The sequence below is a fragment of the Amblyomma mixtum genome, chromosome 2 (genome assembly GCF_055824585.1).
Source record: "Amblyomma mixtum isolate Tamu chromosome 2, ASM5582458v1, whole genome shotgun sequence".
NCBI classification, from domain to species: domain Eukaryota; kingdom Metazoa; phylum Arthropoda; class Arachnida; order Ixodida; family Ixodidae; genus Amblyomma; species Amblyomma mixtum.
In genome coordinates, this window is record NC_143013.1 from 46,353,561 (window position 1) to 46,497,739 (window position 144,179).

The 144,179-nt window shown below is 47.0% G+C and overlaps 2 protein-coding genes across 5 annotated transcripts; both read right to left on the minus strand.

Moving 5' to 3' along the window:
- Positions 1 to 1,153: 1,153 nt before the first annotated feature.
- On the minus strand, positions 1,154 to 96,511 carry LOC149359216 (cadherin-like and PC-esterase domain-containing protein 1). 4 transcript variants are annotated; one of them, XM_089571493.1, is made up of 28 exons: positions 96,097 to 96,511; positions 94,942 to 95,015; positions 85,442 to 85,573; positions 84,962 to 85,104; positions 57,133 to 57,199; positions 54,928 to 55,075; positions 53,842 to 53,954; positions 52,785 to 52,932; positions 49,054 to 49,139; positions 47,694 to 47,778; positions 43,334 to 43,544; positions 39,743 to 39,941; positions 30,586 to 30,782; positions 29,440 to 29,674; positions 23,351 to 23,455; positions 22,016 to 22,122; positions 20,458 to 20,559; positions 19,871 to 19,905; positions 19,725 to 19,793; positions 19,093 to 19,282; positions 15,481 to 15,667; positions 13,517 to 13,643; positions 12,907 to 13,043; positions 9,180 to 9,403; positions 6,890 to 6,991; positions 5,030 to 5,117; positions 4,567 to 4,713; positions 1,154 to 1,516 (listed from the first exon to the last, which is right to left on the minus strand). In XM_089571493.1, exons 5-28 carry the CDS (start codon positions 57,157 to 57,159, stop codon positions 1,391 to 1,393), a joined length of 3,195 nt encoding a protein of 1,064 aa, XP_089427619.1. In that variant the 5' UTR covers positions 57,160 to 57,199; positions 84,962 to 85,104; positions 85,442 to 85,573; positions 94,942 to 95,015; positions 96,097 to 96,511; the 3' UTR covers positions 1,154 to 1,390. The 4 variants fall into 4 exon arrangements, with proteins under 4 accessions (XP_089427619.1, XP_089427617.1, XP_089427620.1 ...); XM_089571491.1 differs by having other exon boundaries at positions 9,180 to 9,406; XM_089571494.1 differs by lacking the exon at positions 23,351 to 23,455 and having other exon boundaries at positions 9,180 to 9,406.
- Positions 96,512 to 125,729: 29,218 nt separating this feature from the next.
- On the minus strand, positions 125,730 to 140,676 carry LOC149359217 (uncharacterized). The gene is made up of 7 exons (XM_089567618.1): positions 140,620 to 140,676; positions 135,185 to 135,524; positions 134,311 to 134,437; positions 133,039 to 133,256; positions 129,830 to 129,981; positions 128,620 to 128,842; positions 125,730 to 128,086 (listed from the first exon to the last, which is right to left on the minus strand). The coding sequence occupies exons 1-7, from the start codon at positions 140,674 to 140,676 to the stop codon at positions 125,730 to 125,732; spliced, it is 3,474 nt and encodes a 1,157-aa protein (XP_089423744.1).
- Between the last annotated feature and the right edge of the window lie 3,503 nt (positions 140,677 to 144,179).

Here is a 144,179-nt window from a genome sequence, read left to right on the forward strand (position 1 = left end):
AAAACCTATGAAGAAAACAGATGAAAATTACACAGGTGAAACCATAAAGATGTAAAAACGTGAAGAAGGTAAAAGTTTTAAAAAACGTGCCCAAAAAGGGGGTGTGGAACTAAAAGCAAGATAAAAGCGGAGCAACAAGGATTCCGTGAATTAATCAGTTGTGTGTGGCGCACCAGAACCTTGGGCGTTAGTCAACGCACCCAGAAAATCTAGCTCTTTTTTTGACAGGGAGAGGGATGGAGTACTGACGCAGTCTTGACCGGCATAATGGATTTGGAGGGCTTCAACGATTTCCCTTGTCGGGCGAGGACGAGATAAGTTGACAAGGGAAATCGTTGAAGCCCTCCAAATCCATTATGCCGGTCAAGACTGCGTCAGTACTCCATCCCTCTCCCTGTCAAAAAAAGAGCTAGATTTTCTGGGTGCGTTGACTAACGCCCAAGGTTCTGGTGCGCCACACACAACTGATTAATTCACGGAATCCTTGTTGCTCCGCTTTTATCTTGCTTTTAGTTCCACACCCCCTTTTTGGGCACGTTTTTTAAAACTTTTACCTTCTTCACGTTTTTACATCTTTATGGTTTCACCTGTGTAATTTTCATCTGTTTTCTTCATAGGTTTTACCTTTCCCCGCTCTTTTGGCTACTTTTTCATAGTTTTTGTTATTGTTACCTACCTGACCACTGTTACGCGGCCCTCTACACCGTCTTTTATCGCTTATAACTTTCTTTTGTTCCCTGTTGTGTTTTTGTGTCATCCTGTGACGCGACCACACTGATTACCGGTTATCGCTGAGCAGCCCTGTTACCCACCCCCTCATGTTTTCTATTTAAGGGTCTTTCCACCAGAATAAACTTTCAGTTGTGAGTCAGCGCTCGTGTGTGTGTCTTTTCTACGTGTGTCCGTGTTTCGTCGCGCTGTTTGTTCCTTCAAATACAAGTCTAGGTTCCTTCAAAAGCCGGCAATGTCTTGCATATGATGTCACCGATATGCTCAGTACATTTCACTGTCGCTCGCAGTTTAAATGCAGAGTCTGCAACACGGAACGTGATGTTAGAATTATGCGTCACTGCAGAGGTGATGTAGCTTCTGCAGAGTAAACCACAAAACGAAACTAAAAGATATACGCATGAAAACAGTAGCCGTTGTAAATTTATGGACGACATAAAACACGTGGAAGAAACATTTGTTATGCAAGTTATTGCTGTACGCTGGACCATTTAGCCGACTGCTTCCAGTGCGGGATCGGTTAATGCATAGTCGTTTCCACTTCCTCTGCTTGTGCGTCCTCAGCTGGACACTTGTATAGGTGGCAACTCTGGGGCATCCCCGGTGAACAGTGGGCTGATTTGTGTGAAAGACTCGGTAGGTTCCGCTTCGCTGCAGCACATTACGGGGTTCTTGATGACGTCGGCTCTGAGTTCCGTTGCTGACAGAGACGGCTCAGCAGGATGTCGCCGTACGCCTGGTTCACGGGGCCTTCGACACGGTACGTTGTCAGAGAATCGCTGACGACCTGGTGCGAAAAAGAAGGGAGTTGTTTAGAGCTAGGCTTACATCCAAAGCGCTGCAGCGGACAGCGGCATTTATTCGAACGTGGCTACATGTTCATAGCCCAGAATGACCATAGGTCGGTCCCCCGGCAGTTCCAGAAAGCAACGGCAACACAGTGACGACTCGCCCAATACCCGATTGAACGCGCTGAACGAGCACCTAGCTCGTGCGACCAAAGAATAGGTCCCGAAGTTTTTTGGCGGGGAACAGGATCGCACAACAGGCACAGCAGAATACCGCACGTAACACATAAAAATAGACTATCTGTATTATACATTGGTTAAAGAAGAAAAGAACGTGTTGTAGGCTTGCACTTGTATTAGTTAAGTGTATGCTTCGAAGTAGAAAAACAAACCAAGGAAGTATTTCGCAGTGGTGAACTTGGCATGCTGTTTTTAAAGGGCTGTATATATAGAGGGTGATTTTTTTCGAGCCCAACACGCTATTCATCATTTTCATTTCTTTTTATAACGCTGCAAAGATTAAAAGCATCACCCTGTATATATGCATACCGGGTTTCCCTTTGCTGGAATGCTTGTCTTTAAAAAATCCTAACACAAGGAATATACCCAGAAGAACAAAAGGTCGCTAGATAAACAGAATAATAAATGTTTTCGCGTTAAAGCGCCACTCACTTCAGGAAGGCGGGACCCACTGTGTGTAATATAGACGAACATCCAAATACTGGCATCCACCCTTAATGTTACTCTATACACGGTTTTGTCGAAAGTTTTTTTCTGGCAACATTGCGATTTAGCCCCAGAACACTTCCTGTTTTAAGAGGGCGCAAGAGAGATAGAGTTTTTCCGAGACTTTTCCCGGTATAATTACTTAAATGAGCAGCGTCCACGGTAAATTATATGGAATGCGATTGCCGAAGGTAATCATCGCTCAATGATTTCCCCATCCGAGTTGTGCCGCATAGCGTCTCCTGCAAACACTAAGTGCGGCTTTACCGCATAACTTGGTCGTTTTCTGCGGCAACTCGACGGACGTACGCGCAACTCTAGGTACTTATTATGGAGGAAAAAAAACTAAGGAGGGAGCGTGACGTCACGCGGCCAGCGTTCGTAAGCCGAGTGCTTATGAAGCCGTTTTCTTCCTCAGTTTTTCACTCTCCCAGTCAGTCCTTCATGTTTTGGTTCTGGTATGTTCTAGTGCGCCCGTATGCGCGGCTTGTGGCGCGGGGCGTCTACAGCAAGGAGATTGATCTACAGTCAGTTTGACGCGCTAATCCGCACATGCGCGCGCGCAGCGGGGCTAGATTTTACCGCACGCTATCACGTGGTGTGATCACGAAAAAACAAACTTTCTTTTTTTTACTATATTTTTACTTGTTAAGACTAGTGGTAAAATAAAACATACATTCGCACAAAAGATGGTTTTTAAAACATGACGTTTCGGGACCCCTACGGGTCCCTTGTTCACAATGAAAGATGGACGGAATGGGCCGCTTCATATATGCGCACTTGACAGCGCAGTAAGTGGGCGTAGCTATCCGGGAGACTACCCTTCGTCCTGTTAATGACATCATCCGTAGTCTGCATATAAAAAGATTCTAAAAGCAGTCGTGACGATAAGGGTTTCATGGTATCTAAGATTGTGGCGTTCTCCCAGTCAATGGTGGGCTTCAAGGCTGTCGCCGGACGCTCCCTCCTCAGTTTTTTTTTTCCTCCATGGTACTTAACAGCTCTCATGTAACTCTAAAAAAAAAAAAAACAACCGATTCACCCCCTAGTCACCCCCTATTCACCACACCACTTCCGCGCCCCCGTGCAGGCTCTGAGGAGAGACTGCAGTGAGATGGAACGCGCGCGCCATCTCTCTTCGGAATCAGAGACTTGCACGTCGGCCGAATTCGCCCCGCCGCAACAGGAGACCGCCGCGCTCCGTGTGCATCGTACAGACGCAAATAGTGATGTTGAGAACACGGGCGCGAAACGAACTGTTATTTTTGCCTGTACAAACAGCATAAAGGAGGCTGATGAGGAAATAACACTAGGCGCTGTCTCCGATTAGGTAGTTGAAAGAAGCTACATTTCTTCAAGAGGCTAAATTACTTAATGTCAAAATTATTAGTGAGTGCGACAGCTTGCGATCGCTGATGCAGGAAACGCAATGATGGCGCATCAGTGCTCTCTGCTAACGGTGCAGGTAACAATGTGTGGAATTGATATGTCCGCGAGCAAGTTTGCAAGCGATGTGCGGCGTTTGGGGGAAGCTGGAGCGTCAGAACAAAGACCCCGGCCACATGGGGCTCTTCTCAAGAAGGGAGGTATGTCCTTAACCACGCATATTTATTTCTCTGCTATGCGTAGCACTTGAGTGCACGTACGAAAGTCGGCTCCCGAAAATTGCCGACTGCAGAGTGGTCTTGTGAAGGTATAGGATGCGCAATCAAAGGACGTGTCTTTCTTCGTGGTTCGTCCTTTGATTGCGCATCCTATACCTTCACAACATCATGTACCAACTAGGCCCAACCCAAGTTTTGTTGATGCAGAGTGGTCGAGCTAGGCTCCCTAATTCTGAAGCGCACTCGTTGGAACGTTGGTTAAGGTTGCGGGTAAAGTACCAGATAGAAAATATAAATACATAAAACCAGAAAACACGTTCGCAAAGAAAACCTACCGCTGAAAGTGCAAATTTAGATGGATGAATGACAATTACCTAGACGAGCTTGTTTATGAATGCGTACAAAGGCCCCCGCCCTACAGCGGCCCCAACGGTCAAAACGCTGCACAAAGATCACGAATGGTTATTAAATGGTTTATTTCACTGGTATGGAATTGAAGCAGGCACAAAAATATTATTGAGCAGTAGTTTTTAGCAGTACAGTCAGAAAACCTGCACGGCCATAACTCAGCACTTTAAACAACGACAGGACAAATCCAACAGAGTAAAGGTACGGGGCAGACTTGGGGCCTTCTTTAGATGTTTCGGAGGCGAGGGCACCCCTCAACACCCCCCCCCCCCCCCCCCTTTGCGCCTGCCTATGCAAACGTACACACACACCTTGTGAAAATGGCACGCGCAGTTGCCTTGCATGAAGTCCATGAACCGCGCCGAAGTCATGTTGAACGTGTCGACCACCTCCATGCCGAGCTCAACGGCTTGGCGAACGAGCTCGCGGTTGGTGCGGCCAAGTGTCTCCTGACTTCTCTGAAGAAGCATTGGCAGAAAGGGCAAAGATAGAAAGGCTTCAACCGACATCCGCCATCTTGCCGCCGAAGAAGGCGGTCAACAGACTTAAGATGCAGACGCGCAGCTGAAACAAGGCGCTCAAACAAAGGGTTCGAAGCACACTTCACCCTCCTCTGTCTCAACTTAACGCCATGGTAAGTCTTGCACTGTTAATCTTGCTAGAATGTGAACGTATTTCAATACAAAAAATAATTGTTGTTTTCTTAAGAATATCCAGCTTTGTCGCTGGCTCGCACTAAAAGCACATTCTCCGCGCTCGACAGCCGTAACTTACCAAGTTCATTTGTTGACCTCCTTCTGCACTCAGGTGGAAGCCAGATCCGAATGTCTTTATTATGATCTTGGCCTTATCCAGACCAAGGCTGCGAAAAACATTGCACCACTTACTTTATATAGTATCCTGGCATACAACAGAGAGGTCGAGAAGATAAAATTTAGCGGCGAGCGAAAACATTCATCATGACCTTATACTTATCACACTCCGCGCAAACAAAACGAGTAGCAGTGTGAAGCCTGTTCAGTCAGGACATTTACACACAAACAAACGGCCGCGGCGGCCGAATTTCTATGGAGGCGAAATTCTAGAAGCCCATGTACTGTGCGATGTCAGTGCACGTTAAAGAACCCCAGGTGGTCGAAATTTCCGGAGCCCTTCACTATCGCGTCTCTCATAGCCTGAGACGCTTTGGGACGTTAAACCCCATAAACTAAACTAAACTAAACTAAACTATTTACACACAAACATGCTAAAGAACCTATAGGGGCACGAGAAGCGTCACTATAGACAGCAGACGCGCGTGGGAGCAAAGAGTGAAACGTTCCGGCCACCGCCGAGGAGCCGTGCAGCGTTGAAACTTAGAGCCACTTTAGTGAAACTGACCCTTTATCTCGCGTGCTTTCAGCGTCGAGGAGGTCGGTGCTACGAAAGTAAAACATCCGGTGGCTGCGGAGTTTAGAGGTTCGCAGCGGCACCGGAATCAGGTCCTCTACAGAAACAGCAGTCATTTTGTCCTAAAAGTGACTACTAAGTAAATTATAATTTTATTGTGAAAGCAATACTACGCTCATGAACGGCCTTTCGCGTAGCGGCGGCCAGTAGCCACGTTTGACCTTTAGAATGAGCTCTAACGTTATACCAGGGTGAGAGATGGGCAGCCAAGTCGAGTCGTCGCGCAGCGGTGGCCGGTATCCACACGTGACATTTAGAATGACTTATGACGTCATGCCATGCCTATTGACGTCATAACGTGACGTCATACCAGGGTGAGAGATGGGCTACCAAGTCGAGTCGTCGCGCAGCGGCAGCCGGTAGTCACGCGTGACATGACCTCTGACGTCATGCCATGCCTATTGACGTCATAGCGTGACGTCATACCAGGGTGAGAGATGGACTACCAAGTCGAGTCGTCGCGCAGCGGCCGGTATCCACGCGTGACATTTAGAATGACTTATGACGTCATGCCATGCCTATTGACGTCATAGCGTGACATCATACCAGGGTGAGAGATGGGCTACCAAGTAGAGTCGTCGCGCAGCGGTGGCCGGTAGCCACGCGTGACATTTAGAATGGCTTCTGACGTCATGCCATGCCTAGTGACGTCATAGCGTGACGCCATACCAAGGTGAGAGATGGGCTACGAAGTCGAGTCGTCGCGCAACGGCGGCGGGTAGCCACGCGTGGCATTTAGAATGGCTTCTGACGTCGTGCCATGCCTAGCGACGTCATAGCGTGACGTCATACCAGGGTGAGAGATGGGCTACGAAGTCGAGTCGTCGCGCAACGGCGGCGGGTAGCCACGCGTGGCCTGTAGACGCGGCGCACTGCGTTCCTCCTGTCGGAGGCGGTGCGCTTTTGCTTTCGCAACCTACCAGGCTCAACCAAAGCTAAGCCCTCGCCAATTTTTTTATGTGCGAGCAACTAAGAGCTTATGCGAGAAACTAAGATATCGTCATCGTGACGGCTATGATCAGAAGCAAGGAAAGAAACTTTGAAGCAAGAGGTTTCAGAGCCACATGATACAGTGTCCCAGGTGAACGCAAAAGACCAACTGATAATGCCTGGTATTTAAAAGCTTACTGGCATGTTCTCTCCCTCGAGCGGATACGCGATTGAATGCTTCTTGAAGCGGCTCACCTTTTCAGCGCTGTCGTCAACGATGACAGCTGCTTGACGTTGAGCCACTGCACTCCGCCGACCACCAGTATTGTCGACCCACTGTTGTCCAGCGGTGGCATGCTGCAGATTTTTAAAGAAAAAAATGTCGCTCGCATATGAAGCATTGCTCTTCCAGTCTTCAGCCTTCCCTCATAGGCGAAGGACCAGGATGGCTTTCGTAATGACCACTCGACCATAGAGCATATCCTCCACCGTCAATTAGGTGAGAGATAAATGAGCAGAATATAGCAAACCTCAATATATAGCCTTCACATATTACCAGATAGCATTTGACTCAGGTCAAACCGCAACTGCCATGCAGGCATCGCGGGACCAGAGTGTAGGAGAGGCATATATAAATGTACTGTAAAGTACCTATAGCGGCTCCACGGCGTCCATAGCCCTACATATAATAATAATAATAATAATAATAATAATAATAATAATAATAATAATAATAATAATAATAATAATAATAATAATAATAATAATAATAATAATAATAATAATAAGTTTATTTCCATCAGATCAAATACAATTTGATGGAGGAGACGAGAAAAAAAAGCGGCGCTTGACAGAGTTCTCACCTCCTGTTCAGGCGGCAGTGACATGGACGAGAAACAACTGCTAAGAAAAGTTTTCAGTCAGGTTCAATACACAACTGTATAAAGTCTAGAAAATAAACATAATGTGCGCAGTCAAACAGAATACAAGGGATTATATGCAACGAAAGAAAATAAGCGGTAAGCATCAAGAATAAAGTGGAAGGCCCATTATACAAAAACGGTTGATGTGTTAGTGATAACTGAGATGAACTATAATATTTATCAGAGAGGAGAGAGTAATTTCAGGAAAGGTAACGTTAGCTGCATTTAGCTTGTTTATTGCGAGCGGTAACTGATAATTAACCATTTGATGGCCATAGTTGGTTCTTGAAAATGGTAAAACCCACTAATGAAAGTAATGAACTCCTAATAAGAAAAGATGCGGGGCAGGAAGACAAGATCTCTCCTATACTATTCACCCCGCGTTTACAGGACGTATTTAGAGGTCTGGAACGGGCAGATTTGGGAATAAGAGTTAACGGAGAATACCTTAGTAATCCGCGATTTGCTGATGCCATTTGCTTTCTATGCTAAGTCCCTCAGGGGACGAATTGGACAGCATGTTTGAGGATCTAGAGAGGCAAAGCAGAACGGTGGGTCTTAAAATTACTACGCACGAAACTAAAGTATACTGTTCGACAGTCTCGGACGCGGTAACAGTTGTTTGCTATGATTTGCTCGACCTGCGTTTAGTTATTATCCTTTTTAGCACTTAGTGCAGGCTCCGTGCCTTCTCTGTGATTGGAAGCATGCAACATTCATTTCGTGTCTTCCATTCACTGCTCACAAACTAAGAGCGCAAGGCGCGGTTCCTTCGAGAGAAGTTTAGCGCTGGGCGAAGGCGACCTCACACCGTTCCCGCTTTACATCTGTGTACAAGATTAAAAATCTATATTTGTGTCTCAAGTAGCACGCCGTCATTCAAATTTTCGAGCACGAAAAAATACAAAGCAGGCGCAGCTTCAGCAGCTAGAACTCTTGCGACCGTGCGAACGTTTCTACCTTAGTACCTGCTCAAGCCACATGGCAGTTGCCGTGTGTTGCCTACCTGTAGTGCTAAAGGCAATTAGCTGCGCTTTGGTAGTTATGTCAGTTACCCGTTGTAGGAGTCCCCAGTGTCGATGGTCGTGAGTTTTTATTCTCTTTAAATAGCGCGTCCCCCTCCACAACTTCGCGTTCACGCCAGCGGTTTTCACACACCAGACAGCGACTTCTTCCGTGTGTCTCGCTCAGTCCTTTCGCACCGTGAAGCAAAGAAAGTCTGACTCACACAAAGTCGCCAAAACCCACAAAAGGCGCCAGGCTATCGTGAAAATTTAGAACAAACACGATTCCAACTATTCTGCGCCCAGAAGCATTTCTCCTCCGTAGCGCCGCCACACTGTATAAACTGATGCGCCCCCCTAAAGGTCGTGACAGTCGCCAATAGGGCAGAAACATGGAAACTAACGCAAAGCGCTGAAGCTAAATAGAGGTTAACGCAGAGATGTATGAAAATGAAAATAACAGGAGTGACGTTAAGAGACTGGAAGGAAGCAGAGTGGGTCGGAAACCAAACGCGGCTTAATGAAATCCTAGTCGAGGTCAGAAAGAAGGAATGGGCAGGGCATGGAATGCTAAGGCAAGCAAGAAAGGCAAGCGCGTGTAAGGCGGATGGTCTATACCTGTCTACCAGACGGGCCAGCGTGCGGGCCAGCGTCGGGCGGCGGTTGGGCGGCAGCCAGAAGTGCGGGTAGTAGGCGAAGCCCGCCGCGGTGCGGCCGCCGTTGAGTCGCTGCGCGTGCAGCGCGATGCCGTGGCTCCGGTGCCACTCGCCCAGCGTGCCGTTGAGCCGCATCAGGACGTAGTACATGACGCCTCGGTTGGTTGAGTCGCCCAGGAAGAGCAACTGCTGCGTCAATCAATCAATCAATCAATCAATCAATCAATCAATCAATCAATCAATCAATCAATCAATCAATCAACCAATCAATCAATCAATCAATCAATCAATCAATCAATCAATCAATCAATCAATCAAATCAAATCAAATCAAATCAAATCAAATCAAATGAAATCACATCAAATCAAATCAAATCAAATCAATCAATCAATCAATCTCAGCAGCGTTTTAATGAGGGCTAGTTGGTTCATGATTTCCAGCCGGAGTACCTTTAGCGCGACATATAAAGGGAACAGAACAGGTGCCTGTTTTGTCCCCATTAGGACGTTCGACGTCACGAGTTTAGATCGACTGGAGGGAAGATTTCTAAATCCGATTTTCTGGGCGATTAATGAGTATTTGCGGCCAGACCAACGTCAGGAAGAGCCAGAGAATCAACTCTACTGAAAACAAAATCGGCCAGAGTTGTGCCTCTTCGTGCGGTGCAGACTTCGAACGCGGTCTAATATGAGAAATATCTGCGAGAGCCATGGCGAAACAGACTGTTGCGCCCGAAAGTGCAGACACTATCGGTGCCTCTAGTGCAACGCAGAGGCCGAAAGTGCGAGGGCAGGAGTTTCGCCAGAACGTTGCAAAGCTGGACACTCAAGCATAGTTATTAAGCTTCCAATGTGGACTTTTTAAAAGTTCGTCCACTGTGTTGAGATGAACACGGTCAAGTAATTTTTGCCCGTTTCATCGTTTATCCTTTGCATCACTCTCTAGTCCCCTTTCATGATTACTATCTGGCTTCCGAGCCTTACACTTTGCCGTCCTATAGCATTCCTGGCCATCAGTAAGACGAGGATAAATTGCTGATCACGCAAGCTGGTCCTCGAAAGGTGCGTGGTGGGTTGTTTCAGGAAGCAAGTTGCAGAAGGCCTTCGGCTTCGTTAGTTAGAGGAGCTAAGGTTATATACTGTTTTAAAAATATGCTGTTCCGCAACGCTTTGAGAAAAAAACGCCGGGGAATTCATAAAGTAACTACTAACCAGATACTTGTCTCAAACCCACTACCTTCTTAGTAACTGGAGGCATTAAAAGAAGAACTAGTGAAAGTCGCTGCCTCAAAAGGCTATAGTGAAGAGCAGTCACAAGCAAATAGGTGGTATTATTCGCTAAGAAAATGGATAGCAACTGTTTTCGCATATGCTGTTAGGCTCTTAGTACGGCGCGTTGGCGTGGCTTGTTAAATCTGTGTACACTGGAAAAACAAAAAAAAAAGTTTATGGGAGTTTGACGTTCCAAAGATACGCAAGCTATGAAGGTATATGTTCAGTTTGACTACTGCCCGATACCAGTGAGAGCTACCAGGGTGTGGTGGACTTAAATCGCATATTTATACTTCAACATTTTGGGCATATAAACAAATTATGCGAGGCCACGGAATCAAACAATCCCTCCGGCGCACACAAAAGCTCAGAATGCAAGAAAAGCAGAAATCAGAAAGCGCCACACAAGTGCGACGCACGCACTTCGTGTGCCCGGGTATACCTTCCTCAGTTTTAAACACTCCATAAATCTGACTCTTGGTTACGGGCTAGTGGCTCTTACCTCTTGAGCTATTACCAGCATTAATTATGAAGTTACGATTCCAGAAGCAGGTTATTCTACCTCACCGCACGATGATGCAGAAATGCTTAATTAGAGAACCATAGTATTCGCACAACATTTTGTAACGATTATCTTCTCTTTATTTTGGGGTTAAAGAAACGGTTACTAACCAGGTACTAACTAGCGACCATATGTAGCAGAAAGGTATCAAGGGCCTACTCTTACTACCTAACCTGAACAGGGTAGTAAATATTCAGTAAAAAAAGTACTAAAAAGCTGTCAGAGTTAGTAACTGCTTCACTTACTATCTTTTAACTGCCTTTTTTTTAAGAGCGCAGTCAGGCGTACGCGCAACATTCAGGTAAAGTCGGTTTAATTTCTGAACGACTTTATTGTCATCATCGGGCTGCCTTCCTAATGTGCCCCATATATGAACCACACCAGCACTTCGGCCTCACTCCATCGCAATTGCCGTACACTCTTAGAAAAAAGGTAGTAGTACTTACTAACTTTGGGGTAGTAACTGGTTGTCACATTTGTTACTACCCTGTTAGTAACTGCAGTTAGTAACGGGGAGGTTAGTAACAGTTACTAACCCATTGAGTTAGTAACGGCTGCTACCCGCAGTTAGTAACGGGAAGCTAGTAGTATTTACTAAGAAAATGAATAGAAACTCGCATACGCTGCTAGGTTCTTCGTACGGTGTGCTGGCGTGGCTTGTCAAATTTATGCGTACTCGAAAAATAAAAAAGCTTCACAGTCAATTACTAATTCCGGAATCCAGACAGAGCTATCAGAGCGTGCTGGCAGTAAATCACACAGTTAGGTTTAAGCTTACCGCGCATTACATGTAGGAATTATGCGAGATTATGGCATCAACAACCTCAGCACAAATCACAAAGCATCACAAATCACAAAGCACAAATCAGGAAGAGTCACACTCGCGCACTGCGCGTGCACATGTAGAGAAATCTTTCTCAGGCTTATATACTCCGTAAATCAGGCTCGCATTTACGGCCTAGTTGCTCGTACCGGTTGAGCTAAGATACCAGCTTTAATTATGAAGTTGATATTGTAGAAACGGCTTGCTCTACCTAACCGCCTGCCCCTGCAGAAATGTTTAATTACAAAACCAATTTATTGGGATGACAGTCTGCGTCAGTTACATTCTTTGACTTTATTTTGACTCTATTTTGGGGTAAAAGGAACGGTTACTAACTAGGTAGTAACTGGCGACCACAGTTAGTAAAAAGGTAGCAAGGGCTACTTTTACTAACTATACTTTGAAGAGGGTAGTAAGTAGTCAGCAAAAAGTAGTAAAACGAAGTCAGAGTTAGTAACTGCTGCAGTTACTACCTCTTTACAACCCACTTACTAACTTTTTACGAACTTTTTTTTAAGAGTGTTAGCCGCTTTTTTCTACTACTCCTTTCTGATTTCCCGGTTAAACACTCCGTTCGACACGGTTGCAGAACGGCTGAATACTTCGTTAGCACACCGTGATTTCTTAACTGGAGAGACAGTGGTGCTTATCACTTATGTGCTTCGTTTTACTGGTGATGCGCAGTTTGAAAGCAGGGGAATGCCGCTAAACCTCTCATCTCGTGTCATCCCTGTTCAGTGTATACCACGCGCGCAAAGCGGTTTTCAAACAGGGCGTTCTTGGTTAAACGCCATGGCCGGTGATGCTCAATCAAAAATGACAATTTTGGTTCACTTTTATACAGCAAAATATTGTATCAAGCAACATGCTAATCGCCAACTTCCAGCTTCCTTTGGTGAATTCGTAATTTCCCAAGAATGCAGCTGCATATTCTCAGTCACAAAACAGTTTAATATTTGCAGGTACCAGTTTCCAGCGCAGTTTGTTTGAGCTACACCAGTGCAGCTGGTGGGGTCCTCGCGAAAACCCTCACCTTTTTCCCGTCCAGGCAACTCTGCAGGGAGGCGTTGGACACGACTGGGTAGCGGCAGCGGAAAGGCGCCCACCGTGCCATGCTCCAAACACAGGAGTCCGGATTCGCGCAGTCGGTGCAAGGAAGCAGCCATCGGCCTGTGGAAATAGTTCATGCCCCAAAGCCACTGATATGGCATGTCAGAACAATATGAGCAAATTCTGGTTAAAGCTGCTGGTGGAAAGCTGTTAGGCATGGTAATTACTGTTAGATATGACACGCGTATAAGCGTATTTGGAGGCTCGATACAATGGCAGTCTGTGTGCCTTTATTGCCGAATCGTCATTGCTTCTATAAAAACATACAGCCTTGAGCAAAAAGATTACCACAAGTGACCAGATAACAAAGCTCTGCGCTGCGGGTACGAACACGCCGATAACAAGAGGCGCGTTCACAAACCACGGTGCCGCGCGGTGCGATTCTTTTTTTCTCACGCCTGTACTACAAAGACCAGGTATCCTTTTCGCTGGCGTTTGGTTAAGTTCCCAGCATGTTTTATTTAGTTTCAAACAGAAAACAAGGCCTTCAAATGGGATGAAATATTGTAAATATGTGCAGTAACCGTCCTCACCATCTTCGTACCCTGAGCGGCAGGATTCGAGTGATTCCAGCCGAAGAACCATCGACGACCAAGTTTTTTCAGCGTCCTCCGCTTGCAAACCGCACGCCTCTTTGGGGTAAACCACTAGCCCACAGCTCTGCAAACAGAAAGCAAGAAAAAGTGATGATAACTTGCGTCGACGAGGTAGTTCTCCCAGCGTTCGCACAATACAATCAATGTTGGAAGCAGGAGTATCCTTGATCCGGCAATGTTCGCCTTTTAAGTACTGTAATCTCTGGCATCCCTCTTAACTGCAGCATCCATCTTTGCATCATTGCTTTTCATTGTATACGCCTTCGTTTTATTTCCTTGTGATCTGTGTGAGTGAAGCCATTAATTAAGTGTGCGCATACTCATTTATTTCCGTTCTTGCACTGCATGCACTGTCCCTGCATCGTTCCGTGCATTATTTGGGAACGAAGAAGCAGCGGCCGGACAGGAGCGGCTTGAAGTTCTCCGGGCATTCGTCCTGCCCATGCGCTGTTTCTTATTTTAAAAATGACAAACCGACCAGGACACATGAGCATTGTTTTACGACTCGTCTATCTGCAGTGTATGCCTTTCAACCCACGTTTCGCATCTGCCAGCAATGTTTTTATTTGCGCATAAGATTGTTCTCTTTTCTCTCTCAGCATTTACACCCCTTCATTCCCCTTCAATGGAACTGTACAACGAGGCCTGGGGTGCGGCCTGATCTCAGTGACTACAACCAACAACGCACTTCCTCACCAGGCCAGGATTTGGCCACCCTGGTGCAGTACTTGGCCGCAACCTTCTATGAACAACCCAATTAACCCTCTGCCCTCAGTCCCCAGCGGCCGCGGAGCAACTGACCAAGGCGGCGATCAGACCTGTGACGCAGGGGAGGGTGCTAAGAATCATTGGCTCCGGACAGGCCGGCATTGGAAATTGAACCTAGCTACGTTTAACGCAAGAACCTTATTCAGTGAGACTAGTTTATCAGTGCTGTTGGAGGAATTAGCGGGTAATAAATGGGATGTTATAGGGCTCAGTGAGGTTAGGAGGACAGATGAGGCGTATACCGTCCTAAAGGGCGGGAACGTACTGTGCTGTCGTGGATTAGCAGACAGACGAGAATTAGGCGTGGGATTCCTCATCAATCAGGATATAGCTGGCAACATGGAGGAGTTTTATAGTATTAACGAGAGGGTGGCAGCTATCGTAATTGGGCTTAATAAGAGGTATAAGCTGAAGGTGGTGCAGGCCTACGCGCCTACATCAACCTATGAAGGCCACACCGTTGAAGATTCTATGAAGACGTGGAATCGGCAGTGTTCGAGAGCTGCTGGGCACAGCAGAGTGTTGGTAGAGAGACGGAGCAGAAGCCGCTCCTCCGCCTTTGAGAGGCCTTTACACGGGCAGGTATAAAGGCCGTGGCCAGATTGGTAGAGTAAAGCGATGTTTTTAAAGGAGTAAGCCGGAGGAAATCCGAGTTCTTGATCGTCGGGGTCGGACGGGAATGCCCGGTGAGAGAGCGCGCGGGCGGCGTCGTCAGCGTCCGCATTTCCCTCAAGGCCCCTGTGAGCAGGAGCCAAAACGATATTCTGGTGAGCGGGGTTCCCGTTGTAGACGCTGTTTTGGAGAAGGCGATAGGCTTGTAACGATACCCAGCTGTGCTCGACGTTCCGACAGGCCCCTCGCGAGGCGGAAATAATTGTTTTGGAAGCAGGATGAGACGCAGCCAATGCAATGCCGACCTCTTCCGAGTGTTATGTCACGGGCTCGGAAAGTGAGGCCGGTCACTGTTTTGGATTGGTGGACGACTGCGGCCATGTTGAAGGCGCTGTTAACAGAAGCCGACCCAACAGAAAGGGCGGTAGTGGCCAGCAGACGGTGAAACGCATGGTCGCGCAGAATCCTGACGAGCGTGCAAACCACGGAACTCGGGAGAAGTGCGGCTGATCGTACCTTACCTGCTTGAGGCTGCAGGCTGAGTAGCGGGCAGCAACGTGCTGCACGAGGGCGCTGTGTCTCGATGGTCGCTCGCGCCTGAAGACGCTCAGCACGTAGGCGTTGGCGACACGGGCTTCAACGTGCCTGATGTCCACCACCACCACGCTGATGCGGTTGAAGCCGAGACCGAGCGTGTAATTCACTGGCCTGCGACGATGTCTCTCTTCAAAGGCCAGTTCATCCAGCGAAAACTCGAGCAAAAACGCTTACATGTTCATGCATTTCATACAACGCACTCGACTTTTCATAAAATTCGTGCAATTAGTGACGTGTGGAAAGAAGTAACAGCGTGTCATGATTAATTTGTGCCTGATTTGAATGCTAGCTAAAATGCATTTCATTCGCAGTTGTAATGTGGCAAGGAACCATCGGCATCTCCAGTACGTATGTATTCGATGAATGGCGCCTTCGACATCGCCTCCAGTACATGACCCAGAAATATCTGAGGATGCGGCTTCTGATGACGGTTGTTACCATAACAAGGCATTGACCTGGCTGGAAGAAGGTTATTATGAGGTCCGTAATGAAAGAGGAACTTTTTGCCAAAACAATCGGGTCTGAACAAAACAAAACCTTCAATAACATCACTAGCCTCGTTAACAATGAAAAGCTAAGACATTACGTTTTGTGCACACTTTTTTGTACCTCAGGGTAGGTGTCACTTGTTACGTCGTATCTTGAGCCGTACTCCTCGTTTGCTGTCCCGCACGTCGTCACGCTTCGTATGATGTCACACTTGTTCTGAAGGCTGCGTGATGTCTGTTGCTGCTATTTTTTTCACGCGGCAACTTATTTATGTACATGAACCCCACTTTATCTGAACTCCATGATGAAGACAAAGGCTTCTGTCCTTCTGTTCGCGCTATCGTCACAGGAGTGGCATGTCAGGAGCATAAACCACCCGAGAACTGTCGAAGCGGAAGCCCCTGGGAGAGGTGTAAATTTTTCGTTGTTTGTTCCATGTTTGTTTGTTTGTTTGCGAACACTGTTTTCTGCGGGTGAACTACCGCTTTCTTGTGATATAATGTGGTATTCCTGTGCGGAATAAAGCGTCTTGGAGACTATGTTTTGGCCTTTCCTCAGCACCAGCACTCGATATACCATTAATTAAAGTGAAAATGATAGTACTTATATCTCTTATTGTACAAGGAAATGCTATCCCAACTAAAACTGCAGAAATGGATGTTAAATGATGAAACCATCATACAAAAACGAATTCAGTTTTACTTTTAAAACTTGGTATCATGTTATCATTGGGTTGTTGCATTGTAACGAAAGAGGGCGACATCACGTAGTCTCCGTGTCGGCAGCAGAGATAAAACTGCCGCTGAATCGTTGCGTTAACCACAACACGACACTTTTTCTTGTCGCTTATGCATGGTTTCGCATCATGCAGTGAAAAATTCCACATAACAAGGCAACTGACCTAAGCTAGAGATAACTGTGAACGGGATGCGCTACGCTAGCAGACGACGCCTGGCGAAGAGGCGAAACCACCCTTTTGGTGGAGGTGTGTAGGTTAGCGGTACAATTCGACACAACGCACAACTGAGTTACTTAATGCGATCATACCACCGCCTCTCCACGTCTTCGACTTCCGTGCAATGTTAATTTTCTCTTGTCACTGAGTCTGAGTGCAGCTCCCAGTAGCCACCCAGTTTTGGCATGCTTTTCGAGAATACTGGCCTTTCTCGGTTGAAACGGAATTTCGAAACCCTAAATTTGGCGTACTTTTATCGGTGTTTTTCGGTTCAAGCCAAAGTCAAGCTCCTAGTTATAAGCGTCGATATTTAATCTATTCTTCATACCAGATGTGCAAGGGTTTCTGAATTATGCTTGAATAGCACATCTAAAGAGAGATGGTTGTTTATCACAAAGGAAAACAGCGCAAACTTCACAAGCACACAGACAGGGAAGACGAGATGGGCGCCGCTGACTAATTGAAGATTTTATTGTTGTGACACTTCGGTAAATATGCCTCAAGTATCAAAAACAGTAAGAACAAAGCCTGATAGACAGACGGCGGAAATGAATCACACGAGAGGACCATTGTCACCCAGCTCCTGATAGGAAACGTTACTCCATGTCCAGAAGGGCTATGGAAGGAGTGATGACAGGGCGCTCTTTCAGGCTGGCGATTTTTTCGGCCTCAGTGATTTACCGGGTAGTTTTTTCATCACATCTGCACAGCACGCTCGTGTTGTTGAATTCGGGTGTGCATTTGGAGTCTTGGCAGTGGACGCCCAGATGGCTTGAAATTCGCTCTTTCACATTGTACTTGTGCTCTGATAGTCTTTTATTAAGGCATCTGCCGGTTTGGTCCTCGTATACATGGCCACAATACAAGGGGTTCGAGTACATGACGCCTTCAGCACAAGAAAAAAATCCCTCGCGATTGCAAGTCGGTTGCACCATAAATCATCTCGATCGGTTCTTTTCTTGTGCTGAAGGCTCCGCCGCGGTGAAGGCCCCGCCGGGGTGGCTCAGTGGTTATGGCGCTCAGCTGCTGACCGAAAAGACGCGAGTTCGATACGGGCCGCGGTGGTCGAATTTCGATGGAGGCGAAATTCTGGAGACCCGTATACTGTGCGATGTCAGTGGACGTTAAAGAACCCCAGGTGGTCGAAATTTTCGGAGCCCTTCACTACGGTGTCCCTCATAGCCTGGGTAGCTTTGGGACGTGAAACCCCCATAAATCAAACCAGCCAGTGTCTCTTCTTCCCATTCTGTGTCCTTGTGAAGTATGCGCTGTTTTCCTTTGTGAATAATCCTCTTGGCCCTGTAGATGAACAACTGCATCTACATTTCCTTCGAGGACTTTCATGTTAGCGCAGATACTACATCACTACGTGGCTTTGGCTAGAAGAAAACGGATCACAAAAACTCCAGGAACATTCCGAGCAAATTTAGAGCGCTCGACATCAGGTGAGATAACATGGACAGTTAAAATACAATAATGCATAAACACCGAACGCATGAGCTTTCATGCTCGGTGCGATGTGCTTGGTCTTCTCTCCGATTCCTTCTTTGTGCCTTCTCCAGCATAGGGTAGATAGAAGACAGCTATGACAGGCTAGGTTCACTGCCTCTCTCTTCTGGTTTATCTGCTCCCATACATGCTACTGCCAACCCAGCGCTATGGCTGCCCATGGTGTCAGCTACATTCCGTAGGTCTGTCTCAGGTAACCATCATACCACCTCCTGCCACCTATTTAATTTCATAGCTCGAATCGGAACCACTCATCTGCACTGATCTCGACCACGTTTTTTTCTGGCGAGATTACCAAGCATGTGGTTTCTGAAAACCATGCAGTTCGCAGTCTACCTTCCATTGTCTATAGTGGACTGGTAACATTCTTAGAGATGCGATATTTGCGACTGAGGGCTAAACATTAACGCGACCGCTACGTTGTCAGACTTCGTCTTCAATCACGAACACGCAGTTCTGCACGTCATGCCGTCTGCAAGAACGGTTGTTTGATGCCCGGAAATCATTGTCGGCCTTGAGTGTGGCTTCGCGCGCGTCTCGTGTTCGTTAGAGCCGCGCCTCCGTCATAATAGCAAATGTATACCTGGCCGGTCCGAGCCTGTCGTCGAGGCGAGCTTCGGCATTGCAGTAGAGGGCTTTGGCGCGAACCTCCACGGTCGTCTGCTCGTAAGGCACGTCGATGTGGTACTCCGTCTTGTTCGGGTGGAACGCGGGCGCTAAACTTTGCTCCGGAGCGACGCGGAGCAGGAGCAGGTACGGCAACGCTGTCGGGTCTGCAAGCAAAGCAGGTGTAAGGGCCGGAGGATCCACAGCAATCTCTTCAGCCGCTGCGGACATTCCGCGTCAGGAGTTTCCCACAGAACCCACATGCATTAACGGCACAACATGCCCTAGGTGTTCATTTTGTGAAACTGCATCACCCCGGGATCAAACAAAAGTGCATGATGCAGGCTCAGGTTGAGGTTCGCAGGCACGCTTAAAACTTCGCGCGGTGTGAGTATTGAAGCCCAAAGTCTCGCTTCCTGCCCCGCTCCCTTTTGACGAGCTTAGGGATTCAATCAATCAGCATGAGCCGATCTTAGGCTTACACCTTGGGGTGCTTATTGTTTAGCCAGAAGACTTCGTGGGAACCTCTCTCCAGATGTGAGGTAGCAAGAGAGCTAAATTAATGTAAATAGTTCCTGCCTCTATGCGAGGAAAGAATATTTTACCTACCTTGCACGCAGTCGATCTCGTCTTCCTCATACGCAAAGCTGCGACTGAGTGCAGCCCGTAATTCCTGTTCTGGAAGAAATGCACGTATTACTAATGAATTACTCGGGGGATTCTGCAGATAATTTCGCAAGGAAATTCTTTAGTACCCCGTCTTGGCCTTTCAATATTCGTCGGTTTACCCCTGAAAGAGAAATGAACACGATTAAATTAATTTGGTGCTTGAAGGCAAGGCCAACCCGAAATGAAGTCATGAATGCGTGCTTCTGAAGGCACGGTCGTGAGTCTAGGCTTATTACGAGCAATTCTCGCGCAGGCTTCCTTATGCCGAGCAAATTCCTAAAATGTGAGCGTTTTAACACGTTGGCTTAGTGAGATCTGCGAAATCTGCTATGACAAGAAAAATTCCGTCTGTAAGTGAACTACTGTACTCCGATAGCCATCTGGATCCCATATCAGATAGCATGTCAGCATAATACGGAGAACTGGATACCAGTATCAGCTTGTCACAGCAGGCCTCATTCTGAACATCATTTTTATCTCTCACCGCAAAAAAAAAAAAAAAACACCATTTTCATGTACAGTATGTTCTCATGGGTCACAAACTGACAAAGTTAGCATGCATTGAGTGTACTCCGAAATGAAATTATTTTATTTTCATCTCGTCTTCACGAATGCTGTTTCCTTCTAATTCCAGCGTCCGTATTTTGCTTCCATGTGATAACAAATGGTGTACCAGCTTTTGCTGCCGCCTTGCTCTAGTGTAGAGTAGAAGTCTTCCATGTCTATCAGGAGCTTGTGCATTTGCGCCGTCTGGTGCCGTTTGCTCACGTCAAACCTGTAAAGAGCGTTATTTCACAAACAGCGCCAATAGTGCATTACACACACTATACGGCATATTTAAAAAAAAAAAGCAGAGAGCTTCCTTGGTTCGCGACCAAAGCCAAGAGCATAAAATGCTGTATTGTTTCGGGAGTGGTAGTGCCATGATATCTGCATCCAGCCTTTGTTTAAATTGGCTCGAACTATATCTATGCGGGACCTTCTCGAAATACTGCAACGCGTGCCTGATTTCGCTTGTGAATGCTAGAGGCGATTCAGAATAACACAAAGTACTCAGTTTACTTCTGCCCGCATCGGTGCATATTGTTCAGAAATTTGCGCCGACATTTCTGACATGTGTGAAAGGCTGCATATATTCTAGTTACAGAGACGGTCAGCATATATCCCTTTCACGACATCTTCCCGACCCTTGAGACGCGTGTATTTCGGGGCTCCATTCGGTAGCTTCGTGTCTCATCTAAGCCTATTTTGTTTTACGAGCGCGTGCTTTTCACACTCCAGTGCCGAACATGGCGCCTACCTTCGGCATCTTTTTCTTTTTCCCAGCGAGCAACGAGATGGCCGCGTTCTCTACACAACGGCGAGCCAACCACGCATGTTTTGGAGCCCTCGCCACATGCTCTCAGCTTCACTGTCAACGAACTGTGAGACGCAGGAGCTTCCACATTCACTCCTCTGAGGCGCCTCAAACCTACAGCCTACCTGGAGAAAGCCTACCTGGGGACTTTCCTCTACCAGATGAGTTCTGTGTGCGTTAACAAAGGTGGAGCGCAGTGCTCTTGAGCGCAATGGCTGCGGAGACTACTCTGTTTAAATTTATTCATGGGTAGCACGAAATCACTCTTAATAATGAACTACTCGATCTCTTCCAGTCTCCCCGATCGTTGGTCGTTCGTGAAAGGCATCCCAACTTCGTGTGAAACAGGAATATGCAGCTGTGTAGCTATAGAGAGCACCTCGTGCTTTTTAACTAGATGATTAACCAGATATTCATTTGTGTGCAATCGTCACCTGTCGACTAGGGAATTTTGAATATGGTTGTTTAGGAATTTCTATGAGCTGCACCCAGCGATCAGCGAAAATTTGCAGTTTTTCTTGCAGGGGCTCATAAATGTACTTCACAGGTGGTCATAAAGATTAACTTTAGTTTATGGCCCTAATTCGGCATTGAAGAAGTTTCGTCGTCAAGCCAAAGCAATTCCATGCTTTCTAAAGGAGCGAGTGGGGACAGTGCTGCTTCTCTTTTTTGTTTTTGTTTTTCAAAGCAGTGACAGAAGGTTTTCCTAGTGCTTACAGTTTCCAGTCCTGAGCGCAACATGTCAATGTCGTACTGTCAAACATACAGGATAAAGGAATTAGGAAGCTGAAAACTAAATTGATGCGAGCAGAACCGATTCTTGTCTGCTGACCGAAAAATGCGCGACCAGGCCAGGAAGAAGGGGGGCGCTTACAGGCCGGAATGTTGCACAGTCGTCGACGACAGCGCTTCCTTCTGGATCTTCTGGTCGAAGAAGGACATCATCTCGCTCAGCTGAGCTGCAGCCATTGATGGGTAGACCTGTCCAGTTGTAAATTTTTACTCCAGAGAAAGAAGTTCTGTTAAGCATCATCATCAGCCTGACTGGGCCCACTGAAGGGCAAAGGCCTCTCCCATGTCTTTCCAATTAACCCTATGTTTTGCAAGCTGCGGCCATCATATCCCAGCAAAATTATTAATCTTATCCGCCCACCTAACTTTCTGCCGCCCCCTGCTACGCTTGCCTTCTCTTGGAATCTACTCCGTCACCCTCAAGTATCAGCGGTTATCTTGCCTTCGCATTGGGTGCCCTGCCTCAGCCATTTCTTCCTATTCTAGGACGTCATTAGCCCGCGTTTGTTCTCTCACCCACACTGCCAGCTTCTGGTCTCTTAACGTTACACCTATCATTTTTCTTTCCATAGCTGGCTGCGTTGTACTCAACTTAAGCTCATCTCTTTTCTTTAGCCACCACTTTTCTGCCCTATAGGTGAGTACCCATAAGATACAGCTGTTGTACACTTTTAAGCAACCCGCGATATCTATGTCCCAATCTTGTCTAAAATGTGGTCAATGCTCTGGAAACGATAACATCACGGGGGCAATATGGCCTATACAAACGTTGTCAGTTAAAAACCTGTTAATGAGGTTAATATGGTTATGACTATTTGACCACGAAATTACTAAGGCCCTAAAATAAAGGCACAAGAAGAGGGTGGGGGGGAGTACAAGATGGGGTCAACAAAGGGGAGCAAATACTAACGATCTGAAAATGCACCGAAACGTTCGGTGGACAGTAGAATGGGTGGGCTCATGTTTGCCGAAGCCTTTGAGAAAGAAATTTAATGCTGTCAAAACCTCTGCTCATCTTCTTAGTCAACAGTATGGCATAAAAACATCGGCGCATTTATGAAAACGCCGTCCAAGCATCATCAGGACGCTTAATTTTCACACGAATAGCCTCATTATAAAACGTTTCGGAATAACTTTGACTTAGTTCGGCCCTATTTCTACTTTTTAAAACGCATCAGGCAGGCGTACCTCAGGGAATAAAAAAATATTAAATTCCTCTCCATTTCACGTGTTCACAGGCTATGGGAATCAGTTGTTCCCTGCTTGTTAGTGCAAGTACAAACGATCAGTGCTGGAGAAAAGCTGTTTAGCATTCCTTATTTCAGTTCAGCTTTATAAGTGCAATCTATTTTGCACAGTTCCTGTTAATTACTTTCTTCCATCTCTCCTCGTCAGAAAGGTTTGACTCTCACGTTACCTGCACGAACATGCCCTTGGAAAGACGCTCTCTTCTGGACTGGAGCAGGTAGCTCAGGTCATCCCTGGTCAAGCAGATGTCGTGCGAGAGGTGGCAGTAGTGACACTGCATAAAATTTTCAGAGGTGCCGCGGCAAGGATTTCAGTGCGACCGTACAAAACCACTTATGCGGATAGCGAAAGATATACGAATATTGCACGAACCATCAATAATTCTCATCCCTAGGTAATAGCGAAAACGGTTTGAGATCGATTGAGAATTGTGGCACAATAATGAGCCTGCGTAAACGTGTGCCTGACGTAGGCCTAACGCGGTAACATGGATTCGTCGGCTTCATCAGTGCGCATAGCTCGTAGTACTGACCGCCAGAAGGTGTACAGGTGCGTTAAAGAAGAGCAAGGCGCCTTTTCAGGACGACGCAGGTGTCTGTTGCGCCACGAAGGAAAAGTGTTGCAGAATGGAAGAGGAGGCTGTGACTGGCCGGCATGTGCTTGTGTTTCGGGTTGCTATGGAGGTCGACGGAAATGGCCTTGCAAAACCTTTTATGTCTGTGCACTCCGTGCGAACGTTGAGTGTCCAGAGTGTTGAGACGCGAGGTGAAGAAAATATATTGAAAATCACATAATATAATTGCTAAAATGACTTCCAATGACAGCTGCTCTTATACGTGGCCAGAGTCTGGGAACTATTCCCGGATGTTACATTGGAACCTCGAGGGCGAACAAAAAAGCATGGCACGAAGGCAACCATCTTTTTTTTTTCTGTGCTTAGAATCCAAGACACAACGTTCAGGAGAGGCGATGCCGACATATGTGTGTGTGTGGGGGGGGGGGGGGGGGGGAGGGGAGGAGACGACTCTGTTATGCTGATTAAACAAAGGTACCCAAAGCTACGACAGCAAGCGCCTATGAAGGCGAAAGCCTTTTATGGCTCATACTCGCGGTGTCCGTCCGTGCGCTGGAATCGTGCCAACTGTGGCCACTTCTCTGAGCAGCGGCGCAACCTCCTCCCCTCCTTAGCAACCGGCGCGCCGGTGGGGGGCAGCTGTGCATAGCAACCTTGACGTCACACTATAGCGGTAGAACGAGCGCGCGTGCGTTGGCGATGGCAGCTGCATGGCCGCTCCTTCGCCAGACGCCTGGTTGCAGTCGAGTGAGTGAGACGCATGGCTCCGAAGCGGCCCAGTGATTCCGCGCCAAGCGGTTCGGGGAAGCGGTAGCGGACGCCGGATTCCCTCAACACCAAACGCCAGAAGAACAAGGAGCGAATGCGCATGCGACGACTCAAAAATGTCACCAGATGCGAACCACAAGGCTTTCGCCAAGCACACTTTAGAATTTCCAAATTGTCTTTGGTAATTTTTGTACTCAAGTGCTGATCTCGTTGCATGAAGCTATAAATAAAATGGCAAAGAAATGTTCAGCATAAATAATTTGTCGCTTCCGGATGGCGCCCCAGCCAACACATCCAATTCTCCACAAGACCCTTTGGCGGTTTCAAGTTAGCAATCATTTGCCTGTTCTACAAACCTTGTTATCGGTTATCTCCTACTGGTCCGACATATTGCAAACCTATTTGAAGGCATGCTTAATTCTGATGTTGCTAAGGCTTAAATACTTGGCAGAAAACTGTTTACGGAAAAGAAGGGGCGGTCCTAAACTTCTAGCTTCTTTTTTAACCTTTGAACATACTGAACTCGCCTTGTTAGCACTGCATGTGTTGTGTCGCTGTTTGCCTTCAAAGGTTTGTGTTGTAGGTTTAATGCGGTATATGTGTTCCAATCTCGAATTGCCATCTCAAAATTTTCTCGTTTTGTGTCAGTTTCCCTTTTAACGCAATATTACGGTATTTGTAGATTATTGCCGGATACTTCCGCAAAGGGAGTAAAACTGTGTAAATGAAGCAAAACTAAAAAAGTGTCGTAGAACTGTATCCAAGGCAGGTCCGAACGCAGCCGAGAGCTTTAGCATAGCACAATCACCGCGATCCGATGCCGTGGGGAAGTATCGGGCATGTGCAGATGGGCCAGAGTGGTGTACACCCGCAATATCAATAGCGATATCACGGATAGCGGTTTTTCATTATTATTAGCTCATGAACAGTCGAACTAGAGAAACGTACAGATCCAACGTAGTCCGTTTGTTTATATTTCAACGCCACTAACAGCCTAGATACGCCCACAGCAGCACAGCAGCCTGTCCCTGAAATTGACCCGATTCTGTACCAGCTGTGCTCACCTTGTCCACGCAGACTTTCTAATCTCATCCGCCCACATGACTCTTTTACTGCGTATCACGGCCTCCACTCCAATGCCATAGAGGGCTTCAGTTATCTCACCTTTGAATTAGCCTCTATGTCCGTTTCCTCTTCTTGATTTCAGCTAGCATATCCTTGATTTGCCTTTGTCCCCTCACTCACTCTGATCTATTCCTGTCATTTAACGTCACGCCTAACATGTGGATTTGCGTAGCTCGGCTGCATGGTGCGCTATTTAATTTCAGGCCTCTTACATAGCCTGCATCTTCCTGTCCCCAGCATTAACAAGATATCGTTACAGTGCGCGGAGTCGCGAGAGGGGAGGAGGACGTTGCAGCTATTGTGCTGGGGTGACCTGGTTTTTGTGCGCTCCCTGACTGTGTACTGTCGCCCCTGCTGCTGAGCCAACTCCCGTAAGGATACTACCCTCTAGGAGTAAGCTGCTATTCACGACTCGAGAGTGCCTGCCAAAGGCACTTCATCGCATTCCCGGTCCTCGAGCTGTTTCCGCGTCAGGGTCCGGATTTGTATTCAGTACTTGCCCTAGATAGATATATTACTAAAGGGACATTGCCGTTTGTCTGGCAGCGAAGGATGCATGTATCGCTTGAGAAAAACGATTTAAAAATCTTTCCGCCAGTCAGTTCAAACTCGCGGCGTCCTCACCGAAAAGGTCGGTTGCCATCGTTTTGAAGTATATGACGACGGGATCCGCGTCCAAAAATCGGTGTCGACACACGTATTTTACCTGCGAAATCTTCCGCTCATGGCGGCACCTGTATGTCGTTTTCTTGTATTTTATAGGTCATAAAAGTCCCATTTTCTATGAAGGTGGTGTCTTTGTGATAACAACCGGCTACGTTATCGATACAGGCCAACTTCTAATCGTTCTCTGTGTCGTCCTTTTAACTTACCACTTTCAATACCACACCATCCTGTTCCCTTCCCACACTGTTGACCACTACTGTAGTTTTCTTCGCATGAATTTTAGTCCATCGTTCTGCTTTCAGAGTTTGGGTCCTCATTTATGCTCTGCTATTCCTCTCCAGTCGCTTAGGGCCATGCCTTCAGCAAAATGGAGGCTACTAAGGTATCCTCCACCAAAATTTATTTATTCCCTGCTCTTCCAAATTCAACCCTCCGAAATACTCTTTCAAAGACGCAGTGAGTCGCAGCGGACACACCGAGCCGTCTTCCCTGAAACCCTTTCTGACTGGCATTTTAACACCTTCATTATGGAGGACTTTGGTTGCTGTGCAGTATCTATAGGTATTTTTTAGCATTTTTACAGAATCCTGTTCCCCACTTGTATGCTTATGCGATATTTACTTGTTTAGATTTTTTTTTGGCGACAAAAATTTGCACCCTCTCCTAAATTATTCCACAGGGCTATTTCTTAACTGGCAGCTTCATAAGCTTTTTCGGCGCCAGGACATTTGCGCAATGCTGTGTTCACGACAAGATATGACATTTAGCGCCCCGTGAGCAAACAGCCACTGCCTAGTCAGCACCTGCACGCGTGATTCCCGCATGTGGGCCGTCAAGTCTAGCATTCTTATGCAGGATGCGCGGCAGTGCACACATGGCGCGGAGTCAGCGTCCCACAGGCTGTTGTCACCATTAGTATGTACCTTCAAACAAACAAAAAAAAAGCTGACTTTACGCCTGTTAGTTGGCAAACTAACAGGCGTAAAGTCAGCTTTGCGGCAAAGGAAAGAAACTAGACATTTCCGATCATATTAAAGACCGTCGAATGTACAGAACGCAGCGAAACACTCTGTGTGGTGCAGAAACTTCAGGAAAAGAATTGAACTTTTGAGAAAGCGTGCCCTTGACGACAGAATCGATCTCGTTAATATGACGTCACTCTCTGTCGCTTGTTCACTACATTACGCTGACGCTACATGGTATCATTCCAAGGAGCCTGCTAAGTCGGCTGATGTTATTACATGCACTTTATTCCCATTATTGTTTTATTCATTGCTTTGTATACGCTCAGAAAAATCGACGCTGTTGGAGGTGCAGTCACTAAAACGGGCAGTCACGAAAATAGCCAAGCCTAAACCATCTTGGATAACACCTGCTGAGAACTAATGTATTCGACACATGCGATAACTAATCTCTTACTGTCTCTGCGATAACCGAATGCGTTAAAGAACCTCCATGTTATTAAAGGCTGGTTCAGATGCAAGCGACTGAGCGAAGTGAGCGACTGAGCGGGGCGTGACAGCGAAAAATTTCTAACTTGCTGGAGTCTCGTCGCTCTGGCCGCTCGAGCCGCCGCGGCGAGTCGAAGCAGGTTTCTGCGCCGCGGCGGCAGGAATCCTAGCGTTTTCGCATGCATGTGAAACAGGCTTTAGGCTTCGCGTAGAAATTTATCGCCGCTAGCCATCATCTATCCGGCTTCCAAAAACCGGACAGTCGTGGACAGAGCGTCGCAAGATACGGTGCAGCAGAGAGAACGGCAATTCAACACTACTAGCGCCTATTCAAGAAGATTCACAGAAGACGAAGTCAAAGGAGGCACAGACAGGACGGTCGCCAGTCGGGACTGGCAAGTAGAGGCTTAAGTTTATGGGGGTGTAACGTCCCAAAGCGGCTCAGGCTATGAGGGAAGCCATAGTGAAGGGCTCCGGAAATTTCAACCACCTGAGGTTCTTTGACGTGCGCTGACATCGCACTGGCAATTAGAGACGGCGATGAGGTCGACACAGACAATGGCAGATTCAGTTAGGAAGCTTCGAAGTGAAGGGCACTTTGTAGAATAAATATTTTCAAGTAGAACTCTTGTAAGGGCTAGTTAGTACATCAAATTTAAAAAAGACGACGGCGCTACAGACTGAGGCGAAGGAGGCTCACAAAACGACAGGACCGGCGCCACTCGGGAATGGCAAGAAGAAACGGCGGTGAGGTTGACACAGACAATGGTAGGTTCAGTGCGGAAGCGTCGATGTATAGAGCCTATTGTCGAAGAAAAGCCCATACAAGAGTTCTACTTGAAAACATTTATTCTACAATGGGTTCTTTACTTCGAAGCTTCCGCAGTGAACCTGCCGTTCTCTGTGTCAACCTCACAGCCAACTCCAATTTCCAGTCCCGAGTTGCGCTGGTCCTGTCATTTTGTGAGCCTCCTTCGCCTCAGTCTGTAGCGCCGTCGTCTTTTTTAAATTTGATGTACTAACTAGCCCTTACAAGAGTTCTACTTGAAAATATTTATTCTACAAAGTGCCCTTCACTTCGAAGCTTCCTAACTGAATCTGCCATTGTCTGTGTCGACCTCATCGCCGTCTCTAATTGCCAGTGCGATGTCAGCGCACGTCAAAGAACCTCAGGTGGTTGATATTTCCGGAGCCCTTCACTATGGCTTCCCTCATAGCCTGAGCCGCTTTGGGACGTTACACCCCCATAAACTTAAGCCTCTACTTGCCAGTCCCGACTGGCGACCGTCCTGTCTGTGCCTCCTTTGTCTTCGTCTGTCGCGCCGTCTTCTTTTGTAAATCTGATGTACCAACCAGCCCATACAAGAGTTCTACTCGAGAAGATACGCTTCCACAGCCACAGCTGCTAAGTCCATGTTTTCCATTTATGCGGCGCCATTGCCGTTGTAATACGCAAGGGGACGCCACCCAAGACAAGTCATCACTGATTGATCAGATAATGGTCAACAGCGACGTCTCCCAAATGACGTCCTGACAACGTTCCCCGCTGATTGGCCACACAGACATTCTTAAAACAACAACGACATTCGTGACGCCATGCGTTCCCCTCTTCTCTGCTGCGTCCGTAACGCACTGTGCAGCAGTGAGGCGGTTAAAAGGTGCGGAGGCTCGTACCATGAGACCGATGCGGACATCGGAGGAGCGCAGTGCCTGGGCGACTTGCGCGGCCACTCGGTGACGGGCCGTCAGTACGCGAGCGACGTCGACCAAGATGCCCGCCTTGACACCATCTACGGCCGCGTTGTGCGACGCCAGAAAGTGCGGCTTCACGTTGACGTTCCACAGGAAAGGCTGCAGGCTGGCATTCAGGGCGAATTCGAAGCTCAAGAGCTGGAAGCTGGCATGCTTCCTGGGGAATCAAATAAGGGTGCGTGCAAATATAAGCATGTCAGGTAAAGCACTTCATCCTTTCGCGAAACCCTCCCCAATAACCACATCCGTCAGCAAGTAAAAGCAACGCCGAAAAGTAGCGCCGAAGAAAGACCTCGTATTCAAGAAAATTTAGTTGCAATCCAACTGCGAAAATTTTGGCACCAAAAGCAATGCTTATGTAGCACACAGTGGCCACTATCGAAAAAAAAATAAGCAGGTACTTCCCGTCGAGAAAAGCTGAGTTTTCACGGGATGCATTGTTTGTTAAAGGGGCTATGAGAGGGGCTCTAACAAAGTTGCGGTATGCTTGGGATGTTAAGGCACGCCGCTTCACGAATATTGTGGGTCCTCTGCTGTGTGTAGAAGTGTATTATTTGGCGGTGGTTTTCATGACAACACAATGTAGTGATTGGGCGAGTTGATGTGCTCACCTCAGAAGGTGTTTCAGAGCCCCTTTAATGTGCGAGGACCAGCACTAAAATGAGCGCGGAAGTTTCACTAAAAGGTATGAATCTGGCAAAGATCTGAGATGCTGGTTTATTGAGGACGCATTTCAACGCAGGCCACTTAAATTTTTCCCACAGGCTACTGTGTAGAGACGAAAGAAATCTTCACAGTTTAAGTTCATCAGCTTGAATGAAACAGTGACGCGTCACTTGTAGGCATGCAGTCATGCAATGTCAATAATCCTATAACAATTCAGCCCATTTTGCTTTGTTCGTACTTCTATACATAGCTGTATGCTCAAGGGAAGACCGCGAATAAGGCTGCACATCTTGAATTTTCGCTTCTTCAGTGAGCTCGATTCTCTTGTCTTACTTGACTTTTCATCTGCTAATTCCGGGCTTATCTTCGGCGCGTTTGATTATCAAGTAAAAAAGCGCTTACCCCTTGTCAGCGGCGAAGCTTCCACTGCCGTTCTGAGCAACGCTCCTCGACAGGATTTCGTATTCGGCGGCCACCAGGAGCGCAGCGGTCTGACTTCTTATCTGCGACCACACTTTGCCGGAACTCGGGCTCCCATAGATAAGGTTCAACTGTCGCCAGAACTGCTTCAGTAGCATGGATTTTCCGCTCATCTGGATCTGCAATGACAAGGAATTTGCCTCCCTCTTTCGTATGACTGGAACTCCGCTATAGTCGGATACAACTTACGCACGAAGATGCCCCTCAAAGGAGGCTTATCAACCGATTTTCATAGCATCGAGGTTAATCCAGTTACACTTTTAGCCAAAATTGGTCCCGAGGGAGCAATAGCACCCGTTAGTCCCCTTGAGCAGGGCGAAAGGAGCAACTGCGATCGCGTGCGTGCTGTGTGAAAACTTCGCAGACCAAATGCTTAGTCTCTAGCACCTCTTTTTGGGTTAGTTGGTGCCTACTTAAGTTGGTGAAAAAATAACGCCAAACCATGCAAACTACAAGAAAGAATGAAGACGAGTCCTTGGCCTGAAATGAACTACCTGTAAGACGAGCGGCGTAATTTGCTCCCTCTGCTTCGCCGTTACTCCCAAAACAAACAGGGCCGCGCCCTTCAAGCAGGACCCCTCGCTTCTGACTAATGTCGTCGTTACTACTGCCCTGTTCAGTGCATTCACTGTACATAAATGGGGCACCGTTCTTTCCTTTCGTCTCATTTTTCCTAAACAAAATGGATGAGTGATATATTTGCTTTATTTTTAATTTAGAATGATGATTCTGCCGCTTCTATAAGCTTAAGAGGTGTGTCGGTTTGTTGGCAAAAATGGTTCCCGTCCTAACAACCAGATGGCACCACTAGGCTTATCTTATCGTTGGGTATGTGCGCACGCTGAATTAAATGAGGGATTATGAGAAATTCACCGCGCCCCGCTGGGGCACAGCACCACGACTGCAATGGAGCGCTCACCGATGTTGCTCTTTCAGGTGGCCCTTTTTCTCGGCGCGTCTCTGGAGGCACAGTCCGCAAAATCCTGCGCGAGCTCTACCGGGCCTGATGGACGCGAAAATTGGAAGCGGTCGCCACTTCTGGACAGCTGCCACCGCCTCTGCTGGCAACCGGGATGGACCACACGTGTCGACGCTATCACCACAGGATGCACAGTATATCAACCGCCATTTCACCGCGCCCCGCTGGGGCACAGCACCACGACTGCAATGGAGCGCTCACCGATGTTGCTCTTTCAGGTCAGTTACCTTGACTACCTTGACTGGCGCAACGTCCCTCAAAATACCTGCATTTAGCGTACGTAAGCGTAAATACACTTATGGTAGGTAGACAAAGTCGTTTCGTTCTTTTTTCTAACCATATCTGCGTACGATACGAGCGGCGGCGTGGTGTCCGGCAAGTGTGAACGAGGCAGCATTTCAGCGGCTGCGAATTTCGCTCGCTCTCGCCGCCGAATGCCCAAGTGTGATCGAGCCATAAGTCCAGTGACAACACCGCCGCTGCAGATAGACTGTTTTGCGTGAGAAAAAAAGCTTCATGGATCCAACTGAAGCAGCCGGCAGCTGAGAAAGTGCATAAACAAGTACTACGAGCTTCAATACGTTTCGAGTGTGAGTTGAAAGGCTTAACGTTAAGCTAATAAAAAATCAGGGGGCACTTTGACTGTCTAAAGTGGGTAGAGGCGGAAGCGTTTTCCGCACCACCTTCGCTGTTTCTGTGGCACCGGTGGCGTCACATAATTGACTACTAATTACTAAGTGATGACAAATAACTAATTAATGGTTAATTACTGATTAATGCCTGGATACTAATTAACTGCTAATTAATGACGCTTAAGCTTCGCCTTTAGGAGTGGAACGCGACCGCGCGTTGTAGCGCTGCCAAGGAGTCCACGGAACACCACCCGTTCAGCGCGATGCCTTGCCCTTTGAACGCAACGCTTTTTGAGGAAAGGAAATGGCGCAGTAATTCTCTGTCATCTCGGTGGACACCTGAACCGCACCGTAGAGGAAGGGAGGAAGTGGGAGTGAAAGAAGATAGATAAAGAGGAGCCGTAATGAAGAAAATGAAAATTGTACTTGAGGAAAGGAAATTACGCAGTAACTGTCTCACAAAATTCAGGGGGGCACTTTTTTGACCTAAAGTGTGGTCACTGATGCCCCTAAGAGTGGAACGCGACAGCGTCTTGCAACGCTGCCAAGGAGTCCATAGAACGCCATCGCCCATTCGGTTGTACGCCTCGCTCGTCAGTAAATTGGTTTTTGAGGAAAGGAAATGTATCTGTCTCTAATTTGTCGGTGGACACCTAAACCTCGCGGGAAGGGAATGGAGGAGGATGAGAGTGAGTGAAGACATCGTATTCACTAGACGCGCCTTTTAATGTTCATTCCAAACCATCGAGCTGGCATGGCGGAGTGGATAGCATGCTCGTCTCTCACGCCGAAGACCAGGGTTCGATTCCTGAGCTCGACCAATTTCTTAATCGGTTTTATTTATTTATATGGCCTGACTAGTAAAGCTAATTAGGCTAATTGGGTAATTTAGCAGTTAACTAAGCTCAGCCCCACTAAATTGGAGCATCACTATACGATCCCTTCAATTGGTTGCATGGTTACTAGCCAAAAGTACAATTGGCCCCGTTTGAAATTCGCGCACTGTGACGTCACGATCGTTTCCACCAATTGAAAAGCGTGACATTTCCTGTCGACAACTGCTGCTTACAACGATGAGACATTAAAGGCTTCCGCCTTAATAAGTAGTTTCATTTCGCTGCCATTTGTTTACGAGCTTTGTGTAAGCACCGGCGACACGTATAGCGAAACGCTGAGTGGCAAAAATTCCGTTCCTCGTCGCCGCTGTCCGCCAGTAACAAAAAACGAAGTGAACGACGGCTGTCTATATTTGTTTTCAACAGGCCGCAATGTGCAGCTGCCAGTTGCTACAAATACGACCACCTTATCCGCAAAAAAAAAAAAAATGCCGACGATTACGTTATTTCCTAATGCGAAATTTGAGCGCAGCTAATCAGCTGTTTCAGGTTTTCGATAGATTGAGGCAAAGAATGCGAGCAAGACATTTATGTGCAATTACAGACAGCTTTCATTTTTCAGACATATTCCTTCTTCAAGAAACACTCCAATAACAGTAAAGTTACACTTGAGAGAGATTACAATACAAAAGAATTATTGCACTTAAAGAGCACTACCTCAAGAGAGAGAGGCAAACAAACAAAACACAATTTGTTCCCTGAACCTTAAACGGTGGCTGGGGCGGTCAACAGCTTTCTTAAATGGGCTCGCTTCACGTCTGTCTGTTCTTCGTGCCAAGGCAGGCTTTGCACATACACATAGTGTCGGCTGTGCAGCCTCCTTCTCGTTCTCGCGCTGGGCGCACGTCCTCAATGGTCAAAGGCCGGGAGTGGCTTCGAGGAGCATCTGGGACTTTCTGTCGCCGCCGTCGCGCGAGTGAAGAGATGGAGGGCATCTCTTAGCGCACGCAAGGCCCTCTCCGTCAACATCGCGTAGAAACGACTCGGACAGTTTAGAACAATCGACGGCAATCCCCCCGCGCGCCACGTCGGCGAGCGGATGGGGCAGCCACACACACAAGACTAGTCGCTCTCTAGGGGTTCCTTCACCGTTTTACGACGCGCGCCGACGAAAGCCGCCCGCGCGGCGCTGTTTTTTTTTTGTTTTGTTTCTAGGACGGGAGGTGGTTGCGCTTTTACCCTCTCCTGGTTACAACGGACAACGCCAACGGCGACGGCGACGCCGCGAAACGCAGAAACGGGCGCCTAAGAGCTGCGCTCTAAAAAAACAAAAATGAAAAGATTTGCGGTTGTCAAGTATCGGCCGCAAGGTATGCATGGTTCACCCTTTCTGGGGGACCAAAAACACGATTTAAACCAGTTTGCCCATGCTTTAAGGCTTACCGTCGCTTGCTACCAAATCACATAATATCAAAATGATCATACTTAGCTCTAAACAGGAATACGTTTCGTGAAGCTATGAGCGGTAAATGCAAGGAATGTGTGTGTTTCGTAAATAAGGCGTTTATTTTCTACTCCGCACCATCTTTAGTGGTGGCCTGGTCATATCCGTGCCGAGTTCTATATAGACGTTATGGGTTCGAATCCTAGTATTTTCGTGTGTGTTTATTTCTGTTCCCCGTTCGTGCCGTTACATGCAATAAGTGCTGCCGCCCGTTCCATCCCAATCTGAAATACGTGAAAATCACGCATCGGTTCCATTTTTTTCTTTAAACGGCAGCTACTGGGGACTTACTATTGCACCCCTTTCCTTGACCAACAGTTCGTCCAGAGGACTAATGGTTTTGGCAAATCAGTTAGTCCCCAAAAAGTCTAACCTCCCTCCCCATTTTAGTCTCTTTTGTCTTAGAGTAAGCGTGCTTATTCCCCTTATCGACTTCTCATAACTACTCGTAGATCAAATTTGAGCGACAGAGTGCGTGAAGCTTTGCTAGGTGTCCAGCGCGATAGCCACTTAGGCCAGCTCATATCAGAGGAGGATTATGTAAGAAGCTCTACAGGTGCCGCAATTTGAGTCCGTTTACTGTCACAGTCAGCGAAAGGAAACTTACGGGGACGCTCCGTCCCCCCCCCCCCCTCCTCCAGCTCCGCCTTAATGGTATGATGCGATATTATTAATGGGTCCCTTCAGCGGCATGGGGTCACCCTCTTTGCATATCATTTCGCAAGCATATACACTGTTCCTTCATTCACCATTACATAACTCTTAACGTATACCGTTAAGAGTACAAAGCGATAGCAAGCATACTCCTTCTCTATCGCCTAGGTGCTGCCTATATGCCCATACATGCGCAATTGGTCATCCTGTACTCTACATTCATAGACCTCTGGAAGGCCTCATACCACTGCTCGTGCACCGGTTAAGCGATGTGCCATTGCCCCGGCTGTTGCAAACAAGAGCCATTGGCGGGATTGCGAGACCCAGCTATAGTTTCTCCTCCCGAGCAACTTCTCACGACCGATCATCCATTTAACCCCCCCCCCCCCCCCCTGCGGTGAGTCATTTGCTCACAATCCGGTCGGCAGGTGGAAACAGGTCGTGATGCCGTCACAAGGTCACGTGACAGGTGGTACACTTCCGTTTTCCCTGACAACACCGACGACGCCGTATTTTTTGCAGATTGGCAGCCTTAGCGCTATCGCGTTGAAATGGCTATAAACTCAATACCAGTCAATACCAGTCAATATCAGGGGAAAAGAAAACACATTAAGAAAAAAGAAGAGGCAAGAAAATAGAAGAGAAGAGAAAGCCACCGGAAAAAAATAAACGCGCACAACGCATTCCTGCATCTATACCGCGCCACAAAGCAGAATTGTCGATCATGCCATTGATATGACTTATTCATTATGACAAATGAAAACCGACGGTATCTCCGTTCGTTCCACTTGTGCTGTCGTGATGTGGGATTTCTGCAAATGTACAGCATTTGAGCTCCAATAGCTTGCACTGCCAGGGCTAAACGCAGCGACGGAACGTGACTGGACTCGCTAAGCGTACGAAAGCCCTTGCGCTTTATTAAGAGTGCTGTGCGTTTGTAAGCGGCTCGGTGGTTATGCCTTGCTGGACAGTCTTCGCAGACAGGAGCAATACTAAGAAACAAGCCTGGCTTCGCGACTGTGAGAGAAACCGCGAGGCCCGAAGAGAAGGGGGCTATCTTGGTTTTTCTAATGGGGCCACCAAGTGAACCATTAGGCCGTGATTTATTATACGAGATGCAGGAAGCTGATATGGGCGACTAACTATCCCAGCAATTATGGCGCCGCCAGTTTCTCTGCATGATATGGTCACGAAGACACGAACTAAATGCCATTTTATGGCTTCGCTATCTCGTATTCTCTCAACGCGGACGAAAAACGAAAAAGAAACCCCCCTGCCGGAAACCAGCAGTCGCCAATTCGCTCCTTTTGTGAAGGTCTTTGGGGGTAACACGATGTCGACTTATAAGGGGGAGGGCACGCTAATGTCAACGGACGCCCAAATATTCGGATGTTCACATATTTTCTCAGGGCGTTACACACATTGTCTTGACTGCTTAATGGCGTGTGCCGAACTATAACCTCGCTGACATGCACTGATTCTTGAATAGCGTGTACATATTTCTTGAGAAGGAGTTACAGCATTATCATACCTTCAAGTTTTCGTTACAAGTGTACTTGATATAGTTCCTCACGCTCATACTAAAACACATTAAAGAAAACCTTCAGGTAATAAGCCATACTTAACTTTACGAGAACTGTAATTAGATTAGCGCCCGTCTAAGCCAGCTGGACTATCCATTCTTTTTTATTTTTACTGAATGGCTCCTAAAAGCGTAATCACCTTCTTTTATACAGCTTTTCTTGCTCACATTTACTCCTTCAGAACTAAATTGGTAAACTGGTTTTTTGAGGGAAGGAAATGACGTAGCATTTGTTTCGGTGGACACGCGAACCGCGCCGTAAGGGAAGGAAGGAAGGAAGGTGGAAGTGAAAGAAGAAACAGTCAGAACTCAAAATGTTTTTGTGCCCAACCTCCGTATATGGTTTGGGGGCCCCAAGCCTTAGGGTCCCCAAGGCTTGGGGTCCCCAAGCCTTGGCGCCCCCAAGAAGCTTGGGAAGTCGAAATGGGCATGCGCAGAACGCAAGCCGCGCCTTGCGTTTTGGGTTAACGTTAACAGCGAACGAAATAGCGCGCGCCCCAACGCCGTTCTACGTTCAGGCAACATGGCGGCGTTTGTCCAAATAGGGAAAATAACCAGTCACACAAGACGAGGGACAAGAAGAGTGAACACACCACAACGACTGGCAGAGGCAAGGGAAAGCAGGAGTGGGAAATCTTGGAAGCATATCATATCGGTTTGTCAGGCCATGATTGTATTAGCACAACCTCGGTGCGCTTACTCGAAAAAGAATTTGCCTTTTTAGCTCGTTCACTATATATGAGATTTCTTGTCTCGTGTTTCTTATGCTCAGTGATTTGTAATGATGCTGTTGCGCATGCTCTGCTGGCCTTGCTCAGACTATGTATTTTCTAATAAGCTTCAGTTGTTAGTCCAGTCGTTGTGGTGTGTTCACTCTTCTTGTCTCTCGTCTTGTGTGACTGGTTTTTTTTTCGTTTACAATGTACCAACTGGCCCGCATTTCAACCCTTCTCCAAATGGGGCCTCTCGCTTCACCACCGATTCGTTGTCGCCGCGCTCTGTGTCATATGTTCACGGCAAACGAATGGCGCACGAAGCTTTCGCTTTGCCTGAAGATGCCCGCTCCACATAATTTTAGCGATGAAACGTGCCACGTTTTCGTATTGCTTCCGTGTTTACAGAGATGGTAGGCTTAGGGAGCGTATCGTCTGACGTCAGTAAACGCGGGAGGTTCAAACAGGCTAACGAGTTTGGTCCAAGAAGCGGCCGCAGAAAATTGGCATTTCATGAAGTTTTTTTTATTCGTTCAGTAATTTTTATATATACGTGCTTAAAAAACCAAAAATAATTGCATTTGCGAGAGTTACCAATGCGCGTTCCGGCCGAGATGGCGCTGTACGTGGCAAACAAGCAAAAAAAAAAAGAAAAACGCAAAAAGCGCTCCTTATGTGTTGCGTTTCTTTCTGTTATAGTAATCGACTTGAGTGGGGCCGACAAGTGACCAGATATATGAAACAAAAACATTTTGAATTTTTTTTATTTTTATTTCTTATCATTTCTCTCCTCGGCAGTAATCGCACTGTAGTCAATGGCCCCACTGCATAGAGGAAACCGCTATTCTAAAGCAATAGTTGTTGTAGGGCTAGTTGTTTTGCGTTTGTACTGTTGCCTTGTCTATGTATCGTCTTTTTGCGAAAAAAAAAAAGAAACTTGCTGCCCTATTCTAAAATTCACCGGTGTACGCGTCCGTATATCTGGGGCCCGCTATTTCTTCGGAGCCCCCAAGCCTTGGCGCCCCCTATTGTAGCGATATCTAGTGGTTGAGAATTGTGGGCCATGTGGGCCGTTTTCTTTCTAACTCGCGTACAGAGCACTGGTTAACTTATACGCTCAATCTCAGCTCTACGAACGAAGTAGAGAAACTGGAGGACACTTGAGCTCCGTCTTACCTGCATGATGTGACATCGTTAATGGGTTAATGCCCATATATGCGAAATTGGTCATTCTCGACATTATGTTCACAGATGTTATAAAAATGGTCTATAGACAGTCTATAGACAGTCTATAGACAGTCTATAGACTATAGACTATTGACTTCCTATAGGTATTATTGCTTTTTTGTTTATTCATAGCCTATAGACTGTCTAGAGACAAAAGTCTACTAAAGTGTATGGCCATAAATCTATAGATTGTCTATAGACTGTCTATCATGGTAGAGAGAGGGTGCGGTAGATGGTCCTTGGCGATCACAAAATGAACAAGGGAGGGGAAAACCTCAGTTTGCTAGAGCCAACGTTTCGACAAGGGGACTTGTCTTCGTCTGGCCCAGACGAGACAGGCCCAGACGAAGACAAGTCCCCTTGTCGAAACGTTGGCTCTAGCAAACTGAGGTTTTCCCCTCCCTTGTTCATTTTGTATAGACTGTCTATGACATTTGTATTTCCTGTAGACTGTTCTCTAGGAATTTTGTATAGGCCGTCTAGAGACTTTATAAATAAAAGTCTATAGACACTCTATAGACTGTCTGAAACTTTTTTTGTAAGGGCAGGCTCTCCTCGCGCCACTTCTTGTGCAGTGGCACAGTGGCTAAGCGATATTCCACTGACCTCAGTAGGCAAAGTTCTGCCTTCTGGGGGGTTTGTGCGACACCGAGGTTGCTCTTCCCGAGAAACCTCTCGAGACCAATCAGTACTTTAACTGCCGCCCTGTCACCATCGTCAGTTTGATGACGTCACAAGACCACGTGACCTAGGTGGCCCCCCTACATTGCTTCTCTGGGTATTTTTTCACTCACATCGCCGACGACGATGCCGGATTTTCTGCAGAAATGTAGCCTTAACGCCGCCACGTTATGAAGGTCGTGTACTGTAAAAGCATCCCATATGGCACAGAAGACTCTTTGCACAATCCAATTCAAAGATCAGGCAGGTTAGAAACGCGTCGACCTCGTACCGTGGCCTTTTCTGGTGTCGTGCCCTGTGCTGTCCCTTGAAAAGCAGTGCCCGCCTGGTGGATGTATGCCCGCAGCGGCACCAACGACGTAACCAGAGCGAAGACCCTCACCAGGACCGGACGGCCGTGGGACGCCAGTAGCGGCTGCACCAGCATCTGCTGAGCCACCGCTCGGCCACGATCGAACATTGTCGAAAGCCTGCAGTCAGTTTTTTGTCCACGTAGCATGAAGATGATTCTTAGCGAAGTGCTTGCAGAATCTACTGCAATGTACGGGCAGCAGTATAATGGGCGCCAGCTGCCAAGCACTACACCGGACGAGGGCACCGTTTTGCAAAGCACAGGAAACAACCATGCACTTGTGCTGAAAATAGTTTCCAAAGTGCACGTCGCAGTACACTATGATAAGGCGCTGAATGCCAGATTACCGCATTTACCGCATAACTGCCGCGCTAGTGTAATGGACGCACCTGCTATTTTGCCTTCCAGAAAGTACAGTGTTTTTTCCTTACGTAGTAGACGCACCCCTTTCTCTTAGCGCGAAGTCCGCTGATAGCGGTAGTGAATGCCAACTAGCGCCCTTCTTTAAGCTCCGAAACAACTCAATAATATAAAGTCCTCTCTGTCAATGTTCTAGCACGTTGTGTCGCAAGACGGTGCGGCCAGGGCAATTGTTTTTTCTTCAGCCCAATCTAACCGCTGTCAAAGGTCAAGACTACTATACTTCATCCTACGGGACCAGCAGCCAATAAGAACGCTGACCGATTTCCGGGCTGATTTCCACAAGATTCCCACGAAACTGACTGATTTACCCAAGATGACCTGTAGGACTGTACTTAAGCTTCGGTTTTTTTCAGTAAACTATCATTTAGAATTGCAGCGATCGTCCTTCCGTGATCGTTCTCTCTTGTTGTCCCCGTTTCGTTCGCGCTGCGACAATTTTCTGTATTATGTATCAACATCAACTAGCCCAAACTTCAGTACTTCTGCTATAGAACTGCTGCACATCTTCCAGTAAAGCGCACGTTCGCACACATGGACGTGCCGCAGGGCCGACAGGAGAGCTCCTTGACCATGGCATGCCGTATTGCACCTACGCATAGGCGTACTGCAAGCGCTCCCCTCTAAACTGCTGCATATATATTGTCGGGTCGTCGCTGACAAGAAGTCACAACTGAGATCTAACCAGATTCTGTGGCCGGAATCGAAGCTGTAATATTAACTCAAGGGCAATATAGGCGGCAGCGTCGCCGCGACGTGCAATTATATCCGCCAGCGTGCCCCCAGAACGAGTCAATTGAATAGCAGAACTTGTCTGCGCCTCGGCGCATTTCCATGACGATGAGCGTCAAAAAGCCATCTATGCACTCCCGTTGCTTACGCGGACAGCAAATTGTCAAAATCAAGAAGGTAGGCAACATCACGCATTGAACGATGAACTTCTCATTGAGGAGTGATGCGAGCAGTTATACAAATGTGGCGATTAAGTTGACCTCATCTACGTCAGCATAGCGTCTGTTCAATGGACTAGGGCCACCTTTCTTCACAGAGGGGCAAATATCCGACGCCCACTTTGAAGCTCAGTAGCGGTGCAAGCAAAGAAATCCAAAAATTTTGTAGCAACTATGACCATAGCGCATCTTTATACGTTTAAACTGAAAAGTAATTAAAAAGTAATTTTTAATACTACAATGTCATTACTTTTAGAGCAGTCATTAGCATTGTAATTTAATTACATTATAAAAGTAATTTCGCCATGCATGATTCAAACACGTTGAAAGTATACCAGTCCTATAGCACCTCTAGTCTTTACATTTATTCATATTTTCCTGCGATCACAACCACGAAAATGTCTAACAAACAATACAATAATCTTTGAGTGATATTTTCCTTGAAGAAAGTAGCTGCAAAATGCATGAGTATCCAGACAATCACCCAAACATGTGCTGTTTCAAACTACAGATTTTCCTAGCATTGTAAATTGTAGCTTAGACATAAAACATTTTAATAATACTCGACACATACTGCGTCTTCGAGTGTCTATAATCAACCCCTGAAAGGCGCTTGGAGTTGTAAAGATGTATCGACGTCATCTTTAATCCAACGTCTTCTAATTGATGATGTAAAGGGCCGTCTAGAGTCATGAAGCTTTGAACACCAGAGGCTATGTAATCTAACATGGTATTGGCATATAGTTATGCTGATATTATAATAATATTATTATTATTTTAAGGTTTATGTAGTTACTGTTTATATATAATGATATAATTACGCTGAGATGCTCATCAGGCAAAGTGAATGAATTGGCTGCTGTGTGCATATCAGTATTATACGCTCAAGAGCACACCATCTATCTGATGTGCGCTTTACTGCATTAAGAGAAGTCTGCTGTGAACACTAGGTCACATCAACCCACCCTGGCGTGAACACCACGACATACCGACTCACTAGGATGTGTACACCGGTACACATCAAACCAGTGTGATGTGAACGTTAGAACATGCTAAAACGTTCTGAAGTTCACATCACAACCCGTCAGACCATCTGGGGTTCACCAGAGCACACCAAGCGATCCTGGTGTATTTTTCAACTGGGTTACTTTCTCAACCTACTCTTGTATATAGGCATGCACTAGCCTATAGTATGACTGAGTATATAAATCAGTAAAAATCCCTATTTAGGGATGTCATATCCCGCAATTTTTGAAACATTTAAAACAGCGGCGTCGAAGAGGGGGCCACACGACAATCACTGGGTTAAATGTAGTGGCCAGTAGAGTTGACCTACTTTCTGCACTGGTATACCGGGTGTCCCAGCTAAATGTAACCAAACTGTTAAAAAAGGCGAAGTGTCCTAGTCCAGTGAAACCAACTCAGGGTTGTTCATAGTCGCGTGGCCTAGTCTTGAGTATCTTTTCGCTCTTCAATGTTAATTAATTAGTTAAGTTTAATTAGCTAACTTTTTAATTATTTGACTTCAGGAAGAAAGCGTGAATGCAGAAGTTTTAGATCACCTCGAAAAACCGCTAGTAGTTCTGTTTCCGTCAAGTTACGATTTACGTAGCTTTATTTATTGGCCTTAAAAGAAAGTTATCACGTGACCAGCTGCTCGCTCACTTCTCTGCCCCAGTGTGCACCCAAAGTCTCATCGAGGAGAGGACTTCAGAAAAAAACGGATTTTATTCTTTAAGGCGCGTCTTGCGACGTTGAAGTGGCACAGTTGTGATGTGGAAGCTTTTTCTTATTGTGCGGGTTATGGTCAAAGGCCGGTAAAAAACTACTTTACGTAAATAGTACGTTGCTGCAAATGTTTCATTCAGCTGTTTTTCAAAGCGATCTACAACTTTTACATTGACACTTTGTTCATCAAGTCAATAATTAAAAAGTTAGTTAATTAAGCTTAACTAATTAGTCAACCATGAAGAACGAAAAAATACTGCAGACTAGGTCACGCGACTCTTAACAACCCTCAATTGGTTTCAGACGGCTAGGACACCCCGCGTTTTTTAAAAGCTTGGTTACATTTAGCTGGGACACCTGGTATATCTCGACAGATGCGTGTTAACCGCAGCAGTGCCTTTTAAGGACGCACGTTCTCTGGAGCAGGCCCGCGTCGGCCAGTGCTGCCGTGTCGACTTGCATGGCCCGGACCCTGCGCCTCCTCATCCGTGAGCCGACGGGTCTGAGGAGCCAGCTGGGCGCCGAGGTCTGCATCAGCGTGAGGGCGCTCGCCACGTCCGCGAGCTGCTGCGCCTGCTCCGGCAGCACAAAGCACAGCGGAAGCGCAGACCGCTGGCTGTCAGCTGAAATCGAAAGTCGGCGTCAGGCACTTTTGTTGTCGCTCGCTTCTGCTGTGGTCTAACTGAGCGGGCAGCATGTTTCGGCGGAAATGACAAGAGGGTAGTTCCGTTAAAACTACGGCGGCCGGACAAGACCTTCAAGTAACAGCGCAAAAACACAGACAGGACACATAGGACGAGAACACAGAACGAGCGCTGTTGTGTCTTCTCATTTTACGTGTCCCATCTGGGTTTTTGCGCTGTTACTTGAAGATGAATAACCAACAAGCCCAAGCTGCTGTTCGGATAAGATCATCGGCTGGAAAAGAACTTGTAGCTTGCTGCTGAGTACTAGTTTTGTTTTGTTTTTTGTCATCAAGGATAAAAGTTGGAAGGGCAACAAGGAAAAAGCTGCTCGCAGGTAGCCTCACTACCCCACAGCCCCTGTCGGATGTATAGATCAACAGGTGCGCTTACCGGCGGGGAAGCGCGCGCCCTGCGCCACCGGCGAAATCCCGGTTCGCGCCCGCTTCCTCCGTCCTTTGCTATGGATGTATGAAGCCGATTCACTTCAATAATCTTTAAGTGCAAACGACTTTATTGCGCGTAAACTGCACAAGGAAAGAGAGAGACGGGTATACATATTACAGTGTCAGGGGTACAGAGTTTGGAATATCTGACTCGTTGAGCTCGGCCATTAAAGGTGCAGCACCAGTTTTCCCCTGAGTACTGCGCCCTATATGGCTCTAGTCTAGAGTAAAACTTAAACCTCCTTATTAAGACAAATTTTTCTAGTTTTGTTGTCAAAATGTCTGAGCCGTCATGTAACCGTATTGCATGCATTTTAACGCAATTCATGCTTAGTACTTTTACAAGACGAAGAGGGACCTCGCGAAGCTCTGTTTATTGCCACTTGCAGTGAAATAGCGACGTACTTGTTCATGAATTCATTCGCAAATCTCAGCGCTACACTTCTTTCTTCACGCTTTAATAATGCGCCGTTTTTACATTTTTTTTTTAAAGAGGCGGGCCTGCGATAGAAAGAAGCTTGCTGACACGATATGTTAGCTGGCCTTATATGCTGCTCACATCCGATCTCATCATATGGCACTTTGAGCCCAGGACAGTGATTTCCCACACACTTTGTCTTCCTGAAGGCAAACTCGTAACGAAATATCTTTTTTGCATGCGACGGGGAATTTTTGTCATCTTTGTCATGAGTGTTAGAGTCATAAACGTTGCTAGTAGTACGTGACACATCAACGAAAGCCCGCCGCGGTGGCTCAGCGGCTTGGCTACGGCGCTCGGATGCTGACCCGAAAGACGCGGGTTCGATCCCGGCCGCGGCGGCCGAATTTCGATGGAGGCGAAATTCTAAACGCCCTTGTACTGTACGATGTCCGTGCACGTTAAAGAACCCCAGGGGGTCAAAATTTCCGGAGCCCTTCACTATGGCGTCCCTCATAGCCTGAGTTGCTTCGGGACGTTAAACCCCAATAAACCAATAAACCAAACATCAACGACACAATTAAAAAATGACTACTCCTTCTCATCTGGGAAACTCCTGGCCGCGTTAAACAGCAATCAGTGGTCAGCCAACCCGCTTATGCTTTGTCAAACTAACCTAGTGGGCGAAAGTGCAAAGAATCGCGCAGCTGTCCAAAGCAGCAGGTGGGAATAGGCTCGCTTCCAAAGAGCGGAAATGCGAAAGCCTTTCTCTTTCCTCTCTTTCTCCCTCCGTTTTTCGTTTTCTTGTTTTGTGCTCTATTTTTTTTTTTCACGCAGACTGGCCGCGGCCGCAGCTAGAAATCTGTAGTCCCGTTCTATGAACGGCATGCTCCTCAAAGTTGCAGTCTCCCACAAGGCGGAGTGCAGTACCTACTTCTTAGCTACACTTAGACTTAGACTTAGGGGACAACTCTCATTTCCTAAGAAAATTGGGACACCACGGCACAAAAGTAATGATAATTTAGGCCTGTTCCATGCCGGTTATAAACTAGCTAATAGCTTCTTTTCTTCATTTTTACCCATAAGCACTCGTACAAGCGTGCTTGAGCTGACGCAAACAGAAGAAAATAAAGTAGTTGCTGTCTCTTACCTCTATCGTTTGATTGCTAAATTTCCACCTTCGAAGATCTAGACTGGCGGTTTCCCCACTGTACCCATTTTGTGCCGAACCTGAGACAGTGGATTACTACCTGCTGTTCTACCGCCGCTTCTCTTCTTTGAGGAGGCGCCTATTACAAATTCTGTTTCACCAGCTGGGTCTGCCTGTATCCTCTGCGATTGTTCTTTCCTTTGGCGCTTCTTTGCTTGGACGAAGCCACAGGAGTGGGCGCTCTGCTGCGAAAAATTTCCTTCTAGAAACGCAGCGACTCCCATTCTAGTTTCTTTTCTCTCTCTCAGTCAGTGCGACATGTTGTACATGTGCTGTCCTGATAGACTTTTCTTAATGTGTGAGAGATAACTGGAGGGAAAATAACAGTCTGCAGAAACGTCCCTAAAGAATGGTTGCGTGTCACTAGCTCGTTTCTTTCGATAAACGGTGAGAGAATCGTGAAGGCCTGGATTCCCATTCCAATCCTTATCCTGGCAGACCAGTGAAATCTTCATCCACGTCGCGCAGACTCCGCCTGCTTTCGAGGGATGCCGTCTCTGACAGTGGAGCTAGGAGAACGTAGCAAAAACCTGCTTGTCACGAAACTGTTTCCTAAGGCATGCAATGCTTTTATCTGCAATTGTGGGCAAACCAAAAGGAACATCGTTCCGAAACATAAAGGAGCTGATAATGAAACTCGAGCTGGAACTTTCAGAAATTTGAAAACCTCTTAGAGCCACACTGTATCCATAAAAAATGAAAGGAGATCTCATCCCAGCACCCCGAGTGGAATTCGAACGAACGGCGATGAAAACAGTGCAGCACCAGTTTAAAACCCCTCTGTTGTCGCCGCAAAGACTATCGCTGTTCGTTGTAGTTGGTATTCAGCACTTACTAGCTGCAAATTGTCATCGTTTCATCTTTCGCCCATTCTATCTGCGCTTCCAAATGTTTGTCGCAAGTAGCCCTGTAGTGAACCCGATGATTGAAGAGATAGAAGGAGTCGCCTATACGTCGTCAGCGGCAACTTTACGCAACCGCACTCGAAGGTGAGAAGGCGGCCGAACGCACCTCTCCAAGGCCCAGGAAGAGCGGGTGAGATCTGTGGCACATCAAGCGGCGAAAGTAGCCAGAGAGGCTGAGCGCGCTCCTCAGCAAGAGAACGAGAATCGCCCGAACGCGGCGGCACGTGAAGCACCAGAGGTGGCGAAGAATGCAGAGCAAGCGGCCGATGGCGGCGGGTCTCCAAGCAGCGGAAGTGGCGAGAGTGACACTGCGCACTGCCCAGCTTGAAAAAAGCGAAACGAAAGCGCGGTTACAGCCAGCAGCCAACCGACCTTGCTAATACCCAGAGCTCTTTGGTTAAAGAGATCTGGCTTATACGATACCTAGGTGCGGATACCACCATCTGTGAGCCGCCCTAGACAATTCGCTAGGCCTTTCCTGCAGTGCGTTTTATGCTTAAGCCTAGAGCAGAAACCATGCTCTCGCTCTATTGGTTTGTATTCATCATGAATTCATCACACCTGTGTGCGTGCACTCTTGTTAGCCGGGCACAATACTGCATGGCAACCGCGTGCTGATATGTATACGATTCATGTTCGGTTTTGCTCAGGGGTATTCCCCAAGTAAAAATACCGCCTGATCAGCGGCGTGAACCCTTTCTATTATCTGTACCACGTGAATGAGAAGATAAAATGCATGTTTGCTACCAACAGATTATATGCTGCAGATGATGTGTTTGTTGTTTAATTCTTGTAATGATGAGTACTGCGTTGACGTTAAGCATATATTTTCTGCCGATATTTACGGCATGGTTGCCATAGATGCAGAGATCGGTGCGGCTGGGAATAGGTATTTTCAGTGTCCGTATGCGGACGGAATTGGCGGCGTTGCAGACAGCGGTAGGGACAAACGCCCGCACAGACGCCTCGAGCAATATCCACTTGAATGGATTTTAATTAAGGACGTGTTTCAATCAGTTAGTCAAAGCTAAGAATCGTCTCCCTACGTCCATGTCGTGCAGATTGTATGCCTGTACGCGGCAGGAGCTTAGGCATGCAGATGTAGCTTACCGCTGTGCCTTCGGAGCGTGCTGATCGTGTTGCAGAGCAAGTCCCGCTCCCCTAGCTGTTCGTTCAGCGACTCGAAGTGGCTTTCCTGCGAGGGAAATCCGCAGATCTAATTTGTACGGCAGAGTGTACACTTAATGCCCACTCAGCATCGAACTGTGGAAGCCTTTGAGATGGGCTCCTGGGCGCAGGGAGATCGAAAAAGGCTTCACAGTACGTACAACGGGGGAGCTGAGGATAACTTAAGTGAATCATAACGATTGGTGATGATGAAAGAAGTGTCCTGCGTATGTAGAAGCGTACAATAAAAATGTTGCATCATTTCTTACTGCAGACAGGAGGCATAGTTCAGCCGAATTAATTTCATATACTGTTGCCCTTGTCATTGTCCCTCAAATCAAATGCTTATTTTCTAGGTATAAACACATACATGAAAGGGCCACGAAAAACCTGTTCAAAGGCAACTTGACTAGCCGGGTATCCCAGACATATTGGTAGCAGCAGATATAATACAGAGACCAATCGCACAAACTAGCCAGCAAAACAGAATAAAAATAAACTATGCATTGATGTCTTGAGTTTTGTATTTTGTTTTGCGCTGTATTACTCTGTCAGAGAATTTTATAATTATTTATAATTATAGTGTTCCAGCCTTCAGAGGTCATCTCAACACAGAGGACAGAGCATCATATACACAACAAGCATGTGCACAATATGTGAACCACTCTTCAGCGAGAAACAATAGTGGCAAAATACAAATGCAATGATTTTCGTCGACACTGAGCCGACAAGGGATCGGACAGATTGTTGAAATCTGTGTCTATTGGGCTGTTAGAGTCTGCAGCGTTCGGCACACCTATTGCTAAAAGGGCCTGAATTTTGTCTGGAACTGGATCCATTCCCTGTCATCACATCTGACAGATCTATCTGTTCTGCCAGTAGTTCCATTGTGTAGCGTTATATTCCTCTACGATTTAATCTGCGTGAGGGAAAGGGGCGAACGCAAAGCCTTTCTGCATGTAGTTTTTTTTTCTTAAATTGCAATCCCCGTTATTTTGCTTAATGTTCTTGTTGGCTAAAAAGAAATTAAAGGGTGCCTCAGACACGATGTGCATTCTTCACGAAAGCAAGTTTAAACGTCCAATTCACTCTTCTTTGATAACAGGAGTTTATTACTTGGATTTATTTGGCCTTGAACATTCACACGTACTCACAGCATAATCCGTTTCAGCTTAAGAGCACTCATGTTTTAGAATCCTCTTCCCATTTAAGGAAACAGGTGCACAGTACAGCCATGAGAGAACATTACGACGCAGTTGCGTCATTTTAGCGAGAAAGAAAGAAACAACCTGATGAGTTTTACCTTCCTTCTGCTCTCTGCCGGACAATTCCGTCTTGGCTTTCCACATGCCCCGAGACAGATCCAGAGCGTCGGGCCGTCGCAATTGGCTGGAATTTGCACAAAAAATAGAAAGTCATCCAGTCAAATTATGGAGTATATTTTTTTTTTCTGCTATTCGTGCGAATGTTCGAACCCGACCGCGGCGTCCGCGTTTCGATGGAGGCGGAACGCAAGAGACGCCCGTGTGCTGTGCGATGTCAGTGCACGTTAAAGATCCCCAGGGGGTCGAAATTATTCCCGAGACCTCCACTACGACACCTCTTCCTCTCTTTCTTCTTTCACTCCTACCTTCCGCTCTTCCCTGGCGCGGTTCAGGTGTCCACCGAGGTATGTGAGACAGATACTGCGCCATTTCCTTTCCTCAAAAACCAGTTTACCAATTTATCTCACTGCACTACCATTTCTTGGTGAACCCTTAGATATCTTATTTTAATTGGATTACACAGCCTGCGGATGGATGGAAAACTTTATTATGCCACTCACGTCGTGCCTTGGCAAGCTTTACGAACGGGTTGTAACTTTCAGACTGCAAAATTACATGGAAGACAACGACTGTGTACCACATACCATGTTCGGCTTCAGAGCGAAGCTCTCGACGCAGGACGTTCTCCTCCAAATATAAGAAGATGTCCTGCGAAACGTACCTCGGACGGGAGAAAATGTCATAATGGCCCTGGACATCAAGGGGGCATTCGATAACGTCAGCCACGAAGCGATCCTTACAGGCCTAGACAACCTGGATTGCGGACGCAGAATCCACGGCTTCGTCAAAGCCTTCCTGTCCGATAGAACTGCCACCATCGGCATAGGAGACCTTCGATCGGAAAAAATTCGCACTCCAAACAAAGGAACACCCCAAGGGTCAGTTATCTCACCCCTACTCTTCAACATAGCTATGATAGGCCTAGCTCGAAAACTAGAGAACATCGAAGGCATCAGGCAATACTAACAATACTTACGGACTCTCAAACAGCCTGCCGAAATTACATGAATGGCAGGATAGGTCGTCACGCGCTCCGTATACTCCTCGCAGCGAGTGACAGAATTAAAAACCGGGAAGAACAAAACGACAAGATCCCACACAAAATTGTGTGGGTACCGGGGCACACGGGGGTTGCAGGGAACCGAGAGGCCGACAGGATAGCTCGAGGATACATTACTTTCCGAGCTTCCGACGAGACCGCGGAACTCGCGCCAGCACCCAGGGAATACTCGGCCATACTACAAAACTATAGAGGCAGAAGAATGCGATATCCCCCACCGCACAAATCTCTCAGCAGAGAGGAAGCTGTCACTTGGAGACAATTACAAACAGGCTCTTTCCCAAACCTACATATACTAAACAAAATGCACCCTACGATATACACGAACAAATGTCCCTGGTGCGACGAAAAACCTACACTATACCACATCACATGGGCCTGCCAAAACATAGACGTGGTCCCCAAAATACAAAACCCGAGTGCGGAGCAGTGGGAGACTCTGCTGTCCAGCGACCGCTGCGAAGACCAACAAGGTCTGGTACAGCGAGCTCAACGGGCGGCAGTGGCCAGCGGAGCCCTGGACTGAGGGCAACCGACCACTGGTTAGAGGCGGACGATTTCGACAGAGAAGGCTCCTGGGGGTAGAACCAAGACGTCTCTGAAGAAGCCCCCAAACCGCAGGAATAACCATTACTGTAAATAAAGTTTTCCCTTCCTTCCTTATGCGAGCGAGTTTGGACCTGCGGAAACACGCGTGAGGACCGACATTGTGAATCTGTTGTTTCTGCTGAAGACCATTACTGCAGAATGGTTGCACACCTAAAAGAATTGTATGCCCAAACCGAGTATTAACCGGAGGTGTAATCACCCTTAGTGTTGGGTTGTTCATTGTCTTTTTTCTAGTTCTCTGTTGCTTAGATGTGTCGTGTTATGATGTATTAGCTATGTGCTCCGAATTTCTTTTCTCGTGCTTCATTGCTTATGCGTGTTGATGTGGCACTGTCTTATTAATCTTCTTAACATTTGTAGATAGCTCACGTACATAAAACATCGCATCATTGCAATAAATACCATGTTGAAGAAGAAAATGAAATAGCCTAGTGCGCTAGCGCAGCGGTCTGTGAAGCTGCCGGATCTGTTCTTGCCGCCTCGGGTTCGACTCCCACTTGTGGATATTTATTTGATTTCTTTTTATTCACTACTGCCATTTGGTAGCAAACCCACAACTACCGCAAGCATACAAACATTGCAAGATCTTGCTCGGGGTTGACCCATCGGAATAGTGCTTTCGGCCTAAGAAATCACCGCATTGCTCTACTCCTCCCGAATAAAATTATACAAAGCTGATTTAAATTGCCCGCGGCCAACCATAGAAAAAGCCCGCAAGGCAGAAGCTGTATTGGTACCATCACGAACAGAGATAAAGAGACGAAGTCTTTGTGCACTTTCTGAGTTACGGGAAAACGGCTATAGCGTTGGCCGCGCTGCCTTGATGCCATTTTGGAATTAAAGAGCACGAAACGAGCTCTCAAACTGAAGCAAAATGGCGGCGATTGAACAGCGGTTTCCGATTTGCGGTTGCATGAAAGGTTATTTCGAAGCCTGCGCTTGTTTTTCAGCTGCGCGCCTCTCAATATATACATTTCCTTGTACTTTGGGATTATTTCGAACATGGATATTTTGCGGAGATATATTTTGAAATTTGTTTAGTGCCAAAAACTGTTTTCCTAAGAATTGACTTTTTGCAATTTTTGCCACTTCAAGACCAGCATCTGCCTTAATAGCAGCAAGAAGCATGATCCCGTGAAACCAAGCGGTAGGGGAGCCTACTATTTATTCAAGTACTGTGAATGAGCGCTTGTGACTAATGATGAAACATGTACCTTTTTTTCCGATTGACTACGTCGTGATGTTCCTACTCCGCCCCCTTTTTTCCTTTTGTTATGAAACCAAAAACATCATAATGAACAGAGAATGTTAAGACGAGTGGATTCGCCTTATCACGCCGGAGGAAGACAAGCAGTCTGTGCACGGATGTCTCAAAAAGCTCTAACGCTTGGCTATTTCGTGCGTTCATTCATTACGTTATGTACAAGCATATTTTTCATCGTTTCCTCTATTGCCTTAATCTTCCTCTTACGCCTTGCTTCATCTGTGCAAGTGCTACGTGCAACGTTCCCAAACATACGACTCCTGCATCGCCAACAGGCAAAAGTGAAGCCGCACTCAGTAGAACCGTAACTCAATAGAACCTTAAGAGTTGCAGAATGCGAGCCCTTCGATACATAGCTTGCTTGTGTCAGCGCGGAAAAAAACGGGAACACAAGTTAGGGACGCATAGCCCTTCATATCGTCTAATATTGTCGCCAGACGTGCCGACGACCAGCAAAGCAAAACCATCAGCCAACCAGACTAAACACACGCTTTCATATGCCTACTCACTTTAACTGCGTTAAACTGAGTAGGCAAATAAGTTTTTTAGCGTATGTTTTCAATAAATTGGAAGCCTCAAAGCGGTGCGCTGGACCGAGGAGATAAAGGGCACGATTGGTAAGCTGTCAAGAATCGCTGTGCATATAAACATGCGGCACTCTGGATTCTCGGTAGCGCGCCCAGCAGTCTAGCTGGAGCCTCGTCAAGCTGCGAGTAACCTTTTCTCCCGTCATTTTTTATACTCAACCAAAAAAAAATGAACTTGAAATATCTTACGCAGTTGCGATCTGTCTCCAGGGGAGTATATCTCTGTCCGAACTCGGAGTGCTTCGAACGCCTTCAGGTAGCGTAACACCTGGTCCTGGGAATCGCCCACCAGGACCACTTTGTCGAGCCGAGAGCTGCGCAGGTCTTCTTCTTCAACCTGCGTAGAAATGTGCCCTTTACGTTAGCGTAACCGTTCACTTCATAGCAGGAGAGAGAGAAAACATCTTTATTAATGCGAAAACATTATACGTCCCATTAGCACTAAAGCCGGCGTCCACCGTCCGCCGTGTATGGCACGAAATTCGGGGGATATCCGAACGTCTCTTAACATGCATGGTGGCCAACGCATGGACATGTCGACCAAGGTTTCAGATCTTCTACTTCGGGGTTATTTATGTTTACAACTGACCCAACCTTGTGAATGTTCATCAGCGCCATGCACGTCCATAAACGGCGGACTACGTCCTGAGTTATCGTTGGTGTGACGTGGAACGTCCTCAAACGACAAGGGTGGAAGCTGTGAGAAAATCCTCTTATGCTTCTTACGGCATCAAGGCTGCCAGATCCGAGGCCCTCGTTAAGCAATTAAGCAGACAAGGGAAGGGGAATGAGGGACTCGTTAAATATATATATATATATATATATATATATATATATATATATATATATATATATATATATATATATATATATATATATATATATATAAGCAAACAAGGGAAGGGGATGAGGGGCTCGTTATAAATATGACAGAAGCCAACAGCCACGGAAACCAAGGGGCACAGGGGATTTTTTTTAATTAATTTATTTACTTTTTGGGGTTGATCAATTTAGAATATTTCTGAATATGTTATCGCTTAAAGCTAATTGATCAACCCCACAAAATAAATAAATAAATTAAAAAAAAATCCCCTGTGCCCCTTGGTTTCTGTGGCTGTTGGCTTCTGTCATATATATATATATATATATATATATATATATATATATATATATATATATATATATATAGGGCTTCGGCAGGATTCTTATTGCTAATTAGCAGCGCACGACGTGCAGAACCACTTACAGTCTCCAGCGCTTGGAGAAGTACACTGCTTGTCTTCAGGTGATCTTCTTCAGACGTCAGTTCGCCGACAGCGATGCCTGCCAGGCCATCGAAGGCACAGCGACTCTTGGCGTCTATTGCGAATAAAAGAAGAGAATTATTCTCAGTCTTGTTCCTTGATCGGGCTTATAATTTGTTGCGGGCAGCACACACCAGGTAGGTTTGGCAGATTGCGATGTGTATTTCTTCAGGTTTTTTCATCGCAATTGCGCCAAGCTCTCTGGTAGAGAGAGGGCAGGAATATGGGGTTTTTGACGACCCAAAACAGAATGAACACGGGTCGATGCAGTTGTGACGCTCTCTGAATTCTATTGTGTGCTATTTATGTATCTAGAATATATCTACTATGCTTCTTTGCGCGTGCTTTGCTATTAGCGCAACATTTCTGGGCAACAAGAATTATAACGTCGGTTTCGTGTTGTGTGTTACTAGGTGTCTTTGCTGAAGATCACCATTTCGGATCGTCTGCTGGGGCTTGTAAGCAGGCTTCGAGTAGCGCGGCAACAGTTTACTTAACAGTTGTTTTAACGGCAATCAATTCTTTGCTAATTTGATTCTGATTATGCTTAGGGGATATAGGAAGTATTCCAGAAGACGGTCTTTAGTGTTATGCCTCCGGGAACAGCAAAATGAGAGAGCATAGAAGTTCACTGCGGGCAGAAAGTGTGGACGGAGTTCATGGTTCATTTAAAGAACTCGCTCTTTAGTCCAGGTACCGTACATTAGATCAATAAAACACGCGATTCCAGAAGACCGAGTCCGGCGTCACGATATTCGCTGGTATGTTGGGAGAGGTCACGTGTCCTCGTGACGTCACCACAACCTACCCACCTGGTTGTGAGCAATCTAGTTTCTAGACAGAAAACTACGGTACCATTGTGCTTTATCAGCGCGCTATGTAATGAGAATTCCGGGTGATCCACGCTGAGTATGCGTTCAGAGTAGTTGGAAGGAAACAACCGAGAACAGACCGCGACGGGGGCACAATCCTGTTTCACCTGTCCTCGACAAATCAACGCGCAGAGTGTGGATGTCGTAGGTGCGTACCGTTGGTCGAGCGCGTTCCTCTGCGGGCCCCCAGGGAGCCGAGGTGGTAGCTCAGCAGCACGGATCCCAGGACGCACAGTGAGAGGAGCAGCGTCAACTCCTGCACGGGCCGCAACCGCGGGGAGCACGCCACTCGGCCACCCAGTACCTGCAAGGGACCGTGCCCGGCTGGCAGCCTCGCGAAGCTCCCCACGATGGCACTCTGTCGCACAGCCTTAGTCAGCACTTGAAAACCATGCGTGCCTGAGCAGGAGAGATTATTATTGCGAAAGCAATACTACTTCCAAGAAAGGCTTTTCGCGTAGCGGTGGCCACTTGGCACGTTTGACCTTTAGAATGACACCTGACGTCATACCATGCCTAGAGACGTCATAGCGTGACGTCATACCAGGAGCGAGAGACGGGCTACCAACTCGGCTCGTCGGGCAACGGCGGCTGCTTGGCACGGCGCACGGCGCACCGCGCTCCTCCCGCTAGAGGCGCTAGTGACGTTATAGCGTGACGTCATACAGGAGGGAGAGACGGGCTGCCAACTCGGCTCGTCGGGTAACGGCGGCAGCTTGGCACGGCGCCGCGCTCTTCCCACTAGAGGCGCTGCATATGCAGTATAAAACACCTGCTTTCTCAACCTGCCAGGCTTAACCAAAGCTAAGCCCCCGCCAATTTTTTCCGCCGTCTTCGAGAGATCGGATGAAGATGCTGACATGAGCATGGCCTGCGCCTTTTAGGGAATGTCTTGTTGCATATCTTAATGTGATTGCATTAGAGTGACACCAAACACCGCCGATGTCCGGTGTCACGAAAGTCGCTGATCTGTCGGAGAGGTCACGTGACCTCGTGACGTCATCACAACCAGTCCATCTTGTTGTCAGCAACCTAGTTTCTAAAAAGCAACCTATATAGAGAATCGAAGTCAGAAATTAGGAAACAAATGTATCAGAAAAATGTCTTCCAATTCCTCCATGAGGAAGATTTTCTTCTCGCCCAGCCGGTGCTGTCCTCACGCGCGATGATGAAGATGGTCGGCCGCGTCAAAAACAAAGGAGGGAACAGGTTTTCCACAACTGCTACCTATCGAAGAAAAGATAGCTGAACGCTGCGGGACACCGGATATTAGCGAGTCGATTTCGAAATGTAGTTCTCAGTTTTGACCGAGTGGTAACGGTCGGTTACAGACTGCTCGACCCTTGCAGTTGTTTTATCGTCTAGCTGTGAATTATGGGTTGAGTAGTAAGCTTTGTAAGCAACAAGCTCAGAAGCTTTCGAAAAAAGTCGATAAAAATGGCGTCTGCGAAAAGCGACATGTGCAGGCACAGTTACAAATTGAAAAAGTTGCTGCTGGCATGATCAGTTTCGTCGGAATGCGTGCTGATTCTCGAGAAGTGTGTTATTTAGGCTCGAATTGTTCATGATATGGGAAAACAAGATATGCTCTCGTAGACTGCAGCTGGTACAAGTACGCCAGATATGCTTGCAGTTGTTTGTATCGGTGTTACTTCATGATTTAAGTATAGGGTGGCGTTCGCTTTTCTCCAGTTGTCCGGAAGGAATCCGGTACCCATAAATTGTTAAATTATCAGCATGAGCAAAGTAAATGATTCGTGGCATGTTATTTTCAGAATTCCGGCACTGTTTCCATCGGATCTTGGGCCGCGGGCAACGCCGTTTGTTGTGATAATAATAGCCGCGAATTTAATAGGGATGATCCATGACTGGATGGTAAGATCAGAGCGGAACCACAATAAATTCGCCACAGCTTGCGCCGAGCACCTTTCCATTATTGTTTTTTTTTTTTCTTTCCTAAACTTCGAGTTTCTAGGACGCAAACATTTCACGATTGGTTTTCAAGCCCAGCAACAAAGCACGCAACCACCGTTCGCCTGCCGCACAAGGCAGCGTGAGGAGGAAAACGGAATACCGCCCGTCCGTTGCACAGCAACCGCTTTCTTCCTTTTCCGAGAGAACGGCAAGTGCAGCCGTACCTCTTCACTACTAAAGAGGATAACCGTTAAAAGATGTAGGCGTTGTTATTTTGCTGACAAACTCTGTAGCAGCTGAACCTTCCTAACGTACAATTTGCAAAAGTGACCACAATACTGCAATATGTTAGCGGTGTTATGAAAACACACAGAAATGAAAGACAGACACCACACAGAGCTTGGAGCATCAATACACTGTAGCAGTTCGTAAGAAGTATCTGCTTACCAGTTTAATTCTCGCTTTCGGCTTCATTCAAACCAGCAGTTGCCACAAGGCCTTGAAGTAGATCGGCCTGGAATGAACGGAAACGAAATTTTAGCATTGAAGTTGGAGGCTCGAGTCAGTTGGAGGTGACTTCATGACTTTCATCCGTACAGACTATATCAACAAACTCACTACCAGAATCGCTTGATCAACTAATGATGAAGTTCAGAGCAGGTGTTGGAACAAGTGTTCCTTTAATTGCGTACAGGCAAATTTTGTTACCTGTGTGCTACTGGGCCTCGGGCACTGCTGAAGCTACCCTCGTAGTTTTTCGTCCGAGGCCCATTTCCTGTATTACACTGAAAAATAAACATTTACTTCCATTAAAAAAAAAGTGTCAGGGAATACCAGACTGCCGCGGGGGTATTTTTACAGCTCACGCCATCGAATGAATCGAATCGCTAAAAGTGGTGTCTTTCCTTTCTGGCATTGCAGTAGCGGGGGGAAGCTGGTGATTTGTTGCTTTCTAGGACCGCTCTTTAAAGACACTCTCCAGTAACGTGAGCGCATATTTTGAAGAAAGTTACTATTTTGTCTTTCTTTTCAAGGCGATGAGGGTTTTGTCCCTCTTTTAAGTGAATGCTTTTAGTGCGCTGACGCCTGTCCGTCGTGAAGGAAGCTCTGACGCCCGCACAACATAACAGGCCCTTCCACAGTATGGCGTTCTGCAAATGTGATATAAAAACAAGGATCCTGGCGGCTACAAAGTAAAAAAACAAACAAACTATTGAAGTGATAAAGCACTTCTGTACTACTTGTGTTATCGACTGCCACAGTACGCCAAAGCGCCTGGAACCGCGTTAGCAGCCAAAAATGTAATCGCGAAAAGAGTCAGTGCGCTTTTGTGACAGAGACGTAAACCACTGTCGCGTTCAAACTTTTCATTATACCGAGGGTGGTCACAGAGGCTCTCGACTTATTACCAAGGTCATGAAACACTTTTAGCGAATGCTAATTGAAAGTTACATGCGTTTCAAGGAGACCTCCTTTAAAGAGGTGGGAAGCCGTCAACCGTCCCAAAGCGTTCCGCTTCGCGTATTCATCGCGAGGCATGCTAGTAACCACACGGCATTGGTTCGGAAAGGGCTGTTCCGCTTTGTCGAGAGCGCCTGCAGATCATGGCGGTCAACAGCGCGCCTTTATAGCCCTCAGAAAGTAAGCCATTGTTCACACCTCGCGCCGATACCACGTATCTGTACGTCTGTACGAGTATGTCACCGGGCGGAATCTCTTGGCAGAATTCCGGAAATAAAAAAAGTAGATTTTTCAAGGTCACTTCTGCTATCAAAACAAATTGGACCTGCACACAACGAGTCTCGTCAAGCGAAGAGTCTCGAGTCTCGTCAAGCGAACTCTGTAGGTTATACTGTGCCTTATTGTCCCGCCAGTATGGCGTCCCGTAAGCTGTTGTTGACCATCCTTCTGGGGAAGACACTCATCGAACAGATCACATGCGTTGAAGAGAAATTGAACAAGATAGTTGTTGCGCTCTGTAAGCTGGTTGGGAGGCGGTGCACAGAGTGAGGTAAAATTGGCAAATTGGTTTTTGAGTAAAGGAAATGGCGCAGTATTTGTCTCACATATCTCGGCGGACACCTGAACCGCTCCGTAAGGGAAGGGAGGAAGGTGGGAGTGAAAGAAGAAAGAGAGAAAGATGTGCCGTAGTGGAGGTCTCCGGAATAATTTCGACCACCTGGGGATCTTTAACGTGCGCTGACATCGCCCCCATCGAAACGCGGCCGCCGCGGTCGGGTTCGAACCCGGGTACTTCGGCTCGGTAGACGAGCGCCTTACCACTGAGCCACCGCGGCGGGTAAAATGAGGCGGTCATGTTGCTGTAATTGTAGTTCACTGAAGCGTGGCGTTGTTTTGTATCAGAGTCACTAAATCGATAGCCGTAAGCAACGTCGTACCCTCCAGGCTGCGGACACCTAATTATAGCGTGTGCCCAAAAAGTCGCACCGCTCGCGGGCATAGGTTTGTATTCGGGAGCGCAACAGCATGTGGTCGCTCTACTTATTGATTTAATTTTTCATTCGTTTTATTCACTTGCTTTCTTGGGGCTTTGTACGTCCATTTATGCGGTCGCTTTTGAAGGGCAGTAATTCTTTCGTTATGGCTTGAGCGGCTGCTTACAGGATGATCATAGGATGCGCGAACGGAAACGCTTACATGACACGTTATCTTGTAACTGACTCTAAATGTTGAGAGAAACTTTCTCAGTGTTGCGTACCGGGTGGCAGCGTGCTAGCAACGCAATAGGCCAGAGAACAGAAATAAAGCCTCACTGAATCGCTTGTAAAACCAGCCTACAGCATCTGCCGAGCGCAGGTCAACTTCCAGGGGCAGCTGAGAGCGAAGTGAAGTCTGCTGGCAGTATCCACATTGACTGCTGAAGCGGCTTTCTGGCTTTGTCAGCCCAAACTCTTATCTATACTTACAACATAAGCAGACTGCCACGGTGGCTCAGTGGTTATGGTGCTCGGCTGCTGACCCGAAAAACGCGGGTTCGATCCCGGCCGTGGCGGTTGAATTTCTTTGGAGGAGAAATTCTAGAGGCCCGTGTACTGTGCGATGTCAGTGCACGTTAAAGAACCCCTGGCGGTGGAAATTTCCGGAGCCCTCCACTACGGCGTCTCTCATAGCCTGAGTCGCTTTGGGACGTTAAACCTTATAAACTAAACTAAACTAATTACCACATAAGGGCCTACGGCAATCTGTCTAAAGATATCTTCCTAATGACAGGCTCTGTCTTTCTACAGCTTCGATCGATGCGTCTAGAGCTGCGCATTGTAAATGAACTTGTCTTCCGTTTTTGATTCTTGGCAAATGCATTGCTCTGCACGATCCCGCTTGTTTCAATGAAATTTTCCCAAAAATGTTACTTTTCATAAGCACAGGTCCTGTGACCATTCGCAGATGTCCTAATGAAAATCACCGTTTTGCGTAAAAGAGTACTTCGACGCATAACCTGTATTCCGCCACAATGAACAGGCGAATTCGAGGTATCAAATATGAACCATGTTTTGCTTTAGGGTCTTCACTATCATTTTATACTATTAAGCATACAAGTGAAGAGAAAAGAGGTGCTGTTATGACACACATGACTGAAGCCAACAGCCACCGAAACCAAGTAGCATAGGGGATGTCTTCTTTTTTTTAAGTGGTAGTTTTTCATCAGTTTGAAACTAATAAAAGAGAAGAAGAAGCAACCACATGCCGCCGGTGGGATCCGAAACCACATTTGGGCTCAGGAGACATGTGGCTGTTTTTTCTTCTGCTTTTATTAATCTTCTGTAATCTTAATAGTTTAACGAGGGCCTTGATTCCGGCAGTCTTGATGCCGTAGGTAGCATAAGAGGGTTCTCGCACAGCTTCCGCCCTCCCCATTCGACCACGTTCACACGGGGCACTAGCGGTAATACAGGGCGTACTACGTCAGCCGCTACGGACGAGGGTGGCGCTGGTGAACACTCTCAAGGTTGGGTTACACTACACATAAATACCCTCGAAAGCAGCAGATTGGACAGCCATCGCCGTAGCTCGGTTTCGGTGGCTTTCGTTATGTATTATTTTATAGTGGCACCAAAGCTTATCGGCACTAACACAGTTCCGCCACTTTCCTTATACGTGCTGCGTATTTTGTCCTTGCGAAGTTCCACATAACTGCTTTTATTTTTCATGGGATGCATCCCGCTAATTAATCTCACTGAGCCAAGGCTGAATAAGAAGGAGTAAGGATGTGTTGTGACTATATTTAGAAAAACGTTTCACGATGTTCCGCAAGGTCCATATGAAACTGGGCTGTGAAGCGCTGTTTATTACCCACTGTGCCCAAAATGTACATGATATGAGAGAGTTTTCTTTGGAACACAATCGTGTTTAGGTGTTTCCGAGAGCGGCTTATGGCGAGCATCAGTAATTCTGGTGTTAAAAGCAACTTCCGCCCATGCGGTGCTACCCATGGCAACAGCGACTAAGTCATATGATCATCCTGTGACATACATCACTCTAAGTGCGGTAAAGTGCTGCCTTTCGTCTTCTTTTTTTTCTCGGCTTCTAAAGTACCAGCTTTGATCAAAGGGCTGATTGTACGCGTTTATCCGTCCAAGCCACTCTTTGCTGTTTTGCGCGGCGAGAGTGGCGGTTCGGCGAATCCGGTATGAAAAATAAGCAGCCGTAGACCGTAGCTACATGTCGAGGGACAAGCGGTGAAAACGCCCTGCTTATGGCACCGCCCCCTTTGCAAGCAAAACGAAAAAATAAACGTTGGGGAAAATCAACGCATACGCCGCTGCCTTCAGTTCAAGCCCGCGCTAAGTTCCCAAACGCCACCCGGTCAACGACTTCGTAGAGCCCTCGTGTTTATAAACATTAACGCCTGAAGACCTCTTGGAGCGTGCTGGAAACGGCATAAGTGAAGTACAGCTTGAATATGCCTCTCAGCACGGAACGAAAAAATAAAGTACGACATTCGCGTTGCTGTGCGAACAAGTGGTTGACAAAAAAATGGCGGCCTAACGTGAACTGCGTTATCGTCGAAGCTGAGCGCCGCCGATGGAGCCACGCACACTGAACATTAACTGAGCGCTCTCTGACGATCACACTGCTACGCTTTCTTGTTAATCATTGACGACGCGTAATTAAGTACAAACCGTCCACCGCTTACGAGATGTACTCTGCGGTTGAAGGACGAACGTCGTATATCGGCGACTGCAGCTAAATGTTTCAGAAACTCCGGGGTCAGTCCGACCAGCCTATGGGGGTTTCCGTTTCAGTTTACTTCCCACAACAAGTACAGTGCATGTACGAGGTGTGGCGAGGGCGAGGGGATAAAAGCTGCGACAAGGGCAGCTTGACTGGCCCCGTCTCCCCGGACAATATGGCAGCAAGCACGACTTTTCGGAAGTATACAGTAAATATATAAGATGGGAAGGATAACAAGGAACAATAATTTCATATTGGAAAAAAATACACAGAACAAGATAAATGCAAAAACAGTGAATCAGTGCATTAGTTAAAAATACAATCAAATCATACAGTACGGGTTAGTTAATAATGACGAATAATTTTTTTCTTGGTTAGGTTGCCAGGACAGGTGGCGATAAGCCAACGAGGCAAAAAAAAAATCGGACCGCGTTAGCGGCCTGGGAGCCCTGTGCAGGAGCGATGCAACGCTAGCTTACTAAAGCGTCTGGCTGTTTTTCCGTGACGCTGATTGGCATGTATAAATCCTTGGACAAAAATATGCAGCACGCCGAGTTTGCTTCTGGATCAAGTAGTGTCGCTCTTTGGGCACCTCTTGTTTGACGGTAGGGGAACTGTCGTCCTCTCTCCTCCGCAGCTTAGGACTCGGAGAGAGGACCACTACGTGGTTTAGAAGCAAACATAGTGGACTGTATATTTTCCACAATTACACTCCTCCGTTTCAATTCGTGCCTGTCGTCGAATTCTGGCGTGATAGATCTTTTTACGTCTTGAAAACTACAAGAGACGAACGTTCAGGCCTTCTCAGCTTCTCATTCGGTAACCTCCCATCGCTTGCGGAGCTTTACTTGGCGATATTTGGTTGAAACCTTGAGGTCGAGCTTCGCCATTCGCACTATCGCAATCATGCGTTTGTTAGCTGCTGCCCAGACCAAACAGCGGTGCGTCCGAGATTTCAGCTAGTCGCACTGCTATGCGCACGGATTTCAATGACGATAGAAAATGAAAAATAAGTTGGAGGCATTTTTGCAGAGTTTCCCGTTGGTGGCCGTTCAGTACAATGCGAAGGTAGCTGTCACTTATTTCTGGTCGTAAACGCCCCAACCTAAGGGCCTTTTCTTCCAATACGCGACAGGCTTTCAATGGAAAGCTGGAAAAATTGGCGCGACGAAGTGAAATACAGAAAGAAGCTCGAAAATCCCACTCTCATCGGCACTGCGTACCCTCTTCTGCGGGGGTCCTATAATCCGCGGCTCGCGCGTATGGAGAGCTGCAGCTTGCGGTTGAGCTTGTAGCGCTTGGAGCGCACGCCCCCTCGAGGCGAACCCATGCGGGCCACCGATCCTTCAAGGCTTAGCCGCTGGGCCTTCACTACGGCGTCTCTCATAGCCTTAGTCGCTTTGGGACGTTAAACCCCATAAACCAAACCAAACCAAACCTTCTCATCGTCATCTCCACCATTCCGCATCTTCAACGCGTCTCGAAAGGAGAAGGGGCTTTCCTATGCGACCACTTCTCGGAGATGGCACCAACGCCTCGCTTTGTTTTCTTCTCCTCTCCTCGTTTTTATGATCCTGAAGGTGTTTATACAGACTTTCAGCGGAGGTTTTCATCTTAAGCCGTCCGCGCCTCGTTCAAAGCAACGCCGCGTGTGGGCAGCTTTCTTTTCGAGTAGCACGGTGGGGATCGGCAGTGCGTGGCGTACTTTTTCGTCTCCAGCAGCGCACTCAACTCTTCTCAGACTTCTTGCTCTGCTTTTGGTGTGTCCAGCTTCGGTATTTCAAGACCATGAGTTCTGCTTTCAGCCTACATGTCCATCTCTCGGCGGATGCTTGCCTCCATTCCCTATGCTTTCAAAGATGGAACCTGTTGTCATCGCGACGCAATATGTGCCGGCACTTGATAGCGGGTTGTGTCGGCAGTCAAACGTTCGTTCCGCCCTTGCGCTTACGAGTAAAAAGGAACACAGTCGGCTGAAAGCATAGCGATAAAAATAACACACTGCTTGTTCATGTGGTACGTTTCCGTATTTGAACCACAAAATGGCATAAGCAAGCCCGCTCGAGCACGAGGTAGAACACTAACCTCCTTCATATCTCAGTACTGCGGAATGATAGAAATTGTGTCATGGTGAATCTACCAGCGCGAAAGACAGCTACGAGAAAGGAGACAAAACAGGCACTGACTTCAGTTGCGAGTCAGCGCTTGTTTTGTCTCCTTTCTCGTCCCTGCCTTTCGCGCTGGGAGATTCACCATGTCAATACTGCGGTCATCCGAATAGCGTTTGTAGCCGCGATATGATGGAACTCCCACCCAGTTTTCAAAATAATTGCACCGGAAAGCCGCCAGGCTTAATTTTATTGAAGTCCCTGCCGACTGATGACGTCGATTGATTGTCACCATCAGGCGCACCAGCCTATAGTTACGCCTACTACAGGGCAAAAGCTTCTCCCATGTATCTCCAATTAACTCTGTCCTTTGCCAGCTGCGGCTTCCGTATCCCCCCAAACTTCTTGATCTCATCCGCCCACATAATTTCTGCCGCTATCTGCTACGCTTGCACTCTCTTGGAATCCATTCCGTTAGCCTTAAGGAACATCGGTTATCTTGCCTTCGCATTACGTGCCCTGCCCAAGTTTTTTCCTTCGTCTTGTTTTCGAGTAGGATTCCATTGGCCCGAGTTTGTTCCCTTACCAACTCTGCCCTCTTTCTGTCTCTGAACGTTACACCTATCATTTTCATCTCCATAGCTCTATGCGTTGTCTTTAACTTAAGCCGAACCCTTTTCATTAAACTCCACGTTTCTGCCCCATAGATGAGTACCGGTAAGATAGAGCTCTTGTATACTTTTAGGTTTAGGGATATTGGCAAACTGCCATTCATGACCTGAGAGAACCTGCCATATGCGCTTTATCAATTCTTATTCTTCTAGTTATTTCCCTCTTATGACCCAGATCAGCGATCACTACCTGCCCTAAGTAGAAGTACTCCCTTGCCGGCCCCTTAAGAGTAGGTCCAGTCATGCCTCCCTATACCAATAAAAGTCTTCCATCATCATCATAATCTTCCTTCCAATTACAGTACTTCGCTACCAGTTGTGAACTTCTCTTCCCTAGCGAAACTGTCGAACATTATTTTGGTCTTCTGCATGTTAATTTTACGACCTACCGCTGTTCTTTGCCTGTCTAACTCACTGATCATGCTTGGCAGCTTATGTCCTGTGTGACTTCGCAAGACAATGTGATCAGCGAATTGTAGATTACTTCTGCATTCCTCATTAACTCTTCTCCCGAACTGTTCCCAATCCAAGCCTCCGAACACCTCCTGTAAGCAGGCGGTAAACAGCATTGACGAGATCGTGTCTCCGTGCCGCACACTCATCCTTATTTGAATTTTATTGCTGGATTTAAGGAGGATTATCGTCGTTCTGCAGCTTTATAGATATCTTCCCGTATTTTTACAGAAGGCTCTTCCGCATTGCCTGCTGAAGTTTCCACTGAGTCAAATGCTTTCTCCTAAACTATGAAGGCTACATTTAGGGGTTTGTCATATTCTGCATACTTATCTATCACCTGATTGATAGTCGGAACATACTTGATCCCACAGCCACCGTGGTGTTACGCTATCATGGCAGCAGGGAGATCAACCACGGCGTCGTAGAATCCGTCCACGCCACCGGCTGGAGGGCCCCTCTTGAAGTGCACTTACAGCTTCGCTCTTCAGTTGTGTGTCCGACTGTGTAAACCTTTCCGGCCATACACTTGCTCGCAACTAATTCTGCTTCAGAAATCAGTATTCTCATCATTACTCTCAGTCGGATCGTGTCCACTGCAGGGCAGAGACCTAAGAAACTGATCACTAACAAGGCATGCCTTGCGACAGCCACGGCCTCCCTGTGCCATGCAGAAAACCTCCAGATCTCATTCACCCTGTCTGTTTCTCTGCAAGCATGGCAACTACTATAGCTTGATAAGAACGACTCTTGATTATTTGGTCTACGCATTAGAAGTCCCGCTAAACTCCAAACTTTGACCTTAATGCAGTCAGGATATTCTGAACGTAAAGCTGTTCTCTAAACTCCCCTGCTGTTGTCAGGTTCATCGATGACACAGTAACGATTACAACGGCGGGACTTCGTAAGCAAAAGCGCTGCATGCTCTCGTTGTTTTACGACACGGGTGGGGGCTGCGTGCTTGCAGGTTGTAAGGCAGTGCTCCCACAAAATGTCAAGCCAGTAGGTAATTCATGAGCAACCCTGATTTTATTTAAGAAAGCAATGCAGTGACTTTGCTTCAACATTTCTTTTTTTTTATCTAGGTGGTGCGGTTTTAAAATATATGTGTGCGTTGTGACTGTAAAGACCAGAGAAATCGAGAAATTAAAAAATTTCTAAGGACGATTTTGATTCTCCCTGTTCTAAATTTGAGCGCAGCTCTGTCGGCTCATTCATTGCTTTGCTGGGTCGTCGGCACGTCTGGAGACGATATTAGTGCTATAGTAGTATCAGTTGAAGAAGACAATGTGCAATGCGCAGCGCGCGAGGATGTGTATATCACTTCAATAGTAGTATCAGTAGAACAAGAAGACGTTCTGCAACGCACAGCGCGAGAGTGTGTTGCAGTTTAACACGAGGCGTGATTGGCTGCGGTGATAACCTAGTGCTTTCGTGCAGTGGCGAGCAAAGCTGAACTTTTCATGGCGCCGCGGGTTCGAGTCCCAGTTGCGGCAATGTTTCTTTACTTATTTGTGGTTTGGCTCGGTTACAACGACGACTCGCCTCAACCCATGAACGGCGCTTATGAGCTGTGCTCTATTTTTTTTTTTCTCGCACTCTAATTGGAAAGGTGCGCTGAGTTCCGGGCAAATGACGTAGCCATGTGTGCAGCTCTGGCGGTTGTGCCGTCCTTTCTTAGATGAGCAAGCGCCACAGCACCTCACGCATGCGCATGCGATGGTGAAACGAAAGTTGCGCACACGAGACGAACACAAGACGAGATGTGCACAATCACTCAGCACAGGCTTCGTGACGAGAGCCGTACAAGGAGCATAAGTAGATGAGAGATAGCGCTGCAATGGAAGTATTAAAGTATTCCTAACATTCTACTCGTACCAATAAGCTAGTTCTCTTCAATATTACAAGCCTGAGCATACGCGATGACAGCACTGGTTGAATGAAGCGACCAACGGACAGTACCAACTACAGAAAACATTGCTCAAGGATATTTCCTTTCCTGCTTAACGTTTTATGATATATCCTGAATGCCTTACTGTGCTTTACATAGAGAAAGGGCGTGGTGTAAGGGGAGAAAACAATTCGGCGCAATAAGTTTACAATTGTGTAAAAAAAAAAGATCAAACGTGCGGAACGATAAAGAAAAGCACATCATATCATGCGACCAACGAAACGATTAAATAGCATAGACGCCTCCTACCGTCGGAGCTAATGGATGTAATGGAAACACAAGCTTACCAGTCTTCACAACGGTAACCCGAGAAAGCGGCTTCAGGGAACCTCTCTTGGGTGGCGGACGCTAGGGAGCCAAATGGGACGAGGCGAGAACTCGCAGCCCTGACGACGCGTCCCGAACGGAGTCGCTGCAGCCACGGCGGGCCTCCGGACAACAACTGGGCACGCGCGAGCGGAGCGCCCGCTCCGTCTGCTCCCGAGGATCATCTGCATCCGGGATGCTCGACGGTGGAGTTGGCGGGCGCCCCCCTCTCTCCTCCTCCTCTTATCGCTCCCTTTCCTCCAGTCTCCTCCTCACCTATAGTCGCCGCTGTTCGGGAAGCCCCGGCCGATCCCTACTCCACGGATTCGAGGCGATTTCTTGCTGAAATTTTCTGCCTTCCTTTTCGTTTTTTTTTTTTTTCCACGCTTCGAAGTGCGAATGCGTGGTGCACTGTTCGCCCGCTCCTTTTTTCCAAGCGCAGCGGGCTGTCTCAAGCCCGTTTAAGCATCGTTGTTTGCTTCCAGCCTCCTACGTTATGAGGACGCTTCTATTTCCAACATTTCAATGTCGTCGCTTTGGATGTGATCATACTGTACCATTAAGTTTCCCTCCTTCAGACAGGAAAGGAAATATTGATGTCTGAAATGCTGCTTGTTGGAAGATCGCTTGCCACACGGTCCACGATTTGAAGGGTCGGCAACTTCACCAAACGCTATACTTCGCAACACAACGCCCGCACACAGCCGAACACATCGTGCAGGAAGAGCAAGCAACCGTGCGAGCGCCTTTCCCCCCAGAACGCGTCTGCATTCCTTCTGACCCTGTCCACCATCGCCATCCTTCTTTCTAAACCTATAACGTGGCGTCGCTGCTGAATTAAAAAAAAATGGCAAACGTACCACGAAACGGGCAACGCGACGCGCTCCGCTACGATTCCTTGTTCCTCGATCTACCTTAAAAGTGTGATCGATTAATTGCGCGCTTTATTTATTATGAAATCCTATAAATCCCCTACGGGATTTTTACAGGCAGGGCACAAAACAAATGGAAAAAAGTCAGGTAAGATATTGGAAGGAATGTTTAACAGCCAGAACAGTAATCTGTAAACGAAGCAAAAATGCGGGATTACAAATAAGCGAAAAAGGGTGAAGTTCTAACTTACACAAATTACCACTATGAATCGTTGTTTCATAATAAAATACATCAACAATAACTCAGTGAAACTGCTGATACATATCATTAAAAGGTTAGAAAAGAATTACATGTTGAGTATAACAACGGAAGAAGGAATTAATAGAGTTTCCTATACATTAATGTACTCTGATGAGGACTTAAATTCAAGCATTTTAGTGCAGAAAATCCTTCACTACTTTTTGAAATTCATCCAGTGTAGAACTGTATGCGGTCTATGATTCCAAGCTGTTCCACACCATTACTGTGAGCGGAAAAAGTGATTGTTTAAAGCAACCATAATGAGATAAATTTATTTAAAATCAAAGAACCTTTATGGCGTGTGGGTCTTGTATCTGCAGTGGCGATGCATTTTTGATGTATCCATATTAAAATCGTGATGCACGAGTTGACAACACTTGAAACCCCGTACGAAAAACGGTTGCGTCACAATTTCGGCACGAATGTAGTCGTTATAAGTGGCTCCGCATGGAGGTTCGCCAATTATGCCTCGCGTGAAACTGGCCAGTCTAAGGTGGTGGCGGGCGGGGAGACGTGGCTGCTACTGGTTTGTGCACGCCGTCATCGCCCACGTCTTGTCGGTGGCTAGCCGACGGCTGTTGCGACGCCATCCTTTTGGGACCATCTGTGGGCCGCAACAATGGTCACCGACGAAAATTTGGCCTGTTGAGACTAGTAGGCCATTCGCCGTAAAATAATCTTGGTGCCAGTACACAACCTGCGGTACTCATAAGGAAAGAGGTATTGTTGTTGACTTCTGGTTATTTACTTTCCGAAACGTTACCGATTTGTTATAAGGGAGTAATTACTCATTGACGTCCACCCGAGCGAAGCCATACGGCTACAAAGGAAAGCTATACAGCTTTCTCAGAAACTTCGTTTTGTCATGGTCCGGGGTTCGAATCCGGGACCACCGCTTCACCGGAGCAGTCGCTCTACCAATTGAGCTAACCGGGACGGCAAGCTTATGGTAGGGCGAGAGCGAATTAATCGATAACTCGAAGTAGGAACTGTATTGGTCAAATGTTTAGGGGAAACATGTAATCAACACAGTTCCTACTTCGAGTTATTGATCAATTCACTCTCGCCCTACCAAACCTTGCCGTCCCGGTTAGATCAATTGGTAGAGCAACTGCTCCGGTGAAGCGGTGGTCCCGGATTCGAACCCCGGACCTCGCTCGGGTGGACGTCAATGAGTAATTACTCCCTCATTACACATCTACTCCGCATTGGGGGATTCCCCTAAACATTTGACCATTACCGATTTGTTAGGTAATCATGAATCCTATCTACAGTAATGTTATTACAAATATAGATTTCAGCTCATAAACATCCTAAACACGATAGAAATATTTCGAAAAATCTAAAAAGACCAAGTCGATCTGCTTCTGGTTTTCAGTGCGAAAGGAAACGTGTGTTAGTTCAGTAGTTGCGTGACAGTTGCTAGCCCTTTGTCTGGAGTAGCATGCTAGGCTCATAACCAGGCGGACCTCTCCTTTATTCATTAAAGTCTCTCTCCCTCTCTCTCTAGCGCTTTTTGGAAGACGCGCTGAAGTGGCGATAACAAATAATCCTATTCAAGGCACGTGTTCAAGTGTTTCTAGATTTTCTCTAGAAGCTTGAAAACTGTAAAAGTTACAGATACAGGCCTAACGTTAGAAACATAATCTTGCTACTTGATTTGTGAATAGGAATTACGTTTGATATTTTCAATCTTCTGAGTAATTTACCAGTTAGCAATTTGTTAAACAATGCACTTAAAAATTCCGCAGAGCACTGCGAGTGCCTTTTGAGAAAAATATTACGTATATTATCGGGCTCCATCCCTGTCTTGAAATCAAGCTTTAGTAGGTTTAGAACCCCCGATTCAGTTACTGAGAGTGTTTTGAAACAATTTTTGATGATGCACATATCTAAGTAGTATACGGCCATCTGTTGCAAAAACAGATTGAAAGTATCTGATAAGCTTGTTTGCGGTACTTTGGCTGTCTTCCTCAAAGGCGAAATTTGTTTTATTTCTTTGGGGGTTAAGGGTCCACAATTTTTTAGGGGAATTTTTTAGGAAATTGTAAAGCACGTAACACAATTTTTTGGCAGCTTTTATTTTAGACTTCATATCACTGATGGCTTACTATGCCTCGTTCTGTTTCTTGGCAAGGAGGTAGTTTCAAAAACTTTCTGAGACGTTTAAGTCTGCGTTTGGATTGGACAATATTCCGTGTTGTCCTTGGGTTGTGTTTCTGGCACTTTTGTTTTGATTCGTAAATAGTTGCAGAGACGGAATGATATGATTTTTTCGAAAGTGCGCCCATTGTCTTAATATGTGTGTATTAGTCTTGATGTTGCCGGCATGGTGCAAGCGTGAAAGCAAGTCAGTCTAAAATGCTATCTTCGGCAGAGTTAAAGTTGTAAAATACACTTTTTGGTTTTGGCTGCCTAGTTTGGCATTAGCAGCGACAGTGTGTAATCTGCTTTATGATCCGACGGGCCATTGATTATTTCTACTTTGGACGTTTCAGGTGCAAAATGTGCATAAAGAAAGGCAAGGTTCAGCATATTTGAAGTGCATCCTTTTTTACACGTGTCGGCTCTTGCACGACTTAGCCCAGATTAAAGTGTAGCATTTCGTCTAAGGTAACTTCCGAACAGCCACAACGATACTGGATAGCCTGCCAATTTGCATGCGGGAAGTTGAAATCACTCAGCAGGATGAGTACGGCGCCTGAACCTGGTTTGCATGTAATTTAAAAGAGAATTGATGACATCGCAGTTAGACGAGCGGCTGCAATAGACGCAAACGGCAATGATAGCACGAGGGCTGAATGACATTTTGCAACTGATTGCTTGGGCGCCTTCAAATCTGGAAAGAACTATGAACCGTTTCTTTTTCTATTTAATCAAAATCGCCACCCCTCTAACACGTGTCTGCCTATCTTTTCATACAGTATTGTAATTTGGGGGAGCCATCTGTTCGTCTTTGACATCGGTTGTAGACCACGTCTCTGTTATGGCTCCAAAATCAGGTTCCAGGCCAAGAAGCAAGGATTCAAATGATCATGACTCCTTTAAAATGCCACTGGCATTTGAATTTATAACAGTTATTTCGGCCCTTCGGATGACGGCGGGGACGCAGTTTTTGCTCTGCATTCTGCTGTTTGTTTTTTTCCATCAGAAATACCCGAGCTTAAATTTACTAGCACTATGCAGTTCACTTCATAGTCCCATTTGTACAGTTCTCGGCTTAGGCCTACTCTCGCACGGACAAGGATAACCTTCTCGTTCGCATCTTTTTTAGTGCTTGCGCGCTGCCATTGTTTTTTTTCCTAATGTCGCGCACTCGAGCTGAGAAATTCTCACTGATGTAGTTTCTATCCTTCAAGTTAGAAGCAGTTCTTTGCACTTTGGTTTTCTAATGAAAGTCCAGGAACTGTAGTAACTGTAACTTGTATCTCGGCAGCGATGAGCACTCCTCGGCAGGGGACGCTGTTTGTACGGCTAGTGATCGGTCTGCTGCATAGGTCCTGGTAGATGACACCCTCATCCGCACATAGCGTCTGTGACCGACGTCCGAGTTGTCTTTACGACTATGAAGTGTCGGTGCCCCCTTAATGACGGAACGAAGCCCGGAGCATGTTCCGAGAATGCTGCTAATGTGTGCACCTTATGGGCTGCGGGGTCCTAGCGTAGCTTGCAACTTCGAAGGCAGAGTGGTCCAGTTCCACCGAATGTGAGGAGAGAGAAGCTAACGCGAAGGAAATAAGTTGACTAAGTGGATCTGAGGAGGAAAGCCCTGCTCTGCTTCCGCTCGACGTCGTTTGGTGTCGCTGCATGGTTAAGCTTTCATAAATTTTCCCGATGCGGCGACAGTGGGCCAGGACGGCAGATGAAAGGCGGCCGCACCTGGCGCAAGACAGGGTTGGTTGGAGGTAAATGGGAAAGTCCTTTGACCTGCAGCAGAGATAGTTTGGCTGGGGATTATGGTGAAGAATGACTAATGATATATGGATATATGCAGTGAATGAGTGAGTGAGTGAGTGAGTGAGTGAGTGAGTGAGTGAGTGAGTGAGTGAGTGAGTGAGTGAGTGAGTGAGTGAGTGAGTGAGTGAGTGAGTGAGTGAGTGAGTGAGTGAGTGAGTGAGTGAGTGAGTGAGTGAGTGAGTGAGTGAGTGAGTGAGTGAGTGAGTGAGTGAGTGAGTGAGTGAGTGAGTGAGTGAGTGAGTGAGTGAGTGAGTGAGTGAGTGAGTGAGTGAGTGAGTGAGTGAGTGAGTGAGTGAGTGAGTGAGTGAGTGAGTGAGTGAGTGAGTGAGCAAAACGTCGTGACAGGTTTTCTGGTCTTCCCTAACACAAGAAAAAAGCGCGCTAGGGTGCCCTTTCAAAAAACGCCCAAGCATTTGCACTCATGCGTTGCTATCGTCAGTGCCGGAGCGAGAAATACGACAGCAGCCGGCAGCGCGGTTAATTGGACCCCGGCGTCCTCTTTACCGCAAAGTCACGCCAGCGAGAGAGGAAATCGGTGTCGCCCGGATGCAATCACGTCTTCAGAGGAAAATCAAGAACAGGCTCTTGAGTCCGGTTAAGGTGGCCAGCTCAAACAGAAGGCTCTCTCTCGGTGCCACACTTTTTTCTTGGAGCATCCTCGCTTGTGTCACCTTTACCCACGATGTGTCTGCGGCATTGGTCCGCTGGGGTCTGCGCGTCGTACTAACGAGCTCAGTTTTATAGCTTCACTGAAGGCACACAACCAAAGCGTGCCAAGAAGAACTTTGTTCCGCCGCCGATGAATACCGTGGCTGAGAGGCAATCCACTTGTTTCGAGCATGCTTCTCTAAGAGCGTGAGAGAAGCATAAGCGCGATTTGTCCAGCTCAGAATTATTACTCCAGTGAATTCATTTACGCGGTAAACGCTGTCGCTACCGCATTGCACGTCATTCGCACGTTCACCTCAAGGGCAGAGGGGATGCTGCGCGGAGGGGATGGAAAGGAGGGAGGGGGCACACAGATCAACCTGTCGGTGAAACTCCCAATTAAGTAGCCCTGTGGATGGGGTCATGTTTGCGTGCAGTGGAGGTAGGGTGGGGTTAGTTACTGGCATTGTTTTTTTAGAGAAGAATAGGATCTTCAGTCAGACATATTAATTGTGCAGCAGCGCATACTTAATATGTAAATTAATGACATGTATAACACTGTTCTTCTCCTCACTTCTCTGATTTCGACCAGCCGGTTCGGACCCAAACAGCGGGAATCGTAACCAAAAAGTCAAAAGAAAACTCTTCCACCATATTTCTGCGCCTCGTGCTTTTATAAGAAATCCTATGTACACCCTAAGGCAATAATTCGAAAATCATTTTTGTCACTAGGCAAACCCTGTACGCGGTACGGAGCCTGGTGTCAGTGAGCGCGACTTTCCTTTGTGATAACAGTCATAAAGGGCTCTAAAGAACTTGAGTGAGAGATACAGACATGGTAAACAAGAGAAGGATAACGTCCTTTTGTCACCATCTTCAACTTCTGTGTCAACTCTCGCCACTAACTTTCTCGTGAGGCTCAATTGCCTTTAAAAACAATCTAGCTAATACATATCATTTCTTTCTCGTACGGCATAAAAAATTCTTTTCCGTGCAACTTTCTTACAGGTTCCTTTTTCTTTAACACAAAGCCCTCACGTTGTGTACAACATAGAGTACCGTTAATATCGCAAATGACGCGTTTCAGCAGCCAGTTAGAAGCAGCGACTAGACCTGTCGTCGCGTAAGCATTGGTGGCGCTGGCGCACACCATTGATACTCTGCAGCCACCGCGGTGGCTCAGTGGTAATGATGCTCGGCTGCTGACCAGTAAAACGCGGGTTCGATCCCGGCCTCGGCAGTGGCATCTCGGTGGAGGCTAAACTGTGCTGCGCTGTCGAAATTTCGCGGTCGAAATTTTGAATTTCGCGGTCGAATCGGCGCGGTCGAAATTTCCGTAGCTCTCACTACCGCGTCCCTCATAGCCTGAGTAACTCTGGGACTTTAAACCTCCATAAACCATTGATATCTATGGAAGTAACCGTGCGAATTAACAATGAGTGAACGGAAAAAAGACGCTCGTTATGGCATACATGATGGAAGCCAACAGCTACCGAAACCATGGTGCATAAGTTATGTTTTTCTTTTTTAATGTGTAGTTTTTCATCAGTGGGAGATTAAGAATAGCGGAAAAAACAACCACATGCCGCCGGTGGGATCCATTCCCACGAACTCCGAATTTCGCGTTGCTCAGTTGGTAGAGCACCGTACACGAAATTCGGTTCTATTTGAGGTGAAATGAGAAAGCTGAAAGAAAATTATACCTCACAGTGAAGCTTCGATGCGCTGGAAAGGTCTAGCAAGACTTTGATTTGAGCGAGTTGGTTGTAGCATGACGTGGTTTACGCAAAAAGCGCACTGACGCTAAAAGATGGAGACAACACACACAAGACAGGACTGGCGCCATGTCCTGTCTTGTGTGTGTTGTCTCCGTCTTTGAGCGTCTGCACGCTTTTTGCGTAAACCATGTCATGGAAAGGGCCTTACGTGTGGCAGGGATCAGTTCGGAGTGCATCCCACAGCGCCAAACACTGCGCAAAGCCCGAAGGCACGTATACCTGGACTCACATTGTGCTCGTGTCAGGAAGGCTGCAGTGCTAGCATATGCGAGAAGGAAAAGGAAAATAACAAGATTATTCGAAGAGCAGCGCTAGTATGCATCCGCCAAATTAAACTGTCGGTGCTTCTCATCAGACCCTGAAAGTGGAGAACGCCACCCGCCTCAACAAAGGGCTGCCCCATGCGCCGGAATGCGCAGCCGTGGTCCGAGCCGATTGCACGAGCGGTTAAAGCCCTCGTCCACCCACGACGCATCCAGTACATGGAGCAAGCCCTTTGGGGAGGCCACATGACATGCATCTCACTGGAAGCTGTCAGGCGGGCTCAATCCCCACGGCACTGGCCGTCCGATAGCTGACGTGCCGCGTCGCAGCGCGCTGACGACCATCGTGGCGCTGTTGCTTTCTTTTTCCTTCCGGTAGGACGCCGCTTGTTGAAGGGGCTGGTCTCAAACCACTACAGCCACCGAATGCTCTTTAGACGACATCCCCTTGCAGCTCGACTGAAGAAGCCAGTGTCGCCTAACCCAAAGTTTTGCTGTTTTAGACTCTCTCGTTCAGCCGCCGCGGGTTATGCCTCTCGGCTGCTGACCCGAAAGACGCGGGTTCGATCCCGGCCGCGGCGGTCACATTTCGATGCATGTGAAAGCCACACGGGCGCACACGGGCGCCTTTTGCGCCGTGTGCTTTGCGATGTCAGTGCACGCTAAAGATCACCAGGTGGTCGAAATTATTCCGAACCCCACTACCTCTTTCTCTCTTTCCTTTCCTCAAAACTAATTTTCCAATTTACCTATCATCGTAGAGACGGTCCACTGTCCCGTTTCCTTACTCCAAACCACGACATCAAAGAGCAGTCGCCTTCTGAGGTTGAGCGTGATTCTACAGCAGTATCATTAGCACACTAAGTATAAGAAGGGCAAATTGAATGGAAACGCGGACGCACTTAGCCGTTCTTTCTAATCGGACCGGGGTGCTCTTCATGTATCCAAAATTGCTACTTTAGTTTTTTTTCGTGCGTTTGTGTGTGCGAATGTGTATCGTATCATGGTTGGTTTTCTCAGCATACATGGGTCGCGAGAAATTTTCAGTGCGAGCTTTTCTACAACAGTTCTAGTAACGAGATTGTAGCAAATCCTCTTTTGAACTGGTTTACTCGAAGGGGAGTTGAGTGCTTGCTTGGGCACGTGATTTAAGTTTCAGAGACGGCTCAAAGAATTCGGTCAACGTCAAAGAAGACAACGTTGCGAGTGGCATACTTCTGCAAGTAATTGAGTCGTCTCTTCGTGCAGCAGCGGCGACTTCTACCCGCCGGGACTCGTCTGGGGGGGAGGAGGCTGTTATAACTCAGATTGCGACCCGTGTTTGACCAGCCGACGACCCCAAAGAAGGATGCCACTCTTAGAAAGCGTCTGCGGGATTTTCTCACGCTTCGCGGGGTGGGGATAACCTTCCCGGAGAGGGACGCCAAGGGGACAGCGACCTACGACGGACGGAACCAAGGGCACCCGTTCGGGGGAATAAAGGGAAGGAGCCATGAATTACCCGTTTCCGTCAGGAGCCGGCCCCACTGTAGAGAGTTCGCCGCAGTTGAGGGCCGTGGCGTCGCAAGGACCACTTGTGTTTTCGGTGACACGGAGCCGCTTGCACCGCTGTTGCTGCACTACAGGAATTAGCAGCGGACTTGCAGTTTCTCCTCTCCTGTTCTTACGGTTTGACTCTGCAACGACTGACTCCGCGTGCAACAGTGCTGTGCAGTTTTGATTGGCGTCCATCTTGGGAAAATGTGCCTCGTGTTGGATTGGCCTCCGCCTGATGGAGAGGCGGAACCTTAGGGGATTTACGGACGGTGCTGAGTGCGAAAGGACGCTCTGGGCACTGTCGAAAAGGCTCACCCAGTCGCTCGATGCCATTAACTTTTAATTCTTGATTCTTTGCTCTTCTATCTTCAGTATGTAAATAAGTTTCGCAGAAGTGCCATTAAACCCGCTTGTTTTCGTTTTCCCCAACTTCGAAACTTCAGTCTTTCCACAGCCCGAAGACTCAACACGCTACAAAACGGAACCCAGGGTTCGAGATAGCCTTTGTGCCGCGACATCAGTTAAAAAGGCAGCTTGACAAATTTTCTACATATAAGGTGGGTGATGTGGCTGGAAGTAACGTTTCAATCTATAAAGGTGGGGTGAGATACGTGCCATGATGGCATGAAGAAAGGCGCGCAAAAGGACGATGGTTAAAAAACTGATGGTGCAAGATAAGGGTGCGTTTGTGGGGACGAAAAGACAGCGACAATAACTCAGACTTTGTTTTTGAGAGATGAAACACTGTCTTCACACAAATGAGAAGAATAAGGCGTGATTTTGTAGCACCTCGAAAGAATTGGCTTGCAAGGTTACGTAAGGCATGGACGCCGTACTGTAGATGCATGTCCTAGCTGAGATCTAACGGATTATTTACAAGCGAGTTATTTTACAGGATTTGGGGCGAGCCGGAAATGTCTTTTTATAAATGCCACTGTCTTGTAAGCTCACAATATGGTGCTCTAACGTATAAATTCAAAGTTCGGTTTTTAGACAGTGCTATGCCTGAGTTACCAAACAAAGAATGAAAAATGCACGCTCACGACGTCTACTGTTGTGCCTCCTCACCTACGAAATAAAAATCAGAGAGATGCCAGTGTGAAAGGAATAGCAAAAATGTTGGAGATCACTGAGGCCCCGCATTTGTGAAATGCGTAAGCGTAAGTTTTCAAACTTAGTGCCATGTTTCGTTTTCAAATTTGGCGCCACGCATTGACTCCGCCCACACTTTCCGTCACGTGGTGCCACACTTCCGGCGTTTTCCAAATTTGGCACTACTTTTACTATGGCCCCGCCCAGTTTTTGGACATTTTTAGGTTTAATTAATTAATTAATCAACCCACCTCAACCCCTCGATTTACGATAGGAGATTTTTTGATGCTCTATCCGATGGTATAATTCTTTTTCGCATAAACCCATTCGTTCGGACGTAATCGTGCGGACAATCTCCGCAAACATAGCCATACAATGCTTACACATTAAAATGCTGCAACCGCCGCGGTGGCTCAGTAGTTATGGTGCTCGGCTGCTGACCCGAAAGACGAGGGTTCGATCCCGGCCGCGGCGGCTGAATTTTGATGGAGGCGAAATTCTAGAGGGCCGTGTGCTGTACGATGTCAGTGCACGTTAAAGAACCCCAGGTGGTCGAAATTTCCGGAACCCTTCACTACGGCGTCTCTCATAGCCTGGGTCGCTTCGGGATGTTAAACCCCATAAACCAAACCCTAAACCAAACCATTAAAATGCTGCTGAGGAACTCTCGGAGGGCGACATGGGGGCGAAAGTTAATGGAGACACTAATGTACAACTCCCCGTCCTGGTGGGCTTAAACCAGGCGTTTCTTGCCAACATGTATGACTGGATTCCTTTCCCGTCTCAGCGCGCAGGATTTCATTTTGGATTTAGTCAGCCACAGTGAGCATAAGAGCAACGGCCTCTCAACCCTTGCCTTTTTCCTATACGTGTCGAAGGCTTATGACTGTGTCCTACCAGAATCCATTCTCACTCAGCTACATCGCATGAAGGCGAAAGGCGCATTCTATGCTTCGTTCAAAAATTTCTCTGCGACCCTAGGATGCAAGTCCGCCTTGGAAAGACATTTAGCAGCATAAGGACACCGCATCGAAGAGTGCCATAAGGAAGTGTGTTATCGCCGCTGCTGTTTAACATTGCTATGGCAGCTTTGCCAGGCTCCGTACCATTGGCCGTACATCGCTGCGAATGTCCATCTATGCTGAAGAGATCTGTATGTGGGTATCCGGTTACCGCATAAGCGTTTAGCGCTGATAACGCAAGAGGGCTCTTTCTGCAATAAACACCCATTTGGCCACGTTGGGTCTCTCCCTGTCAGCAGAGAAGTCCTGATTCGTGCTGTTCCCGGACGAAAGACGTCGCTGCGTGCGCTTAGACCTACGAATACGGGGAACCCAGATTCATCAGGCATATGCCACGCCAGGTTCGTGGGCGTGATCCTTGAGCCATGTCTGACGTGGAGGAGAGCGGAGAACAGCATTGTTTCCTCCTCGTTGCCAACGCTAAACGTACCGAAACGTTTCGCAGGTGCAACGTTGGGCAGTGGTCCTTCAACAATGCCGAAACTACACTAAGCTAATGGTACCAGCAGATATTTATTTTCTGCCTTTTCTGCCGCCCTCAGACAGCCAGCATAAGCGCCAACAGGAAAGGCCTAAAGGCTTGGCTGGGAGTTCCACGCCAAACTTCTTCTACCAAGGCCTTAGAAGAAGCCCGTTGTTTTGCATTACGTCTGCAGGCCTCCAAAACACTGCTTCTGCAATTAGTTCACCTTGGAGACACCCGGACAGGTGAGGTGCTGCTTCGTCGACTACGATCGAGGACCCAAAATTACTCCTCTGCAGCCCGTACACATTAAGCACGCTGGATTGGCCACCCACGGGACGCAGGTGTCAGCAGAACATGCCGTGGTTTTATGATGACATTCATTGCTGCCTCGAAATCCCAGGCTTACGCACAAAACGATCGCTATCTCTGTCAGAAGTAAGGTCCTTGGTCCTTGAACATTTTAACAGTGTCTGATGGCCACTTTTGGGACTCAGATAGCGTGGTCGGGCGGGAAGGAAGTCAGAGACGTGGTAGAGAGAGAGAGAGAGCTGGAGGGCGCTGAAGAAGACTTTATAAGTTTATTTACATATCTACATGAGTACGTGGCAAACAAGAAGTATCTGAAAGGATCCTTCTAGCATAATCATTCTGCAGGTTTTATACCCTCGCAGGTCCCTAGATCTCTAGCTGGGGAATCTAGACACTCGAGGAATGTCCAATCAAGGATCCCTCAAGCCGACTTGGGGAAAAACGCACCGCAGGAGGCAGCACCGTTTTCCTCTCGCAGCGGATCCGGTGGTGAGATCACATGTTCCGATGGTCACGTCGATGAAGACCCCATGAAGCAAAAGCCGTGACCTTGACCATTGAACTCCATTTCTTGGAAGGTCAACACTTCCAAGGTCATCCTCTACTATCCGCAGGTAGCGTGGATAAAGACGGCTTGCCTTACCGTCGCCGTTCTCCGGCAAGGAAAGACGGGGCGTTTGTTTTCCACGGCGCCGTCTGGTCCTAAGCCATTGGGGGCGCACTGCCGCAATGCGAGGTGGAGCCGGTCCCCTTTTCTTCCCGCAGACGGAAGAGAGAATGTTATCGGCTGTCGCCGCCGGGAGTCGACCCCGCGTCATCGGCAGCCCTTGGGAGAGTCCGCTGCAGCCGAGCCGGTTATCTCACACGACGTTGGCGAAACGTAACACCGCCTACAAGTACAATTTTGCACTAATGGCTCTGTGAACAGGCATGAACAGTCACGGTCAGCTGCATTTGTAGCGCTTGACCTTGGAATATCTTAGGTCGCGCACCTGCGAAGAATAGCGTAGTCCACCTCGGCTGAATAATTGGCCATTGCAAGGTCGCTTAAACGTCTATCTTTCTGTAGACCACAGAGAGTCTCTGTCATTCTGTTTGACTAGCCTGCTCTACAGCGCCTGCAACGAGGAGCTCCCAATGATAAACTTAGCCACCCTGTTCTTACCTGGATAAGGAAGCTACAGTTGAAAGGATTTACGGTTTGCTTCCTGTGGCTACCATCTGACGTTGCGGCAGACGTTCTTGCTCAAGAAGTTAAGAAGCCCAGTCTTATCCATCATCAGTGGCTGTCCCAAAGGACGAGAACTTCGCTAGGCAACTGGTGGTGCAACGCTCTTCTGCACTTCGGCCACCTTTGCACCTCCCTTGCGTTACGCGAGGATTGTCGCGCGCGCGACATAGCCCCTCTCTTGTATCGACCACGCACGAACTCTGCCTGTACGCCAGTACAGATGCACAAGATTAACCGCTCCATCTCGCCTATGTGTGTACACTGTGCTGTAGTGAATGATATGGACCGGACCATTACGTTTTAGTGCGCTCGCGTTTTTGTGCCGAGCGCGAGACAATCTTGGAAAACATGAGAAGAGTGAACGTTCCCACGGAGGACGTCTCACGTATCGTGTACCCTGAGGGCTCCCGAACTGAGCGACAATCAGTGTGATGACCACTATTGACGTTTTTTAGAGGACTTGGCCTTTTGGAATAGTGGCAGAGACGCGATCACTTAAATAAGTGTCTCAGGCGGAGCAGTTGCCTACACGCCTCTATGCGACTAAATGCGCCTGTTCATTTCCAGCGCACAGCAGTGGCACTGGCTGCGTTGTCTAAGTATCGAGGAGCACTCCTGTAGTCTCTGAGAGGTGGAATTTCCCGTTCTTGCTCCATATCGCTGCTTACGCACTTGTTCTCAGCACATAAGGGTGAGCGCGGAAGGAGGAAACAATGTATCCTCGAACTCGTGACACCCGTAGCCGCGTAACGCTAAGCAGGAGCCTTCGGCGCGGTTGAGCAGGGTCGCCGTTGCCACCTTTCAGCACGAACAAAAGAGGCCGCCTGTCAGCCGATGGGGTCAGGCAGCCGCTCTCTTCTGCGGGGAATGCACTATGGGCACGGTGACGCCGAAGCGGGGAGCTTATCTTTGATTCGGACAGAGCGCCCTCCACTCTGGTCGTTCACTCCGGGGACCGTTCGTCGCTCGAGAGATTCGCTATCGCCACGGCTCGATGAGCAGCTATACGCGCACGGAGTGGCCGTGTACCCAAAACTTGGAAACATTATGCTTCGAAGTTCGTGTCATTTCTTAGGCGTCAGATTTTTGGATCTTATTAATTTGTTTCTCACCGTACTGTACAGGGGGTTTCACCTAAGACTTAATATAATTTTAAAATAATTGAGTTTTTAAGTAAGAAGAGCGCTTTTAACGCCTTGTCAGCGCTGTAGTGCATCAGAATACAGCTAAGACGTGCTAACTAGCAGTCTGGTTAACTAAAATTGAATAGTTAACTTTTCACTATAACTCTAAGGCTCCTTAATTTTGAGAGGCGCGTAGCCCACCATAATAAATAGCCATATAAGTTTTCAGAATTTCGACAACGTTAGCCGCGGCGCTGAGGCCGAACAGATTTTGGTTATTTCGACGCGTTACATTACATGTACTGGAGAAGTTGCTTTCCCGGCAAACTTCTCGAAAACGCATGTATCTTGGAGCGATGCAACCAAAATTTGTTGAGCCACAGCGCCGAGGGTAACCGCGTTTTCGAAACTCTAAAAGCTGATACGGATATTGATTATGGTGTACTACACGCCTCTGAATAATTAAGGAGCATAATAGTAATAGTTACAAAGTTAACTCTTCAATAGTAGTTAACCAGCCTGCTAGTTAGCAGGTCTTGGCCGTTTTCTGATGTACTACACCGCTGACAATGCTATGCCGAAAAAAGCGCCCTTCTAACTCAAAGGGCCATTTTTAAAAACTGTGTAAAATCTTAGGTGAAACACCCTGTATATGAAAGCACCTACTTTTCATTTACTTAAAGCAAATTGTCGAACTGCGCACATGTTGATTCAAGTGATTTTATCCAACAACTTACCGACTAGAGGCTTGCTAGAGGCAGGAACCACACGACCATCTTGCACTATATGCACAACAGCTTGGCCGGTAAGTAATCCTTAGGCTGTGTCCATTTAATAGCGTGGGCGCTGCTCTCACCATCCGCAAATGCACCGCCACTAGCGAAAACAGGGGCTCGGTCCTGAAAGGCCACTGGGACGGCATCGCATTTTTGACCAAACCATTGCTTCTTTATGTACATATTCGTACACGTCTAACGCTAAAAGTACCGTCTATGAAGCAAATTCTCGTCTATGCTCTAGTGGTGTCGTAGAACTATGGACCGATGCCACAAATCTATACACCAGATTTTTACATTTGTTGTTGTTTTCCTGCTGCATGCGAGTGGACGGGGAGTCAAGCGCAGCACTGGGGTACCGCCACTCTGCTCACACTAATACTCCGTTAAAGTCATTGCCTGCATGGCGAAGCCGTGCAGCCTAACTCAGGGTGCATTGTGCTCAAACCCATTCTGGGAGTCAATAGATCCTGCAGGCTTGTTGTCAATGCGCAAGCCAGCGCTGCTGTTGCATTAAGCAGCTGTTCAGGAAGATGCTTTTCTTTTCTACTTTTCCTGCTACAACAGATTCGGTATTGCCTTAGAGAACTAAAGATCGAAAACTCTTTCTCTCTGTCTCTCTCTCTCTTTCATATTTTTTCATAGGCGTGCCACCATGTACATTCCTCACGTCCTATCACTTTGGCACGTTCTACTTTACCACGGTTGCTTTTATCTGGCACACTTTTCCGTGACACTATTTCCGTGCTACTCGGTGCATGCCCTCGAGAATTGCGGTTCCTTCCTAGTATCCGCAATCAATAGAGGCGATACATGCGCGCGAAGGACAGGCATTGGATGCTTGTCTTTCTTTTTGACGTTACCTAGTTATTCATGGTGCGCTTCGCCAGGAGTCTGAAAGCCTTTTCGGGGCGTTCAAGCCTTCCTTAGCCCAGGCTTCCGGCAGTGATGAGGCCCGTTGTCTACATCGGCACTCATCAGAATCGTCTACGAGCGGGCCAAAGAATTCGGACACCCCTCTGCTTCCTGCTTGCAACCAACACCTATCAATTTCCTTGAGTCACGCCTATTTCCGTGTGAGGCCACCGCCATATGCTTCTCCTTCGATTTTCATGAACGCGTAATCAACTGTTGGTCAAATGTTTAGGATAATCCCCCAAGGTGGAGTAGATTTGTAATAAGGGAGTAATCACTCATTGACATCCACCCGAGCGCAGCCTTACGGCTACAAAGGAAAGCTTTCCTTTGTAGCCGTAAGGCTGCGCTCGGGTGGATGTCAATGAGTGATTACTCCCTTATTACGTAATCAACTGTGGTTTTGTGGCTGCCACATAATTTTCTTGTTCCACCAGCCTTTCAAATAGCCGCGGCCAGTCATAAGCGGTGAAGGAAACAAGAGGTTAGAATGAACGCCTTAAACCGCCCTTGAGTCTGTCGAATGTGATCGAATCTACCGGAGCGCGGAAAACAACTGGTTTGACGGGCAGACGCACAGACGTGCCACTGTCTTACAACGCCGTGTACAGCACCACAGCGCTTGAAAGCTCGTCAGCAGGGAGGCTGTGACTGTGGTATAGGGTCCGGCAAAGGACGGCGCTCAAAGCGACCTGCTAACGGCCGCAATCGCGGCGTCGGGGAAACGTGCTCTGTGAGCGTTTCTGCGCGAGTCTTCCACGCCAGGCCCTTCGCTCGCCGACGACAAACAAGCGAACGCCCCCTGCCTTCGCCCCCTCGCGAGTCCGCCTCCTCGGCGCCGGCGACATCGATTTCTGCGCGGCGCCCTTGTCCTCCTCGCCAGTGGGAGCGACGCCATCTCGCGAGGCTCCTTTATGACGTCCCCTTTCTCAAAGTCCCGTGCTCCGCAGTCGCTCATCGTCTTTCTCATCCTCGGTCTTTTGGTTGTGCAGCTTCGTGAGAAAAAGAAAGCGCTTCAAGAAAAAGCTCTCTCTGTTTTGCTGCTAGCTGAGTGGCCTCGCGCACTGCTTCGCCTTAACGATGTGCTGTCGGGCGCAAAGCCGTAGTTATCATTGGAATAAGTAGTCAGTGACGACCAACAGTCGTCAACAGTTTCAGCGGCTGTTGGCTTTAAGCCTAGATTCTGCTGATGCAGAACCTAAGCTTAAACGCTTCCTTAACAGATCAAACAATTGGTGTAAAGATATGTATCACCGAAAATAATTTCTATTTCATAGGAAAAAACAAGAATCTTAGCCTCATACCTATCACTGATGCATTCCACGTTCAGCAGTACGCTGTGCAATAAGGCGTTATCCTGCATACACTTTGGCTTCTCACAGGAGAATCAAGTTGGTCGGCTGCAGTGCCACTTGACAGCCAAAGCTTACTTCCCGCGAAGAAGTCCCTATTGGAAAAAAAGGCAATGATGTAAATATTGGAAACCAACACTGGAAACCTTGGTGGATTATGGTAATGGAAAATGCGTTGGAATGACTGGGCATGTTGGAATGACTGGGCATGTTGGAATGACTGGGCACGTTGGAATGACTGGGCATGTTGGAATGACTGGGCATGTTGGAATGACTGGGCAGGTTGGAATGACTGGGCAGGTTGGAATGACTGGGCATGGTGGAATGACTGGGCATGGTGGAATGACTGGGAGATGTTGGGGCAGGGGCCATGCAGCAATGTTATGTCTGTCGCAATGAGACAGCAAATTTCAAAATAGATGAAGCTCCTACAGCCAGTTTTATTTTGTGTTCATGCTCCTCTTGCTCTTCTTTAGCCACTTGTCAATGCAGCTGGGCCCCATGAAACAGCCTTGTTGATGTACCACCGGTGCATGAGGGCTTGGGAAAACTGGGCGATGCACTCTGCAGAAAAGATTGAAATGACAGAATTAGGATCCACAAGTTTTTATTCTTGCCAGTATTAGAGTGCTAAAAAAGTAAACTCCGTATTGTGGCCACAGGAATAAAGTGAGCCTAAATCAAGAACTACTGAAGCTATTCGCACTCAAAAAGAAAAATAATTTGAGGTTCTTATTCAATATATCATATGCTCGTCATTAAGTACCATCATCAGCAGCATAACTAGCACCACTGCAAGACAAAGGCCTCTCCTATATCCCTAAACATAAGCCTGACGTGTGCCATAATGAGCAAAATAAAGAAGCCATCGTTTTTTGTCCTCTGAAGGCTTTTAGTGGGGTATTAATAAGAGGGACAATATAAAGGTAACATCAGAAGGGTGACTGCAGTAGCACAGCTGAGATGTCGCAGACGATACACTACGAAAAGAGGCATACAATCCATTGATACATCAGTTGCAAAAAATAAAAACAGCAGCAAAGAAAAGGTAAAACAAACCAGTGTCAATGCTCCAAGCGATATCACTTATTTCCATAATTTTGAGGGACCACATGCAATGAAAATGTGGTGAGGTAGAGTCACAAGCAAAGGCCATTCTGTTCTCGATTTAATTATTACTAACTCTATGCAGCTGAATGCTTTTTCTGGTGTTTTATCTTGTTGTGTTAGTGACCATCTTCCTGTGTTTGCTTGCATTGAGAACGCTAGTACAATAGGAAGTAAGTCCACATCAATCACATACCAAGCTATTACAGAATCATCATTGAAATCCTTTAGGGATGCGCTCATGAAAGTATATTGGAGTAAGATAGCTGAACTTCATGATGCAAATGTTGCCTATAATACGTTTGTCGATTGCTTTAAACAGATATATCACGACTGCTTTCCTCTTGTAACACGCGTGAAAAGTCGCAGAATCCGCAAGCCATGGGTAACGCCAGAGCTTCGCGGAGAAATACAAATGAAAGACAAGCTGTACAGAAAATTTTTGAGCAGCCGGAAGGTTGAGGACCTTGCGGTATTTAAGAAATATAGGAACAAATTGACTAAAAAACTGCGGTCTGCACGAACAGCCTATCACGTGTCACTTCTAGATGTTAAGAATGCTCGAAATGGTGTACTATGGTCGAGACTAAATACACTTCTGCAGCGGGACAGTTCACGCACTGCATTAACAAAATTAAATATTGATGGAAAGGAAGTTTCTGGCGTCGAACTGGCTAATGTATTCAATACTTTTTTAACGAGCTTGGCTACCCGTGCTATAACACGTGCTGCCGGATCTGACGCTTGCAAATATGTTCGAATTCAGAATGATGAAACAATTTTTCTGCACCCAGTCACGGTAGACGAAGTAGTGTCGGTGATAACAAATCTTAACAATAGCAGTAGCTGTGACATTGATGATATCCAAATACGGCCAGTCAAGCATGTAGTTGACATAATTGCTCCCATACTTGCTCACATCTTTAACATCTGTTTAGAAACTGCAGTTTTTACGGAAAAAATGCAATTAGCAAAAGTTGTTGTTCTTTACAAAAAAGGAGATCGCAACGCCCTCGGCCAACTACAGACCAATCTCTATTTTGCCAGTGTTTTCGAAAGCATTTGAGAAAATGCTGCATCTAAGAATGTCAAATTTCATCCATAAATTTAACTTGCTAACACCATTTCAGTTTGGCTTCTGCAAAAGCAAATCCACTGAACTTGCATTACTCCAACAAAAGGAATATATAATAAAGCAACTTGAAAACAAATCTATTGTCATTGGTGTATTTGTGGACTTCTCAAAGGCTTTTGACCTGGTAAATCATAAAATCTTACTAAATAAATTACACTACTATGGTATCCGAGGAAAAGCGCTCTCATTGCTAAGTTCTTATTTGTCGTTTAGACAGCAAGTGGTGTACATAAATGGTATACAGTCTGAACCGAAGCCGCTCTTCTACGGTGTCCCCCAAGGCAGTACGCTAGGGCCTCTACTCTTCAATATTTACCGAAACGATATTGTCAACATTAGCGATAATACAAAGTTTTCCATCTATGCAGACGATACGAGCGTATTTTTTTCGGGTGAAAATGTTCATGAACTTATCAAACAATGTAATGCCACAATGCCTCTTGAGGTCTGGTCTGCAGTTAACCTGATGCAAATAAATGAGAGTAAGACCAAAGCTGTCATATTTAGGCCGAAAAATAAAGTTATCCCACTGCACGAGAATATTATATTAAACTCGCGGGCTGTAGAAATTGTTGAGCAGTTTAAATGCCTTGGGGTCATATTTTCTGCCAGTATGTCATGGGATTATCATGTCAATTATATCTTGAAAAAAATAGCTCAAATCACTGGTGTTATAGGCCGTCTAAAATACATACTTCCCACAAAAACTAAGATGCTGGTATACAATTCAATATTCAACTCGCATTTAAACTATTGCCAGTTGGTGTGGGGCACTACAACATTCACTAACCTTGAACGTATTCATTTAATGCAAAAAAGATATCTCCGAAATGCATATAATTTACCGTTCCGACATCCCAGTGCAGCTTTCTTTTGTCATTCCAGAGTTATTAAAGCACCTAATCTTTATAAATATCGCCTCAGTGTTACTTTTAAAACAGAAATCAAGAAGAATGTAACAAATCTTAAAAATTTTGCAGAACTAAGGAAAAAAGAATCAGTCTATCCAACAAGACGTGGCGAAGAATGGACAGTGCCAACACCTCGACTAAATCTTGGTAGGGAATGCCTTCAGTACACACTTCCATCTCTTCTAAATAGGTATATCCACATTAACCTCGATTTGTTTTCTTTTTCACGTCGTGAACTACATAATTTGTTTTTGCATAACATTGTTTAAGTTTCATTATGTATACATATTGCTGTTTCGTGTATTCTCCGGTGCTTCCTTGATGTGCTTGTTTTTTAAAATTGTATAAACTCTTGTGTTGCCTCCCTGTCAATAATAAGGATTGTAGACTCGTCAAGCTGCCCAAGGGCAGCTTTTTTCTATGATTCCTCCATCTGTAGTGCTAGATGGGAAATAAACTTTGATTTGATTTATTCTTCAATGGGAACAGGAAAAATTTCTTGATTTAGTTGTGATGGCATCCTGGTCTGAAGCGGGGCAGCAACATTTAACATTAAGTTGTGGAAAAGTATTGTAGAGTATATGGAACACACCTAAACGAGCGTTTCCCCTTTTATGCAGTGATGTCTGGTGGTCAAATGAGATGACTGATTACACATATGCTGTATCAAGTGTCGCTGTTGGATTAAAGGGAGTTGGTGGCGTAGCATCAAACAGTTTGGTGCAAAATTGAAAGAGCTAGGGAATACTTCAGTTTGGAATCAATAAAATTTTTATGCATAAACTGCGCAGCATGGCAAGAGCACACAGATCATGACATCTCCTGATAAACCCGAGTGCCCTTGTGGTGCCAGCAGCATGTATCGTGACATGCTCCAAGTATGTGGGGCTGCATCTGGTTAAGGTTTCTCCATACCATTAACCCTAGAGGTGGGAAAGGAGGTCAATACGTTGTGACAAAACAATGCAGACAAGACAAGGACAACGAAGGAATAAATATGATGGCATGAGTGCTTACTATCGCCAATGTGTATTGGAAACCACATCAAAATATATACACTGTGGCCTAAAAAAAACAACGAACAAAGGGCACCTTGTGTCAACCACATTGCATGAGTGTAAAACAAAACAAAAACTGACAAAGAAGCATTTAAGAGCATGAACTCTTCCTTAGGAAGCGATAAAGAAGGTGTGCTAACACAGTGATTGCGGTTTTTTTTTAAATTTCAGTGGCCTCGATTATCTCACACACAAACTTTTCTGTGTCTGTCAGGCAAAATGCAGAACATGAATTCCGGTTCACAGCGTTTAGGATCTGGCAAACAATTGCAATTGCGACAGTGAATCATCAAAGTTCTCCCGCAAGCTTTGTTCACATCGTCGTGATGGTCTTTTAAACCTCTTAGTGACACACTTGCCTGTTTTCCCAATGTAAACATAGCCGCATTTCAAGGCGTTCGAACACACTATGTCTTCTGTGCAGTGCACGAAGAGACTCTGATGGATAATCTCGGTTGACTACAGGTACTGAAACTTCATAGGGTTAGAAAAACAATATCGACGCCAACTCGACTGCCTATTTAACCAGTGCGACCAATTGTGGATGTAGGGAAAGGTACGTACAAACTTCCTTTTGGGAGTTACAGTCTCGACGGGGGCACAAAAAGAATGTTTCAACTTCTGCTTAAAGCAATCGGCTAAAGACACTGACAAAGGTTCTGAATATCCAGTAAAGGACAAACGGCATATGAGCTGGGCAAAACTGGATGTCATGGCAATCAAACAGGATTTCATTAAGGAATTTTTGAAGCAAAGGTTAGTGACACCTCTTGACCAGCTTAGACTGAACCGAAGAAAATGGTAAAAGTAGCTTGTTTTCCCTTGGCTCGTAAGCCCAACAAGTGTAACCACCCAAGATTGAGATCCAATAAATGTGATGACATATTATCCTCTATAATTTCAGTGGTGATTCAAAGTGGACTGAGGCTTTGACTGAACTCCTCTCTCACCTTAGACAATGCTTCGTCAGGATTGGAGATCCTGCAATAAGCCACGTAACAGCGGCGCTAATAGTTTTTTTTTGCAAAAACAAGCTATTCTGAAATGTAATAAAGGTGGACTGAAGGTATGAGCTTAAAAGTGCGACAAAATTATTCACCAAAACGCCTGAGACGTTTGGAATGCCACTGCTCCATTTAGGTTAATGAATTCTTCAACACATTATTGATCCTGATTGAGGGATGGCGTAATATAAATCCTTATGTCAACATAGCACCCCATGAAACTGGTGCGAGAGTTATCGTGTAGAAACTGCGTTACTTTCTCTGCAGATCTTACACGAGTGGAGTCATCAATGCTCAGCAACTTAATTTTATGTCGCAAAGAGAAGGCGATCTGTTTCTGACAGGTTCCATTCTCTTAAACTACAACCCTCAAGGAGCAGTCACCTTTATGGGTCTTTGCGTTAAAGAAGATAGCTGGACAATTTTTCTTACTGAAGTTGATGGCATTAGCCTGATGGTTAAACTCTAGATTGTTAATGTTTCTTGGCACTGGACTTTGCTTTTAACAAATCAGATAGTAAGTGGCACTCAAATTCAGAATACACTGCATCTGTGGCCTTGGACTGAAAGGCGCCTTTCGATACGACCACAAAACCACCGTTTATCAGCAGTTGAAAGCAAGAGGGCCCACCCTCTTAAATACGACACAGTTCGGCCTGTGGGCAAGTTCCTAAAGAGGGTTCAAACCGTGACACTGCATCAAAACATCCCGAAACACACCTGTCACACTCAGGTCTGTGCGTGGAAAAGGCAACTCGTCAAACCATGGCAAGCATCTCCACAATAGTTCTCTTCGGAGGAACGGAAAATTTTGGTCCATAAGCACTTCAAGGACCAGACGAGGCAGCGACTCCAAGCTGAAGGTGCGCACCTTGTTGTCAAACTCTTGTGCCTGAAAACAAGCCAGGGAGTGGCTGGTTGACGGTGTCACGCACCGTTGACCAGGTGAAAGCCATCTGGAATGCCACTTTGCAGCCACTTTGCGCTCACTAGCCCGGAGCAGAGAAGCCAAGGCACGAGTGTCTGAAAACAAGGTGCACAATGTCGACACTGAGTTGCTGCCTCGTCTGCTGCTTGAAGCATATACGGGCCAAAATTTGCCATTGTTCCTTCGAAGAGGACTATTCTGGAGCTGTTTGCCATACTTTGACGTCTTGCCTTCCTGTGCCTGGACCTGAGCGTGACAGGTGTGTTTCAGGGGGCGTTGGTTGATGGGGTGTCGTGGTTTGAACCATGCCAGGAACTTGCCCGCAGGCTGAACTGTAACGGGTTTAAGACGGTGGGCCCTATCGCATTCAACTGCTGATAAAGAAGGTGGTTTTGTGGTCATGTCTAAAGGCGTCTTTCTGTCCAAGGCAACGGAGGCAGTTAATTCTGAGTTCAAGTGTCACACAACAGCTGATTTGTTAATAGCAATGTCCAGAGCCAACAAACTATGTAATAATCTAAAGTTGAACCATCTGGCTAATGTATCAACTTCAGCAAGAAACTAGCAGCGGTGCCAATGAGAGGTCAAAAGACCACCGTTACGATGTGAACAAAGCTAGCAGGGGGAATCTGATGTTTCATTGTCGCGACTGCGATCGTTTGCCACATCCTTTATGCTGTGAGGCGTAATTTCTTGTGCTGCATTGTGCTAGACAGACACAGAAAAGTTTGTGCATGAGATGATCGAGGCCACTGAAATTGTAGAAAAAACGTAATCAATGTGTTAACACACCTTCTTTATCGCTCCCTAAGAAAGAGTTCATGCTCTTAAATGCTTCATATTCAACTTTCGTTTGGTTTTTGACAGATCCAAAGTGAATGTTACAAGGCGCCCTTTCTTCATTCTTTTTTTAGGCCACAGTGTATATATTTTGATGTGCTTTCCAATAAACCTTCTTGAAAGTCAGCACTCGCACCGTCGCATTCCTTCCTCATCTTTCTCTTCTTTGCGCTGTTTTGACACGATGAATTACAAACAAGCCCATTCATCTGTCTTGCAAAAGTCAATACAGTCAGAGTAGCTGAGATAGTTGGGGCATCCTTCAGAATAATGCAGTCATAGAGACAAGGTTGGGACATAAAGACAAAGACTGTTATTGAATGGCTAATATTAATGTACTTTAGTAATGTGCTTGGTTTGGTTTATGGGGGTTTAACATCCCAAAGTGACTCAGGATGAGGGACGCCTTATGATTTTGCATATTGATATGCTGGGCTTCATAAGAGAAGAAGTACAATAGTTTTTTAAGGCCAGCCGTAGAACAGGAAGCAATGAATCTACACTAATATCAAAGAATGAAGGCTCAAGCATGAGAGTGTAGCTAAAAGGTTATAATGAAACATGAAAAGCTTTGGAGAAATTCAAGTCGATGACACTTGCCTAAAATAAAGAATCTAAATTTGGGTGAAAATCTGTTGTGAATTCAAAAAGTTGGATTGCACATTAGTAAAGAGAATGGGAGCCGTGATGACTGGTATAGAAATATTAGTTTGAATTATGGTGGCAAGTAATATGCGGACTCATTTCGTGCTCTAACAGTTCATGCAAAATGCACATCAATAAAATAGAACAGTTTGGGTATCAGAACGGTTTCCAGCCTTAATTATTGACAGGTCAGCTTCAGGTTGTCAGGGATAGAACCAAGAGGTTTGGATTGGCTAACAATTATTGGTAAAATCTGTCTTCAGATATCCTCAGTAGTTTAAAGTATGTCAGAAGGCTTCTCACACAGCCCTCAGGTACTCGAAAGCTTGTGCTTATCAATGACTTTCGAGACATGATGAGAAGCAATGGTTAATGCAGTGAAATGGGTAACAAATAACTGATTTTTCTCAAGAAAGTGCCCATGGAATATGCTGTCAAACAAATTCCCAAGGATCCTTCAATTAAGCCCAAAATGACAGTTTATGGGTAGCCACTTTGTTATAACCATCACATACAAAAAAAGAGACACCAGAAGCCCTCCTTATTCACTGAAAACAAGGGAGAATTATGAGACATCATTCCGGCACACAAAATCACACGGATGAAGAGAGTAGACTCCATGGACACCATATTTCAACTGAGGTTTATTCCACAACACAGGCTTTTTATGTGCAAAGGGGTACTAGTGATCCCTGGGGCTGAAAAGTATTTCCGCCACCAGATAACAATTATTCAGGACGGCAAAAACCAAAACACAAAAAAACATAGGGGTAAAGGTATCTTGCCACTCACATTAAACACATCGGCACGCCTATGCATCACCTACCTGGCTGACCCAACAAACATATTTGCCTCCAGATAATCTATTTCTTTTCCTGGAGCGCTGCAGAAGGGCTGCTGACGTAATTCTCTTTTTCAACAGAGATACAAAAGGCTTAAAAAATTTCCCAGCCCTTTCAAGTGCTAAACTTGCACAAGGCATGTGTTTCTTTCAAAAACGCCTTGCATGCTCGCTTGTGCGAGCAAAGGCGAATGTGCTCAGCTAAATGACCTCTGCCACTTAATGAATCAGCTGTCCTGCAATGTTCAAGCAAGCGTTCATTGATGCAAGCCTCGTCTGTCTAATGTAATGTTTGCCACAGGCAAGGAGGATGCTGTACACCATGTCAACCTGATGTTTAACCAGGGGTTTGGTGTGCTTAGTTTTGTAGGCAGGCTTTTTTGTAACGTCATTTATCAGGTGGCACATGCATCCCAGCTTTCCCAAGCTGAAAATACGACATGTACATCGTGTTTGTCACTGGCCTTCTTGAGGCGGTGTGACACCTGATGGCAATAGGGCACAATGACAGGTCACTGTTGCGAATGTGCGTTGTCTTCCGGCTTGCGCTGCCCAGCACACTTCATCTCTCGAATCTGGCTTTCTACCACTAAGGCTACAATTTCTCCTGTGAAAACTGCCTGCTCCAGTCTCCTTACTTGCGCATTGATGCTGTCACAGAGTCGTGACAGCGTCAATGCCGAAGTAAGGCGACTGGAGCAGGCAGGCAGAAAAAGAAATAGATTATCTCAACGCAAATGTGTGTTGGGTCAGCCAGGTAGGCAATGTTTAGTCACGCCAATGCATTCAACTTGAGTGACAAGCTAACCTTACGCCTATGTTTTTGTTTTTGCAACATTGAATAATTGTTACCTGGTCGAGGAAACACTTTTCAGCCACAGGGGTCACTAGTACCACTTTGCATGTAAAAAGCTCATGTTGTGGAATCAACCTCAGTTGAAGTATGGGGTCTATGGAGTCTACTCTCTTCGTTCATGTGTTTTTGTACACTGGAATGATGTCTCATAATTCTACCCAGAACCAATTAGCTCAGCTCTCCATGCTTAGCAAAAACAAGGCAGCAGTAATGAAACCAGTTCTCATGTGTGCACTTTTTCTTTTACATCTGTGACCTGCGATGAGTGGCATAAAAACACATATTTAAGTTAACACACATGCATCATAATGTTAATATTCGTAGTCAAATAGTATCACATAATGCAGCCAAAAACATGCAGACATTTCGCACTTCATGCATATAATGCAACGGTTAAAAGACGAGCAATATTGAATGTAAAACTTCAAATGGCCTGCAACCGGCCCATTCTGACAGCCAACTAATATTACTCATATAAACATGTAAACATATCAGGCCAGAGCTATCCAAACTGCTCCAAGCAGTAGCATTAAGGAAAAGAGCAATGAAAGTAAGAGAACATTTCATGGCAACCACAAGAACAAAGCACAATGCAGTAACAACTTACAACACAGCTTTTGACTTCATCTGGTGGCCACAAAATCCATGCCATTGACTCGGACTGGAAGACAGATGTGCCACCTGCGGATACCAATTTCCCATTATCACTATGACAGGAGTACAAAAACAAGCATGCGAACTCGGTCCAACAGTGAATATCATATGAATGTAAAAAGATCAGGAAAAATATACTTGCCCAAGTATACGCCTCAATACAAAGGAAAACTACCCTGTTTAAAATGCATCAATTCCCCTAGCACTAGTAAAGGAATCTTGCTATGAGCAAAACAAATCTGCGTTCGAAAGCGTAGATAAACATCGTAATAACTGAGACAATTATTGCGTCACTTGTTTTCCTCAGAAACCAATTTTCAAACAGCAGAGTGATCGAAATGCAAGATCCTATACTCTGGGTAGCCAGAAACGCTATCGGTATCATAAAAAAAAAATCTTCACATACTCATTCAAAAATTAGATCCTGACGGCCGGAAATTAACTTTCGTTGGTTACTGCAACCTGAGACAGTGCTTTCTTTATAGTGGGGTTTGAATTCAGATGCGGAAAATGGGCACTGATCGTATTGGAGGGTTCCGGATTAATTTAGACCACCTAGAATTTCTTAACGTGAGCTGACATCGCACAGCACAGGGGCATTCTTTTTTTCATTTCACCTAAATCGAAATGCGGCTATGCCATCAGGATCGACCCCACGACCTAAGGTTCAACAGTCTAGGGCCAAGCAAGAACCGCGGCGAATAAAAAGTGTTTCAATCCCCCTCGAAGTGCTAACGCTATCTTGAAAGACAATCATACACTTTACGCACAGCCAAAGTGCCGGTCCTTGAAACGTGCGCGGTGGTGTGAACAAGCATGGGCAGAAACGCGTAGAACGAGGCATATACGAGGACAAATCTGTGCTCAACAAGAAACAAAACGCGCAAACATGCGCATACCAAAATCATGCAAAGCTAGCGCACGCACGGTCGCATCCCCTTCGCCAAAACAAGTACCGACAGCGACAATTCTTGGCAGAGCAACTCACCGCGGCGACAACAAAAGCGCCTTAAACGCTTTTTATAGCATTGAACACGAATACTGCAGCAGTACGACAGGTCACCGTTCCAGCATTATATGCTTCGGATAATGCACGAGTACTGCTTACCTTTTCAGATGATTGCGTAGTCGTGCAGAACGCTGTTTGCCTTCGTGTCACGGGCACTACACCAACCAGTGAGATTTCAGCACGAGTGCTACGTAGCCGGCACTCTCTACCACGTAGTCACACAGAAGAAAAAATTCCGGGCCTTATTTGGAACATTTCCACCGCGACACTGCCCGCGCGTCTTTGTGCCTGGACACCCATCCTGGACTACACAAAGAAGCGCACAGACTGAAAAGTTAGAGACCAGAAAAATGACACTTTGCCTCGAATAGGCTACGTCGACAGCACTGCGCGATTGTGCACCCTTGAGCAAGAAGAAACACACGCAAACCACAACACAGTTCACGACGGCTCACAATCCAAGTAGCGAATTGTAGCAAGCGCCGAAGCGCGATGCACGCGACGCAGCACCCGAACCGCCATGAGGGTTATACAGAAAAACAAGAAAAACAGCTACCGGCAGCCACCTGGCGGTGACAACCAGTTTTTGTTTCGGTTTCGTTGTGAAAAAGCTTGTATCCTACTTTTTATTTTATTTTTGGTATTTTTATTGGGTATTCAGCCGTATCGGCATCCACAGAAATTGCAGCGATTGCGAGCAATTACCACTGCAGGGTAGAAACGCTCGATTAACGACCTGTTGCTTCCGCTGCGGTTGAAAAATGCCTGAGTTCTCACGGCAGTATGGATTGCTGCTTTGCTCATTCACGAAATTACATGCCGATTTCTGTTTGTATGGGGAAGTTTTTTTTTATATTGATGGGAGATCAGCAAGGCTAACAAAATACCCAACGTAGCAGTCGTAGAGAGTAGGTTGTCGTAAAAACATGGTGACGCTGTTTGATCGGCAGCACGACGTGAGAGGCGGCAGCGTTGAAACGCGCGTCGAGAGAACAACCTCCACGGTATATGCTTTCTTGAGACTACAGTGAAGGTGTGCATTTTTTATAGTGGAGTTCTCTCATCCAACGTGAAAACCAAATCAATTCTTAGTATGAAATATGCTGTGTAATTTATATCCTCATATTGTGTTTATATATATCTGCATTTCTATTTTGAAAAACAGTGTTGTACTGGTAATTGTGTACCGAGGTGCATGTATAAGAGTGCAGCCTTGTCGAAATATTCTGTGTATATATTTGTATTCGTAACCCTTCTACAAAGAAGCTGTGTGGCCAGCTATGTGGTTAACAATTTGTTAATTGAATTAGTATATGTCTTGAAATGCACGCTCAATAAAATTTTCTGAATGAAATTGAGTGTTCGGATTCAGGCATGCAGGGCTCTGCAAACCTGCAATTTATTATTTTGTGAACAATGAAGTTAAACTTTTTCTCAAATATTTTGCTAATGATAATCTAAGCCCAAGTATATAAGTCGTTACTTTTTAAAAAAATTTTCTGAAACTGTCAAGTCAACAAATGCACATGTAAAAAAGAGAAATTTGTTTTGCAGTTTTTATTCTAACAGCATAAAGTGCCAAGTGTACAGTCTTTGTCAAAAGTAACCAGGCTGCATGGTTTGCTTCTAGCTTGTATAGTGGAGCCCTTGTGTTATTCCTAAGGATCAAAACGTGTTGGAAGGTAATAAGACCCTCAGTCCTTACCTTTAGCTACCATTCCAGCTTTAGGGAAGCTGTGAGGGATCCACTGTACGAGCTAGAAGCAAACCATGCAGCCTGGTTACTTTTGACAAAGACTGTACGTTTGATGGATTTGACCCACTGAGATTGTTAGTGCATTGATGAGTTTCATTTTGTCAACCATATAGGCACATGCATGCAGTATCTGCTGCCCAGCATCGGCCATTCAAATACAGCCATGGTTTGTGCCATGCCAAACAAGTAGGTACAGTCGTGGGTAAAAAAGATTAGCACACATGACGGAACACCAGAGCGCCGGAATGACAACGCCTGGCACTGCGGGTGGCGGAGAGGCTGATAAAGGCCGATTCACACGACGGACCGTTCGTCCGCGGCCCGCGCAGTACGTGTGCATACGTCAGCACTTTGAGAGGCGCGCTAGATGCATGGATGGATGGCGGCCGACAGCGCGCCTCTCAAAGTGCTGACGTATGCACACGTACTGCGCGGGCCGCGGGCGAACGGTCCGTCGTGTGAATCGGCCTTAACGGGAGTGCCGGGCCTTTCCCATTCTACAGTATTAAGGGGGTCTGCCACGGACAGTAAAATTACTGCGGACTGCCACGGACAGCAAATTAGCGGACTGCCACGGACAGCAAAACTGCTGACTAAAAGCAGCGCTATCATATATTGTTCCCGCGAGTTCCTTTTGACAAACCATCGCGGACATAAAAAAACAGTAATAAAAAGAAGCCATCTGTGCTCATGATAACCGAGCCAAAATAAATTCCGCAAGCACAGTCACGTAGGGTCGGCACTTCAACGCTCGGGCGGTGCACGCTTGATAAAGCTTACTTCCTGCCGCCCCCCCCCCCCCCCCCCCCCTAGGCTGCAAACATGGAAACGGCCCGTTAGGCAGTTCTGCCTACCGCAGCGCCGCGTGGTGAGATATACGAATTCTGATCGCCAGTGATCTGTGCTAATATTTTTTGCTCGCGACTGTACACATCCATAGGCTCCCACCGTGGTTTCCACATAGTCCAGTGTTGCCTGCCAGGCCCACCGAGATAATCACGATGGATACCACCAAGCCCATCCCGTCCCATCGTGTTGACTGAAGTGTCCAGCGTGGTTTCCATTCAGCCCAATATTGTTTACTGAAAGTGCCAGTGCAGCCACCACAATTTCCACTCAATCCAGGGTGGCCCAAAGTCGCTATTAGTGCATCCAACATCTCTCCCATTCGCTCCAACAGCACCCAGCGTGGAAACCAACTCTTCCAATCAGCCCACCGTTTTCTCCAACATGGAAACCAACACTTCCATTCGGCCCACCGTTTTCTCCAGCGTGACTTTTGCTGGAATTTTCAACAGGGGTACCTCCCATAGGTAACCCAAGCGACGCCCCAAACTTGTTTTTACAACGCAAAGTTTGGTAAGCTCACCCATCAACTCTGACGTTCGCTATTTCGCCCACTTCCAATTCATGTATTGCCGCTTGTGCACGCTTGGAATTGTTTATTAATAACATGCGACTGTCGACTGTTCATTATTTCCACCTTTGGGTGGCGAATCGCAATTGTCTTCTGGCCTAACTGGGACTATACCCGTGATAGAGTAGTTGTGCGGGGGAGGCTCTTATTCGTTTAAAATGCCTCAAAGTATACAGCCTGTTCGCTTGGTCATGATGTGAGGCGGAATCGGACTGGCACGCAACTGCTTGAGGCCCCCTCGCCTGCGCCTGCTAGAGGCGTTGTGCGTCTGCCCTTACGAGTCCAGTAGCTGCGCCAGCGGTCCGGATGGGCTCCAACCAAAGCCGATCCTGGAGGGGTTCCAAGTCCCCGGCAGCGGGGACTTGCGAGCAGACTGGTGCACACGATGCCAGGGGGTGGTGGCAGGTTTCGAGTGAATCCGTGAGACCAAAAGGTGGCGAAAACCAAAGAGCAAGACGCACAAAAGGAAAGCGTAAAAGAAGAAAAAACAAATAGACTAGACTCCCCAATCTCGGCATCTTGTCCCATGTCTGCTACACAGCAATTGATTCTTTTATATATTATGCTTTGCTATGACGTATGGCACGCATAAAGGTCGTGCTTTTGTAACTCGGCTCATACGTTTGGGGAATGTTTTCAAAGAATGAAATTGGCTGCTAACCCAGCGTCGCTCGCTCTACGTTTTCTCTTGCGCTCGTGTTTTTTCGCTCGTGTCGCCTGAGCTATAAGTTGACAGCTACACACGACGACGCCAAAACCAAAGGAGCCTCGTGTGGAACGGCCACACATGGGGCGAGAGGCCGGCAGGAGTCTCATGTAGCCGAGTTAGCCTGAATGGAAGCTTGGGCGAGTTGGTGACGGATCACTTGCCACATAGCACTAAACAGACACGGACACAGGGAGACAAACAGGACGGGCGCTAACTTACAAGTGAAGTTTTATTGCATGAAACCAGGCAATGTGAGCAATTTCTTGACAGAGAAGAAGAAATATAAAACCATTGAAATATAGGAAGCACTCAAACAGCGTTATCGTCGAACAACATTTACAGATTAGCAGACATGAAATGCATTTCCTTGTCAGATTTCCTTGAGTGCTTTCTATATTTCAATGGTTTTATATTTCTTCTTCTCTGTGAAGAAAGTGCTTATATTGCCTGGTTTCATGCAATAAAACTTCAGTTGTAAGTTAGCGTCCATCCTGTTTATCTCCCTGTGTCCGTGCCTGTTTAGCGCTATGTGGCAAGCGAGTAAGCCTGTGTTTTGAACATTTCGAAAGAAGCCGCTCTTTAGCGTTGAAACCTTCCTACATCAGCGCCCGAGTTCCCTTTTGAAGGCCTCACCTCGAAATGTCCCGATTTTTTCATGCTGCTCCGCGTCCTGAGCAGCAGCGCGTTTCAATTATAATATTCAGCGGAACTCTTTGAACCGTCCCTTATAAAAATGGTATATAGACAGTCTATACACTTCTTATTGACTCTATTGACTTCCTATAGATATTGCTTTTTGTCTGTTCATAGACTATAGACTGTCTATAGACAAAAGTCTACTAATAGTGTATGGCCATAAATCTATAGATGGTTTATAGACTGTCTATGGCACTTGTATTGCCTATAGACTGTTCTCTAGGATTTGTCCATAGACAGCCTATAGAATTTATAGACAGAAGTCTATAGACACTCTTTAGACTGTCTAAAAATTTTTTGTAAGGGCGTGCGCCTTCAGCGTAGCTGGACACGCCAAGTGGCCAACGTGCTTGGCACATACTGCGGCTCGGAGCCTTGCGGGGATGCGGGTGCCTCTTCCGGTGGCCGACATCCACTGGGGACCCTCTGCGCGTTTCCTGCCAGTGCGCAGCGGCAGAGTCCATGCATCACACCTCGCCTCACTTGCAGCATTGCTACAAATGGCCCGTTCGTGCTCGGCCTTGTGGAGCGGCGGTCGGCTGCACATGTCGCGGATATCCCAACGAGAGAGCGTATCTGCATCGCTTCTCCGTGTCTTGCTGACAAATGAACGGAAGCGAGCAATGTGTCTCTGCCTTGGCTACAGCTCATCAGCAGCAGCCTGGGCTTTCCTCGGACATCATTTGCACACCCGCCTTGGGATCTGCGGCATCGCTGCTCCAAGCACTCTGCACTCTAGAGCAAGATGGCTGGACACTTTAGAGCCCGGTGCGAAATTTGCTATGCGAAGCAAACACTGTAAACTCGTTTTTCAGCCAACAGCTTTTCTTTTTTTATACTGGTATATATATCCATTGCACCAGCGACTCCGGGTGTTCATTTGAAGAGAAGTGGAGGCGAGGGAGCGCTCCCAATGCCAGCGCGATTTGGAGAAAAATTGACCTCCTCGGGTAAAAGTTTGCAGAGGGACTGGAATGCAATCCTCTGCGCACACCCTCTTTCGTTGGCTTGCACTGCACTTGTTGCAACATCACTGCTCTGTGCCCAAAAATCGTGCAAAAGACGTTAGCAAAAACTGTGCCCATCAAGTCCAGGTATCTTGGACATCAGTTTTAATTGTGAGCAACAGTGCAATAATTTGAAGTCATCATCATCATCGTCAGCCTGACTACGCCCACAGCAGGGCAAAGGCCTCTCCCATATGTCTCTCCAATTAACCGTGTCTTTTGCCAGCTGCGGCCACTGTATTTCCGCAAACTTCTAATCTCATCCGCCGACCTAACTTTCTGCCGCCCTAACGCCCACCTAACGCTTGCCTTCTCTTCGAATCCACTCTGTTACCGTTGAGGACAAGCGGTTGCCTTACCTTCGCATTACATGCCCTGCCCAAGCCAATTTCTTCCTTTTGATTTCGACGAGGATGTCACTAACTCGCATTTGTTCCCTCACCCACTCTACCCCCTTCCGGTCTCAACGTTACACCTATAATTTTTTTTTTTTTTCCATAAGGTGCACTGAAGAGGAATCTGAACTTGTCTTTTTGCCGCGGGAACTCGATCTACACGTTCCGAGCTTTCTTAGAAACTGCGATTTACTGCCCTGTGTGGCCGATTTCCCCAATTAAATCGAATTAACGTCCGGCTCCCGCCTTTTTTTTTTTTTTAATTCTGCCTCGTACGGTGGGTGGAGTCGACCAACGTGTGGAGCGCCTTTCACCCAGTCCCGTGGCGGCTTGCCGCTCTGCCATCGGCGGAGTAATACGTAGTAGTCCGTAGTAGCAAATAGTCCGCGCGTATTTTTATTTCTTCTGGCTTATTTTGCGGCTATATTATCTGCGAATGAAACTATTTATTCATGGAAACCTAAAAAACAAAATAAAGCGAAAGCAATGCCTCCACAGGACTGGGTGAAAGGCGCTCCACGCGTTGGTCGACTCCGCCCACCGTACGAGGCAGTATTAAAAAAAAAGGCGGGAGCCTGACGTTAATTCGTTTTAATTGGGGAAATCGGCCACACAGGGCAATAAGTCACTGTTTCTAAGAATGCTAGGAACGTGTGGATCGAGTTCCCGCGGCAAAAAGACGTGTTCAGAATCCTCTTCAGTGCACCTTTAAGCTGAACCCTTTTCGTTAGCCTCCACGTTTCTGCCACGTAGGTGAGTACCGTAAGATATTGTAAGGTATCGTTATGAAAATATTGAAAGTAATGGTCCATTCTTCCGATGCGCAGCAGCATCTTTCTATAAAATTTGTCAATCGCTCGCATCGAGTAGCCAAGATTGCCATAGAAAATAAATGTGGAACGTTTTTGACGATAGCAAAAACGTTAACAGCAAAAAATGTGCAAGCCTGCCGAGGGGAGGTCTGCGGATATTATGACTGTTATAGTTTAATCTTATGATATAATAAAAAATGACGTTCATAAAAAACTTTCCGTTGAAAAATGGCCTTGTCCAGATTTTCTGCGTATGGGCCTTAGGCAAACTTTTTCTTCGGGTTCGGGTTCTTCTTATTTGCCACTACGTCTTGTTTGTGTGCAGTTCATGAAGCGTTGTCGTTGGAACGCCTTGGTTACATCTGCCTCTCCACGTGACTCGCAGCTTCAGCAGACAGCGACGATGAGGAGCCACTACGCATTCGAATTGGATAGAACGACCAACAGAACGCAGACACACCACAGCGGCTGCCTCTTGGTCGCCTCGCCGGTCTCCTGAGCAAGAATGGAGTTCCTGACGTTTGTCTCACATTGGCATCGTTGAGGTTCATGCATTGGTCCACGATGTTTGGTGCGCGTCGGAGCGGGATCAAGGTGAGCCCCATCCCGAACCAATGAACCACGAACTCCACGAAGGTCAACGCATGACTTGCGTTGACCGCCAGTAGCGGCAATTCAAGAGGGACTCGCACGTAACGTGCGTGGACTTGGCAGCAGAACCCCAACGGGGTCTCCTTGCAGAAGCCGCTGTGACCTTCGCCGCCTCCGTTAGGGCAGAGAACCCGGCAGCGGCTGAAACCATAGCCGCAGCGCTAGTCATCAAGCACCACGACAACGTAGTCAGGGAAGTTCACGTTGTCACCGAATCTCAACTGGCCTGCTGGAAATTTACCAACGGGCGAACACCGCTGCTCGCGGCTTACATCCTTGGCCCAAAGTTGGAAGGATACCATCAAACCACATAGACGCCGGGCCACGCGGGACTGGAGGGGAACTAAAAGTCGAACACCTTGGTTCGAGTGTTAACCAACCGAGTCGAGCAAAACCCATCTCCCGATCAATCCCCCCCCCCCCCCCCCCCCCCTTTGCTTTCCTGCCCCTGCCATTCAGTTACGGCGAATGCCTCGAGATCCGGCGGCTTAATCTCAGGATTTATCCTACCCTTCACAAAAAGCTCGGCACTGAAGACGCTGTAGCTCAAAAACTTAACCAAACCAACACATTCACAAGCCTACACAGAAACAGCAAGATGTACCCACATATCGTGGCGTCTGCCCCTGGTGTGCCGACACACGTCCAACACTCTTCCATACCTCGTGCGCGGCCGGGTGCGAACCCCAACATTTAAAGACTCCTAGCACAACATTCATTTGAGCCGTGGGAGGTACAGCTGTCTGGCGATACCCTGTGCGGGACAAGTACTCGTCCAGCAGGTTCGTCGAGCAGCCATGGCCAGTCGTCACCCTTTCCACCACTCGACCGAGATCAATAATCGCGTTGTTCTTAATAGAAGTTTCTTCTCCTCCTTGGAATTCGTCGCTTTTTCTCTTTTTAACTCGTCCTTCCCTTAATGATGTATCGTACATGCATCACTTGTCAATTAGGAGCTTCGTGGTGACGTATCTACAGTGACTCTTGTGCCAAATAAACTCTCGCTCAGCTATTTGTGTCCCAAGACCATTCTGACGCTTCAGAACTCTGGAACTCCCTAGGGGAAGCATTATCTTTTATACATCAGCCCGATAGAAGCAGTCCAAAGCACTAGGGCATGTGGGCAGTGTACCTCTGTGTGTTTCCAAATATAATAAAGTTCGCAGAGTTGCAGCTAGTCCAGCGCAACCTGGTCACGTGGCACAGTTATTGATGTGCTTGGTGGTCATTTTGCGCGATGTGCGTGAATGCGAAAGTCATAACTAAGTATTTTTTAATCAAGTAAAGATGCTCAGAATCGTTACATAAATTGTCTATAATTATTGAAATGAAAAGCGAAATCGGCGAAATGAAAGAAGGCATGCATGATCGCATGTAAACACATCGCTGTGTTCAGCCCCGCTACAGGCAATGTGGGATCAACTGCGTCATTGCATCGGCCGTCCCATATGGACTTGCCGCGTTTTCCTGCATAGGCTGAAGCACATACTTTTTCCCCTACCACTTCGAGCACTCACTTCCCTTCTACGTCTACTGTTCTCGCCATTTTCTATTCTCTCTTTCCTCCTTACTCGTGAAGGCGTTAAGCATCTCCTTCGGGTTTCGTACGACTTGAATGCGTGAACTGCTGTAGCAGCACATCTCAACCCTCGTCGCCTGTTAGGTATTTCCGAAGCAAACAAAATATCAAAGCCACCTGTCATTTTTGGCTACGTGCACGCTTTTTTCCGCTCTGATACGTTTGTAATCACCACGCTTATCTTTCGGTTGTTTGTTGGCGTCCAATCTTCGATTTTCTTTCCATCTTCTCGCTCTCTCTATATCGGACTGCATCAATATCAACATATATGGTTATCAGGGGGGATCTCAAGAAGATGATATACTTGCACTCTTGGCGCATCATAAATGTATAAAGACAGAGATTCGGAAAGAGCTAAAACTTCCAAGCACTCTAACGACGGGATGACCGCTCTCTCCGCTTTCTTTGTACTCTTTGTGTTTACTTTTTATCCACGCGCACGCTTTTTTCTTTTTTCTTCCCCCGCGTTCGCGTTGCTGCTGCGTTGTCACGTAGGCGGCGAACGTGTTCGACGTGACCCCAACGCAGTCATTTTTCATTCCGTAATGCCCGGTGTCAACAGTTTCCTTCTTTTTTCGGAAAGTAGAGGAGAGCTCGGTCGCGGCGATCGAGCGCGGAGCGCCCGCGGCCCGCTCAGATTATGCGTGCAGCGGCTCAAGTCGCCAGAGGGCGGCAAGGGCTGCATCCCCCCCCCCCCTCCGCACACACGCACACACATCCGCAAGGCTGCAATGCTGGGTGCCACTGAGGCCATTGGCGAGCGAAGACAACTGTGGGGGAAAAAACGAAAGTAACTGTGATTTCCAACCCGGCACAAACTTTTCACACAGGAGCGAGGAGGGAGACAGAAGAGGCGACGGGATGCCCTGATGGTCAAAAACATGAAGCCAGTTCACGGAGAAGAGGTGGCTGCAGTAGGGCAGCATTTCTTCGAAAAATAACGGTCAGGGAAGGATGTTCTGGGTGGAGGAAAGAACTACGTGTGGACAGGGACGGAAGGGAATCGGCGAGCAGAGTAGACGACCAGCGCGGACGGTGGCGACAAAAGGCAAGAAGAAAGGACTCAGACGTGAGCCGAAAGGAAGGCAGGAACTGGAGAGGAAGTCATCGCGGAAAAGGGCCAGGAACAGAGAGAGCGAAGGAGACGAGGGTGGACAGATAAATCTAGATGTAGCGGCCAGCCATAATTCGAATCTATGGCGACGAGAACGTTGGCCGCCGAGACCATTCTTCTTTGCGGAGTGCTACAGAAGAATAAGGCACGACTGGGCACCATGTGCCCGGACGCCGCTTGACTCCACTGGCGAGGCAGTGTCGCAATGGTGCAAGCCCTCGTCTAACGCGGGAGCACAAGGAACGCAATGATGAAGCGGGTGCCGGAGCGGAGACGCCCTCCCCAAGACGGCGATCCAGCTCCCATCTCGCGCTCATTGCAGGCTGCATAATGTGTGTGGTTCTCCGGAAGGCGGGGATCAGGCGTGCTGGGAGTTGTTTCTCGCCTTGAAGGGAGTGGAAGCTACATTATGCGCACATTTTAGCGTTGTTGAGGAGGGCTTAGGCAGCAGTTTTGCGTGAGAACAGCCTACCAAAGCCATTTCACAGCATTGCAACTTTTCACTTTTAGTATTTGATTACCTTCAGAAAGGCACACGGTTGATAAAACGTGACTTTCAGAGAGAGCTTGTTTGATAGAGAAACCACTCCAGTTCAAAATGCAGTGGACAAGTTATATATATATATATATATATATATATATATATATATATATATATATATATATATATATATATATATATATATATATATATATATATATATATATATATATATAAACTTTATTGCGCATATGCGTAGGGGATTAAGGCAAGTCAGCTAGCGTGCCACAGGCCGAGGAGACATTTGGCGACGCCGGCCCATTCGACGGCCTTGGACTGACTGTCGGGGTCATCGCTGGACCTTAGCTGATAACATGCTCCTATGGAGGGATCAGGCAAGAATTCTGGGGGAGGCTTACGGACTTGGCACGTCCAGATCATGTGGACGAAGTTATCTTTCTCCCCACAAAAGCGGCAGGAGGGATTGATATCCTTATTCACGAATTCAGATATATAGTTTGGGTTGGGGAGGATCCCAGGGAGTCCACGGAAAGCCATCGCCCGTTCGGCACGACGCCTTGCCCGTTGGACAAACCGAAAATTGTTTCTTTGAGGAAATGAAATGCCACAACAACAGTCTCACTTGTCTTAGCGCCCCCTGCCCGAACCGCGCATGATACGCAGCCCCTGATTATAGGTCACCGGTTTCTCGATTATAGGTCATCAGTTCGAATCCCTGCCGCGAGCTAGGCTGTAACTTAACTAGTAAGTTTATGCTGCACGAAACGCTAATCGTATAACACCATCTGGAACATTCTGGTGCAAATTATTGGCATGATGCGATTTTTTCTGACGCGTGATGCTCGCAACTACTACGACGCCGACGGCTTTTCGACCTCCCGAGCTGTATACGCTGTTAGGGAATACATTGAACATTACAGATATAGAATACCAGCCAAGTGTTATGAGCTATCAGGTAATCGGCAAGTCTATGTTAAATTTCCTCGTTAAAAATAACGTTTTTATGACGCGTGAAGCATTTCTTACAATCTAATAGTACTTATTTGATGGTTATTTTCGAGTGCTTTGCAAGTGTTATTTTTTGTTTGCTTTTCGCAAATGGTCCTGCCGCTGCTTCAAATCGGGCAGCTTTTTCGTGCTGCTGCTCTCTGTCTCAAGACATAGTTCGTGTAAAAAAGAGAGAAAAGTATTATTTAACGCACTTGTTAAAGTTTTTATTTTCAAGCAAAAAACATTTTTATACGCTTCACAGCGCAAAACACGTTCATTTCTGCGTGTGCGTGTGTGTGTATGTATGAATGTATGTGTGTGTGTGTGTGCGTGTGTGCGTGTGTGTGTGCGTGTGTGCGTGTGCGTGTGCGTGTGCGTGTGCGTGTGTGTGTGTGTGTCTGTCTGTCTGTCTGTCTGTCTGTCTGTCTGCGTCTGTCTGTCTGTCTGTCTGTCTGTCTGTCTGTCTGTCTGTCTGTCTGTCTGTCTGTCTGTCTGTCTGTCTGTCTGTCTGTGTCTGTCTGTGTCTGTCTGTCTGTCTGTCTGTCTGTCTGTCTGTCTGTCTGTCTGTCTGTCTGTCTGTCTGTGTTGTGTTGTGTTGTGTTGTGTTGTGTTGTGTTGTGTTGTGTTGTGTTGTGTTGTGTTGTGTTGTGTTGTGTTGTGTTGTGTTCCTATTGTAAACATCTGCTATACTAAACGTCTAATGCGTTGATGAGACTCTTTGTCGAACACTTTTGCTTCCTTCGGGAGCGCGAACATCTCGTACGATGATCCGTTTCCTTACTTCACGGCAGCGCTTTGCGTATCGTCTTGTGTAACTCGTTCCATACCAGATGGCTCGCCGTCTAGCGCTCGAAAGAAGCGGCCGGCAGAAGCAAGAAGCGGCCATGGATGGCGAGAACTGCTCGCCGATCTGACGACCACCTCTCTCTGAGTGGACTTCCCACGAAGGATCGAATTTCAGCATAAAAGAGTTGTCGATCTCGTTTTACATGTTGTAGTATAACGCAAAGCTGAAATGTGCATAGTGAGTGTGACTCTTGAAGGGCGCTGACCCGAACACGTGTGGTGTCTGCAGTGAAGGCTGTTATTTGATGGAAATGAGCGTTGAGAGTGCGCCGTTAGCTGCAGGAGAGCCATCTTGTGAAAAGGCATGGCAGCAATGGCGCTGCCTCAGAGCTGAGGCTGTTTTGTAGGTGTCAGCTGAGTGAGCGGTGCACAAGATTTTTTTTTTTTTGTCAGTAAAGAAGAACAGCGGCCCATTGTGGGTTTTTAGAAAAAAATTATGAACACTGAAGGCCAGAAAAGTCGAGGCCATCTCAGCTTTAAAAGATGATTCCATCACAGCGAGAGCAAATTCTCATGAATTAAACGGGCTTATTTACCAAGTTTGCAGGTGCTTGATGACGGCGATTTGATTTAATTGGGGCCAAAGGTAGCTGGGTCAACGACCACCACGTCTAACGTGTTTAGTCTGCTCGAGGTGCGGTCAAAGATTCATTTTTCCAGGTTTCACGCCTGAGAAGCCGGGAACCAAAGGGGAAAACTTCTGCCCATTGTAAAACCGCTAGACACCCCGTCGTGGCACTGGGGATCGAACCCACATCTTCCGCATAAGAGCTGGACGCTCAAACCACTGGGCCACCGCTGAAGGTACAACCGGAGAACTCTAGGATGTTTCGTTTTTGGTTTTGGCTCAGCATGAACCTTCGTGTCACGCGCGTGTTTAGCTTGAGCGACTGTTAAAAACTTTCAGTAGCCTACATGGCCTGATCGAATGACTCCCTCTAAAGATATCACTCTGGGCCGGTATACGTCTTCTGTGTATGCGCATTTCCGCTGTGTGTGGTCCTTCTTTTTCCTTAGTTTTCATTTTTCCCTGCAGGTTGCTGCTCACTCCGTGGAACTGATTGCTTTGATTTATGGGGTTCAACGCCCCGAAGCGACTGAGGCTATGAGGGACGGCGTTGTGAAATGCTCCAGAAATTTCGACCACCTGGGGTTCTTTAACGTGCTCTGACATCGCACAGTACACGGGCCTCTAGAATTTCGCATCCATCGAAATTGGACCGCCGCGGCCGTAGTCGAACCCGCGTCCTTCGGGTCAGCAGCCAAGCGGCATAACCACTGAGCCACCGCGGTGGCAACTAATTGTATAGTAGAGCACTTGTTTCCAAAGTGGTTCTGTCGAGAATGGGCAGCTGGCTATGGAAGTTGAAAGCGGCGCAGAGCAAGAGTGCATTCCTGGAAAGGGCAACCAACATAAAATTATCCATTATTTCATATACAACGCAACGCACACATTATGTCCCACATACAAAGGAGAAATTTCCGAAAATACATGTTTGCTTCGAACACTGGTCAACCTACAAGGACGAGAACAAGCATACGAAACCCGCAGCAAAGACCCTTGGAAAGTTAACGCATACCGAACCATATACGGCCTACACACAATAGAAAATAGACTACCCCGGTTGCTTAATAATTTGGTTTGGTTTAGTTTATTGGGGTTTAACGTCCCAAAGCAACTGAGGCTATGAGGGACGCCGTAGTGAAGGGCTCCGGAAATTTCGACCGCCTGGGGTTCTTTAACGTGCACTGAGACATCGCACAGCACACGGGCCTCTAGAACTTCGCCTTCAAGAAATTCAGCCGCCGCGGCCGGGATCGAACCCGCGTCTTTCGGGTCAGCAGCCGAGCGCCGTAACCACTGAGCCACCGCGGCGGGGCCTTAATAATTTTTCTCAAGCAAACATTTTCCCCTCGGAATCATCACTTTAAGGTCTACTTTCACATTTTCTTTCTAAAATCCAGTTCTCTACTAAAGTAAGGTCTTTTTTCTTTATTCTGTATATACTATGTGCAATAAAAGATATTATTATTATTATTATTATTATTATTATTATTATTATTATTATTATTATTATTATTATTATTATTATTATTATTATTATTATTGGTTGGTTTATGGGGTTTAACGTCCCAAAGCGACTAAGGCTATGAGAGACGCCGTAGTGGAGGGCTCCGGAAATTTCGACCACCTGGGGTTCTTTAACGTGCACTGACATCGCACAGTACACGGGCCTCTAGAATTTCTCCTCCAAAGAAATTCCAGCTGCCGCGGCCGGGATCGAACCCGCGTCTTTTGGGTCAGCAGCCGAGCACCATAGCCACTGAGCCACCGCGGCGGCCTATATTATTATTATTATTATTATTATTATTATTATTATTATTATTATTATTATTATTATTATTATTATTATTATTATTATTATTATTCAATTGTTATGCTAATTTTTTGCCGGAGCTCTTGCACACCGAGGGAAGTTTAAGAACAACGAATTTAAACACCGTGCGTGCAGCAGTTCACCAGCGCCCGCCTTTCTTGAGCACATCGGTTCGGGTTATGAGAGAATAAATGCCTCCTAATGGACGCTTTTCTTGCGGAGGGCTGGCTCCTATACTTTATGCAGATGCCAAGCTATGGCGGATTAAGTTGTGCCGGTGGCTATTCCCGCAGCGCATAGCTTCTCTGCAGAAACCGCGGCGCGTGGTGCCTCGGCAGCTGACTGCGGCTACGGTACGCTTCCACCACTGCTCCCGAGACTCATGAATAGAGAACGAAGGTTATTCCGCTCCTCGCCTTATTAACGCTGGACGAGGGGGCGCGCTTCATGGCTCAATCCTGGGTGTTGCTCCGGCTGCGCTTGATGGCTTCGGTTCTTTCCTCGGCGCCTCCTCGACCCGTCGGCTTTTCTCGAGGGCAGAGTAGCCTTTGTTCAAATGCACTGCAGCGCCCTCTTGGCCCTTGCTTTCGCCTTTGCTTTTACAACATGCGCTATGTCCGGCCGCGGTAATATCATCACGACGAAAAGAGGCAATTTGCGCCAAACGTAATCTGTCGACGTTCTTGTCCTTTCCTCGAGAGACTCATTTTCCAGTGGCCACCGATGTTTTGCCCGTTAAGCACTTCTCGTTTGCATGCATGCACAGCCACGAGAGCCAGACGGGAGCGGTTTCGCTTTGTAGAATTTCTCGTTTATCTTATGTGTCAGCAGGGCGGCGATTTCGGCGATGAACACCTGACGAGGTATTCGTCCCAATGAGCGGCTGACGTAACATAAGTGACTAGAAAACTGAACAAACGCAAGATACTGGACAGATATGACTACCCAGGCGATAGAGCAAGGTCCCGTTCGACAACACAACGCGAGAAGCTCAGCAGTGATTGCTCCGAGAGCTATTCATGTGACCTCCTATTACGGGTCGTTGAAAATTACCTCAGCGTTAAACTAGGAAAATGTTGTCGGCGGATCTAACACGCATTTACACTGCTTCCTCTTTCTTGTTAATTGTGGAGGTGACAGGCTAAGACGTGCAGGCTCAGTTTTTAACTTCTCAGCGTTACCACCGAGCCGCTGCCCTTAGCAGTGAAGGCTTGCTTGCCCTGAACACGTTATAACTTGGCCTCGGCTTTCTGAGGGTGATGGGAATTCACTTAAAGCAACTTTTTATCATCGTAAGCGAATTGCGCATTCTATTCTGGTTGAAATAAGGGAGTAATTACTCATTGACGTCCACCTGAGCGCAGCCATACGGCTACAAAGGAAAGCTATACAGCTTTTTCAGAAACTTCGTGGTTAAAGAAAAATTTGTCCTGGTCCGGGGTTCGAAACCGGAACCACCGCATCACCGGAGCAGTCACTCTACCACTTGAGCTAACCGGGGCGGCAAGCTTGTGGTAGGGCGAGAGCGAATTGATCAATAACTCGAAGTGGGAACAGTGTTGGCCAAATGTTTAGGGGAATCCCCCAATGTGGAGTAGAATTGCAATAAGGGAGTAATTACTCATTGACGTCCACCTGAGCGCAACCATACGGCTACAAAGTAAAGCTATACAGCTTTCTCAGAAACTTCGTAAAGAAAAATTCTTCCTGGTCCGGGGTTCGAACCCGGAACCACCGCCTCACTACAAGACAACCTATAGTAATGGCGCGAAAGCTGAGTGTTGTGTTTCACGTCGGGATGACTAACAGTTGCGGTGAGTGACCACTAGTAGACAAAATTTGCCAGCTCTGCGCGCAACTTTCAAGCAAAATACCACCCTCATAGAGACAACTGTAGGGAAAATAAGCCCATGTTTTCTTTCAGGAGGAAAGGTGCTGACAGCTGCTTAACATTTAACTAAGCAAAAAGATAAAACAAAATACTGAAATTCTAAACAGTTCAATGTTAAAAGCGCGCATAACTGACTTTTCCTCGCCCATCCTTTTAATTAGTGCAATTTGTGCTTCTACACAGAGTAAAAACTAAGTGAGTAAAACAAAACACGCACTTTAAAAAGAGGAAACAACAATCCCATCAGTCAAACCATACTTTTCAAAGGAGGAGCAGTACACAGATTCTTCCACCGCCGCCTACGCCTTTCGCAGTTTCTCATTTCACTGCAATTAAGCCCGATTGTAACAAATTAGCAGCTAGAGGCTGCATCGCGCGGCTGAGAAGCAGGCACCCGTGCTGTTCGCGCGAATGCGCTTCATTGCGAATGCACAAAGTGACCGTGCGAGGCCCCTCTCTAATGACAGCGGGATCAGCTCAAACGACCCGACTAATTACTCAAAGCCTAATTACCCCTTCCCTTTTTTTTATTTCTTTTCGGTCTTGCGAAGAACGTGATCTGAAAGTAGCTCCTGCGGTGCTCTACGCAGTGCATTCCAGCAAAGAGAGCCCAACAAGCACTCGAAAGTGGTTGCGGCTGGTTTTACGGCTGCCAATTTTCCCTCTTTCTTGCTACTTTTTCTTCGTACAATCAAAGCCGGGAATGAAATCCGCGCCTTTTTTTCTGCCATACTTCTTGCTGAAGTCTCAGTTTTTTTCTACGCAGAGGCGATTCGTGATTGGCTGGGTATCAGAGCCAGCCAGCCAGTCATAGTCGAAGAGGCGACAGCCTGGCCATACATGAGAGTCACAACGAGTGCGCACTGCAATTTTCAGTTCAGCAAACGTATAGAAACCACTAATGTAGTTCTTGCGGATCAGAATGTACCATTTGGACATGCATACAGAATTTTTTTACCGAGAAGCTGTGTACACTTTGATTTTAAAGCGCAATAGCATTTGTTTTTGAAGAGGCAGAGAACGTTATGTTCTGAATGGCCAAATTTCAAAGGAAAAGCGCTGCATTCTTTAAAAACTGTGACGTAGAGTCACGATGAAAAGAAACGAGAAACAACGCACAGCCAACGCGGTCCGCTGTTAGAATTTCATTTCATCGCGCGTTTGCATGGGTGGTAAAAGGGTGTTAGAGACGTCCTAGAATGTATCATGGACGATTCTAGCCTCTTTTCACTGCCGGCGAAGTAAAAGCGTGGTGAAAAGAAATTCGAACAGAGGACCGCATAGGCTCCCTTCTGTTCGCACTTCTTTTCATCGCCGCTGTGCGCAATACATACGTAATTTTTCAGCGCTAAAATAAACGCGTTCGGGAACCAATTTAATGCTTGATATTCACCCTGCTTCGCAAAATAAGCCGCTGAGTGCTCATTCCATTATGCTAATTTTGGCTTGACCGAAAAGTTTTTAAAGCTTCCCTCAACATAGTGGTCTTTCCCTGCTCAGCCCAATGGTGTGTTTGAAGCGATGTGGAAGCCGTCGCCTGTTAATAAGGGGCATGGGCCTCTATCACGAAAGATTAATTGGCAGGCTTGTGGCCGTGCTGCCAGTCATTGCGACCGCCGGACGCATACGCCTAAGACCGGTCCAAGGTGCGGACAGCCTAATGAATCTGGCCGCCGTCTGGTTAACGGCAATGGCAGGTTCCATTTCTGAGAGCAGTTTGCGAGCACGGCCCTATACAAGACTATAAGTTCATGCAAGTGTGCCACTTGCTTGGAAGATCTTCGTAGGCCAGCGATGACAGCGGAGGAGTGGACCACCTTGACCGCCGAAGCGCTCTTACGTCGATTAGGCCCTCATAATATGCCTGTAGCGGCCCGAGCTCAGTAGACGGCATTTTCTGCAGGGTCAAGCATGCATGCACAGCAGGCTTGCATATATGATATTCCTTGCTTACACCGTTCATTGATAGCACAGTAGTCATCTTGCGGAGCTGAGTCTTCACAGTTCGTGCACACAGGACAAAGCCTTGCCTGAGACCTACGTTGCAGGTATTCGGACACTGCAGAGCTAATATTACGACCACCAACTATCACGACCAACAGCTTAAACCATACCTTCTCATTTTGCGAAGTTTCTGCGAACTGCACGTTTCTTCGCCGGTGCGTCTGTCGCTCGACGAGAGATCGGACGTTCGCCTATAAGCCACAACTCCTGCGGAGCTTTGCAACTCAACAAAAGTCACCATGCGGTCCTCAACGTTCGTTGCCATTAAGGGATTCTAAGGTGAATTAAGCATTTTATATTATTTCAGGTTTTTTTATTTTTTGTAGTTTTCGCATACACTGGTTCAGTAGTAAAGAATAACTAGTTAAGTTTTTATATATTTGCCTTTCAGATTGTATATTGTGTTGAAAAACCGCAGTCTCAAATGTTTACAGCAATGTACCTCTAAGTAAACATTCTATCTCGCTCTGTGAGGAAAATAAATACCTGAGCGCGTTGCGCTTTCAGCGGCCGGAAGGCATGCGCCAGCGGAAGGCATGCGCCAGCAACTACTAACCCGCTTGTTAGCTTTCTTCTTAGGACGGAAAAAAAATACATAAATAGTACCTTCCTGTAAACATTTCAGATTGTTTATTTTTTTTTTACCCGATGTACAGCTTCAGAATTGACCCTGTTTTTCCCGCAGAAAATATTTGAAAAGTCAGGTCATTAGCATCGAAAATTAACAAACTGCGGACTAGGTTTTGCTCTTTTTACAGCACTCACTTGATTTCAGTCACCTAGGACATTGTCCTTTTTAAAAGCTTGGCTACATTTAGCTGGGACACCCGGTATATACGCTTTAACTTGTCCTTGTTGCGGTTTATGGTGCTTAAACAACTGAAGCCGTCATGATTCGCGGAATATCGACTCGCCAAATAGCTTTGAACAATTTTTTTCGAAATTTTTCCGCCGCACAGCGAAGGCTGCTCGCGCCAGCTTTGTTCCTGGAACGATGCGACCCAGATAATACTGGTTTCTGTACATTTCCTTCGGCATGCGTGGCCAGACGTGGAATGTTATTTATCGGCCGCAGCCTGAAAGAGGCTGGGCATCTTTAAAGCCACGGATTTAGAGCTACGTCGCGGACGGCCCCCGTCGCCTCAGTTTCAGCTCGAGCTAACGTTCGAAAGGATTATGAGAGCCCATCGAATGCGGCTAGGCGTAACACGGCTATCTGCATTCCGCTCGTAAGGAGGGACCTCGCGGAGCAAGCAACATGCTCCATAATGCGTTGCATGCCTCTTTAACTGCGATTTCGATGTCACGTCAATTTAACACTCTAGCCGTAGTGGCGTCATTGCGAGTAAATTTATTTGAAAATGAAACGAGCTTTGTAATAGCCACAATGTCTCAAAGTTCCTCAGCCGCTAACTCTTCGTTTATTCACGAACGTATGCAACCCATGGGAAGTGATAATATACTTAACAAAAATAATCTCCCGGTTTCCTTGCCGAATTCTGTGAAGAAACAACGGCGACAGCCGAATCGTTGCACTCGCTGCTTGCACGCTGTGCTGCGTTCGAACTACACGCAGCTGAACCATCTTTCTCTCCCCGAATCCCTTACCCACGCAGAGTAGAAAGTTTAAACGCCAGCTCAATTCTCTGTTTTTCAATTGAAGAGTTTCTCTCTCTCAGCCGGACCACTGGAATCCATCCTCTAGTGTGATTCAAAAGTGTTGTTGTTTTTGTTCTTGACCGTCTCTACTTGGCCCTCCAAAAAAAGAACAAAAAGATGGCTCTTGCTTGCTGAATAAGCCAGGCGGGAAGTAAGTTTTTCAAGTGCATACCATGCGCGAACTGAAGGAAGTCTATGAATCGACACTGTTAAGAAAAAACTTCCCAACGTTCAGCCCTGTTCGATTATTTGCAGTACAGTGGCGCCGCGTTATGCAGCACTTTGTCCGCCCGCTTCCTTTTGTGCGTAAGGATGACTCTTTTACCTGCCATAACCCTTTTGCTTGGGCACGCTCACCTCTGGGGTCGTCTTCTTCATTCGCATTCATAATTAGCTGAGGTCGTATGCCGACTGCGAATGTAGATGTCCTGACCGCACACTAACGCATGATGCGATGAACTCAGCGGTGAACCGCCTAACAACGCGGGAGTCAAAGCCAACAAAAACAAGCAAGCCGCACCCGGCTTTCGGTTCAAGCTCGGACTGCTGCCGCACCTCCCATGCATGCCTCCTCCTCTCGCGCTCTTCGTTTCACATTTTTTCTTCATTGCACATGCCGACGACATTACCCTGTGGTGCGAAACTGGATGTCCAGGGGACGTTGAAACGACCGTCCAGGAAGGCATGGACACCATAGTGGATCACTTACACAAAGACGGACTCGAACCTTCAGCAAAAAAATGGAGGGCACACTTAAAGGGAAACTGCATAGGTTTTTTTAAATCAACGAGCTCAAGAGGGTCGAATATGTGAAACTTGCAGGTAAAGCATGCGAAATCTTTTTGGGCTAGCACTTGAAATAGTGAAGTAATCGCCGATTAAAATCCGGATGCCCTTCAAGCTTCTCCGAAGCGCACAACGTCAAGTGGGGGGCGCATGACGATGTCATCGAAGGTATCGGTACATTTCCAACGCACAAATGCCTGCTTTGAAGCAAAAAAAAAAACAACGCCACTGAAGGCAAACCCCGCCGAGAGTTGTTTGGCAGCGTCTAATGAGTCAGGGCAGAGTGTGGCTGACGACAGCGGCAATTTGAAATCATACCTTCCATGACGTCACGCTAAATTTTTCTGCACTGCTCTGGTGCATTGAGGAGAAGCGCAAAATTCAAACGTCGATTACGTCACTATTTTAAATGCTAGTGAAAAAACACTTGGCATGCTTTACCTACAGCCTATATAGATTTGAATCCTTGAATATCGCGTAATTATCAAAAAAGTGCTGCAGTTGCCCTTTAAGCTCCTACTTAAGGGTATTACGCGATAGTGTTATGCTCTAATTCTCATATATGCAGAAGGTCATTCTCTAATTTACATTCATATAGATCCCTGGGAGTAATCATACCGCTCCAGGCGCAGTAGTACAGCGGTTAAGCGATGCGCCATAGCCCTGCGATTGCAGGTGCTCCCAGCGGTGGGCCCTTTGCGTCCCAGGTTTCTCTTCCCAGGCGACCAGTCATTAATTTAACCACTACCTGCCACTGTGGGCAGTTTGCTTGTTATGCGGTTGGCAGGCAGTGTGTGTTGCACAAACGGCCACTCCCGGCTTTACCTAGCAGAGTGAAGCAATCGCTTCAAAAGTCGGAACTCCGCCTGGTGAATCGGACACAATACCAAATGCAAACCAACGACCTGTTACAACTCATCCAACAAACAGGTACCAAAGGTGACATCGTGCAGTATACTCAGACTCATAATTCACGACAACAATGCAAACACTAACATTGTACAGTTTCAAAAAGCCTGCCGAAATGTCACACACCTAATCCTAAGAATCCTTAGCTAAAAACAGGGCCTTAAAGAAGATCAACCAAAGCAGCTCGTCATTGCACTCGTGTATAGCAGACTTTTGTACTCCGCCCCGTATCTAACGCTAACACAAACTAGAAAATTCGAATCTTCACTCAACACCCTTTACAAGGCCGCTCTGCGTCTACCCATTGCACCTTATACCAGCGACGTCAGCACACTGGCCTCTTTCTTACTCTCGCCGAACTAACACAACGTAGAGATAGGCAAGTAGCGCACTTGTCTTGTATGGAGCAGGGATGCAACATCCTGAACCGAGCAGGCATTACCCCCATCACCTGACACCAGTTAGCCAATGCCCTCAGCGTAACATCGCATTTCCAAACGTACCAAAAAATATGACGCCCCACCTCCATGATGGTCGACGTCAAGCGCATACAAACCATCACCGTAGAGGCAGCATGGGTATAACGATATACATGGACGCCACACAGACTAATATGAAGTCATACGCGTGTGCAATATATGCACCCGGACAGACAGAACCAATCACCCTCACAGCTGGGCGATTTCCAATATTCCCAACATTTATTTATTTATTTATTTATTTATTTATTTATTTATTTATTTATTTATTTATTTATTTATTTATTTATTTAGTTATTTATTTATTTATTTATTTATTTATTTATTTATTTATTTATTTATTTATTTATTTATTTATTTATTTATTTATTCAGAAACTCTAGGGGCCCTCTGTGGGCATTACATAGGGGTGGAGGGGGGGGACACAAAGCAGAACACGAATTTCACACACGCACAAAATAAGCACTGCAGGTGGCTCATACGGCATTCAAGTAAAACTCGAGACATGATTACAAAGAAATATTCTTTCTTGTTCTTGATTCTTGTTCACCACAGAATGCGCAGACGGGAGAAAGCGCCAAACCAGACCTGTGCAGATAAAAATTTAACGGTGGGATCCGGCAGCGCAGCCTAGTTATAAAGACCTCAAGCTGTCGTGAATGACATGATTTCCTGCTCCACGAATACTTTAGGTGCAGGAAATCATCAGATCTTAAAATTGACCAAGATGTCATGCTTAGCAAAATACTTCTTCGAAACCTCGCTGCTATGATGTACGCTGTAGCCGGGAGGATAGGTGCCACGGGGCATTGAGGGACGGCTTTGCCAGGCTATCAGCCACTTCATTGACTGTCACACTGCTATGACCTGTTACCCATATCATATGTGCAAGGCTCAAATGTGGAGGGAGTAATGGCGGAGCAAGCGTGCTTTCTTTTTCCTCCTCCTCCTCCTTCACTTCTGGCTTCACTAATGGCTCTCGCCGTAAAAGCAGAAGATCAAGAGCAGCCTGAAGTTCTCTTGCTCTTGGCTACGGCCATCCTCGTCGGGGTAGCGGCTGAGTACCTGGCGGTGTTTTGCTAGCTTGCCCAATTTGTCCTTCTTGTTTTCTGTGCCTGCTCCTGTTATAGGGTGATAGGGCGCGGGACGACGGCTTAATGTCTACCTCTTCTCCCGGCCAAGGGTTTTCCCCTTGGTCGGCCTCTCTTCCACAGGACCAGCTCCCAATCGATGTCTTTTTTCGCAGTGGAGTCACCAGCATTCCTGTGGCTTTAGTTCCAGCTGATGGAGGCGCCATTCGTTTGAACAACCCGGAAGCGGTGCAGGTGGCCCTTCAGTCTACATCGCCTCATTTCATGCGAATCACAGATGTGCGGCAGTTCGGCAAGGGTGGGATATTGTGCAGGTCACCGGACAAGGATTGTGTCGCCGACCTTTTGAGGTGTACCTCCTTCGCCAACCACCCGGTGAGCGCATTTATTCCGCCTCATCTAGCGTGTTCCAAGGGCTTAGTCCGAGGTGTTGACTCTCGATTGAGCCCTTCAGAAACGCTGGAGAACCTCTCGTCTGCGGGCGTCATTGCGGTCCATCGTTGCAGCAGAATGGTAGAGGGGGTGAAAATACCTACAGAGTCCGTCATAGCCACATTCGCAGGAGTAGTGTGCCCTTCAGAGATCAAAGTGTGGCCACTAGTGTTTCGAGTTGACGCATTTAACTCTCGTCCCCTTCAGTGTCAGAACTGTTGGAGATTTGGCCACAGCGCCAAAGCGTGCAAATCGGGCTCACGGTGCTGTGCATGCGGCGAAAGCCATGCTAGAGAAGAATGCCCTGAACAGCAAGAAAAATGTTGCCTGTGTGGTGGTGCCCACTCTGCCAACTGTCCTGATTGTCCTGCACGAGCTCAAGAAGTGCAAGTTCTAGAGATAATAGATAAACGTCGATGCACGCGACGAGAGGCCTTTGCCGCAAAAGAAAGAGCCTCATGCTATTCTAGTGTGGCTGCAAAATGTCCACCTGCAATGGACGCCTCTTGGACACAAGCAATTACCGCTGCGGTTGAAAAAGCAGTGGCGAATGCAATGGAACGTATTATGGAAACGGTATCCACGTGCATCTCACAGGTAGTAGCTACCCAGATGACTAATCTGCTGCAAGCGCACGCCGCTCCGCTCTTGTCCTCTATGGTTTCGGCTGCTCCTCCACCATCTGTGGACATCAATAGCGCTCCACAGGGCCAAAGTCAGCATGAGCGACAAACGACTCCTGAAAAATCTCTCCCGAACAGCGTTAAGGACGCATCCTCTGATGAATGTGTTGAGATGGAATTCGATACCCGCGCCCAAAAACGAAGTGGGTCTCCTTTGAGTATCCCGGATCCATCTTGTCACCAGTCCAAGTCCCAGAAAAGTCATGCAAATCAAAATCCTAAGACCAGGATTCTCGAAGCGGCAGTTGCCGCTGCAGCACTCCCGCCAAGATAGGGTCGTTAAGTGTTCTTCAATGGAATTGCCGATCTATATCCTCAGCTTCAACAGATTTAATTTGCCTATGTAATCAACTTCAACCGGATGTAATTGCATTACAGGAAACATGGCTTTCTTCAGATATTAATTATCATCTCAAACATTACCGTTCGTTCCGGCTAGACATGTCTTCACGAGGGGGAGGGTTGTTGCTGCTGATTTCCTTAAAGTTTTGTCACAGGGCCTTCATTTCTTTTCAGTATGCGGACAGTCAGTGCGAAATACTTGCGGTTGATCTTAGTATCCCAGGTCAACAGCCCTTTACTGTAGCTAACGCATATTTCCCTTCAGGTGTGCATGACACTCGGCCCCTTGACTCATTGATGTCTAGCAGCAGATCTCAGGTTTTATTAGTTGGGGATTTTAATTCGCACCACGTGACGTGGGGGTTTAAAACAGATTGTTTCGGCTCTAGACTATTTGATTGGATTTGCGACAACAACATAGTCTGCAACAATTCAGGAATGCCTACATTTGTACGTGGTCTATGCCGCTCTGTTTTAGACTTAACTTTTTCCTCCCCAGGAGTCTCTGTCTCGTCTTGGGCGCCTGTTGACTGCGCGACAAACAGTGACCATCTACCGATTAGTTTCAGGGTTGCGTGTAACTTAACTCTTCCCGAACGACAACAGCGCACCTTCATAAATTACGTTCGCTTTAAAGACACTCTCAAATCAGCTCTCACAATCGATTCGGACCGAAACACCACTACGAGTTCCGAATGTAAAGCTACACATATATGCACAGTGTTGGAACGCGCAAGGCAAAAGTCTGAATTCATTGTCACAGGATCTAAGGATGCTATCACCAATAATTGGTGGAATGCAGAGTGCACGCGTGCCTATAGACGGCGGAAAGCAGCCTGGAAGAAACTCCTCCTAAATCAATGCCCCAAAAATTGGTTGGATTATAAGTATGTCGCAGCAACATTTAAGCGCACTATCTCCCGCGCGAAGGAGGAGTATATTACAAGTCATTATGATTTTCTTTCTCAGTCAGGAAATAAACGGGCCTTGTTTAATTTTATGAGGAGAAGGAAAGTGATTCCTCCGGCTGTCAATATTGAATCCCTCGTTCAATCCCCTGCTGACATCGCTAAGGCCTTAGAGGGAATTGCGGGTGGCCTAGAACGTCGATTCACATCTGCACTTCATTATCCACCTACATTCTCATGCATCTCAAGTGATTTCATTGAGGTCACTATGCCTGAGCTTTCGCAAATTGTTTTGCGCCTATCTCCAGCGGCTCCTGGCCCCGATAAGGTCACTACATCTATGATTAAAATTTTGTTTACCGAATCTCCTGAAGATCTGTTGGCTCTGGTTAACCATTCCCTTAAAGGTCCATGGATTCCCCATGAGTGGCGTCTTGCGGAAATAGTTCCAATACTTAAAAAACAAGGGGAGGGTTTCACTTCTGACAACATACGCCCGATTTCATTAACATCGAATTTAGTGAAATTGGTGGAACGGGTCCTGCTTCGTCGTATCATGTATTTCATTTCTGCAAATGATATCTTGAATCCTTGTCAAATTGGTTTCAGGCCGGGCTGTTCGATTTGGTGTGCTCATACTGACCTTGAGAGCCGTATTAAATTAGCTCGCAGCACTAAACAGTTTGCCGCGCTTGTCACTCTGGATATCAGTAAAGCCTACGACAGCGTCGAGTACTCGATGCTGTTACACAGATTACAGGTCCTTAATTTCCCAATCTATTTCGTAGCCTGGATCTTTGCTTTCCTGGAAAACAGAGAATTTTATTGCTGCCGAAATGGTGTTTCTTCAAAGAAATTTCGACAGACAAGAGGTGTTCCGCAAGGCTCAGTTCTTTCCCCTGTTCTTTTTAACATCTTTCTAAGCTCCATTCCATGCATCCATAATGTGTCAACTTACGTGTACGCTGACGACATCGCATTTTTTGCTTCTGCAAAAGATATTCACTCTCTGTATCAGATCTTGCAGGATTACCTCAATATTCTTGACAACTGGTTAGGAAGTATTCATCTGTCCCTCAATGTGAACAAATGCGCCTTGTTGGTCTTCCCGGTTTCTCATCCTGTACATATCTGCGTTTCTTATAGAAATCATATAATTCCTCAGGTTCAATCAGTGAAGTATCTTGGAGTGATCTATGACTCTACTCTTTCCTGGCGGCCTCACATTGAGCAAGTTTCTTTAAAAGGAGCTCGGGCCATTGGCATCCTGCGTCGGCTTTGCAGCACTAGGTCAGGGATGAGAAGGCACACACTTCTGCTGATCTATAAAATGTATGTCCGCCCAATTTTGGAGTTCGGATGTGTTTTATTCTCAGGAGCTCCTGCCTATAAACTTCGACCGCTTGTGCTCTTGGAGCGTGAGGCGTTGCGCCTCTGCTTGGGACTTCCAAAGTATGTAGCTAATGTTGTCCTGCACCTTGAGGCGCGAATTCCATCTTTATTAGCCAGATTTCGCCTTTTAACAGTCCAAACCTTTTTAAATTTGTACGACTCTCCTCTCCACACATCCAATGTAATATTTCTTAGTCAGCCCGCAGTCTTTTTAAATGCCACCTGGTCTCGTTTGCATACTCCGCAGATATGTTTCGTGCAGTCTCTCCTCGATCCCTTAAACATTAAGCTCACAGATATCCATCCACTGCATAACATCTCACCTTCAGTCGGGATTGCATTTGATAACATTTTCCCATCGAATGCCAAGCTCCAGCCCTTTCCTCTCCTTCTCGGTTTGTTACAGGACCACCTAAGATCCTTTCCTTTTCATATTCTCATTGCTACCGATGCCTCGCAGGATCGTGAAAAGGCAGGTGTGGGCATTTTTTCACCTGCATTGGGATGGTCCTTTTCTCTCCGTCTCCCTGACTTCACTCCAATTTATCTGGCCGAATTATTAGCTGTCATTCTAGCCTTACGTAAATTAGATCCTGCCGTTTCCAAAGTCATGGTTATGACGGACTCTCTATCTATTTGCTTTTCATTATCATCACCCTCTGAGTCTCGGGCATTACGCCTCTTTAAGCAGCTGATCCCGCTTCATCTAAATTCGGTGAGGTTGCTTTGGGTACCGGGTCACGTGGGCATTCAGTTAAATGAGGTTGCTGATTCATTAGCAAGGGCCCAATAATTGCTGTCCTGCCAACCTGCGCATATACAGCTGCGGTGAGGTTTCGCAGTTACACAATATTTCAGGAATTTTCAGCCTCGGCGCTTACTTCATCCCCCGAATACAAGCATCTTCTGCACCCTTGGAGCAGCAAAGACTGGAGTTCGCGCAGACTGGAGGTCTCTTTCACGCGTTTGCGATGCCGAGTTCCTCTGCTTAATTTCTACCTTCACAGATCTGGTCTGGCGGTTTCTCCACTGTGTCCATTTTGTGCCGAGCCTGAGACAGTGGATCACTTCCTGCTGTTCTGCCGCCGATTCTCTTCTTTGAGGAGGCGCCTATTAGAAAATCCGTTTCACCAGCTGGGTCTGCCTGTGTCCTCTGAGGTTGTTCTTTCCTTTGGCGCTACTTCGCTTGGACGAAGCAACAGGAGTGCGCGCTGTGCAGTTCAAAAATTTCTTTTAGAAACACAGCGACTCCCATGCTAATATTATTTTTTTTCTATTTGTTTTCATTTTCTGATTCTCAAACTTTTAATTTATTATTATTATTATTATTATTATTTTTTCTGTCTCTCTTTCAGTCAATACAAAATTGAACCATTCCATATGTTGCATTCAAATTTGCACATGCCGTCCTCCCATCTTCGATCTCCCTGCTAACAGGTCCCCTTTCGTTGCGTCGTCCAACAATCTGTCAGCCTATACCCTATTAATACTCCTTTACCTCTAAAACTCTTAATCATTCAAACAGTTCACCGCCTGTGTCTTGGCCACTCCCCCGTAGTGGGTATGTGCCATTCTAATTGAGGCCAACCAACCAACCAGCCAAGCCACACCGCTCGTTTGACTCGGCAATAACGGTTGTCGCCGTTACTGTTGTAAAAAATGCGAAATAAATTGAATTTAATTGAATTAAAATGCGCTGCCGCCTACCAAATGGCTCGTGTATTGGTGAACCGTGTACCTCGCACACGGAGAAAAGAACGTCCGCTGCTTCAGAAGGAAAGGAGAGAAAACTGTTGAGTGGCTGGCAGCCGGAAAAAGTATTCTCGTTGTGCTGGGAAAATACTACTTTATATAAGCAAAAACTCTCTCCAACACAGCAAAAGACAGTTCGACAGGGCGAAAAAAGCGTTTGCATGTTGTTTTTTGCAGTCTTCTTTTCCCAGAGCCGATATCAGCAGTAAGTGTGCGTGTGTCTGCAGCCAGAAAATCAACCTCATGGGACACAGTACTTATAAATCTGGACACACGTCAAGTGTCGAGGATCAACATTCCATGCACGCGATTTGGTCGCGCTCCTCAGATGGGCTGAAGGATAGCAAGAAACAAACACTCGCCGTGAAAGAGTGGGCCCAATACAGGGAGAAAAAAATTTATTCGTTCTCCTTCTGCAATAACATGCTGCAAAAGCCATACCACGTGCTTTCTGTCTTCGAAACATCACCAGAAACGAACTATTTACACACCACATGTCAACCACTGCAGATAGTGTTCGATATTTTTACATCTACGCAATCGTGTTCTCTGTCAACTTGCAGGCTTCTTCGCGTGCCATAAGCCATCTTCTTCAACCTTTCCCCCTGAAGTGAGCAGTAGCGGTTGACTGAAATAATCTTTCTTTACGATTTTTACCATCTTGTTGCGAAAGAGAGGTTTTCTGGCCGGTGTGTCTGCGTCAAGCATGTACCCTAAGCCTTCTAGCACAGGCTTAGCAAGCCTTAGCTCATCGTCAGCAGCCATCATTGCTTGTTCTTCCATAGTTCTTGGTTTCGGCCGGCCCTCGCCTTGACGTTGTTGTTGCTCACGACTCTCCTCTCTCGTTTCAGCGCTTAATTTTTGGTCCGAGTCACGGGCGGTAGGCTTGGAGTTCGTATTCTCCTTGTCACTTTCACCGTAGCCGTTCGCAGGTGATGTCGTAAAAGTGCGCTTTTTAGGAGGACACAAGCCAGTTACGAGTTTCTTGCTCACACATTTACGGTCTTGGCTGAGCGGTTTTCGGTACTGACATTCTCCATTTCTACATTTTCTGTGCGGATTCCTCATCTGCTCAAAATTCCTGAAGATGTCCTTAGCTTTTGCGAGAGCAACCTGATTCAAGCGAGACTTTTCAATGGGTAATGTACAGTTGTCTCCTTGACATCCTTGCAGGCTGCCGTCTGGGTCTGGCTCCTCGGCTGTGGTCGCAGCGGTGTCGTTTAACACATATTCATGGCTATGTTCTACATTTTCTGATACTGGAATCGGTGGTGAATGGTTTCTGTCCTCAAATGTCTTGAAGGTGAGCTTTGGTTCAGTGTATTTTTCTTGCCCTACAGGAACAATCTCTGAGGCTTCTTGTATGCCAGGATAAATTTGATTGTAAGGGCCCGCGGCATGGTGATTCGTCCCCTCGTAACCGTTGGGCGCAGGAGGGGAGTAGCTAACTTGGATGGCGTCCCTAACTGCCGGCGCTCTGTAACTTTCTGGGAGGACAGCCGTTCCTTCGATGTACACTGGGTAAGTGGCGGCGTGGACTGCTGGAGAGGATCCCCCCTCCTGACTTGGAACGACCACCGCGGTATCTGCGACGTAGGGATAGCTGTACGGATGTTGGACCACCTGGTTCGGATATCCGGGAGCTTGATCTCTGACAACCTGCCCTTGCGGCTGCTGATGTAAGAGAGAGGTTGCACCGTTCCCTGAATAGTGCCGGTAACCCGCAGGATGGAAGCTTGGAGGCTGATTTGAAACCTGGAATGCAGGCGAGCCCTGGTTCGAACCAAAGGTGCGCGGGTCGGCGTAAGCATTTGGCAGCTTCTGACGTATCCCTCTTTCGCTTTGGTCTTCGGAACTTGTAGTGTATGGCGTCCCGGCAGGGATCGCAATTCCCGAGCCAGGCTCCAAGCGGTGGTCCCCGGTGGCAGCGTTTCGTTCCGATCCGTAGTTTTCTTGACTTTGCGCAACACCATCGTTTGTCGAGCTAGGTGGAGATGGTCCGCTATGTTCGTGGTAAGGTTGTCCCGCAGTCTCTGTGGTGGGGGCGTAAGGAACAGTTCCAGGAGTGTCGGCGTTCGGAGCGGGGCGGTACGCCGGCATTCCGAAATTCACATTAATCTGTGGGGTTTTGTCTTCTGACTGTAACACAGGATTTATGGCTACAGGCTCAAAAGACCTTTCATTATAAATATGGCGGCCACTAGCAGGCCTTGGGCCGTACGTCGCTAGGCCATAAATATTAGGCGCATATTGCTGGATGTTGACATTTTGGTTTTGGGCTGTTCCACCGCGGATGTTCTCATGCAGGCCTTTCAGTACTTCAATGGGAACAAAATGCTTCTTTGGGGGTTTTTCAGAGTATGCGGATGGGTCGCTTGAGATACTTTCAGCGCTTCGGCCGGTGTCAACGACCGTGGGAATGTCCTTGGGCGGTTCAGCATATCCTGCCGGCTGCAGAGCGCCGTCTGCGGATTCTGCGTTATTACCTCGGAATTCCGATGGTGCATTCGTGAGTTGTCCGCCGATAGTGACCGAAGCAAGGTCGGGAACCTTGCTTAGGACTCGGATTCGGATTACCTTTTTTCTTCTAGATGCATCATTGTTGTCATCCGGATACGTGTCATTGCCAGCTTCGAGCTCTGCTACTTTATCTGTAGAGCTGGAAAGGTGATCACGTGGTCCTGCAGGGTACGCGGAGGATCCCTCAACGCGGTATGTTTTAGCGTAGGGGCTCTTCGCATTCTTGTGCAGCTTCTCACGGTGTGCCGAATCGTGCACCCCGCGGCTGTAGTGCTCCTTTCCCTTCTTGATGTCGTCGTGCCCTTGCTTGTGACCGTGTTGCCCTTGAGACTTGAGCCGATGTCCTCTCTCCTGGTTGTCGATGCCGTACCCTTTGTCGTGATGTTTGTCTGGAAGGAAAAAAATGAAGTGCCATACATTTGGTTGCTTCAAGCAAGCAACGACGGGCACGCAAGACAACTTAAATTACTTCAAAGCAATTTTCATGTCTTTTTATCTAAACTGTTGTCAGGAGATTTTGCCCAATTTGCCACGTCAGCAAGAGACTAAACTTTGTCAGTGAATTGAAGCGCAAATAACAATTTTCAAGCTTTCAAAGTAATGCATCGAATTTCAATAAAATTCACACAAGCAGTGAAGTGGAAAGTTGAGCGAGTCGAATCGGAGTCATGATGGAAGTAGCTCGAAAGACCAGGCGCTCGTGCCGTGTCATACTGCTGTCCCGGTCTTTCGCGCTATTTTCACCATGACCTCACAGATGTAAACCAGTCTTCCGTACCCCGTTCGAATTCCGTACTTAAATGCCACGAGAACAGATGTCCATTGCGTCATTCGACGCCAGTGCTAGAAATCCCGTCGCGCAAAATTAATCGCTATGAGTCCGTCAGGAAACTCTCACAAAAACTTGATATATATTTGCAACCTCTGTCGACGTATTCCTTCTCTGCCACGATGCGGTATCCTCGTTCCCTCCATCCGGCGCGCTGGTGTCCCCTGTCCTTGTCGGTGAAGCCTTGGGACCCGGCCTGATGGTGGTACTCTTCGCGGTTCTGCGCGTCCTTTTGGGAGAATCCCCGGCTGCCTCCCTCTCTGCCGCCTGTAGACGGTGCAGCGTGCACGGGAGCGTAGCCGACGCCCACGGCTTGCTGCGCAGCCATGGGCAGAAACATTACGCATGACTCATCAATGATGAACAGATGCTCACCCAAGCATCTGAAAGAGACAAATCCGAGGGCACTAACACTAATGCAGGTCGTCCCTCAGAGGTCCTCGCCACGTGCCCTCTAAGTCATGGCTCGTCTGCACATGCGTTTTTTTGGTGATTTCAGTCTGCGCCACATCATGTATAAAACTTCTGTATAACTCATTCTGTATAAAACACTGGTTCGTTCGAAGCTTGAATACGCCGCGTCGATATGGGACCCTCAAGCTAAGTCACTTATGTCTGTTTTGGAAGCTGTTCAGAACCGTGCCGCTCGTTTCATCCTTGACGACTATGGCCGTACAACAAGTGTCACACAAATGAAAAGCACTTTGTCACTACCATTACTTTCACTGCGCCGAAAAATTTCACGACTCTGTCTTTTTTGTTAAGATCTACAATTTCAATCCTGCTTTAAAAAACGCTTTGCTCATTCCACCCACCTATGTTTCATCGCGCATCGACCATCCACGCAAAGTGGGCGTTCCACCTTGTCACACTAACGCTGGCCAAAATTCTTTCATTCCAACTACATCATCCGAGTGGAATCACTTGCCAGCAGGTGTGGCACTCACCGACTATCTCTAGCATTTTAAGAAAAATTAAGTGCCTGCTTTTCTTGCTCATGACATGTGTGCCCTTCGGGTAAACGTGCCATATGAACTCTGTGTTGCTGATTTGTAGTTTATTTCGATGGTTTTTGTTCTTTCCTCGTTCTTTTTTCTTCTTTGTCTAGGTTTCCATGAATTGTTGAAATTTCTAATACTCAGTGCAGTGAACAATATGTAGTGCTGTAACCCGTGAATGTATTCATTTTTTGTCATCTGTGCTTGTTCCACCCCCACCCCCCCCCCCCCCCCCCCAAAAAAAAAATGCCCGCAGGGCCATGAGGGTATTTGAAATAACTAAATAAATAAATAAATATACTTACGTGGCTTCCCTGCGCATAGCCACCCCCAAGGTGCCTTTGGTGGCTTTGGTGTCCCTGGGAGGCAAACCTGTCGGCGCCCTTGATAGCATCGGTGCTTGTCTTGCTGTGGTGAGCTGCCTTAAGCTTGTCGTGCTCATCGTTCTTGAACTTTTCTGCGGTAAAAAGATATCCGACATGTGTAAGCACTGTAACATAGTTTACATGACCCCGATGGGAATGGGTCTACTAATGCGTCGGGCTAAGCAAGGTGCACCCCCCCCCCCCCCCCCCGACTTGGCGACTGCTTGTTCATATGAACTCGATCTTAGCGTGTCAATACTGGCGCGACGCCCAACGTGGAGCACTGCAATACGAGCATGCAAACACGGCTTCCAAGATCTTGACCCGCACTGTCTCGGAGGCGCGACGGCGCAAGCACAAAAACTGGTTATCATTTTTCCTCTATTCTTCCGCTATTCCATTTTTATATGCACCTTGCCAGTCGAATCCGGTTAAGACAACCTACCCCATGCAATTGAACTCATCCAGCACGCACGACTGTAGCTTAGCCCGACGCGCTAACGTTTACATGGCCCCAACAAGCCATGTAAACGTTAGATGTAACGTTACATGTAAGCCATGTAAAAAATTGTCAGGTTGGCCCCAACAAGGCAACGTGACTATCCAACTAGACCCGATGTTGCCGCCTTCCTGTAAACGCCCAGAACGTATAGAAGTTTGTATGGATTGAAGTACCTGTGTCTTGCAGCTCGTGCTAATAAAGTGACTGCAGAAACGGCCCTGGTTTTTCTTTAAGTAAACGCCAAAGGTTTTCATATCGTCTAACTAGTCCACTGTACTCGGCAAGATACAATTTTCGGCCACAGGCGCAACAACCAATGTTATACAGCAGTTCTGTGCCATTTCAGCCACATCCTCCTTGCAGTGATAGAGAGAGAGAAGCTCTTTGGTGAAAGGCTGGTAATTTAGCCTGCGTTGGAATACCACTCACATGCGTTTTAGAGAAGTTTCGAGAGATAAAGGCGGAGAGAGAAGAGCGCTGAAAATAATAAAGTAAAACGATTAAACAAAGAATGCGAATATGAGGTCACTGAATTGGGGTGACAATGCCTCTGATGGTCGACGGTGCGAATTCACGGCATGGCATTGCGTAACAGGCGGTTAGCGCGACAGAAAGCTTATTACCGGAGAACCAAATTTATCGGCGTGCTTAAACCGCCTACGTTCGAATTTTCCCATGTGCGAACTTATTATACACATAGCTGTTTAGACAAGTTCGCAGGTTATCACTGCTGACGCCCCGGACGGACATCAGCAAGCCTGCTATGAATTACTAATTGTTTCAGTGGTGAAAAGGTAGCATAGAAAAGTTACAGCGTAGATGTACTAGGATAGGGCTAGCAGTAAGCAAGTAAGTGAAAAAATTATGAGTACCTGAATGTAATGATGTATATTATATACGCATATAAGATTTGGAGTTTTCGGGTTTTATGCTTTGAAAATTCAGGGGTCCTTTTATTTATTTTTTTTGTTTGTTTTCAGGCGACAATGCGCAATTTTTGTTTCCTTTTCCGCGGATATGCTTCTACTTGGAACGAATACCGTGTTTTTTTTTCGGTGGTATATGGGGAGCACCTGTGCGATCTTAAGTCACATGTAGGTACTTGCGCTTTAATTGCTAGCAACAGCAGTTTACGTACCAATAATTAATGCAGAAATGTTCGTGTTTTAAGCAATGACTGCAATTTGGAATGCTCTCGCCGCAAAAAAAGTAGCACTGTAGAAGCTAAGTGATTGGGCCACAAGACAAAAACGCAAATAAGATTTCACGTCCAGAAACTATGCTGTGCAAAAATAAATGAGAAAAAGAACAGGTGAAAGCAACAGCCAACTAACACGCAATCTTTTCGCTTAAGCAAGTGGCTCTAGGAATTTCTATCTAATCGCCTTCATGCGGAATAACTTTATCTGGCTGTAATAAATTCTTCCGGCAAACTGCTCAAGTCTTCATTAACGCAACGAACTTTCAAAGCAGCAAAAGCCCCGCAAGAACAAAGCTCCAGACCGGAGAAAGGAAATAGTGGCCGCCGCAGAAATACAGAAGCCAGAAGGCCTTGAATCACGTAGACTGCGGGATGACGGCAGCCATGGGAAAGCTGATGAACAGTCACGAAAGCCAGAACATGACACTTTTTGGTGGCTCTTTTACAAACGTCATTGTTCTTATATTAAGTAAAAAAAAAAAGTAACGGCTTCAATAAGGAGATGACAGCCTAGGCACTACCGCTACAGATGGAGCCTCTCGGTCTGCACTCGGCGTATTTCTGAATTAGCGGAGCAATGCCCCCAACCCTTAACTGCACTACTTGATCCAACGGCCCTGTTGTCTCACCGCGCTGCAGCCTTCTACACCATATATGTTAATTTTCTCTTATAACCCATTGTGCCGGTACTCAACACCCAGCAAGCTAGGGCGTACCTCTCAACAATAGTAACCTTGTTTGTTTAAAACCGAACTTGATGATGATGAAAACGTTTATTTAAAGCCACAATGACTTAGTTTAAGGGAAGGCTGATCGGGTCCCTAGTCCGGGACGCCGCTGGTGAAAGCCGTTGCCCGTGCTCTGGCGTCGAGGGTTCGTTGTTGCTCGAGGTCCGCGCTGGACAGTGCCGCCTCCCAGCCCTCCCACGTTGGCTGATTTATTATGTCAATACTGTTATTTGCCTGACAAGCCCATATAATATGGTATAAGTTTGCCTTCTGGCCACAAAATTTGCACTGTGCCGAAAAGGACTCGGGCTCAATGGCGTGAAGCGTAAATGGATTATTAAACGGCATAGTTTGTAGCCTTCGAAGGTGGCATTCTTCTGATTTACTAAGACCCTTAGCGGGCCTCGGGAGTGTCTGCCTTTGAAAAATGAATTCGGCGTATGTTATTCTATTTTTGTTGGATTAAACAAAAACGTCTTGCAGAATTCCCGTGGTTGGGTCTTCATTCCAGGACTCCCGCGCCCTTTGCTGCCCGGCTAGCCCGTTCAACAAGCTAAAGCTGCTCTTCCGATTCCCAACTGGACAGCTCAGCCTTCCGCTGCTCTGGCGTGGCGTTGTGGGTACTGCATCAGTTTTCTGGCAGCTGGCCCATGTGGTGTGTGGGTTGCCTCCGTGTGTTCCTGTATCCGCTATGCCTCTGTAAGATCGCGATCCTCACCCCTCTCGAAGTACTCGATCTCGGTGCGGACCCTGTACTTCCTCTCGGCCTGCCCGCCCTTGTCGTGGCCCCGTTCCTTGTGGACTCGGGCGCGTGCGTCCTCCACGTGTCGATGTGCCCCGTCAGCGCTGTGGCGGCCATGCTGCTCCTGCAGGCGACTCTGGCCACCCGCAGCCCACTGGCCGTAGCGATAGCCCTGGCTCTCCTGGTCACCGGTGCTGCAAAAGAGGGGGAATGGTACCGGAACCGAGTGTACGGGCACTGCATCGCGACCAAGTATGTATTCTTTTAAGGCAAAAGCCTTTAATGCCTCATACTGTCGTGACCAAGACGTGTTAGCAAATGTGTTCGCGTTTCGGATGCATGCCTTATATGGGCATATGCCAATCAATAGCCAATCGATACTTAATCTGGTGCAATCGAAAGACATCGGAACATGATATAAAGGGATTTCGTGATTATATCATTGTACTTAATGACTAACTGGTAATTAGTAGTAGTTAAGAAGTGGCATGTGGGACTGTGCACTGCGCCTGTACCTTAACTAACACTAATTCATCAGTGTACTAGTTAATGTCACGTTAACTATCACTAACCATACAATAACTAGTACACGAAATGTGCAAGTCATGCTTACTATCATTAACCATCATTAATCGACGTTTCTAGACGTTTCATATACATTGGTCGAACATTCTAGAGAGTTCCATCACTTGACAGGTGAGTGACAGGACATGATGGATGGCAATAGAACAATAGTAAATACCAATTAGCAAAATTAACCTTTCTAGCCAGAACACATAAATAAATAAAACCGAGTAGGAAATTGATCGAGTTTCCTTCCAGTTTTCTGTGCGTGCGCACTTCAGCCGCATAAGCCGTACGAATATCGGATCCCATTTCTGCTACGACTTAATTACGGCTTTGGTTTCAGGAAGCCCACTGGAAAAACAAGCAATTGTCTCCTAAAAAGATAACGCGAATGTGATCAACTGAGGAACATTTGGTCACAGTCAACGGCGATGTCAGCAGCCCTGTGTCTGAAGTGTTTGTGGTCAGGAGCATTTGTTGGCTTCTTCCTCTGACGCTCTTTCAAATCTCTTACGTAAGCATTGGCCACTCAAGACGAATGCCGACCTAACTGTCGCCGTACCGAGCACGCACCCTCGTTTGCCTTATGCAGAGAGAAAAAAAAGATCGCTCGCTGGCAGCCGCGCGCAAAAATGTATTTCGTTGCGATTTTTTTTTTTGTCTCGTTTGCGCTAACCTTACCTGCGCTGAATAGCATGAGGGGAAACATGAGCGTGCAAGCTTCCAGCTTCGGATGCCAAGTCTTGAGAACTGTTGACAGCCGGATGTACAAAGATGAACTCCTTTTGCATTGTAGGTAGCGCTTCCCCTTTGAAAAAAAAAAAAACACGCCATCGATCAGTACAGCGCAAAGTTTTCTGTAACATCTTCTCGTGCAAAACCACTTCTGGTACTTGAAGATTTGCTTTCTGCAGCTGCTACGCAGAACTTGGCGTGAGACCTTGCCGAATCGTGAGTGAAAACCTCCCCGCCGATCCTTCATAGAAGCCCGCCATATTGCGGTATATGACAGACCTGCTGTCACTAGCAACTAAAACGCACTTCACGACAAACAAGAGGCCCAGGGGGTTTCTGTAGTGACCACTATACAGCGTGTCCAGAGATCTGCCTGACGCGAAAGAGCAGCGCAGGGACAGTTGTCGAAGTCTAGTCGATGTGGTGAAGGGCCGAACACGCCGAACGCGCAGAGGGCCACCTGCAACATCTCATCAGCAGTCCAGTCTTTAGCGCAATCACTTATAGAACAAATGCAGCAAATGAGACGACCCTGCGGATGACGCTTGCGAATCTGAGGGTCATGATCACAGCAGTGTAGAATAATGAAAACTACACTCTACTACTTTACCAAGCATAAAGTATTTCGTGATTGTGGCCTCCGTCGGGAATCGAGATAGAGCTACAGTATTTCACGCAGTTATTTTTTCTCATTTATATATGCGCAACCGGTTCTTGGTAAAGGTCGGTTCAAGCAAGAATAGCCCCATTATAATTACTGGGTGGGTAGTACTGTCGAGAATGAGAGGAATGCGTTCACATAGAAAAAAAATGAGCTTACCGCCTTCCAGCGGCGACTCATAGAGAGTGACGCTTAGAGTCGCATTGTCTTGCGCTCCCACCTTGAGCTCTTTGACAGCCTCCTTGATGACCGGTATCTTGTCCTGGCCGTTCAAGGAGCCGCGAGATAATGCTTGCAGGTACGGAACCTGGTTCAGTTTCTCCATCAGGTGCATCAGGTGGTTTAGAACGCGCTCGCTTTCCTCGGGTATCGACGTTGCATTTGAGGATGCCACGCCTTCCTGGGGTGCCCCGGGAGATGTGCCATTCTCCATCCTGGAATTCGAGCTCACACCAACAACGGGCGGCGAGAGTGGCCGGGCAGTACTTGCTGGCGAACCCTGCGAAAGGGCGTGTTGTTCATGAGATATGCCCGTACGTGGACACACAGCGTATGACACATGTAATATTTCAATCAGGGAACACAGAGTAGCGAAATCTGCTAGTTTGCTATGTCTTGCATTTTGCGATAAGCATCAGTCTATAACTTTCTTGTCGAAGGCTGTTATTGTGACAACAATAAACTGTACGTGTTAGCGCCGCACATCCCATAAATTGAACTTAGTGTATATGCACCTCCATACTTAACTTACAATAAAATTCCTCGCAGTGCTGCCTTGGAAGGTCTATATGCATCAAGCTGACGTTCAAGGGTGACTGCATTCCATCATACGTGAAGGTGGGGCACTTTCGTCACCCAGTTCGTCCATTCGTACCTAAGCCGCTACCGTGCAGGAAATGTATGAGGACTGGTCATGTGAGCGGCGTCTGTCACAACTCCATCGTGTGCCCAAGATGCTCCGAGTCACACAGCGGCGACAGTTGCCGCGCGACTGCTTTGAAGTGCGCCAACTGTCGTGGCCCTCACGACTCTTCCTCGATGCACTGCCCTCGCCTAAAGACTGAGAGGGCGGTACTGAAGCAAATGGTGCGTGACCATTCCACCCACAGAGAAGCCGCTGCAAAGGTGCGACGACGTCGTTCGCGCCGCCACCGAAGGTCGTTGAAGGAAACAAATACCTTCGAAGAGAAGACCCCAAGCGGCACTGTAGTTTGTACGCCTCCATCGACAACAAATCAGGATAGCCAGGCGACTGGTGACACACGACCGGCTGCCTCTGATACCACGGGGCCACCACTACCAAAGCCTAGAGCGCGCACTGCGTCAGGTACGTTGCCGCACCTCATGTCTGCGACACCCACGACTGACCCGGCCAAAAGGCATGATTGCGACCATGGCCAAGATATGCAAATGATTGCAATGCTCACGTCACTGATGAATGCCATGCGTGCTCTGCTGTCCAGCTTGCGCACGCCAGTAGCACACAATGCATTGCAAGTACTCGACGCGCTACAGCCAGTTCTTGCAGCTCAGCATTAGAAGACACCATGGCTCCCCCAGAACTATCTTTTCCGAAGAAAGTCGAGCAAGCTTTCATTTTTCAGTGGAATGCCCGCGGGTTCCAGTCCCGGATTTCAGATATTATACACTATGTTTATGACAACCGCTTCCCCATTCTGGTTAACTGTGAATCGAATCTGCTCAACATTTTACGATTGTCCGGCTATGAAGCATTTACTTCTCCCACACGCGCAACAGAACCAGCAAAGTCGTCGTCTACATTCGACGTGAACTTACATATGTGCTCCATTTGGTTCCCCCACACGACGACAACCAGTAGAATCTCTTGTGTGAGTGCCCTGTTTTCATTAACGAAACACGTAAGCTGCGTTGTGCTCTGGACAGCCTTGATCCTCGCCCTTTCACAGAGGCCAAGATCCTCGGTCCGTGGTCACAACAGTCGACTACCATCAAGGCTCACAGGCACTGTTTTGTTTTTTTCCGAGAGACTTCCTTGAGACATAGATTGTCTTTGTCTCTCGTTCCTTCTCTCTTCCCTATTTATTCCCCTCATTTCCTTCCCCAGTGCAGGGTAGCCAACGGGAAACCTTTCTGGTTAACATCCCTGCCTTTCCCCCTCTCTGTATCTCTCTCTCTCTCAGTGCTAATATCGCGCTTAATGACAGTAAAAAAAAAAGAAAAACTTTCCTCTCATCCTGTCCATTTCGACTCTACAAAAATACGTCAGGATGTAATGCAATGCTGGACCGGCGAAGCACATTTTATAATGACTCATGGATGAGGTTATCACGGTGTTGGATGCATTGTTCTAAGGGGCAGTGCGCTCGGTTCTAGAGGTTGCTTTCGGGCCTTGACTTGTCGCAGGGTGATTCCCGTCTTCCACATAGGTAGCGGCTCGACTGGTAGACATGCTGTCGTCCACAGCTGCTCCTTTTCTTCAAACTAGCCTGCCGGTTCGTTGCCTGCCAACGTACCGCACCTTGTCGCAACGGAGGTGACCGAGGAAAGGGTCGATAGAATACTACGCAGCGTAGCCTATACATTTTGGCGGCATGTGCCAGCTGACTAAGTAGTCTGGAACCATAGCATTGGTTCCACTGCAGATTCTTCAACGCCAACTGATATTGCTCCATGGGCAGCTACTCTCAGATCATTTCCATGTTCCCCTGTCATCGATGCATCGCTTCAGAAAACCCACGCAGACTGCGCTTTGGAGCCACGTGATGAGGACAACCCTGCGAACTACAAGCGCCGAAACAGTAGTTCAGGAGTGGCTTCACAGTCTCCCGACAGCTGCATGCAGACCACAGAGCTGTGCAGTCATCGTGGCGCCTCTCAGCAGCGCTAAACGTAAAAGAGCCTGTGGTAAACGCGCATGTTGGAGAGGGCTGTTGGACCGCTGTGTTCAACCAATTAATTAAGAAACAGCGCACAAAAAAAAACACAGACAGGAAGAAGGGACTTACTTCCTGCCTGTGTTTTTTTCTGGTGTGCTGCTCCTTAAGTATGGCAAATCAAGTAGCCCAGTCTTCCGCTTTATTAAACCCATTGTTTCTCCGAGAACGCTTTTTACCCACGCAATGCTTCAGCTGAATGGCTATGTGGAGAGGGACTTCCCACCGGAATTGTTGCCATTGTTGGTGTCCTCTTTACCCTTGCTTTCTCTTTAGATGCGCTAATAGTGAATATACTTCTACAGACATCACGTGCGTTGCCTCTGAGCGCTACGTTCTATGATAGGAGCGCTCAATGCACCACTGGGCCGCTTTGCAAACAGCATCTGTACAGAGACTGAATTACTGAATTAGTGCATAAGAACGTGTTAAACAAATAAGAGACATGAAAAAGAAAACTGCGTCGACGGCCGCGTGGTTCCTAAGATGCAATTCATCGAACTTGTTCGGCTCGCAATGGTCTTGGTTCTAATCCAGTGTGGAACATCGGGGTAGATATTTCTTTTTTCCCCGCAGGTGCCAATTCGCACGGAAATTTTGGCTTTAGATTCCCGTGAATGGAAACTGTCGTTGTTTTATGCCTAATTTGTTTCTTGAGGCTGTCAACCGCGACTGTCACTGTTTCCAGCACCACGGCCCACAGAGCCTACATCCGAGGGTTATGCCTAAAACATGGTTTAAACGTTGTAGAAGTTCAGTTCGTTCATAGAACTTCCAAGTCATCGGCGGAAGGGAGTCTTTTAGTAAGTAAATCGTTTCTTATAGTTTAGAAGCAGAGCACCATGTGAATTTTTCTTTCAGGCGGCTCAGACACGGCTAAACTGTCATCTTGCTTGCAAGAGGTGCTTTCAATTGCCCGTATATACGCACAGGTGGATTTCGTGTTTCGCGTGGCAAACAGTGCTCAATCCAGCGACTGACCGCATCACAATCCTCCAGATGCTGCACCGCACGTTTGTTCGCTCGAACCGGCGCGTTCGCAAGACCGGGAGTGCGGTGCCGTAGACCAAGGACCAGCCATGCGCAAAAAGTGGGTTTTGTTGCCCAAAGCCGTGGCTGTTTTTATCTGCCGGGGAACCCAAGCAGCCGTGACAGTTTTCGCTGACAGCGCGCGCCCCAAGCTATGAGCGAGTGGTTTCTTTGTTTCATTCGTTTTCACTGCATGGATTCATTCGAAGGCATTGGTGCCGTAATTTCCGTCCCCCCAGTGTCGGCTCGCAGTTCCTTTCGTGCCCGGCCTTTTACTCGCATTACATCCCTCTCAGCTGCCATGTGGAACAGGTTCGCACAAGCGTGGACCCCCACAACGAGCCTGCATGCCGGTGCTATGTAGCTGCCATAAGACGACAGCCATGATAGAATTGTGCGCCACGCATCCGGCACTGTACGGTTGCGAACTCCGCGCAAGAAGGGTTGCAAGTGTTTAAGACAAGTTAACTTGAAAGCATGACTGGCCCCGCAAATCGCCTTGAAGAGAGAGGAAAGTTGTCTTTAAAAAGGTCGACAAAATCCTTCAGGATCGTCAGGCTAGGCAAGCAAATTAGCTGTAACGAGGCGGAAAGAGACGAACGAAGGATAAAGCAGAGAGCCTGCTATGCCGTCAGCGGACATAGAAGCCAAGAGAGGATATGACTATTCAAAATATTCAGAGTCAAGGGTGTAAGTGAGCATTTTGTAAATGAAACCAGCGTTCCAAAACACAGTAACAAAACTGCACATAACCGCTCTTCTGTTCGTGATAGAAAGTAGCACGAAGGGACAACGGCTGCCGGACAGAAACGCAAGGATCGGTACTAAGGCACCTGTATCGATCGCCATAAGCGTACACAGAAGCGAACGCATAGCAAGTCATTCATTCTACGACACAGGACAGGAGGATTGATGGCCCAAAACTGCAGCAGGATAAGTCAAATTAACCATACTTAACACTCTAAACTATCGGTAGCACTGACTTGAGCTCGCATTTTCAGGTTTAGGAGATGTCAAGGTAAAAAAAAAAAAATGCGTTTGGGGCTGCAAAAGGACAGAAAACAAGCAATACTGCGCTGCGAAAACGAGCAAAATGCAGACACGAAGGACTCAAACAGGCATACTCCTCTACTTGAAAGCAAACAAGCAAAGTTTATTTGAGGTATATTTCGCTTCATTTTTTTAATGTTGAACACTTTCGAATCCGCGCCTCTTTGGATCCTTCGCGTTTCTTGTGTTCTAGCGGAGCATTATTTTTTTACTGTTGTGGGCCAACTGGCTCGCCAAAATTTTTTGCCTGAAAAGTGACGCTAAAGTTTCTTATAAACTTTGTGCACGTTCGCACTAGCACATACAAGAACCTTCCAAACGCCGGACTGCGGAAGAGATGACAGCCATGTTACCTGCGACGCCGTTCAACGATTGACCAGTCGCTCTAGTTGAAAATGTGAACCTTGAGACAAGTAATAGAGGCCGGCAGCCATTCTAGGACCTTTTGGTCTTCTTCCCGAATAATTTTCTTGAATGCAAAGAGAGCGCTCACGTCACACGCATCTCCTACGGTTACGCTGCACAAGACCTCATCTGCTCACGCAGGCAAAAGGTAAATCGTGAACAACGGCCCCAGCGAAGTTCCGAATATGAGCTCACCAGCGTGACGCACAGAACGTCGGCGACCAACACGGCCAGCATCCCGATGTGAGCCATGACAGCGATGCTGCATCGCCCGCGCAGCGGTGCTGCCGTGGTGAGGGGACGGAGCTGCGCAGCTGCTCTAGACCTTGACTGATCAGGTAGCGCGCTAACGCCGCCGCCGTGGAAAGGGGCTCTTCTGTTCGAGGGAGAGAACGTGTGCCACTCCAACCGTGACAGGCACGGCTAGCTCTGTCAGAGGACTCGGCTGAAGACAACCTCATCTGCTTAGGTCTGCTTTCACCTGTAATTACGTCAGGTGGAAACTGCGCTTGGCTAATAGTTGACTACACAGTAGGAAAACTTGACTGGTGTTTCTATTAATAACTTTTCAGCGTGACAAGAACCAACGCGCGCGCAAACTTGCTTCCATTTAAAACGACGCCAGCTGTCTTGGCATCTGTGTGGCTACTATTGACATGAAAGCGATGAAGCGTACGCCAGCGTTCACAATGTCCCTCGTTTTGTAGCACGAGAGGATAAACTCCGGCACAGCACACAGCTGTCTGTCTGATGGTGCACCCCCTGCCACACTCAGGCGGCGAAATGACAAATTTTTACTATTCTGTTCCCCTGTTGCGTACGGTCTGGTATATAACATGGGTGCGACCAAGCTGTCGCCAGCTGGAAATGGCATCGCTCAGCTCTCTCCTGTTCTTTGAGACGCCCCCGACTTTCGAGGCGTGCAGCCCAGCTTCCTCGAGAACGAGTTCGTCTCTCGTCGTCGCCCCGGCCGACTCTTAACGCGCTTCCGCCTCGACCAGTTCACACGGCTCGAGGTGTTGTGCCTTCGCACCCTGCCTCTCTTCGGCGAAACTGGTGAGAAGGCGTCCTCAGCGGCGCCAGTCGCGCCCATGCTTCGCGAGGCGGGCGCGCGCGCTCGAGAGGAACCACTGCCGTTAGCGTGCGAGGGCAGGCCCGACTTTACGGACCCATCTGTTCGTTCTCCAACCGTCGCTAACTGGTCAAAGCCCTCGTTGTGGGAACAGGGCCAATGGTGCTCATCCACTTCTTCCTCACGCTGCTGTACGCACAGCACGTCTGACGCGCGGTTCGAAGCACGAAAATCAAAATAAACAAACATGATCCCGCCGCACCCAGCGACGCTCGGTTGCAAGGGTCATCACCATCATCATCTGCCCGACTACGCCCCTGCAGGGCAAAGGCCTCTCCGATGTATCTCCAATTATCCCTATTCTTTGCCAGCTGCGGCTACCGAATCCCCGCAAACTTCTTGATCTCATCCGCCCACATAACTATCTGCCGCCACCTGTTACGCTTGCCTTCTCTTGGAATCCCCTCTGTTACTCTTAAGTACCACCGGTTATCTTGCCTTCGCATTACATGACCTGCACAAGCCCATTTCTTCCTCTTGATTTCTACTGGGGTGTCATTAACTCGCGTTTTTCCCTTAACTACTCTGCCCGATTCCGGTCTCGTAACACTACACCTACAATTTTTCTTTCCATAGCTCGCTACATTATCCATAACGTAGGCGAAACCCTTTTCGTTAGCCACCACATTTCTGCCTTATAAGTAAGTACTGGTAAGATGCAGCTGTTGTGGACTTTTATCTTAAGGGATATTGGTAAACTCCCATTCATGATCTGAGAGAACCTGCCATATGCTCTCCACCCCATTCTTATTCTTCTAGTTATTTTTTCACTACCTGCCTTAGGTAGACATATTCTCTTACTACTTCTAGCACCTCGCTACCAATTGCGAACCGCTGTTCTCTTGCTAGACTGTTGAAAATTTGATTTTCTGCATGTTAATTTTTAGCCTCACCGTTCTGCCCTGCCCGTCTAACTCATTGATCATGCTTTGCAGTTCATGTCCTGGGTGACTTAGCAAGGCAATGTCATCAGCGAATCGCAGGTTACTTCTGTATTCTCCATTAAGTGTGATCTCCAGCTGTTCCCAATCCAGGCCTCGGAACGCCTCCTGTAAACAGGCGGTGAATAGCATTGGCGAGATCGTTTCTCCCTGCCTGACACCTTTCCTTACTGAAGCGAAAGCTTCACTACGTGACCTCGGGCTTCAATCGCGGACGGTGTAAATTTGACCTTCAGCTGAGTTAGAGGTCAAACCCTGTAAACGTGAAAAAGAAATTGAATCAATATTCTTGACTGGGAGTCGAACCCGCGGCTGTGCGAACAGATCTCCTTTAAAGGCCGCTCAGCGAGACCACTGGGCTATTGCTACTTTTTTTTTCAATATGGTATTTATTACATTGATGCGATGTTTTATGCATATGAGCTATCTACAAATAATGGCACATAAACACACAAGCACGAGAAAATAGTCAATTCGGAGCACATAGCGAATACATCATAACACGCAACTTCTAAGCAACAAAGAACTAAAAAAAAAGGCAATGAACCACACAGCATAAGAGTGAGTACCACTCTGGTTCATACTCGGTCTGGGCATCAATCATTCTACAGAAATGATCTTTGGCAGAAAAAACGGATTCACAATGTCCGTCCATCATGCCTGTTCTCCACAGACTGTGTAATCAAATTAAACATAACATATATAAGGGCTCATCAACAAATAATAGCGCAGCGAGAGATCGTACAGAATGCGGCTTCAAATAGCCTTTTTTTTTTCAATATCCATTGCATGATGTCCCATAAGAGTATCGCATCTTCACTATGGATGAAACAATGCTCAATCGTTTCAGGAGCATCACAAAGCGACAGTTCACCGTAGACACGAAAACACCCTTTTTCTCTAGCCGTGTTTTAACGGCTTCCGTAAGAACCTATCGTGCGATACACAGTTGGCTATTTTCTTCCATGACCTGCATGTGAACCTTGACTGTAACCTACAGACTGACGCAATATTCCTGGACTTCGCGAAAGCATTTGACAAAGTACCCCACAAACGCTTACTACTAAAACTGTCCTGGTTAAACCTTCATCCTAACATATTACAGTGGATAAGCGAATTCCTGGCTAACCGCACCCAGTTTGTTAACGTTAATAATCAAGCCTCTAGCTCTGTTTCGGTAACATCAGGTGTCCCGCAAGGATCAGTCCTTGGTCTGCTATTATTTTTAATATACATTAATGACCTTCCAACGCATGTCTCTTGTAACGTCCGTATTTTTGCCGATGACTGTGTCATCTATCGCACTATCAACAACGCCTCTGATCAGTTCGCCCTCCAGAATGACTTACTCAGCCTACACGATTGGTGTAACAACTGGCTCATGGAACTAAACCCCAATAAATGCAAAGTCGTGTCATTTCACCGAAAACGTAATCCTGTCCTCTTCTCCTATAAAATCTCGCACGTCACAGTAGAATTAGCTCAGACTTACAAATACCTCGGAGTAACATTGTCCTATGATCTAACCTGGAACGCGCATGTCGCTAAAATCATATCATCCGCTAACAGAAGCCTTGGATTCTTAAAACGACATCTACGTCATGCGTCACAAAACCTAAAATTGTTTGCCTACAAATCACTTGTCCGTTCTAAATTAGAATACGCCTCTGCTATTTGGAGCC

Excerpts from the sequence above, each read along its gene's own strand:
- LOC149359216 (XM_089571491.1), bottom strand. The coding sequence starts at position 57,159 with ATGAAGCCGAAAGCGAGAATTAAACTG. Across the intron at positions 39,942-43,333 it reads GCGGGCCTGCTCCAGAGAAC|GCTTTCGACAATGTTCGATC; the intron begins GTGCGTCCTTAA and ends AACTGACTGCAG. Across the intron at positions 30,783-39,742 it reads CGACACCAGAAAAGGCCACG|ATCCAGATGAGCGGAAAATC; the intron begins GTACGAGGTCGA and ends TTGTCATTGCAG.
- LOC149359217 (XM_089567618.1), bottom strand. The coding sequence starts at position 140,676 with ATGGCTCACATCGGGATGCTGGCCGTGTTGGTCGCCGACGTTCTGTGC. Across the intron at positions 135,525-140,619 it reads ACGTTCTGTGCGTCACGCTG|GGTTCGCCAGCAAGTACTGC; the intron begins GTGAGCTCATAT and ends GCCCTTTCGCAG. Across the intron at positions 128,843-129,829 it reads GCTATGCGCAGGGAAGCCAC|CAAGCCGTGGGCGTCGGCTA; the intron begins GTAAGTATATTT and ends ATGGCTGCGCAG.